Genomic DNA, 105,487 nt, shown 5'->3' on the forward strand with positions numbered 1-105,487 from the left:
TATACAGTTTCTTTTGGACGTTTTGTAACTAGTCATTTAAAAAGGGGACTTTGTCTCTGTCTTTTTCCTAACTTTTTAAGAAAAAAACTATGGAAAAATCTTTGCAGAATTATAATTTAATGAAGCACAAATGTTTACGGAATCAATTTTTTTTGAGTTACTACAACTATTATTTTAAATCATTGAATTTCAAGAAAAGTTTCTAATGGTACCTTGAAAAATTAATTGTAACAAAAGTTTAAATATTCTATTTGCAAAGTTGATCGTATGTGTCTATGATGACATCAACTTCTTAAAGAAGCAAGTGAAATCGTACACTTCCCCTTTTTTCTATCAATTTCACTTTCTATATATATTATTTCTATAATCTCGTGTCAGTGATATCCTTTATTTTTAGAGAGAATAACTCCAGAAAGATGTTTAAAAGGTTTCATAACTGTTCCTTTTGTATAATGCCCTGTGGGCTACAACGTATTAATGCAAATATTTGCTTTGGCATGGCAAGGAAAATATATAGTCGAAGTCTGGGTCAGACCACTTTCAAATATGATGTACGGCAATTGATCGAACAAATCTCTCTTAAAGGCTACGAGTGTGTAATCAGTGCATATTCTAATAACTACAACGTTTGAAATCTTGTGATAAAAACATGGCAAACATCTCTCACGCATTGCTTGCGCAGCTTGAATCTACAGCGATGAGATGTACAAGAAATACCTGTAATAAGAATCCAACAGATGTTCCAGCAATAAGCACTATATTTTCGCTGCTAGAAACGGTGCCGTCCAGTGCGATCACGTGACCAGTCTCCGTTCCTAGTAGATATGTAGCGGTCATTTTATGCGAATAACATTCGTATCCAAGAACCAACTTATAATATTTAAGGTAATCTGAAAGCATTTGGTCATATAATTATATCAGTAGTTCTATTTTTCATCTTTACCATCAATATGAGTATCTTTTTTATTTCTGATGAATTAATTTTACTTAAATGACCATAAACGTATATTTATAACATCTAGACAGTAGTATGTTTCGAAATCATATTCTATATACATCGTAAAAAATTACATTACCCATATTTTTTTCGAATTCGGTACAGTCAATTCCATCACTGTACGGAAAATCAAAATCATTTTCAGCTTTAAGAATACTTTGATTTATTTCACTCGTTTTGAAGACACAAATCGCAGTGTTACCGGATGGATTGGCAGGGTCATTTCCTCTGGTGAACGCGCCCACTAAAATGCTGTCATTACTCAAAATTCCGAGGGAATCAGGGGCATCTATTAGTACAACCTTTTGAATAAGATTATACTCAATGTCATTGTATATACAACTAAGAATTACACTTGTGAATGCATGTTCTTCATCTACATAATAATATGTGAACAGTCTTAAGAGCTTTGAAACATAGTTTACACTTCTAATATTTTTCTTTTGATTTGTCACTAAATATGTAATCCGGTTAAAATGAAACATGCCTTTGAAAAATATTTTGAATTCAGGAATTTGAGACCTAATTTTGTGAGCATGAAGATATCGTGGATATAAAATAAGCTTTTCGTCAATATTCCGTGTGATGATAAATATGTCGGATCTAATCCAATCTTTACGCGGTGCAGCCTTACTTAAGTCGCCTAAAGAAACGGCTATCGTAACACCCACACCATCCATCGTAACAATACTTTGCACAGGGTCCTCGCTAAAATCCACTAGATATAGATCTATCGAACTTAGAACAGTTTTAATATTATCAATACTTCTTATCTCACATACGCCTTTCTTGTCAGTTCCACATACGAAAATTTTGTCCTGTTCTCCCAGTATAAGTAAAACTTTATTAATGTTTCCGCACGGAATCCACATACTGATACATGTACTAGTTAACTGACTTATGCTTAAGTCATTATTAAGTATGTACAGCATATTGGTGCCTCCAATGTAGATTTTGTCATTAAATACGCGGAGATTCTGCAACGGTCAATTAAGTGTCACAGATTTAAACCGCTGAATTAAAGCAGTGGTGGTCTGGAGAAATAAAATAAAAATTAAAAAACATGATATTCCTTTGTAACTCGGCATCTTAGAAAATCTATGACGTTAACCAAACAAATAAAACAACATGAACAGAAACAATTATTATCATTAATATCATAAAAAAACATTTCATTTCATATTAAAGAAATGAGACATAGACATGATTCAATTAAATTACACAACGCGGAAAAATTATACGTAAGTTAGACACGTGAATCAGGAATTCTTCGCAGTTAAGGAAATTTAATTAAAACATGCACAGATCAGCGTCCATTGTTAAGAGATTATTCACAATTATTTCTAGTTTTAGAAGACATTGTTCGAATGTTACAGGGAAATTATTTTTCGTGATACAATTCGATAACAACGATGATTCTTTTTATATAATAATCTCAGTTTATTTACTTTATTTCCTTCTACAATATCAATTATTTGTATATATTACAGAAATAACAAGATATGTCACTAAAATTGGCTTAAGACCCCGCAAGGAAGCATTGATATTGTGTAAAAAAATTCAAGCGGACAATCAAGATACTATGCACAACTAGGCACGGTGACAAACAATCCTGTGATGTTTCACTGAAACTCCCCCTGCTGTTTTGGTGGTGAAGGGCGGACAAGCTTATTTTACTCGAAAATTGACCATAAAAGGGCCATAACTGTGCAAAAAAAAAAATCAAGCGGAAAATCAAGAGAGTATGCAAACAGTCCTGAAATTCCCCTAGCGATTTTGGTGATGAAGCGCGGACAAGCTTATTTACTCGAAAATAACCATTAAGGGGCCATAAATGTGCAAAAAAAATCAAGTGAAAAATCAAGAGAGTATGCACAACTAGGCTTTTCGACAAATAATCCTGTGAAGTTTCACTGAAATCCCCTATCGGTCTTGGAGATAAAGCGCGGACAAGATTATCGGACGGACGGGCGGAAGGACGGACAGTGCAATTACTATACGCCACCATTCATGGCCATAGATAAGTAGCCATAAAAAGTAACTTAAAATATTGTGATACTCTGCTGCTTTTTTTCTATAGTATCTTAAGTACTAATTTCTAACTTAAAAATGATCTTCTCTGCTTTTGATGAAAGCTTCATCAACATGACTTGCAAATTCTAGATTACTTATTTTTATATCTGCCTTTTAATGTCTAACATTTTCAATCTCTATAAAAGATATCTTAACTGATTCTTAACTTTTTTACTGTAAGTGATTTCGCAGCGTAAAGTATCGGTGTAAAAACGTAGCGCTGATTCTTATTATATGTAGTTTGCAACTGTGATATCTTCTAAATTAGAAACAGGAATTGTATCTAAATGAAAATGTGATGAACATACTCTTCATATTGCCACTCCTTTGTCAAAGATCATTTGTCACAAAAATTTCGAATCGCCTGAGGGATAGAACCAGTGATCCTTGATTTCATATTGAACTGAGCTGGTAGAAGCTCAAAATAACTCTGGTACTCGATCAGTTCTGCTTTGTATTCTATACATTTACCAAAGTATATTCACTTATTTTACTTCTCCTACTGACAGCACATTATTAATTTAACAAAAGCCATTTAGATCATTTATCGCTCATCTATATATATGGTATGCATGAACAAGATATCATTATAAACACATCGGTATTAATAGGCTTGCTGTAGCTACCAGTTTTGATGACCTAAAATGTGATGTCATTGTTTCCGTTCGTGCTCCTGGCCAGCGTTTACGTGACTGGTAATCAATTGAACAAGAGCTGTCGGTAGAACAGCAACGCTCGACTATTCTTAGTGCTTGATAGTAAAAAAAATGCTTGATACAGTTACTCCTCCTGTTTACAGGTTGGGGTAATGATGGTGAACAAGTGTGCAAAGTTTCAAAGCCATATGTCAATGAACTTTGAAAATATTTGAGGTATTACAAAAACTTTAACATAAATTCTAAGTAAAAATAGAGGCATAATTCTGTCAAAATGCTCGATAGAGTTACCTCCTCCTGTCTACAGGTTGGGGTCATGATGGTAAACAAGTGTGCAAAGTTTCAAAGCCATATGTCAATGGACTTGGAATATATTTAAGGTATTACAAAAACTTTAACATAAATTCTAAAATTTTCTAAGTAAAGAAAAAGGCAAAATTTTTCTTTAAATCCATATTACAGTTATAGGCCTTGGAGAGAGTCCTATTATGCTCTCAAAGAAGAGTATAAAATTTCAACATGTTTTTAAGCCATATGTCAATGAATTTTGAAAATATTTGAGGTATTACAAAAACTTTAACGTAAATTCTAAGTCGAAAAAGGGGCATAATTCTGTCAAAATGCTTGATAGAGTTACCTCCTCCTGTCTACAGGTTGGGGTCATGATGGTGAACAAGTGTGCAAAGTTTCAAAGCCATATGTCAATGGACTTGGAAAATATTTGAGGTATTACAAAAACTTTAACGTAAATTCTAAGACGAAAAAGGGGCATAATTCTGTCAAAAATGCTTGATAGAGTTACCTCCTCCTGTTTACAGGTTTGGGTCATGATGGTGAACAAGTGTGCAAAGTTTCAAAGCCATATGTCAATGGACTTTGAAAATATTTGAGGTATTACAAAAACTTTAACATAAATTCTAAGTCGAAAAAGGGGCATAATTCTGTCAATATGCTTGATAGAGTTACCTCCTCCTGTCTACAGGTTGAGGTCATGATGGTGAACAAGTGTGCAAAGTTTCAAAGCCATCTGTCAATGGACTTTGAAAATATTTGAACTATTACAAAAACTTTAACATAAGTGGTTACGCCGACGCCCGGGTGACTAAGTCTACTTATTCTTATCGAATAGTCGAGCTAAAAATGGCAATTGTGTTGCTATATTCAGTATAGTCTTTCAAGTGAAGTAATCATTCCTATAAAATTTCATGTGAATAGATCTACTAGTAGAAGGGGTGACCGTGACAGAACCATTTGAGCAAAATCTATAGAGGACCATTTAAGGATCGTTCCTGTATAGTTTCATCAAAATCCATTTTAATTAGCTCACTTTGAGCTTGTGCTCAGGTGTGCTAAAAATTCTCATGTCAAATCTAAAATTGTCATCATATCAGTATAGAACGTTAGCTAGACTTACTGAAGTGCAGGATGGCCTGTCACCTTATAATACTGGTGATACTAAACAAGTTATTATCGCAGCAAGCATTAATAAGGATTTAAAACGACATGAAGGAGAAAACACATTCAAACATACACATTCTCTAAAATCTTTATTCACTTAACTGTTATAATTGCCAATTATCTGACATATAAGCAATATGATTCATGAAGATTTTTCAGTTTAATATACATGTATAGCTGTTCAAATTAATCGACAAACTTTTGTAAAATTAACATTTTGGCAAAACAATTGCTCACAAAATCGGGTGTGTCGCCTGTGAAAAAAATGAGTTTAGGAGAATGGCCAGGGAAAAAAGAAAATAAAATTAACAAAGGGGAAAAACTCAAAAAAAAAGAAAAAGCAGAGCAGCATTTTCTGTGCACTCCTTTAAATAAATAAACACTTATTAAACTTCAAGTTTTTAAATTTTTAATTTATGAGAAATGGCCTGGAAAGATGTACCAGTTCTTGTGCACTGCGCTTCTTCTTAATGAGATCTATCATCCTATGAAGTTTCAAGTCCCTAGCTTTTATACTTTAGGAGAAATGGCCTTGACTCAAATAAAGTATGAAAATTAACAAAGGGTAATAACTAAAAAAATACGAAATGCAGAGTACCATTTCTTGAGCACTGCACTTCTTCTTAATGAGATCTATCATACGGGTGTCATCGATAAGGATTTTTGTATCGATATATCGGTAATGAATTATCAGCGATACAGCAATATATCGATTGCCAGGCAAAATTAAGCTTTCAAGTCTTTTTTAATTTGTTTTAGTATGCAGTTATATTTAAACACATGCAAAAAATAAATAAACTATGAAAAGTGAACAATTTGTTTCTTTTTTATCATTATAACTTTTAATGACAACTAATGACTAGTAACAATTATGTTAAAAGCCTTTTCCATTTTACTTTTGTTGATGTTGTTGCTATTACATAGTTACGGATTATGCTAAATCCCGTCCTTGCCGTTCCATTAGTAGGCCCGGTTAAATTGGCAAATTATTGTGTTTAGAACCAGAATAGTTATTAAAGTTTAACATATGTAATCATAATTTTCACAAAGAAAAACTTTCAAAAATTTTCTTGGCATTTTCCGTTTTTAAAATCTGAAAAATCTTGACCCTCACTGAGCAGACATGCGAGATGACCGCCGACAAAAGTAACTCCTATATGTCGCTTTTTTCAAGGCGACACAAAAACTTAAGGTATAATGTTAAGATATACTGTATAATACACTTAAGTGTAAATTATATTTGCAAAACAATAAAAACTGTGAAATTCAATTCCATAACAAAATCCTCAACCATTAAAATTTTAGACCAAATAAACATTTGTAACAAGATGAACTATAAAAATATCTTGTCATAATATAATGAACAAATTTAATACTTCAAATATTTCAGAATACCAGAAAACTATCAAAATGTTAAAGAAAGCATTGAACAGTAATAAATTTAACTTTCTTTTAAAGATATTTTTATAAAGATATATTCTTTTCAAATTTGATATTTTGAAAATACTGTCTGATAATTGCTATGTTTATAGTAATTAACAATAACATTAATTGTATATAACACAAATTATTTTTTTAATTGTGAAAATTTTTAACTTAGTACATGTACATTTTTTCTCAACGATGCTTTTTTAAAAAAATATTTTGGCTCGTCTTGAAGCATGCAGCATTAAGAAAAATGTTCATGATTTTGTATGTTTTGCATACTAATTTCACTTTTTCTACATTATATTATATCTAATGTTTACAGCTGTCAATATGACATTGGCTCAAAACCTTCATCAAACAAAAACATAAACATGTTTAATGCTATTTTTGTTTCCATGAGTAACTTTTCTGTCCTCTTTTACTGTAAGCTTTACTTCTCGATCCCTGAAAGTGATAAAAAGATCTGTAATTAGGACTCGGTTTTTTATGATATGATAATTCAAATAATTTTGTTGACATAATCTTCAACTTGAGGGACAATTTTGTCATACACGATTAACTGTTAAAATGCTCTACTTGTAAACTTCTAACCCTTTGAAAATACCATACACTTAGTATACCCTCTGTAAAGTACGTTAACAAAATGCAACACCCTTAGCTGATAAACAAGCAACAATAATATGGAAGTGTACTACAGTCAACAAAAGTTTACCTCTCGCCAGAGGCTTGCATAATATAATTTTATTGAACTCGTTCATAAATAAATAAATTTGGTATTGAACCTAAAGTCATTCAATATAAATTACATAAATGGAAGGGGCAAATTTCAATATGTACAAGAACTGACCTTATTTTTTCCTCTTCTATTTTGAAACTGTGGGTCATAATAATCTGAATCCTTCGATGAATTACCTGAAATTGTAATTAAAAACATTCTTTAAATGATTACAAAACATTACTGAAAGTCATTGAAAAGTTCATTCACTGTTTTAAGAATACTATTCTGGATTTGTTTTATGTTACCCGGCAACAATCCCTGCCTTTACTAGGGCTTGATAACCTCAGGAGCTTTTCCATGTAATATTTTGATAGGCCAGCAGCTGATGGCTTGTTTAAATCATTCCATCAAGTGTAAGATGGATAGTTTTCTTAGATAAGAGGGCCATGATGGCCCTGAAATCGCTCACCTGTATATAGGCCCCCAGGGCAGGGCCAATTTTAACCCAGGGGGTTTTATTTGAACAAACTTGGTTGACACCCATTTGAAGATGTTTCTTGATAAATATCTAAGCTCTAGCTGTAAGAAGATTTTTCAAAAGTTTTTACTATACACATATAGGGAAAAACAATGACCCCCCCCCCCTTTCTGGGCGGGCCCATTTTTGTCCTCAGGGCTTTAATTTGAACAAACTTGGTAGTCACTCACTAGAAGATAGTTCATGCTAAATATCTTAGCCCTAGCTCTTAGGATTTTTTAAAAGAAGACTTTTTAAGTTTTTAATATATACATATTAATATAAGGAAAATCAATGATCCCTGGGGCAGGGCCAATTTTGACCCCAGGGTCCTTATTTGAATAAACTTGGTAGACACCCACTAGAAGATGTTTCATGCTTAATATCTAAGCTCTAGCTATTTGGGCTTTTTAAAAGATTATTTTTTAAGTTTTTACTATATACATAAAGGGAAAAATTATGACCCCTGGGGCGGTGCCAGTTTTGACCCCAGGGCTTTTATTTGAACAAACTTTGTAAGCTCTAGCTATTTGGATTTTTTAAAAGAGGATTTTTAAAGTTTTTACTATATACAAATAAGGAAAATCAATAACCCACGGGGCAGGACCAATTTTGACCCCAGGGCATTTATTTGAACAAATTTGGTAGACACCCACTAGAAGATGTTTCATGCTTAATATCTAAGCTCTAGCTATTTGGGCTTGTTAAAAGAAGATATTTTAAGTTTTTTCTTTCGGTTGCCATGGCAACCAGAGTTCTGCTTAGAATTAAATTCTTTGAACAACTTTTAAAGTTGACTACCAAAGAAACATTCCTGTGAAGTTTGGATGAAATTGGCTAAGCGGTTTATGAGGAGATGTCGTTTAAAGTAAAAGTTTACGGACAGACCGACACTGGACGAAAAGCGAACACAAAAGCTCACTATGTCACTCTGTGACAGGTGAGCTAAAATGTAAGGTTAATCACTGTGGATCATTCTGTGAATAAAAACTTGTTAAATATCTAACATGTGTATGATCATATAATCTGTCACTTCTTTAAAGAAACAAGTCAAAACAGTTCTATCTTAGTAGTTGTACAGTTTGATATTTACTTGCTGTTCGGGAAGAGCTTTTTTTGACACTGGGATATCTAAGTATTACATCAGCTCCTGATGATTAGGTGAACATGTCCTGTACCCAGACATACAAACATAAAATAATGGCTATAATATACCTAACAAAAAAGAAATTATCGTCGGGTGTCCTAAATTCGTCCCTGTCCTAGAGTCAACACCCTTACTGTGTATGTCAGAAAGTCTCAACAAATGTCAGTTAATAAAGAAAACAGTTGTATATTTTTATACAGCAAAGCAAATTCAATGTATCTGCAAAATTTCTTTATCATAGTACGCTTGGATCATAAGGAAATATTGTGTATCAAACTAGCACTGTAAAATGCTTAGGTTAACTAATTATGGCCACCCAGAGGATATAAAACATCCAATACCTTGTAATAACTTCTTAGCACCTTCTGCATAATCATACGGTTTAAATCCTTTACTTTCCTCTTTATCCTCTTCCTTATCATCATCTAGTATCACTATAGCTTCTTCACTTCCTTTATTCTCAGTTCTGTTGTCACTTTCTTTATTCACTGTTCTAGATTTATTTCCTGTATTCACAGTTACAGATAAATTTTCTGCTGTTTCCATTGTCAAATCAACCACTGGTTCAGCATCACCTAGCTTTCCCTTTTTCTTGTCTTTTTTCATTTTCCTTTTTAACTTCCTCTGTTCCATTTTTTCCTTTATCTTTTCCGCTAAATTAAAAGGTTGCTGATCGTCTGGATTTTCTCCTAGAGCCACATCATTGGTCCGTTCTAGCTCTCTCAAATGGCTTAAATGTTTCTGAACACTTTCTATAATATCTATATCTTGTCTTTTCTCCTTCTTTTTTTTCTTTGATGGCACCTGGAAATTAATGAATACGTAAAAATCTGGAAAAGGGGAAATCAATCTAGACTAATTAAAACAAAGGATATAGTTGCAGATTGGGTTTTATTGGGTCTGTTTATGTAAGATAATGTGCAACATTTCTCATGTATCTTATCACCGGCTAAACTACCCAACTTCTGATTTCTTTATATTAAATTACTTATTCTTCAAGGGTATCTCCAAAGGCATACTTTAACAGTTAAGAAATTTGAATTAGAATGACTAAATTTATGTAATATAAGTAATGTGACCGTAATTTTTCCATGTTAAAATAAATGGAGATTGAGTGCATGAAGTCTGAGGTTATTCTGCAATAAAATTAGTGAAATAAGAAACTGAATAAATAAACCAGTGCTAGGGGACATAAGAGATGTTGCACATTAACTTACCACTTATAAACAGACTCAAAAATAGAATTTTAGTTTTAAGTTTATAGTTATCAAACAATGTTGAACATATTATATACCAGACCCAACCTGTAACTGTATAAAACAATAAAGTCTCCAGACAATACATATCATATGATTATAATCTATGAATTACCTGAAACCTTAGAGGTATTTCAACATCCTGTGGCAGTGCCTTCTTATCATCTTCAGTTTTCTCAGTGCTAGGGTTCGGGTCTCCATCTTCAAACCTGATATGCTGGTTCACTGAGGAACTGTTACCATGTAAATCTGTGCGTGACCTCTTACTGGGCGGAGCTGAAAAAAGTTAACTTCTTTACATCATATTTTTCTCAACACAGGTAAAAATATACTACATGTTTAACATTTGTTTAGCACACCAAAATGTTTTCCATATGTAAATCATTTGTTTCATTTGTTTTGAAAAGCATGTGTTTTACATGTGGTGAATATTATGTTGTTGTTTTTTTACATGTTTTAAACGGACACAATCACCAGGGTAAGTAAAACAGCTTTCCAAATACTTTGCATAGTCAAGAAAGAAAGTTTTTGCAAAATTATACTGGGGACCTTCAAGTTTTTATCAAACTCAAGATAAAGGAAATATCTTGAAATCAATACCTGAACCATTAGCACCATCAGCCTCTATTGACTTCCTCTTTACTGATGACGGCAGCAACTTCCATGGTGGACTTTTCTGTGTAAAATGAAAAAATTGTATTTATTGCATGACTTCCCTTGTCTTTTTATGTAGTATAACCATAATGTATTTCTTTATATTACACACATATTGTCACTTTAGTGCAGTAACGGGTTAACTCATTATATAACTTAATAGAAGTTAACCCATTACTTTACTAAGTTGACGATATAATACAACTACCATATCAGTATATGTTAAGCATTCATTTCAAAATGAAGCTGTAACTGAATTGTTTTCATTAAATTTAGTTATGTGATGTAAGGTAGTCATGTGGTGTAAGGTAGTCATGTGATGTAAGGTAGTCATGTGAAATAAGGTAGTCATGTGGTGTAAGGTAGTCATGTGATGTAAGGTAGTCATGTGATTTGAGGTAGTTATGTGATTTGAGGTAGTCATGTGATTTGAGGTAGTTATGTGATTTGAGGTAGTCATGAGATGTAAGGTAGTTATGTGATTTGAGGTAGTCATGAGATGTAAGGTAGTTATGTGATGTTAGGTAGTCATGTGATGTAAGGTAGTTATGTGATTTGAGGTAATCATGTGTTGTAAGGTAGTCTTGTGTTGTCGGGTAGTCGTGTGACGTAAGGTAGTCTTTATGTATTTTACATAAATATAAACCTTACAGACTGTTTCTTTGTAACAGGTCATCAAATCTGGAGAAAACTTACCATTATACTTTCAGCCTTATCACCTGGTAATTTAGCAGGTCTGATGACTGAAGATCCTTTCTTTGCATCAACCGGAATATACTGGTAATATGAAAAATACAAAGCTCATTTCATCAACTATACATAATATATTGGTAAATATATTCATATATTGATTTGTGTATATAATACATTTTACATATAATGATTTTTCTTTATAATTCTTGTAATAAGTATGTAAACTACAGTGTGCCAATTTTGCACTTGCACTCAAGCCCATGGCTAGTAGACTTTGCTTCAGAACCATCAAATTTTACAAGTAACCAGTCTGAATGGCATGTGAAAAATCAGCAAAATTATCACCTTAGTTTCTGAAAATGAAATGACTGAATTTCAAATGAAACACTCATTTACCCTCCATTCTGGAAATAGAACTATAAACTGCATAGCTCATTATTCTGGATTTGTTTCCCACTTTTAAAGTCAACCTTTTTTGGCTTGTTAAAACCCTTATGTGGCTAGTAGATATTGCTAATCACAAGTCTTAATATGTTGTACTTTTCGCTCCCTAAATTTGTTGACCGTATATAAATGTAGAAATAATACTTTGAAAATTGATAAAAGTCTGTTTGGTACATTGTTTTGATATCAACTACAAGGATTTTAAACACACTGTCATAAAAATAAACAAGAATTGTCATTGGAACCAGACAACTACCCCCCCCCCCCCCCCCCCAGCATGGACCAATACCAGTGGAGAAACTATGACCCTTCATTTGCAAAAAAGGCATGGTTTCAATACTATAAAAAGAGTGTTACAAGAATATGTTTTGCTCATTATTACAAATTGTCCTTTAACACAAAGCAGTTCCACGAACTGGACAAACACAAAATGTCCCTAAATTGTCAATGTATTAGTGTAAAACATTTAAAAACCTACCTGTTCATATGGATTGGTCAAGCCAGCTTTGACTTCTTTCACAATTTTCTGTACAGCAGTCAAGGCTGCTTTAGTATTTGGCTGAAATAAAAACAAAATACTGACAAACATGCTTAACTATCAAAAATGTTATCTATTAAGCATGTTTAACTATTCAAGCATGCTCAACTATCAAGCATGTTTAACTATCAAGGAGGTTTATCTATTTAGGTTTGTTTAAATATAAACCATTTATACAGTATGTTTAACCTTTCAAGAATGTTTATCTACTTAAGCATGTTATCTTTCCTATCGTTTACACATTGCTAAAAGTAAAATAGCTAGTCATTTATAAAAGTTTCATACAAAAACTTACTTTTGAATCAAAGACAGTTAATAAAGGATGTGACTTGACAACAATCACACTATCAGCTGTATTTGAGAACATACTTGACTTTCTTGCCACCAGGGACGAGTCTGAAAATTATATCAATATATTTATATACAAGCATTTATCTCTCAACAACACTGTAACCATCATCTGTCAACTCTGCAGAAGGAGGAGTCCCTAGAAGATGTCCCTCCTTGCCTTATTTCAGGCACAAAGAGACACCAGGGTAGAAAAACTTACTTTCCAAAAGGTAGATAATTAGCATCCTCACATATACAGTGTATGTATATCTCAAAGCTGCATGCCTCCAGATGAACCATAATATTTCAAGATAATCAAGCTTTTATAAAAAATTAACAACATTAATTAACTAAGTTTTTAAGAAAGAATAAAAAAAGTTTCAAGATTAATGTGAAAATTTACATGCTATTTGGTGATTTTTTGCAGTATTTTTCACTATATTTCTACAGTGTGGCTAAGGTATTAATGGCTATTTTTGCATATTTTGACCTCTTTTTTCTTTATCATTGTGGATTGAAAGTGCCATTTGCAATGTGTAAATTTCCTTCTTAATTTACTTCATTATTATTAACTTTTAAGAACAATTTCAAAATTTTCATGAAAATTAGCATGAATCTGGAGGCATACTGCTTTAAGAGAATAGATGACATAAATTTTAGCTTCCAGTTTATCAGTGAAACAACTTGGTTAGCCCTCATACGCTTTGAATAGTCAATTTTTATAGTGGAGTAAAAAGTAAAAACTAGGTTTCCTAGAACAAAAGGACAAAACCTTCCTTAACAAACAAAGGTGCTACACCAGTGTTTACATCATGGGGAGATGGATAACCTTACAATACCTAGAAAAATAATCTAAAATTTCGTTACCTAGGAGACAGGTATCTGTTTCCATGATTACATTATCCTGGTGTGACAGATCATGTGGACAATGTAACAAACTATCAACATTATATTTAGGATGTTGATGTTGTGTTGGTCTCCTCTCATGTTTCACCAGCTCAACCTGAAAAATACATGAAAAATAAAATAAAATGTTTATTGCTTTTTCACATAAAAAAGAAAACGCCCATGGCTTGAAGCCTTAAGTGGTGTGATTGTCAAGTCATTAAATATCATTATTAATTATCTTTTCAATATTAGGCATGTTTTAACTTCAAATGTAAGGCTAATATGAAGTTACCATTGACATTATGAACATAAAACAAGGCCATTATGCAAAATGTACTGTCTTTATGAGAAAACTCGACTATTATGAGATTGGAGAATTTTGAATGGCTCTCCAGCTCCGCCATTATGAATTGAAAAAAGTCGCCATTTTGAATTGCTGCAGCGTAGGTTTCTGAGACATTTTTACAACAAGAATCTCATTTGTAATACCTCACAACAACAGAATTTCACATTAGTTACTTAAGTACTTAACTTTTTTAGATTATGTGTAGTTAATAAATAAAATTGTCAATGATTAAGTGTTTTCATAATGGCCTTGTTATTGGGCTTTAGACTGTCATATTAGCCTTATATAAACAACTTGACCATCGGAGTCAACAAATTGAACAGTTACAAATATATGTAGTACATGTTTATTTATTATCTGTACTGTATGTTTGTCATATCTCAGTGATTGGACAAACTTACTGGATTTCCAAGATAACTAAACAGTAATTACCAAGTTCTCTACATTTGGCCCACAATTAATGCCATATGATTTCTGAATCAGTAATGAGAACGAAATGACCATTAGATTAATGTCAGATATCAATTGTCACCCAAAGATTGTTCTTTTTACTAATCTGATGTTCCCTCTATTAAGCTAAGCAGGAGGACTTATATATAAATAGTCTATACAGGTAACATATATGAGAGCTTTACTTCAAAAGCTCATGACTTTAGTAAGCACCTAGTGCTTCTGTTAAAATCCCTTGCATGTATTATGATAGTATGGATGTTAAAATGTTTGTATATTGTAGTCAGATTATATAATATATACAATAAATATGTTTAAACTAAAAGTATACGAGACATTCTCAAATACGTACCTTGTGTAACGGAGCTTCTCTTGCTTTCTTAATGATGGCATGTATCTCATTAAGGTATTGTCGTACTAGAGGGGGTATAGGATTACAACAAGCTAACACACCCTGCTTCTCACGTGGTAATATATCACATATCTGTAACATCATGTGATTTGGTAACACATACCTGAAAATAGTTACATATATATGAGCCGCGTCACAACAAAACCAGCATATTGCGTTTGCGACCAGCATGGATCCAGACCAGCCTGCGCATCCGCGCAGTCTGATCAGAATCCATGCTGTTCGCTTACTTACAAGTAGAGAAACTGATAGCGAACAGCATGGATCCTGATCAGACTGGGCGGATGTGCAGGCTGGTCTGGATCCATGCTGGTCGCAAACGCACTATGTTGGTTTTGTCGTGACGCGGCTCAATTAGATAAGATATCTCCGCATCATCAATCACATTGTATGTGATAGTCAATTTTCAAATATATCATGTTACAAAAGCATGTAATCCAAAAACATGTAGGAGCTATGCTACTTATGTACAGCTGGGTTCTTTAACTTTATACAAGGATATTTAAACAATGTTCAATGCAATTTCAAAAGGGACATTTTTATATCCTGTTAAAAAAGCCCGTTTTAAATTCGAAAAACCAGTATGAGCTATCCTTTTTATGTTCAGTTGTATCCTTTAACCTTTAACAAAAAACAATATTTGAAGAACATTACATTCAATTCAATTTCAAAAGGGAAATTTAAAGAATATTCAATGTAGATACATCATTCTTCAACCATAAATCAAACATTTTAAAACATATACAGTATTTGATAGAAGATAAAAAAATTCTCTACATCAAACAATTTAGAACTGTACATTGTTTAAATGTCAAAACGTAAAAAAAAGGTGCCAGCAGTATGATGACACTGTAAAGTTAAGCAGGCTACCCTGACTTTATATTGGTGATGCAGGCAAATCACCTCTATATTTAAAGCAGAGCTAAACTAACTGATTAAAATTTTACCCATAGCTTTCATCCTCCAGTCTGGCTGTTTCATCCCTCCAGTTAAACATTTCACTTAGTGCCAGCAGTTGTTGGGAGTTAAACACTTTCTTATTCTTCACATATAATTCCTTGTATCCTTCTCGTGTACACTGGGGCTTACGATACACCTATATACAGCATAATAAGTAAATCAGTTGAAATACACCAAAACAACACATATTTCTTTAATCTTTACTAGTTTCGACTGTTGTCTTCATCAGAATAACGTACACAGTATTTGACGTCACGTCCGTTAGGACGCCAACGTCAACGTGACAAATTTGCGCAAAAACGTGAATGTAAAGTAATTAACAAATAGATATGGATAAAAAAGATACAGCGGTTATTAATAATAGAACTATATTTCTACAATATAAAGCAGAGAAAAATGATAAAACCCAACATACCTATATGTCAAAATATATCATATAATTTTATATATACATTCACTGGGAATTAGCGAGAAAGCATTAAGCAGAATTAGTAACACATTATTTAACTTTACTTCAAAATCAATGCATATCTGTAACATTCTGATTAAAATCTGCACTGTAATAAGACTATGTCTTAGGGATCTGACAGCCATCAATAGCAGCAGCAGATCTTTTTCTCTTGACCTTTCAATAAGCTTCTTGCTGTTATAGTTTTGAAAGTGAATCAGCTTCTATTGGTAACCAATAGTACCTGAAAGTGTTGCCACTCTGACATTGAGTATGACTATACTCACTGCTGCTTGAACATGAACCAAGAGTAATGATAACACTATCAAAGGCAAATAACAGCTTGATAATAAATGGGTCATATAGGGGATAATACAGTAAAATTCAATAATAGCTTGATAATAAAAGGGTCACAAAGGGGAATAATGCAGTAAAATTCCATACAAGAGTTATGTGTCTTGATTTACAATTCTGACTCTACAGATATGTGCAGCATGAAAAGTTAATACTTCTATTGTTTTGGAAATAAAACATGCATTCAATCTTTTATCTGGAATTCGCTGAAGTAACAAACATTAAGTAGAATATGTTTACAAAAATCCAAAAAAATTTTGTCGGTCATCAACATAATGACTCCTAAGATGCATGCATATGAAATTTTAAGCAAATATCTTACAAAATTTAATGGATTATCAAACTTCTAATGTATTTTTAATTTAGTATGGTGTTACACCAACATTAGGTTTAGTCCTCAATTATTTTATAAAAGCCAAGTTAAAAATCCATGCATCAATAAAGTCTATGTAAAAACTGGATAACTCTTGCAATAACATTGTGTAGGTCATACAAAAAATGTTATGTTACCTTTGTACAAAGCTTAGCACTTCTTTGAAGAACAGACATGAGAAGATTCTTGGACTCATTGCCTCGTTCCAGCAGTTCATTTTTCATTCTGTCATATATGTGTAACAGGTAGTGTGTGTCTTCTCTCGCATATTTTTTTAGCTCTTCCGGTAACGGCCTGAAAATTTCAGATACAAAACCATCTCGACTCAATGTTCATTAATACAAGCATTGTACCAACAATTTTTGTGTCAGGGACTTTAACGGACTTTAACCATTTGACCATAGAGGTCCTGAATACAAAAATATTACTATTAAATAATCAGAAAACAAAACATTTTTTAACCATTTAAGTGCTGGAGCCAAAAGTGTTAAGCCTTTGCCACCAGTATAGAGTCAGGAGAGCCTGTGCAGTCTGACCAGGCTCTATACTGTTGGCTGACAATTTTTAACTATTAACAGTCCCAAAAATGGAAGTAGGACAAGTCCATTTAAAATATTCAGCATGTTAAGGGTTAAAATTGAACCTAAAATCTATTACACACTTATTTCATTAGGCCCTCCAGGAATCTCCAGGAAATTACTTAAACAGCTGCCTGCCAGCCCACATACGGTGAAAAACGAAATATTAAAAACCTTTCTCTTTTGTTCAGAAACAAGAAATAAACTTTTTAAATGTCTAGCCTTACCATAAAAATATCAAGTTACCTTATTCTCCAGTCAGCAAGCTGGTACTGTTTGTCAGCTGTTATACTGCAGTAGTTTTGTAGAAGATGTGCTAGGGAAAACCGACCTAGATTCATCACCCTGGCTGCCTGTCCCGTATCAAACATGTTCACAACATACAAACCAAGGTCACGTTGTAACCACTCTATATCCATATCAGCACCATGTAATACCTGGAGTCAAAATAAAAACATCAGTAAAGACTTTGTACAATTTGTAGAAAATTTGGCTAACATTTGGTTTGGTGAACTTCTTTTTCTGGTCATAAATGAATTATTAAAATACAATTTGCAAAACAATTAAACATCATTATGTTAAAGATATTTAAAAATATTGATAATGTTTTACATGTTTTGACTTAACACAAAGTAGATATGATATGCCTTAAATCCTACAAACTATAAGTTGACACACTATGAATATATAGTGTCATTAAAACAACAGGTAGTTATTTTTTAAAAAGGACCAGCTTTTCATGACCAGTAATAAGGAACACAGACTTCCATACATTGTATGTTCTATTATTCAAATAAGGCATATTCAGTAAGAATTTTATAGGTTTCATTAAATTTCATAAATTTCATTATATTTCAAATAAGGCATATTGTTTGTTAAGCATAAATGTAAAAGTAGACATAATTATGGTCAGCCACTCTTTGAAATGTTACTGTGCCAAATGTAAATATGCCTTACATTATATCAGGCATTCAAATAACTTTCAGCATAAAAACTTGAAACAATGTTTACATTATTCTCAGTCATTTTAATAATTCAGATGTACTGTATAAGACAATAATTATTTCTTGATGGATTGCATGAAAAATGTCCTTTAGACAAATAAAGCAACTTACTTTAACAATACTCGGATCTGTAAACACTTCATTCAGACACTGTAGTTCACTACGTAAATCTAATGTATCTATGAGATAATCCTGTGAACGTGTTGATATCTGCATTAGACACGTAATACCCTGGAACGTTCTGTAACTATGGTGCTGAAATTGAAATATTTTTCCATGATTGACAGATTCATCATTTAAATTTTGTATGTTATCCCTTAATTTCAACAAAGTTACCAAATGGGATTTTCCCCCCACTGTTTTATTATATGTTGAATGGAATCATCTCTGACATTGCAAACTTGTACATAAGTAAAAAGAAGGTATAATATATATCCGACAGATTGTCTGAACAATAATAATAAACAGCAATGCTTAGTGTTCAGTTGAAAACCTGCGTAACAATAACTAAAATTCTCAAAAACTCATTTTTCACTTTGTAAAGAATTTATTTTGATTTAATCGTGTAGGAAGGTTATAGACACACTCTTATGTTCCTGAAACCAACCAATACTGAGCAATGTAAGCAAAGTTTCTTGCTCAAGAAACCAACAGCTTGCTCCTAACTGTGTCTGAACCAGCACATCCAGTCTGACACCCTTAGTCAACCATGTTTTGACACAGAAAAAACTCAAGATCTTAACTTGTATAACAAAAATCTGGAAACAAAGTGATCCCTCCGAAGCATAAATCACGACAAAATTACATGAAACTACCTCCAGATCTACAGCTATCTCTGTCTGTTTCTTCAGATGATCTAGAACACCAGCAAGCTCCTCTACTTTATTGATCAAAGTACACGGTGTCTCGTCTAGGCTGGCTGGCTCCACTATATCTGATGGCAGCAACTGACCATCCACGTATGTTAACTTGTCCAACTCATACTGGTACGGGTGTGGATATCTTTACAAATAATAAAATGTAATATAATGAATAGGAATCTTTTTGTGCCATGTATTGAACACTCCAGTTTAGCTTGGTTCAGCCAAAAGTTTTTTTTTTTTTAGTTTTTATTTTTGTCATAAGTATGCAGGCTTACTGAGATAGCCAATTATTTGATTGTTCTACCAAAAATTCTTTCCCCGCCTTACCCCTACACTTTCTACAAATACTTTTGATTATTTGACATTTTGTTTTTCAGTACAAACTGAAAGTTAAGTTTTTAACAATGTGAACTTTTCTAGAATGTGTTTTGAACTAGTGTACCTACTTGAAATCTGGTTTCTCGGCCATCTCCGGTGTAACACCCTCAGGTAACTGTAAACTCTCTGAAAATTATGTGTAAATTATTAGGTCTAGAATAACAAAAACAAGTATACATGTTGTTAAGTTATAATATGAAAGCAGATCAAATCCACAACACAAATTTAGCTGGATGGTAAAAATCTTTTATCAATGGCATACACTTTAAGATGTCACTTTGAAAATGATGAAAACCTGGCATTACTTTGAAGAATAGTCCTGTAATGTACATTAAGTCACAATGACCCTGACCAATTCAACCGGAGATCCCATCCAAAGGTAAAGGTCCATGTAAGACACTAACTCATTCAATATATGTTTAAAATTATCAGTCAATAAAACAAAATTTTGAGGGAGAACTAAACTTGCTTTCTAGAGAATTGAAATCATTGTGTTTTTTCTGGTTTTGGTTGGATTTCACATCACACCAACACAGACAGTAGAGATTATATGACATATTTCCAGCTTTACTGGTGGAGAAAAACCTTACATGCTCTTCCGTGCATTGGTTTAGGCACAATTATGTGAGCAAAACCACTGACAATTTCGCTAGCTGGATAGCTTCCTCACATGAAAGAATCCAAAGTCCCTTACAGGATTCGAACCCACAGCCGTGAAGGGCAAGTGTTTAGAAGCCAACAGCCTTAACCATTAAGCTACAGATGCCCCTTGAGAGCATTGGGTTGGTGTTGAAGGTACAAACCAAATCCCAAAATATTTAAGATAATTGTCAATAAATGAATGTGTTATTAGAAACAGTAAGAAATTGTAAAAGCAAATTTTCTAAGGGCAAAAACAGGCAAATCTATGCCCAGACATTTTGTAAAACATAAAAATTACCTTCTAGAGATTTGAGAGCATTGGGTTTGTTTTTTATTATAGGGATAAAAGGCAAAGGTCTGTTGTCCACTTTATCTTTAAACTTCATCTGTGGTCTTTGGATATTCCTGGCAGACAACAGTTTAAAACTCGGAGTAGAAGATGATGCCCCTGGGCTCTGTAAAACAACATTGCAACAATAATTAGAGAATATCATGAGATGAAAAACTAACATACACAAAAATCTTAAAACCCTATTTATCTGTCTTTACCTTGTTAGACTTAACAAGGGATTTCCACCCTATCACTAGGGGCCGAAATAAGGCCCCTAGTGAAATAGCCCCCCTCATTTCAACAACAACAACCAAAAAATTCAAACAGCAGCCAAAAGATCAAACTGTTCTAATTCTGAAATAATTCTGAAATAAATTGAACTGATTTTACTTGTTTCCTGAACTCATTTTACTTCTAACCTACACAAAATGGACAGTTTAAAAGATCATGCACATGTGTAAAAATTAAAAGTCATGAATGATGGTCTATTAATTTTCTTAAATTTCTGAAATTTCCCACAATGCTGAATAATATACATCAAATACAAAAGCACCATGAGAGGACACATTTTGTATAATAAAATTTACATTCAATACAAGTAAGACTTGTTAATGCAGCTGCTGTATTTACTGATTCGTATATAATTATATTAAAGTTTTCAATAACTACAAAAAGTTTGTTCTATATGTCATTAATTTATATAAATTATCATAAACTAGTGATGTTAATATTTTATCTGCTGACCTTTTTATTCCAGCTAGCAGATGTCTGTTGTTTCGGAGTTGCCGTGGCGATGACTAATGAGTTGTCATCTTTCTTTATACCTGAAGCCTCGTCCAACCAATTCCCCTATAACATAGTAAACAACAAAGTCAACAACAGTCATTTAACAATGAATTTTGACCTATAGGTAAAGTTCACTTATAAGTAAAATTCACTAAAATGCTTGCAAAGTAAACATTTCAACAACAATCCAATCTGTGCTTGGCAGTACCAAAAGGGGCATAACTCTGTAAAAAGGTCACTCAAGAGTTATTGGAACTAGACCAATCATGTAAGATAATCACAGAGAACAAGTGTGAAGTTTTAACCTATTCCCCTCAGCAGTTTTGGAGATACTGACTTGTATGCAAAAACTTAAGCCAATGTGGCAGCCAAGCAACGGGATAAGTACAACAGCTCTCTATTCTTTGAATAATCTAACTTAAAAACAGAATAAATTTTGACAAAATAAAGAAAACTTATATAGCATACCACTCTCTCAAGTATTTGGTCATTGGCATCCATCAACATGTCCATCTTGTCTTCAATATCAGCTGCCCCACTAGCTGACCCAAGGTTGACCTTCACATTTTGATGTTTTAATATATTCTGTATCCTAAAGAAAAATATACATGTAGATATTTATTTAAATACATGCTTTTTTGTCTGGGAATATTATCTGTGTTAAAACTGTTGATGGAATAAGGAATAATATATTACAAATTAAAAAGGTTCAGGATATAACATTAATAATTTCAAAGTGAAAGGAAAAATTGTTCCATTATGCTGTGCCGCTCTATGATTAATTACATGTTTAAGGAAAATACTTAATTTCCTTTTTGTTGTTTTTTGTTTGTTTTTTTTTTTTGCATTTTTTCATGTATCAAAAAAAACGTCATGAAAATAGACAGCAAAATTTAAATTGTTTCATTTGCTTAAACAAATCCAACATTGTTTGATGAAATCTACCGGTATACAGTAAAATACCACCTTACAATAAAATCAAAAGCTACCGACAGTGAAACGTCATCAGGCATGCTGGCCTGACTGTATACAGGTTACTATAATTACTTCACTTCTGGTTCCTGCAGGTTAAAGTAAAACTAAAAGATGTACACAGTTTGTCATAATTCAAAACGTTAACAAAAGAATAACTTTCTACAGCTCTTTAATGTAATAGTTACGTACATATGCAGTATCCTTTTGCCTTCAATGTTCATTATGTCCTGAAATCCCTGATAACTTGAGTAGAAATCAAAGTCGTCACCTTCCGCCGGCATCTCATTTGAACATTTGGTTGCTTGCAGGACTGACTTGAGAGTTTTCTAGAAACAGTTATAAAAAAAGATTGCAGTTATTAAAATTTCAGTTGTCTGACATTTTGTTATTGAAAGGTTTATATCATAAAATGACAAACAGAAAGAAAAATATTTGGTTACTGTAACTTTTGTCAGAATTATCTCCCCTTTTTCATGTTTATATTATACATATTTTTTTACTACGTTTCACAAATTTGAAGCAGTAATAAGTAGATGTAGATATCAGAAGTAGGTAATTTTAATAATTAATCAATATCAACCAAACACTGAAACAGGAAAAAAACTGCATTGTCTGGTCATTTCATCTTCAATTTTCTAACAATTATAGCCCTAGTTATTTACAGTTTGCCATATTACTTTACAACTGTAAATCAAGTGTCATCATTTGACTGTTTGTTTCATTATTAATCGAGCTGATGCCAAATTTTCCAAACGTTATCCAAACTTAATTCTTATCCGAATACCTTTCACTTTTAAAACCAGAAATATGAATTACTTAAATGAAACAGCCCCGTGGCTTTTAAAGATTATAAAGTTAACATTATTTTGAAAAAGTTTACTTGAACAAACTGGTTGACATCCGCACAATTCGGAAGAAATTCTGTTTTTTCTTCCGATCCGCATGCTTCTGTGTCCGACATGTTTATTTTGTAATATTTACACTCCGTAATTTTCACTCTCAACTAGTCTGTGTCAGTAAGCAACGAAAATGAAAACAATGATGTCAATATTACATTTTACATTCAAATTATCTTTTGTTGCAATTATTTTATACATAATTCTGAATAGATGGATGGTTTATAAGTCATATACGTTTTGTGACAAATCTGTAGAGGCAATTACCCTGAAACATTTGGGTAAGTATAAATTATTTGTGCCAAAATGAAACTGAAAGTAGAAGAAATACAACTTGCTAACAGTGGCTAAGTTGCTTTTGAACTGAATATAATCAATGCATCATATGAACATCTGATTGCATATTTTAAAAGTGTGTTTTATCATTCATAGAGCCTAGGCATTCAGCTTATTTTTAGGGGCAATATTAGTTGAGTGTCCTATTTTAATCATGTGACCATGGACAAAATTTATATCATCCAGTATCATTTTACTATTCATATGTAGGAATCTATTCAAACCTTTTCATTACAAAATTAAATTCAATCACTATCCTATTGGTACAGCAGCCAGCATCATAGTCTATAGTTAGCAAGACTGACTGTTTTTACAAATTCTGATATTACATAGATGTCCGTCTTTAGCAACCATCATCTATATAATAAAATTTGTTGGGCTAATTGTATAGTTACACATTGAGATACTGCCCCTTTTGCGCATGGACAATATCTCTCCGACCCAGAACAAAAATACCTAGCTCAGGCACATAATATTTTGACTGAACATCATTAATAACTTTTATACTGTATAGCTAATAGGGGGTAAATATATTTTGGATATTATCATTAATATTGATAGAATTTCAAGTTCCTGTGTTTAAACCAAACACATTGACATAGTAATATGTACAAATGTAGCATATATGTATTAAGAGATGCACCTTTGTCTAGAACTCAACAAATACGTGGTGTACATACCTTCGATAGTGTACAGATGCTTAGTGTAATCGATTACGATTTTTAAGCAGTATAATGTAGATAAGATTTAAAATGTATACTTACATTCTAAAATATTGAATTTTTATGAAAACTAATAATGAATACATTTTAAACTATTTTCAGGGAAAGATATTAACATAGCCTATGACAACATTAACAAAGAATTTCAGGAAAAATACCCGGGACATATACTACCAGAGGAAGATCAACAATGGATCTTTATGAACGCTGGGGGTTGGATGGGAAGTATGAAAATACTTCATGCATCATTGACAGAGTATGTGCTGCTTTTTGGAACTGCAATAAATACATCAGGAAATTCAGGTATATCTATAAAATAGTCTACATGTTATCCACCCTGTTGTTTAAAAAAAATTACTTATTCAATTTAAGAAAACCTGTATTCTTAATTTCTTAGTCTATGGATAATTAAAGTCTGATATTTAGGTCCAGAATTTGACTCTTTCAGGCATTTTGATTTCTTTACAAGAACCACAAGTAAATTTTAAATAACAAAATGCACAATATTCTTGTGTAAAAACATTTTTGTCTAATTTATCTCTAGTACACACATATTTGTATTTACAGTTTTCATTTCAAGCTAACATGAAGCTGTGTGTTTTGTATAGTTTTGTATTGTTTTTAGTTTTGTATTGTTTTTAGTTTGGTATTGTTTTGTTGTATTACAGGTAGATACTGGGCTAACATATCTGACACTATACTAACAGGCTCGTTCAGACAGTGGCAGGAGGGTAATATCCATTCTACAATGTTCAAACCAGGTAAACTACATTCAAATACAGGTGTCTGACACAAACAGCCTTGTTCATATAAATTAATATGATATAAAAAGTGTAAATATAAAAATAATTGTCACCAGGTAAGAAAAATATGCAGCCTGACCGGGACTATCGGAATACCGTTCCGTGGCTCTACCAACTGAGCTATTCGGCCACTTACACATCTTCTCCTCTAAATAGTGAACCAGTTCTGAACCGTGACATACTCCCCTGCTATTTTGAAATTCGTCCCCGAATTTCTCGGGGCTAAACAGAGCAATGCTAATTAAACTCTGGGCTATATGCAGTCAAGGTCCCATTTTGGGTGCCAAATGTTACATAATTATCATATGTTGCTACATTATTGTTCAATGTCAGAACAAGGCTACACATATATATGGGTTGGACCCCTTTGTCCACATTACAGGATTTATTCTTTTTTTTTCCGGATACATATCTAGGTAGCATAATTATTAAGTTTTAAAGAAATTGCTTTTATTTTAGCAAAAGATATGACTTAAGTTTAATTTAATTTTGTCTGAGTTCTTGGAAGAACAAATCAATGATTCTTTATGGGAAAAGAAGTTTATTTTTACTTAAAGACCCAACCGAGGTATGAAAGGGAGGTAATGGCTGGTTTCCCTTGAATTGTCTACATGTAGTTTTGATTGTTGATAATGTTAGAAAAGGTATGCTATTTGCAGAGTATCTTCCATTGCTAAGCAGGTCAATTATTGATGTCAAAAGCTCATTCGTAACTTCTGAACTCAGAACTTTTAGATCAATTAGCCAAGGTATTTACTTTTAAATGAAGGTTACATTGAATTTATGTTTTAAGCTTGTATTTTTTGCAAGTTACAGCATACAAGTTCTTTATCCCAACTGCTGCTTTTGTCCACAAGATTAAATATCCATGTAGTGATGATATACAATGTATCCATTGTTTCCCCTTGATTCTTCATTCCTATCAGGGGAAGTAACTGGAAGTGAACATTACCGTATATGATTTTATTCATTTGAACGAGAAATCTGTTCATCATCTTTAACACTTCATCAGATAGCTAACAGTGACAATGTATATATATACCATCAGTATACAGCCACTGGGCAGCCTGCACCTGAGCATGTAATCTGTTGTAGCATTTTTATGAAATCCTTAAAAAAATTTGCAATGAGCAAATCCCAATTCAAAGCATTTAGGCTCATGACACAAATTTACCTAACAAAATGTTTTTGTACATATCATATTATTGCAGGGGACACAGTTTATCATTACTGGGGAGAGGCATCAGCTGTAGAATGGACAGCAGGGACATGGATGGTGGAGTATGGTCGTGGATTTATACCCTCAACTCTTGGATTTGCCCTGGCTGACACACTGTTTTCTACGCAAGACTTTGTGACGCTTTTCTATATCTTAAGAGTGTATGCAAAGGCTCTGTTGCTTGAGGGGACTACTTTTTTGTACGAGTTTAATCCAGCTGAAATGTTCTCTGGCAGTGAATCGGCTAGCTGATAATGGCATGTGTTTTAAAATATAGAATTTATTAAATCTAGTAACACTGAATCAAACCATTACAGTGAGGTATTTGATCAGTAATATTTATTTGTGATATGCCTTTTTTATCATAACTTTGTAAGGCAAAAATAAGATATATAATTATTTTGAAATCATTTATTATTTTTAAGATTGGAATAACTATATTAGTTGTTTAAGATATGTGCTCTTTTTTACTAAAATCCTTTTATTTTCCTGTAATGTTATGCACTTTTCCAAATACTTCAGCAAAACTGCCAATATTTTGATAATTTTAACTTGGTAGTAAATGGTCAGAAATATGATAGACTCTACCTTTATTTCTAGTAAATGTGCAATTATCATTTACCAAAAAAAAAAAAAGTCAAGTCAGCAGTTTAGATGTGTAACTTGAATTTAACAATACTTAGATCAGATCAATGATTGTCATGTAAGGACTAGACTGTGTGATCCAGAGGATACTCATTTTGTTGCAATAGGAAGTGATTTGATGTCAAATTTATAGAATACATTTCATTAAATGATAAGATTTGGTTATGTAGTTCACAGTTGTTACCCTTGATTAAAAATATAAAGTATATTTATAATAATATAATATAGTTATTGTAATAATAATTCAATGTATAGGTCAACATGTATATAGTGATATAGAATTTAAAGGAGCTCCACTAAAGTCCATTTTTATACCCTGGCACAACAAAGTTATAAGGGGGGTAAACTGGTATCTGCTTGCCCAGCCATCAGTTTTTCCTTGACCACCGAATAATTTAAGGTAACTTTGACCCACAGTCTTCATATTTAGAATTGAGATTGGTCATGATTAGTATATGACGCCTATTGATTTTGAGATCACCAGGTCAAAGGTTACAAGGGCCTTGACTTAAAAAAGCTTGTTCACCCATTGTGTTAAGAATACTTCGACCCAAAGTCTTCATATTTGGCATGGAGATTAGGCATGATTATCTGATGACCCCTTATGATTTTGAGGTCACCATGTCAAAAGTCAAGGTCACAGGAGCCTTGACTAAACAAAGCTTGTCCGCCAGATAACTTAAGATTTCTTTCACCTGCAGTCATCAAATTTGGTATTGAGATTGGTCATGATTTTTAGATACCCCCCTTTTGAATTTTTAAAGCTTAATAGCATGCATGCACTACTTGTGTCCATGAACAGGCTCGATCAAACCAAGCCTGCAAAATTTTCACTTTTGCAATGTTGGAGGAGGATCACTTTGATATCCCAATTTCACTAAAAGGTTGTTGTTTTTTTCATTGTAATTCTACTATATGGATGTTTTACATGTACATAGATCAAAAATAGTGTACAACATTTATCAAAACTGTATAAAGCTCATTGTACTAGTATGATTTTTCTTCTTTTTATTCAAGTGTGCACTTTTTGCTACAGCATTACAGCGTTTTCATTTTTGGTGTGCTCAATTATGTATTAGGTTGTTTATATAGTTGATTGTTAACATGTATCAATTTGAAGAAAATTATTAAAGATTCAATTTGTACTGTTATTTCTATCAGCATTTTTTGATAAGCTTGGTAGAGCCAGTGTAACTCAAATTGCTTGACCTCTGATGTGGTAGCTGAATTGTCAGTAAAAGCAGATATACGTATATCCAGAATAACTTTATCAAAAGAATAAAGTGTACTTTTCCAGCTTCCATTTTTAGAACTTTCCTTTGTAATTTTATGAACATCAAAATAAACAGTTTAAAGTTATCCCACAGAATATAGGTTGATCAGATGGCAGGCTAGCGTGGCTCTATGTACTGGTGGCAAAGATTAACCACTTCTTGCTGTAGGAGGGTAAAGGTTAACTCCTACATTTATAATTACAACAATTGACTTTAACTGTGTCAATTTTTAGCTCACCTGTCACTTTGTAACAGGGTGAGCTTTTGTGATCCCTTTTCGTCCGGCGTCCGTAAACTTTAACTTTAAATGACATCTTGTCATAAACCACTAGGCCAATTTCATCCAAACTTCACAGGAATGTTCCTTTGGTGGTCACCTTTAAAAGTTGTTCAAAGAATTTAATTCCATGCAGAACTCTGGTTGCCATGGCAACCAAAAGAAAAAACTTTAAATATCTTCTTCTAAGAAACCCAAAGAGCTAGAGCATAGATATTTGGCATGAAACATCTTCTAGTGGGTGTCTACCAAGTTTCTTCAAATAAAAGCCCTGGGGTCAAAATTGGCCCCGCCCCAGGGGGTCATTGATTTTCCCTATATGTATATAGTAAAAACTTAAAAAATCTTCTTTAAAGAACCCAAAGAGGTAGAGCTAAGATATTTAGCATGAAACATGTTCTAATGGGTGTCTACCAAGTTTGTTCAAATAAAAGCCCTGGGGTCAAAATTGGCCCCGCCCCAGGGGGTCATTGATTTTCCCTATATGCATATAGTAAAAACTTAAAAAATCTTCTTTTAAAAAACCCAACGAGCTAGACCTTAGATGTTTAGCATGAAACATCTTCTAACGGGTGTCTACCAAGTTTGTTCGAATAAAAGCCCTGGGGTTTAAACTGGCCCCACTCTGCAGGGGCCTATATACAGGTGAGCGACTTCAGGGCCATTATGGCCCTCTTGTTTATATAAGTTTTTTGTAGTTCAAACTGACATAACCTGTATTTACAATTCTGAAGAATCTATCGGAGTAATCTACAAAATGGAATCACTGATAATATGAAGGCATATACATGTATATGATCTTTTTTAATGCTTGCAATTCAAAGTTACTATAATTGCCTGCTTTAAAAGCTGTTTACTGATATTCTTATGGGTTTTAAAAGCAAACAGTTGTGAGCACTAAACATTAAAGGAACTCCATTGAGGTCCAAAAGCCTAAAAACAAAAATTTGAATTTTAAATTCTTATATACATAGATCAACTGGGGCACTTTAACAGAAAGATATGCAAAAGACAATTAAGAAATTTACTCAGAATAAATTAAAAATCTTTTTTTTTCTGCTATTTAAGCCCAATTTGAGTGAAAATGTTAAAATGCTTTACAATTTTGGAACATTTTTCACAATTAGAATAATCATTCTGGAAAAATGGAGTTGAATAAAAAAATCCAGTCTGTCATGTCAACAAACCTCAGTGGAGTCCCTTTAAAGTTTGAAAGCAAACTTGTAAAATCTGATTGTGTGGCCAAAATTTTTCAAAACCTCTAATTTGGACTATTTTGCAAGACCATACTTACATGAATAAGCCAAGACCATTGCTACTCACATTCAAATGGTCAGAGAAAATAATAAGCTACAGAAATCTTTTATAAAAATATTTTATTTATCAATGCTCAAAATAATGTTTTATTTGCATTCTTTGCAAAGCAGATCATAAATACAATGTACAAGACTGTGATAGAAGTACAATTAATTCATAATAACATGTCTAGTTAGGCATATCTTTTTTGGAAATTCCTGTAGATAGATCTATAACATGGCAGTAAAAGCAATATTATTTGAAATATAATGGGTAATTTTCTCTATGGTTTCTTTAAAACAATATTTAAAACAATACACTAAATCCTTATAATCTTATAGTGTATTTTTTCAAACATGTCATATGTGGCGCCATGGCCGGGTGATTAACAGCTGACTAGTAATCTAATGATCTGTAGCTGCATGGGTTCAAACCACATCAAGGGCAAATCTTTGTTTCTTTGAGCAAGAAACTTTACACTCATTGCTCAGTACTGGTTGGTTCCAGGAACGGATTCAAAAGTGTGTCTATAAGCTTATAGCTTCCTACACAATCAAACTATAATAAATTCTGTATAAACCAAACACGACATTCTACTTTCAACTTCACATTTGTGCTGTTTCATAAAAAAAATATTTCTGTGTAAAAAAATCATTAAAATATTTTGAACTACATTGAGCTTAGAATAAATTTCTGACGACAGAAAAATATATTCTAAGCTCAATGTAGTTCAAAATATTTTAATGATTTTTTTACACAGAAATATTTTCTTCATATTTGGCATGGAGATTAGGCATGATTATCTGATGACCCCTTATGATTTTGAGGTCACCATGTCAAAAGTCAAGGTCACAGGAGCCTTGACTAAACAAAGCTTGTCCGCCAGATAACTTAAGATTTCTTTCACCCGCAGTCATCAAATTTGGTATTGAGATTGGTTGTGATTAGAAGATGACCCCTATTGATTTTGAGGTCACTGGGTCAAAGGTCAAGGTCTCATGGGCCTTGACTAAAAAAGCTTGTCCGTCCAGATAACTTAAAATTCCTTTAACCCACAGTCTTCATATTTGGTATTGAGATTGGTCATGATTTTTAGATACCCCCCTTTTGAATTTTTAAAGCTTAATAGCATGCATGCACTACTTGTGTCCATGAACAGGCTCGATCAAACCAAGCCTGCAAAATTTTCACTTTTGCAATGTTGGAGGAGGATCACTTTGATATCCCAATTTCACTAAAAGGTTGTTGTTTTTTTCATTGTAATTCTACTATATGGATGTTTTACATGTACATAGATCAAAAATAGTGTACAACATTTATCAAAACTGTAAGCTCATTGTACTAGTGTGATTTTTCTTCTTTTTATTTAAGTGTGCACTTTTTGTTACAGCATTACAGCGTTTACATTTTTGGTGTGCTCAAATATCATGTTAGGTTGTTTATATAGTTGATTGTTAATATGTATTAATTTGAAGAAAATTATTAAAGATTCAATTTGTACTGTATTTGTTGATTTATCTTTGTTTTATTTCTATCAGCATTTTTTGATAAGCTTGGTAGAGCCAGTGTAACCTTGCTTGACAGTCTGTCATGTCAACAAACCTCAGTGGAGTCCCTTTAAAGTTTGAAAGCAAACTTGTACAATCTGATAGTGTGGCCAAAATTTTGCAAAACCTTTAATTTGGACTATTTTGCAAGACCATACTTACATGAATAAGCCAGTCTTCATTGCTACTCACATTCAAATGGTCAGAGAAAATAATAAGCTACAGAAATCTTTTATTATAAAAATATTTTATTTATCAATGCTCAAAATAATGTTTTATTTGCATTCTTTGCAAAGCAGATTGTAAATACAATGTACAAGACTGTGATAGAAGTACAATTAATTCATAATAACATGTCTAGTTAGGCATATCTTTTTTGGAAAATTCCTGTAGATAGATCTATAACATGGCAGTAAAAGCAATATTATTTGAAATATAATTGGTAATTTTCTCTATGGTTTCTTTAAAACAATTTTTAAAACAATACACTAAATCCTTATAATCTTATAGTGTATTTTTTCAAACATGTCATATGTGGCGGCATGGCCGGGTGATTAACAGCTGACTAGTAATCTAATGATCTGTAGCTGCATGGGTTCAAACCACATCAAGGGCAAATCGTAGTTTCCTTGAGCAAGAAACTTTACATTCATTGCTCAGTACTGGTTGGTTCCAAGAACGGATTCAAAAGTGTGTCTATAAGCTTATAGCTTCCTACACAATTAAACTTAGTAAATTCTGTATAAACCAAACATGTCATTCTTCTTTCGACTACACATTTGTGCTGTTTCATAAAAAAAGTGTTTCTGTGTAAAAAAAATCATTAAAATATTTTGAACTACATTGAGCTTATAATTAATTTCTGACGACAGAAAAATATATTCTAAGCTCAATGTAGTTCAAAATATTTTAATCAATTTTTTATTTATCAGCATGTTAGAATGGAAATAGATGTAATTTTTTTTCTTGCATTATAGTATATTCTAACACAACATGCATTTTTCCCTACTGAACATAAAATGACCTTTGGCCTTTCATTATAATTATTACATTCCTGTGCATTTGAACTGGAACCATGCATTATTCTATGACAGTGAGCTCAAAATTGATATCTATTTCCTTAATATTATATTTTCATTATCAGATAAACTAAATACATGAATTGTTCATCCTTCTCAATGGAGGAAACTCTGTATATCTTGCCATGTTATACAGTGTGACACCAATACTGTCAAATGAAAACAATGTTTAAATCCCAATTCATGTTAGGTAACTGTAACAAAACATATTTAATTTATAATTCAATTGTCTGCAATGTGTCATGCAACCAATTTGTACTGAACTACCTAGATCTTATAGTTGTAGTATCAAAACATATCTTGCAAAATTTTCTCAAGTTGTACACATAGGTAATCCACCTTTCTTTGACTGAAAAAATTGAGTTTTGTTTCTCAAAATTCAAGAAATAATATGTTGGCATATATGATACAAACCCTGCTGCAGTCTTTATATGCTGACTAACTTCAATTTTAAACTTATTTGTTCTTAGAGAATCAAGATGAAAATTTTGTGAATGACATGTTCAGACTTGTGGCTAAGCATTCAAATATTTAAAATAACCATGTTACGTATCTTTAACTATCTTCTGCCAAGATCCTTAAATAAATTTTACTTTTAAACTTGTTTGAATAGTATTCTACAGTATATCATATTACCTTATACTTACAAATTTGTCTTTTAATTTATCAAGTATCATAATCAAATAAGTCTAACGATGACCTTGCCATATATGCAATAAACCAAGTTCACTTATTTTATGTACACTGTTTTGAACAGTGTGCTCAAATAATCTCCATAAAAAGAAAACAGTCGTCTTGATAAATTCATCTATTTGTTTTCTGGAATTAATTCATGATGCTTAAAGCAGCATTAAACAAGTTGTAGTTCTCCATTTTCCTCTATTTTTGAAGTCTATATTCTTATAGATTATAGTTCCCTTCACTTGAACAGCTCAATCAATATAATCTTATTCTCTGGAATAAATTCCTAGGATAAAACAATTTGATTGTTTCCATGAACAGCTTAATTAAATAATCTGATTGTTTGATGGAACATATTCTAGTTGCTGTACCAGAGAAATAAAAAACCTGATTATTCCCTGAAACATATTCTTGTTACTTGACCAGCTTGATTAAATAATCTGATTGTTTAATGGAACATATTCCAGTTGCTGCACCAGAGAAATAAATAACCTGATTATTCCCTGAAACATATTCTTGTTACTTGACCAGCTTGATTAAATAATCTGATTGTTTAATGGAACATATTCCAGTTGCTGCACCAGAGAAATAAATAACCTGATTATTCCCTGAAACATATTCTTGCTACTTGACCAGCTTGATTAAATAATCAGTAAGTTCTTTGGAACATAATTTACGTTGCTGCACTTATTTGATTAAGTTTTCTCATTATTCCCTGACATAAATATCTGTCACTTCAGCCGGTCATTGTGTGCTTCTGGACATCAAAATCTGAACAATATTTCCAACAAGACTACCTCCTAGAGCAAACCCAATCAAACCAGGAACCCACCAGGCTACTGAAAAATATAAACATGAATATATTAATTCTGTGAGATTGTAAAATCATATATAAGACCATTTCAAATTCAAAGAGCAACGCAAGTCCATTTTTAGTATACAAATTCATTAGAACATGGATTATTTATATTATGTCATCAACAAAATCAATTTTGATATTTTAGATTCTATTTGTCTTTTTTTCTTTCTTCTGAACTTCATTTAACTAAAGTTAATTTATGAAAAAAGTTTCCTTTCATCATTTTTTTCAATTCTTCATGTTTAGTGATAACAATTCATTTATGATAACATTATAATACTGGCATTAAAGTCAGTATTAAAATCACATAAAAATCTAAAAACCCAATAAGACCATAAAAATATAAAACAAAAAGAGCCAGCTTTAAGACAGGCTTGACTATACTCAGTGCTAGACAGTAAGAAAAGGGGCATAACTCTGTATTAAAGGTAACTCAAGAGTTATGAGACCTGTGTCCATTATCAAAGGTTATCACAGAGAACAAGTGTGTGATGTTTAAACCCATTCCCTTCAGTAGCTTTTGAGATACCAATTTGCACACAAAAACTTGACCAAAGTGTGACAGTGACACTGATGTGAGTACAAAATCTCTCCTTATACTTCGAATAGTCAAGCTGAAAGTGGACATAAATTTTTAACACGGAAACACTCAAAAGATTCATTGTGAATTGTAACTAGTATTGTTATATTAAAGTCCCATTATGTCCCAGAAATGCTTTTATTTTTCTTGAAAGCTTTTAATTTTTTGTGTCCTATCATAGTTTCCAAGATTACTCATAAGCTTATTACTACCTGAACCATCTTTGGCTTCAGTTGCTTTTTTGGCAATATGTACAGATAAAGTGGTTTAAAATTTCGAAAAAAAAGTCTTAATTTACATTTTGCTACTTTTATGACAAATAATTTTATATTCAGTTGTACTTTCTCATTATTCAAATATCATAACATTTGTATGCCCTTTTAAAAGAAGGAAAAAATTTATTCATTTCTGGGGCATAATGTGCCTTTAAAGTAATTCATAGTAGCACTGTTTATAATTTTGACCTAAATCTCATTTGGACGAGGAGAGCTGTTTTTAACAAATAGTGAAATATTCATTGACAACCACCATACCTTGTTTTTTATCAGTTTCCCTAGAATCAGTATAGTCAACACGACTTGTTTTAGACTTTGTAGTTATTCCAGAAAAACAATCATCCTCAGAGTCTGTGTCCTCTAGAATCTTAGAATGTGACCTTGGTTGCCTAGCAATAGGACGGAAACGGCATGCAGCTTCATTGTGAAAACTTTTAAGGCTCGGACTTGAGCTTGAGAACTGGGAATGTCTATCACTATGTAAAGGCACACTAGGAAAAGGTCTTTCACCAAATGATGTGGTGACGGGGGAAGCTGGTCTTTCCGGTGTAAATGAATGTCTGTCGGTACTGAAGAGTTGCTGTGTTGGAGTGAAAGCAGACTGGCGTATGGGAGAAGACGGTCTGTCTATGAACAATGTAGATGGCGTATCTGTAGCTGGGATGCTGAACAGTCCATGCGTGGGTATTGGGGTTGATCCTATAAATGGTGAATAATTCATTGAACAAGAAAACATTTAACTGTAGAGCTTTAAAGCTCTAACAAATCAAGAATGGTCTATTGGTGGACAACGGCTTAAAGGAAATCACTATCATTTTTAATATATACATGTAATAAATAAAAACAAAGCTGTTTTTAAAGGCACACTGCTAGACAATTATCAGATATCCAAAATAGTAAAATTAGGTATAAACCTTTAACACGCTGGTGGCAAATGTATCTACCTATGCAACCAGTGCAGACCAAGATCAGTCCACAATTCTGTGCTGTTTTATCATGGTCTGCACTGTTCACTATTCAGTCTGTAAATATTCTGAAAATTTCCCCTATAAATGGTATAAGGTCTTGTGTAGATTGAAAGATGGACAAGTCCATTTAAGATATTGTGGTAAGTATTATCTTAGAAGTGTCTTCAACTGTAAAAACAAAGTAAAGGGTAAATCCCAAGTCACATGTAAAATAGAAAAACTAAAGACACAAGCCTGATCTAAAGTTCGATGAAAAATAAAATTGGTGATAAAATTGTATATTTGACAGCAACTTTAAAAGAGAACTGATGATAAAAACCTTCAACAGGAAACTTACTAATGAACAATTAAATAGCAATATTTTACTCACTGTGCTTGTTTGGAGTAGATTCATGTTTAAATGTGGCTGGTGACAAAAGAGATCTCCCTTGTTTCCTTGACCGCAAGTTCTCAGACACAGAGTGCTTACTAAGATTTGAGGCATAGTTTTCCTGTGACAGCATTGATGAAAACCCTAAAAGAAAATATTCATATATCAGAATCAGGTTTTTTACTTTCAGTTTACCTATAAAACCTTCCTTTAAATTCTGCCAATATTGCTAACATACGTATATACATATATATGTAAATATTGAGCTTAAATTTGGTGAACAACAAGAGCACCGTAAGCTGTGCTTTTCTATAAATAACAAATTGTCATATAAAATATTCTAAGTTAAAAAGGGCCATAACTATGAAAATATTTCTTTCAGACAAATGTCTCTTGTCTTTAAACTGAACCATGTCATGACAAAGTATTCCAAGTTTTGATATCATTTCTAGCAAGCAATTTTGACAAAAAGTTAAAAAGGGCATTACTCCTGAAAGAAAGCTTTCAGAATTGTGCCCCTTGTCTAACCACTATATCTTATCATAATTATTAAGTTCTGTATTGATACCTGTCAAATTGTTTGTGAAACAAGCTACATTAAAGTGTTTGCTTGATGTGGACAACAACTACAATGATCATAGTGGTATGAAAGACCAGTGGTGAAATTTAAACTTCTTGAATTCTCTCTGGTTTATATTCACGTATTCACAAGTTTAACGTCATGAATTGTCAATTTCGTCATGAATTGTCGATTTCAACATACAGAATTCATGATTTCAACTTCATGAATTCATGATTTAAAATCAAGTTATGAGCTTTGCAAGTTCACGATTTCAACTTCATGTTAAAATCATGAATTTGTTAAGTTAAAATCCTTCAATCCAAAACATGAATACGCAAAATTGAATTCTTGAAGTTGAAATTGAGAATACCGTATGTTGAAAACAAGAATTAACAAAATTAAATATTGTGAATTGGCAAAGATGAAATCTTCTCAAATATTCACACCAGTCTTTTGTGTAATTAGAAAGTGGTCAGCAGATAAAATTGTTCCCTTAAGAACAAAGTAATCAATATTTAACAACCAAAAACCAATGTTTTGTTCCAGGTTTTTGTCAAAAAAAGTAAGGATGGTGGGAGTTTCATTTTATTCATTGAATAGAGAAGATTTTTAAAACTCCAAAAGGCACACCATAGCACTGGCTTTAGCAGTATCATTCAACTTCAACATTAAAGATACCAGAATCAATCATCCTTAAGAATCAGAAGAAACTAGAAATATGTCCATAGGACACGGGTAAACCCACACTCTACCGATTTGTGTCTCTAGGTCAATTTTTTTTTTTTGGCGACATATGCCCAAGTTGAAAACTAAAAATCTTTTATTAAGTAAAAGGCAGATACTACAAATACTGAATAAATCCACAAGAAAACTCCAAAGCGCATAAGGACACATGCTGACCAACATTCTTGTAAACTTTCAGGCCTACAGGTCAAATACTTTTTGAGTTACAAGCAACACAAGTTGAATATTGTAAATTTTTACTTTGTCAAGGGCAATAACTCTAAAAATACTAAAAATATCCATAAGAAAATTCCCAGGTGCACAATTAAACATGCTGAGCAACATTCCTGTAAGGTTTTATGACTCTAGGTCAAATACTTTTTTAGTTATGTGCGACACAAGTTGAAAATTGCAAATTTTTACTAAGTCAAGGGAAATAACTCTAAAAATACTAAAAATATCCACATGAAAATACCCAGGTGCACAACTGCACATGCTGATCAACATTCCTGTAAGGTTTCATGACTCTAGGTCAAATACGTTTTGAGTTACATGTGACACAAGTTGAAAATTGGAAATTTTTACTAACTCAAGGGCAATAACTCTAAAATACTAAATATATCCACACAAAAAAATACCCAGGTGCACAACTACACATGCTGATCAACATTCCTGTAAGGTTTCATGACTCTAGGTCAAATATTTTTTGAGTTACGTGTGACACAAGTTGAAGATTGCAAATTTTTACTAAGTCAAGGGAAATAACTCTAAAAATACTAATAATATCCATACGAAAATACCCAGGTGCACAACTACACATGCTGATCAACATTCCTGTAAGGTTTCATGACTCTGGGTCAATTACTTTTTGAGCTATGCGTGACACAAAAAGAGAATGGACGGACGGACGGAAGGACGGACAAGGGTAAATCTAAATGCCCCACTATAGTTGGGGCACAAAAAATATAAGTAAAACACTTCCATGTGTCATACCTGAGTCACTTCTTCTCACAGACGGTTTTCCAAGGCTGAATGCATTGAGCACAGTTGCTGTTTGATCTATGTCATTATTTCCCCCACCCAGCATGTGACTGAAGTCATTGCTGCCCAAAAATCCCTTTTGTGCTTGTCCTGACCCCTCAATGTCTGCAGAATTTTCTATACTGCCTGCCTTTGAGTACTTAGATTCGGATGTTTCGGGACCAGTTGTACTGGTAACTTGTGATCTAGATTCTCCGTCTGGCCCTTGATCATGTGACTTTTTTACCTTGACCTTTGACTCTTGATCATATGACCTTGGCTCAAACACTGTTGTCTGACCTAATGGCCTTGACCTCGGGTCAATAACCTGGCTATAAGAGGAATAAACTGGTGTGTGGTCTATAGAGTCTGAAAAATTGTTGTCCATTTGCATTCTGAAATGTAAACAATGGATAGACATGCTTATGATGATGGTTGCTTTTTACTGTTGTTTTATTTTGTTTTTTTTGTTGGGTGAAGGATTTACTCAACATTTTTATTTTGACAAGGATCTAACAGTTTTTGAATAAAAACATAACTGAGAAACAAAAATATCTTTTTTAATTTTTCCAAACAAAGCTTAAAATTATAGAGTCATTGTGACATAATGGATGCTTTTTAAGTAAGCCTTTATACAGTTGTAATTTATTGGCTCAAACTTAAAATGCTGATATGGTGCAGAAGGCTTAATCTTAAATGGGGGTGGAAAACTAAATCTACAGGCACGGGTGGAAAACTAAATCTACAGGCACGGGTGGAAAACTAAATCTTTGGACAGAACACAGGGAAACAAAATTTTGGGACATGAGTGGAAAACTTGAGACACTGTAGAAAACTTGGAACTTAGAACTTTAATTTAGAATTTTACTCACTTTATCATGCTGATATCTGGTCTATCTCTCCGTCTTCTATAAATAGCCACACTCACAGCAGACGTAACACAATTGAGAACCAGACTACTGATATGAAAAACTGAACCAGTCTTGTCAAATTGTAGAAAACCTGTCTGTGATACTGCTACAAGTATCCAGATGATGCAGCTTATAACATCCATTTTATAAAGTCTGAAATCAAACAGAAACGTTCGTGTATGAATTTTTAATCTTTAATCACCTAACAAAAACAAGTAAATTTCTTGCTTCAAGCTAAACTTCCATTAAAGCTGCATGCTTCGAGATTCATGAAATGATTTGAATATTACTTAACACATATGTTCACCATCAAGTGTTTGGCTGTCATGGGTTTAAAACCTCCCAATAACTATGTTTCCTATAATGAAAGGCAAATCAAGAAAAAGGCTTATCTATTATCTGTTCTTATATTGTGCAGTCACCTAAGTACCCTCTAAATAGCTAAAATAATGAATGATCTGGTTGCTAAAATATTGGTTGATATATATTGGTTGCTACTTGTTGGTTGCTATACACTGGTTTCAAAAATTGTCTCTATATCATGCTAGTGATTAATGCAAAATTACTAACAGGCCTCACTTACACTGACTAAAATTTTCGCTACTTATGTTCTGGCCATATTCATTCTATTGAATTACCAAACTATTTGAATAAATTTAGTACACATTTTTATTGTATTTCAATACATGCATAGTGTATTGGGTGTTATCAATATTCTTGAAATAAATGAAAATTTAAGTTGAAAGAACTTGTTTAATAAATCTGTTTTATCTACTAACATCAAGGTATTACCTGTATTTTCCTAAAAATAATTTTGCTGCAAAGAATGAAATCAATCCAAGCATGGCCAGAAACACTGTGTTGACGTCTAACCAGAGTAATACAGGATGTAGGAACAGAAGTTGTTTTTGCCAGGCCTGGTTCCCGTCTAAATTTATCTCCTTGGTAACAAGAAGAACGCTACACACCAGTGATACTGCATGCAACACTATACTGGACACTAAAGACTTAGTGTAATAAGTCTCAGAGTAACTCGAGTGCTGTTAGAAAAATGAAGGAAAGATTTAATTTATGTTTTCTTCATGAAATATTGCACTTTTTTTAAAAAATAATGTGTTCCATCAGCGGAAATATTGCATTTCATCAATGAGACATTATCTATATAAGTTACTTTTTAATTGATAAACAGAAGCTTGTCATTTCTTACAAAAATGCTTCCTTTCCTATGTAAAAATATACTTGTATATCATTACTTTAGTCACAATAAAAAATTTCAATGTCCCAAAATTGGAAAAAAATTTAATATATCCTAAAAATTAATATAGATTTTCAATATTTCATTGTTGAAACATTTTAATATTGTGCTTAATAAACTTTTCAATGTTTCAAAAATTGATATTTTCTATATTCCATTGTAGCAAAACTATATTTGAATGCATATAAAAACCATACATAACAAATGATGTTAATTTTTGCAGAAGCACGCTCCATCAAAAGTAAAATGTTCATGATTACTAGGATAAACATTTCCAAGATGTGTTAAATTTTAACAATATTTGAGAAATCTTTATAAAATTATTGTTCAACATGAACATTATGAGGCGACCCTGGTTCTTGAACATGCCCTGTGAAGAACACCAATACATAGATTTCGATTTTTAAAGACTCACCAGAATGACTATTAGTATTGTTAATGGTGGAGCGTGGAATCATACCTGCAATGCCTGGAGTACCAGACAAGCATATTACCACTGTAGCACCAAACTGCTCCAAAATATATGTATCTTATTATTATAAACCTTTATGAGACACAATCTACATACCAGGTAGGTCTGTTCTGTTTCTACATCATTCATGAAGCTACTGGAGTCCTCTAGGTGAGACCGACGTCTCATCAACTCTTCATCCTGGCTCCTTATAACCTCTTGAACTTTGACCTCACACACGGGACATAAAGACAGTACCCTCTCTGTATGACGTTTAAATGCATCAAACTCCTCATCATAGTTTTTCTGCAATGACCAGACATTAATGAGCATAATTATAATTGTTTATGTGACCAGGGACCCCTTTACGTGACCAGGGCATCCCTGGTGAAATGGTTTCTTCAAAACAATGCAAAAATTCCCCAAACTGAGAGCCATGGCCCCAGTCCCCTATCAGGTAAAATACTAAATAGCCTTATTTAGAGCCTTATGCAAATGTGCCCCATAATGTGTACCCCCAATATAGCAACTATTCATTCCAAGTTAAAGTAATCATATCAAAAATTACTTAAATAAATCATTTACATTCTTAAAAAATTAATGAATTAAATGTACTTTTTAAAGTGTGGTTAAGATCATCGACTTCAAACCACTTGTCCTCAATTCTGTTGGCTGGATTCCCGCCAGGGATTTGGAGTCTTTCGAGAGGAAACTATCCAGCTAGCTTACAGAACATTGCTAGTTCTAGTCAGGTGCCTGTTTATGCCTGAAATAATGCATGGAAGGGCACCTGTGGTCTTCTTTCACCAGTAAATTTGGAAATTCGCCATATGCCACTTGATTTATTACATGTAGATTCAAAAAGAGGATTAATTCGGTAAACAAAATATACATGTTATTTCTGACACAAGCATATGCTCAGTGATGCAGAATTAATTATTACATGTTTAACAACATTCAAAATTGTTTAGTCTTTGATCAATTAAATATAATGTAAACTTTGTTAGAATCCTCAATACCTCATTAAACGGTGTAAAATTAGCGAACTGTTTTATCTTGATTTCCTGATTCTGTGTACACCTCCTACACAGAATGTTCCCGCCCACAATAAACTCCTCCTCCTCACATCTGATTGGCCGGTTTAATCTGTCATCATACTGTGCTGGGATTGGCTTATTGTAACCACCATCCTAAAATTAGTTATTAAATGGCTTATAATATTAACAACAAGCATTCAAAAGAGTTTCTTTATTTCACAATTTACAGTAACCAAAAATAATAATTTTACAAATGTATAACAATATCAGGGCTCTGAACGATAAGTTTCTACCCTTATCAAAATACCTACATGTCAATGAATAAAATTGACTTTTATGAAAATTAGTCTATGTACCTACAATACTTGAATTTGAAACTCCAATTTAGCAAAATATCGAGTTAAAATAAAATTTTTGCTACCATTATCTCACCTTATCAAATCCATTATATTGTTCACAACTAGTACAGTCCCAACAGTTCCTGTTGTCATAGGGAACTTTTGATTTTTCTCCACAGAACCAACAAGTTACACCAACAGGGTATTTATGTCTGCAATATAAGTTCTATAATTTACAAAACAGGTTTTATCACAATCGTACCTCAGTTATGAAAATCAAATTATTTACAATGTAAACTACAATTTTTTTCAAATCAGCTTCACTTTTGTGTGTAATGTTATTTTTTTAATTATATCAAAGTTTTTGTTCAGATTATCAATGTTATTATTGCTATACAAGTTTTTATTCAGATTTCTTTGAATCATAAACTTTTACTTGGAAGAACAATGGTAACAAGAGGGCCATGATGGCCCTAGATCGCTCACCTGACCCATCAAACCCATCCAAACAATTACCTAGACAAGCATTCTGACCAAGTCTCATGACAGGTGAGTCAAAAATGTGACCATTACAGTGTTAACAAGGATTATCCATATTTGAGCAGTGTGACCTAGTTTTTTACCCAGGTGACCCATATTCAAACTTGACCTAGAAATCATCAAAACAAACTTTCAGACCAATTTCCAAGATACTTGGATCAAAACAGTAGCAACTAGAGTGTTAACAAGATTTTTCTATTTTTAGCTCCGGTGACCTAGTTTCACATGCGATTTCGAACTCATCCGAGCAATTACCTAGACAAGCATCCTGACCAAGTTTGATGATAATTGAGTCGAAAATGTGACCACTAGAATGTTAACAAGGTTTTTCCATATTTGGGCGGTGTGACCTAGTTTTTCATCCAAGATGACCCATGTTGGAACTTGACTTAGAAATCATCAAAACAAACTTTCAGACCAATTTCCAGGATACTTGGATCAAAACAGTAGCAACTAGAGTGTTAACAAGGTTTTTCTATTTTTAGCTCCGGTGACCTACTTTTTCATCCAGGATTACCTATGTTCGAACATATCCAAGCTATCACCTAGATAAGCATCCTGACCAAGTTTGATGATGATTGACGCAAAAATGTGACCACTAGAGTGTTAACAAGGTTTTTCTATTTTTAGCTCCAGTGACCTACTTTTTCATCCGAGATGACCCATGTTCGAACTCATCCAAGCTATCACCTAGACAAACACCCTGACCAAGTTTGATGATGACTGAGGCAAAATTGTGACCTCTAGAGTGTTAACAAGGTTTTTCTATTTTTAGCTCAGGTGACCTAGTTTTTCATCCAGGATTACCTATGTTCGAACTCATCCAAGCTATCACCTAGATAAGCATCCTGACCAAGTTTGATGATGATTGACGCAAAATTGTGACCTCTAGAGTGTTAACAAGGTTTTTCTATTGTTAGCTCCGGTGACCTACTTTTTCATCCGAGATGACTCATGTTCGAACTCATCCAAGCTATCACCTAGTCAAACATCCTGACCAAGTTTAATGATGATTGAGGCAAAATTGTGACCGCTATAGTGTTAACAAGATTTTTCTATTTTTAGCTCTTGTGACCTAGTTTTTCATCCGAGATGACCCATGTTCGAACTCATCCGAGCAATTACCTAGACAAGCATCCTGACCAAGTTTGATGATGATTGAGTCAAAAATGTGACCACTAGAGTGTTAACAAGGTTTTTCTATTTTTAGCTCCTGTGACCTAGTTTTTCATCCGAGATGACCCATGTTCGAACTCATCCGAGCTATCACCTAGACAAGCATCCTGACAAAGTTTGATGATGATTGAGGCAAAAATGTGACCGCTAGAGTGTTAACAAGGTTTTTCTATTTTTAGCTCCGGTGACCTAGTTTTTCATCCGAGATGACCCATGTTCGAACTCATCCGAGCTATCACCTAGACAAGCATCCTGACCAAGTTTGATGATGATTGAGGCAAAAATGTAACCGCTAGAGTGTTAACAAGGTTTTTCTATTTTTAGCTCCGGTGACCTACTTTTTCATCTGAGATGACCCATGTTCATCCGAGCTATCACCTAGACAAACATCCTGACCAAGTTTGATGATGATTGAGGCAAAAATGTGACCTCTAGAGTGTTAACAAGGTTTTTCTATTTTTAGCTCTTGTGACCTAGTTTTTCATCCGAGATGACCCATGTTCGAACTCATGTTCGAACTCATCCGAGCTATCAACTAGATAAGCATCCTGACCAAGTTTGATGATGATTGAGGCAAAAATGCGACCGCTAGAGTGTTAACAACAAAATGTGAACGGACGGACGACGGACAATCATCGATCCTAAAAGCTCACCCTGAGCATGCTCAGGTGAGCTAAAAATCAGATTATTAAATTTGACTTATTACTATTGGTGTTTATTAAAATAAAAAAGAGGTCTATTTGGAAAACAATTTTAATCAAACAAACTATCACAGTAACATGACTTGTACAGCTACAAATTTGACTTTTTTAAAACTTAATTAAGACATTTTAAACACATCAACATCAGTGCTTTCTATTCATGTGTTGCATCAGGTACGTAATAACTATATTAACGGTATCCGCAACTCTATACAGTAAATCAATAACGGTAAATTATGCTGCCGTGGCAGATAATCCATCCAGACTGCCGATCGTTATTGATTTTATCGACGATTACATATCATTAAGCAGTGTGATATTTGACCTTGGTTATTTAAATTACCGTCAACATGTTATTTTCTGTTCAATTTTTTAAAAGTAACATATTCTAGAAAGCTGAAAGATAGATTTTTTCAAATATATATTTTATAAATCAGTGCGTTTAGTATGAAGAAAATTACGACGAGTTAAACACAGAGTTTTTTTTTTTGTCTCCCGATTATGTCAAAACTTCAGTAAAATAATGATGCCCTCTTCAAACAAATATAAGATTTTTTCGTAATTTATGGTCCGAATTTAGCAAAATACCTATCAAAAGAAAGCTGAGAATTTGATCTTTTTAACCGTGTAATTATCATTTACAAAGCTAAATTATTTCCGGAATTGTAACGAGTAAAAAACGCAACTTTTACTACCAGCCAAATCGCGACTGCACACGAAAGAAATTTTATATGTACATGTAGTAACAAGATATTATTGTTTCGTCATTTTTTTGCCGAAATTTGTGAAAAATTATCTATAAAAAGCTTATAAACTGTAGTTTTAATTATTTTTTTATTTTTCAATTTCTGTTGCGTATCTTAAATAAATGCGGATAAGATATTGTGAAGAATCACATGACCAAAATCATCTTGCATATTTCGAACGCAACTTTTACCATATATTTAACTTATTAAGCCCTTTATATTTTTTTATTTGAACATTGTTTTAAAGAATGAAGTTATCTATCTATCTATTTTTAAAATTGAATAAAAGTATGATTATATAATTTTCAAACTGCACCAGAAAAGAGCTCTTAAAAAAATGTTCGTTTTCTCAGGTACGTACGTATATTTTTCTGAAAAACGGCCTAAACATTTTTTGTTATGAAAGTATTGTGAAAAATAAGTACATTGTACCGTCATAATTGATGTTTGCTGCAGATTCAGTAATTGATTTTAATCACGGTTATTAATGTGCATCTATTTAATTGTTCAATTGTGATAGTTTTCACACTTTTTTCTATCAGTCGGTCCTGTTTTGAAACTGCTTTTTAGTGGGTAAGGCTAGATTATTACTAATATCCAGTTAATTGTTTTTATTTAAAGCATATTCTTGCTTTTTATACAATTATATTGAGCAAACTGTTTCAACCACTACATATGTCAGTATCTTTCAGGTTCTCTTGAATGAACGTACATTTTTTCGAGAGAATAGACATAAAGGTATTGGAAATAGTAGTATCGGGTACCTGGTAGTAAAAAAAAAGAAATAAAAATGAAAACACATTAGTTTTGCCTTTTATTTTATAACTGGATTTACATAAAACTTCAATAGCATCGCACTGGCTATAAAAATGACTGTTTTATAGTGTTTTCATTTTAGTGTCACTTTATTCCCGAAATTTATTTGACACTTCTGGGACTCTCCTGGCACAAGCTGAAATCTTTGAACTTTTGGGCTGTATCAGCATTCAGTGGAAATTGTCGTGCTGATCTACCACTTGAAAACCCTTGAAGCACATTTGTTACGATCTGAAATAGATGAAATGACATTTTATATAAATACTTTGTTTTATCAACAGAATAACCATGTACTAATGTTAATATACGTACCTGGAATAACTAACAAAAAAGAAGTTGAATATAACTCTGAGTAAATGAAGAAAAAAACTGGGGGAAATTTCATCCATTTTCAAAAGACCATAGCATCAAAAATATTCAGTTGAAAATTATAAATAATACCACACCCCATTCACAATAATGTAGTAACTAACTTTAAAGCTTTCATTTGTATTTTCAAGGTCTTTAGATACCTCTGATGTTTGGGCCAAAATAGGTCGTGAATTTATTTTTGCACCGCAAAAATTTACTAATTTCCTTCAAATTTCACGCCACAAAAACAACAGATCAGATAATGAGGGAGCCTTAAAAGTACCTACATAACTTACTTTAATATATTCTAAACCGATTTGTGCAAGTTTAATCAGTTTTCTACAAGTAGGTTAAGCCTGATAACTCTGCAGATTTTATACATGTTCACCCGTTTTTAACAAATATCCGCCATTTTGTCGATCTCGTTCATACAGACTGGAAATTTCCACACCCGATTTACGCCATTTGGAAGCGTTATCTATTAAAAATACAGGTACATAACAAAAACATAAGACTTACCTGTCATTATTTCTTGAGTATTTTGTGCCGATGCTCGTTAATTAACACTTAATTTACAGATTTTTCATCAACAAAAATTGCTCCGTCCGCCATCGATTAAATTTTTTGGTAGCATGTGCGCATGCGCACGACCGACACGACAGCAATCTCGGTCTAAAACCTTGTTGCGGATACCGTTAATATACGTACCTGGTTGCATCAAGTTAGTTTTACTTATAAAATAAATCCCCTTTGGACATGACATGCCCTTAAAACATATCTTATGTTCTTACACCTTTTATTTAAGTTTTGTTGAAGGATTTTAAAGATTTCTTTTTTTTTTCTACATTGACATATGAAGCTATTTGATTTGCCTACCAAATATACAACACCAGCGACTACACAAGTTAAATTAGGTATGTTACACAGCGGTAAACTAGTAAGTGAGGGGCAAAAACAGAAATTGTCACAGTTGGTATCAGTAATCAAAATTGGCAACCACAAAACCGATAAATCAGAATGAATCGTTGCATCTCTACACAGTGCATAAGTGATTATTAGTTCTGTTAAACTTTACAACAATTGCAATATACATCAACAGATTTAGCCGGTGATCACAGTATGAAATAATACAAATCACATCTATACTATATTTAAACTAATTTCTATATTTTTAAATAGGTCATATGGATCAAATTATCTCTTTAAGCATAAATATAAAATAAATTTTATTAGCATCTCATTCTGTCCTACAAAAATGATAAGCAAATTGTCGCGAAAATGCATGACAAAACCAATTTTTTTACCTTAGAAAATATTTGACTGAGCCTAGTGCTGCTAATATGGTTGCTACTATAAATAAACATAAAATAAATTCCATTTTAGTCTTTATGCTAGTATTCCTCGATGTGTTTTAGATGAAATCCTTCAAAAAAAATAACCCGGCCGGTTTTGAAGGGGCATAACTCTGCAAAACGGTGAAGCAGTAAATTATTACTTCCTGGTTTCAGCGAGCTTGGTAGGGTTTTCCCATTAGTTTCGATCGGGGTTATTCCCCTAAAGAACTATTTTGATTGGATGACACATGAAAGCAGTAAGCAAAATAAATACTTTTTTTATGTTTTAATCCCTTAATTCAGTAAATTAATTGTTAAAAGAGTTGTTCGATGGATTAACTTGTTTCGTTTTCTTCAGTCTTCCTGATCAAAATTTGACGAATGACAGGTATTTATCCTTTAGCGTTATAATAAATATCACAAATGATTCCTCAACTTAAGAATACCACATATCCACAACTTACCAAATTTTACTATAATGGTACATACAAAATGAAATACTGCCGTAGACCATGGCAATTAAGTTCAACATATATTTACCACATAACAAGTAATAGAAGTAAGAACTGAAACATTGAGCTGATAAGTGTCACAGGATGAGAAAAATGTGCAGCCTGACCGGGACTCAAACCCGGGACCCTCGGAATACCGTACTGCGTCTCTACCGACTAAGCTATCCGGCCAATTACACATCTTCTCCCCTATATACTATACTGCAGTAGTGAACAGTTCTGAACCGTGACATACTCCCCTGCTATATTGAAATTTGTCCTCGAATTTCACAGAATTACAATGTGAATTAAACTCTGACCTGTACCAAATGTCACAGGGTGAGAAAAATGTGCAGTCTGACTGGGTCCCTTGGAATACCATACCCAACTCTACCTACTGAGCTATCCGACCTAAATAGTGTACAGTTCTGAACCGTGACATAAGCTTTGATTTATTTTAAGTTATCATAAAGATGATAAAAAGGCAAAACACATTTTGTACTAAGTCAAAATATTTTGATGTGTTGAAGAGAGATCTATTCTTAGTCAAGTAAAGCTTATTAGACTTGTCAAAGAGACAATCATCGAGATAATTTGGGCGGACGATGTCTTTTTTCAATTGTTTGACAGCATGAAAAAAGTTAGTAAAATGGGTCAAACTGTTAACGCCAAATTAATTAGGCTAAGTCCAATATATCAGACGTTAGAGGCTTGTTTAATGTACAGGGACTTTTTTTGGCTTATTTGATAGCCGTTATTGGGTCATATTCCCAATTGAAAAAAGTATATTATTTTCCCAATCCACAGCGAAAAATTCCCAATTGAAAGTTAAAAAATAAAAATATTGAATAAAAATTCTAAAATCTTTGTAAATAAGGGCTTCTTCACTGTAATAGTGCTTAAATGGATGAAGATGCCATCCTAGACAGTAATTGTTTGCATCCATTTAATCACTGCAAAATTTCAGTCATGCACTTTTTCCCAATTTTTAACAAAACACAGCTAAAATTTCCCAATTCCATGGGTATGGGTCGTGTTCCCAAAATCCTGGAAAAAATCCCTGATGTAATAGTTTCAATATGTCGGTCAAGAAGTAAAAAAGCAACGTCATATTTATAGGACTAATAGATTCTGAGATATTTTTGGTCTGCATCAGTCTCAGAATCTTGCTTCAAGAGTGGAGAGTCGTAGACATTGCCATTTACCCATGCACAAAATAGTACTTGTAAATGGTTTTTATACTAGGCTTATTCACTTTGCTAGGAAGATTGAATTTTTGTTTTTCTGGTGTTAAATGTTTATTTTAACACTTTTTTTTAGCCATATCTCAACCTTATCACTAGTCACACCACCTAATTAGCTTTCTGGATAACTAACCAGAAGATAACAATTTCTCCACAAGTGACTTGCGACTAGTCCCACATGATTTCTGAATCATTGGTAAGATACAAATAACCATTAGTCTAAATGTCTGAAATATAACCTCACTGAGAAATTATGCCTTGCCTGAGTATTGAGCAAGAAGTACCTAGATTATATATCAAATTGAGAATAGAATTCCCATCCCTATTGGGCAAAATGGGCTAGGAGGACAAAATCATTTCAATGCAGGGTATGACCTGATAACTTATTAAGAAATCAACTAATTATACTTTAGGTGGAGATACTGATTTTCTTTTTACAGAAGCGAGATTCTAATCCAAAACAAAATTATCTTAGAACCAAGCCAGGTGTGATGTCCAATTATTTTGACTCAGAAGTAAAATAAGAGGTGACAGGGCAGCTTAAGTGGTGTAGCTGTGGGTCACTCACTAGTTTCTAAGGGTCACAATTTCACTACAAGCCAGAACAAGATTCTTCTTTTTCAAATCCTGGGATGTAAAAAAAAAATAGTGAAAGAATAACTGTGACATAAAAATAGAATAGTGGAAGAAAAAATGTTCATTTATTGCTTGATGATCTCATATAAATTTATCTCTTGGAATTTTTATATTAACTATATTTCAAGGCTTTGATTTACTGTAAATTTGTGCACAATTTGGTTTAAATTTAAATGTTGTTGTTGATTATATTGTTATTTGTCATTTCCTTTGTTATTTATCATATCAACTGATGAAAGCGAAACATGTTTTGATAAACTGGGTTGGTTTTTATCTTTTTATCATATTTGCTATATGTCATAATCAGTATGTTAGTTATCAAAATATACAAATACAAATACAAATACAAGACATTTATATAGCGCAAAAATGTATTAAATATTCGATTGCGCTGTACATTATTAAGACTATATACACATATGCTTGATCAAGACACTCCCAAACCCAGTCTCGATGGCACAGCCAATCTACAACTCTAGTTGAAAAACAGTCCAAACAAGTATGTTTTAAGTTTGGCCTTAAACTGATTTTCATTGGTAATGTCCTTCAGATAGTCTGGCAATGAATTCCACCATTTAGGTCCCACAATGGCCAAGGATCTATCAGCAAGTTTTGAATTTGTTGATGGTATATCAAACCGAATGTGGCTAGATGATGAGGATCTCAGTCTTTTCCTGTACTGACTCTGGCATTTAGTGAACAATTTACGAAGATACAATGGAGCGGTGCCATTTGCAACACGAAACACAGTCACAATAACTTTGTACATGATTCTTGCTCGAATTGGAAGCCAGTGGAGTGATTTAAGAATTTCAGCACTGGATTGATAGTAAGCAGCTCCAGTGACAATTCTAGCAGCATAATTTTGCACACGTTGTAATTTATCAAGTTGATAGGCTGGAATATCAGCGAATAATCCATTGCAAAAGTCTAAATGTGAATGAATCAAACCGTGAACAAGGATTTCTGCAGATTTCTGAGTGAGATGTTTTCTGATTGCTTTCAAATTTCTTAACTGCATGTGTGCAATCTGACACTTCTTTTGAATATGGATGTCAAAACTTAAAGTGCTGGTCATCTGTACTCCAAGGTCTCTCACATTGTCAACACAGTTGACTTCGACCCCACCAACATTGACACTTGAAATGTTCAATTTCTTCAGCTGATGTCTTGTACCATAAATGATGATTTCTGTTTTGCTATTGTTCATTTTTAACTTAAATCTAGTCATCCATGACACAATATCATTAAGACAGTCAGTTAATTTTTGGCGAACGATTTCTTCGCTGTGATGGTCACCAGCTCTAATTTTAAATGCCACTTTATGATCGTCTGCATATCCATACAAATCCGCCGGATATTTCTGGACTATTTTGTTAAGGGCAGCTATATAGAGAGTAAATATCACCGGTCCAGCACAAGAACCCTGGGGAACCCCGAACCTCAGTGGCTCAGTATCCGATGAAGACTGTTCAATGACTACTTTCATATCTCTGTTGGTTAAATAAGATTCGATCCACTTTAATGGAATACCCTGTATGGCAAAGTCTTTCTGTAGGATTTCAAGTAATATTGGTATATCGATAGTATCGAAGGCGGCGCTTAAATCAATCATTACAACTATTGTCACATGGCGGCTATCAGCTGTTTCTAGCAGATCACTGTACATTTTCATCATAGCAGACTCAACACTGTGAAATTTACGGTATGCACTTTGGTAAGATGGTAACAAATTGTTGGACTCAATGTGGCTTGAAATTTGGTTCATTGCAGCTTTTTCAAGAATTTTCGACAAGAATGACAGGTTTGATACAGGCCGATAGTTTTTTCAATTCTAAGGGAAGGCCTTTCTTTTTCAAAAGGGGCTTAATAAACAGCGCTCTTCCACGTCTCTGGAAAAACACCAGAAGACAATGACCGATTCACGATTTCTGTCACAACAGGTGCAATCAAATGAAGATTTTCTTTCAGCTTTGGTGTTGGCATAACGTCCAACTCACATGTTGTTGTTTTTGATTCACTCACAAGTTTGATTATGTCTTTTTCATTTAGTGGTATAAATTTGTTCATGATATTTTCACTTGATGGTACATCAGATGCCATAATACTATCAATCACTGAAGATGATGTTTCTGTGTTTATGTTATCCAGATCATCACGAAGTTTAAGGATTTTGTCACTAAAGTAACGCAAGAAATCGTTTGCAAGTGCCGTCTCACTGGTGTGAGGTGGAAGTGGGTTATCCTTCGAACGCCCAAGCAAGTCTGAAGTCACGCTATATAACTTCTTCACATTCCCTTCAGCCTCTCCAATTCTACTCTGATAGAACCCATCCTTTGCTGATGCTATTGCCGCAGTATAGGAGTTTCTTACATTATTGTACACTATTTTTGTGAGATCTGACCTGTCCTTTAAGTATATTTTCTCTATTGATCTTTTGTACTGTTTTAATTGCTTAAGATATCCAGAGTACCATGGAAGTTTGGGTCTAACAGTAATTGATCTTTCTTTCAATGATCATGATTTTTATGTTGTTTTTAGGTGTATTCTATGAAAAAGTCCTGTCGGGGCCGATGTTTAATTTTGTCCAACCAGACGTTTTATGGACCATTAGAAAAGGACAAAGAAGGTGTCATGAGGTGTATACTTCCGACTAGACACGGGACTGTGAAAGATGCCGAAGACTTGAAAAAATTGTTTACACAATTACATTTTGACGTGATTACCCGTACTGAATTATCAGCTCAGGTATGCATGTGTATTATATAAAGGCTTTATTAACACTTTAACTGCTCTATTTCTTACACAAGTATAGTTCCCCATTTTTTGAATTGTGGATTGACAATTTTTGGGATATCAAGATAAAAATTATAAAGAGGTCAACTAACAGTATAGATTCTGGTCAGATTGTAATGATGTCCATGTGTACCTAGCACTTTTTACTGAAAATAGAAAAATATTTTTTATACATAAATGTGTGTGTGTGTATTTGAGTTTTTTATACTCACCACTGGTTGCCCATATGGGCGAGTCCTCCAGAAGAGTATTAGTCATTTTATATTTTGGAGGAAAGTGCAAGATACAGAAAGATGCCCTAATTGTAGAAGCTACTCCAGGTTCTTTAATGTGCTAAGTGTTTAAGCACTCATGTAAGGGACCTCGATTTAAAGTCTCATCTGAAAGACTGATTAGCAATGTTAGTTGACCAGCCCGGGAATCGAACCCACAATGTCTTGATTACAAGTCTCCCTATCTAACCAATTGAGCTATGCGGGCTGGCTTACATAAATGTTACGTATATGGTCATAGTTATACTGGTAAGATTCAAATTTGGCTAATTTCTTCTAAATGTTTATCTAACTTTTTCTATTCCTCTTTCAGACCACTTTTCTTTCAAAAAGTTAAGGTGGAAGGTTGGGGTATGAATCACCTTTTGTGATCATTAAAGTATATTTACATTAATATAATGATACGATAAATATTAGTTACTTGCACTAAATATTTGAACACAAGGGTGCTAATTCCGCTAAACAACATTTGTCTCGACCGAAGTGCTAACATAAAGAGTGCTCTTAGGATAGCGAGTTTAAACTGCTGTTTGGTTGTTTGTGGCTTTTGGATACCATTTTAGATAACAAGTTTAGATGCTTAAAGCTGCGTTCCTCCAGATAAACCAAATTATTTTAAGAAAAATAAAGATAAGAAAAATTTACAAAGATTTTAACACAACACAAGTAAAAAGATTCAGGTATTAATTTGTGTGTAATGGGCAAATAATGACAGATTTTGCAGTATTTATCACCATATTTGTTCACCTCTGTGGGTTTCGAATCCCGACAGGGACTTTGGATTCTTTCATGTGAGGAAGCTATCCAGCTAGCTTACGGAACATCAGTGGTTCTACTCAGGTGCCCATTTGTGTCTGAAATAATTCACGGAAGGGCACCTGAGGTCTTCCTGCACCAGTAAAGCTGGAATGTTGCCAAATGACCTATACTATGTCGATGTTACGTAAAACCCAATAAAAAAACCACCATATTTGTACTATGTGACTTATGCAGTAATGGCTATTATTACATATTTTGACTTTTTTTTGGTAATTTACTCATACTATAAATGCCAGTTATAATGTGTAAATTACTTTCATTGTTCACTAAACAATATTTTACTTTTGAATACATTTTCAAAAAAATTCTTGAAAACAAGCATGAATCTTTAGTTATGCTAGGTTATGCTGTTCTAAGTAGCTGGTAAATTGGTAGAGAAACAGAACTGTTTATTCAAATACATGTAATTGGTTCTTCTTTTCAAGTTTTTACATTTTTTTGGTATTTTATTTTAGGACATACACAGTGAGTTGTTACGAGAGGCCTCCCACTCAGATCATAGCCAGGCTGAATGTTTTGTATGTGTGATATGTAGCCACGGGACTAAGGACGGTATTTATGGGGTGGACGGCAAAACCATCTCGCTTGAAAATGTTACAAAATACTTTGATGGTGATCATTGCAAACATTTACAGGCAAAGCCAAAGTTATTCTTTATACAGGCTTGCCAAGGAGGTAGGTGCCATATTTGAAATCATGAAAGACACCTAAGAAAAGAATACAATTCCTTATAACACTCTGGAAACTTGACATGCCACCCAAAATTTTAAAAAAAAAATTGAAAAATTAATAAATATGATACCTTGGCAATTTTAAGGGATTATTAAAGGTGAACTTGTTATTATGTTATATATGTTTTGAATTAGGAACAGTCCTCTGTAATTGATAGGGCTTTATTATACTATTAAAGTATAAAAAATTCATGGTCTTATACTAATAGTAAAGAGATCAGACTGCACAGGTCTGCTGTCAGCATGCACAATAGTCTGCTGTCAAGTGCCAAGTGCCCAAGTCTACTGTCTGTCTGCTCTCAGACTGCACAAAATTCTGCCGTCCAATTTTTATGCCCCCACTTTTAGGGGACATTTAGATTTGCCCTGTCTGTTGGTGTGCTTTCTCATGTTGTGTTAAAAAAGTAACATGTAGCTCTAAAAGTGCTTAAGCTAGAGTCAACAAACTTTTCAGCATGTGAAGCTTTTTTGTGCATTTATTCCGTATTTGTAGAGTTATTGCCCTTAATTTGATTAAATTTGCAATTGTCAACTTTTGTTGTTCATAGTCTAAAAAGTATTTGACTTGGAGTCATGAAACTTTATAGAAATGTTGATCAATGTTGAGAGTATTAAATAATATAAAATGTACAGTATTGAAAATAACACTGTTTGACTAAATAGGTCATTTCAATTCACAATTCAAATTTTCAAAGAAAACCCAAGATTTCGTGGTACATGTTTTTTTGCGAATTCTGCATTCTTTTACATATGTTGAAGATTAATGGCTTATTATAGAAGGTCCAATCCATATTTCTTGCCCACTTGAACCTTAAATAATGCAATACATGTGTATACACTGGAAATCTTTCTCCACTGCAGAAATGCTGGGAAGTTGCAATATAATGCATTTATGGACCCACTTGCCCCTCACCGCTGTTTGTTCGAATCCTGAGAGGGACTTTGGATTCCTGCATGTGAGGAAGCTATTCAGCTAGCTTACAGAATGTCGGTTGTTCTTCTCAGGTGCCCGTTAGTGCCTGAAATAATGCATGGAAGGGTGCCCGAGGTCTTCCTGCACCAGTAAAGCTGGAATGTTGCCATATGACTTATACTGCATCTGTGTGATGAAAAACCCAATCAAACAAACAAACATGCTGCACATGGACAGGTTTGCTGTAATCTATAAGCAAAACCCCTAAATATGCAAGGCAAAATTAAAAAAAGAACTTACTTTTAGTGTATTTTATTTTGGTAGGTGAAAAACAAAATGTTACAATAAGTGTATAATGTTTCTGGAACATGTGAGGCCAGTACTTGGTAGTTCCAGGAAATTGAATCAACAGAGGTTTGAATCATCAAACAAGCTTTATTTCACAATTGAGCTGATATTTAAACAAGAAGAGTATTTATTTTGTATATCTTATAAAGATTAATCAAGCCCTTTTAATGTTATTATTCATTTTCAGAGAGAGCAGACAGGCCTGGCTCTAATGTTATCGATGGTGGTCAAGATTTGTCAAACCTGCTGGAGAGAACTCATATAGGTGATCAAACAGATGCTGCTAAAGAAACATTTAATGATACACTAAACCCTAATACTGTACCTACAAAAACAGACATGTTAATTGCTTGTGCGACACATCCAGGTAATTGTTAACATTAAATCATGTACCTCTAATATTAGAGGGTTAATTCACTTATTTTAGCATAATTATGTACAAACATAATAGCCCAAGACAGCAGAAGGAAGGATTTAATATGTCTAAGGGCTTCTGCAGATTTTATTAAGATATTTTATTTAAGAATGCCTTCTTAAGAATGCCTTCTCGAAGACGGTCACTTATGTGTGTGAATAAATTAAAGGGACTCCACTGAGGTTTTTTGACATGATGGGACTGAATATATTTTTTTGCAGATAAATGTACCATTTGATGTAGATTTAGACCACTTATCTTTGTGCAAAATTTCAGATCATTTGCGCACCTCGTTTTTCCAGAATAATTTTTCAAATTGTAAAAAATGCCCCAAAATGAAAAGCGTTTAAACCCTTTTCACTCAAATCGGGCTAAGAAAAGCCTTAAAATACGATTTTCAATTTATTTCAAAGTATATTTCTTAACTATCTTTGCATATAATTCTGTTTAAAGTGGCCTAACTCATCTATGTAAGAAATTCAAATGTTATGTTTTTAGGCTTTTAAACCTCAGTGGAGTTCCTTTAATGTTCGCTTTTTTCGGCACTTCTTTAAAAACAGTCTAGAAGTACTGGGTTTTGTTATGAACTTGCCATCAGTAGCAATTTGCTCAATTATAAATTTGTTCTCATATTTCTGATAGGATATACTGGAGAATATGTAGTATATATGGGAGAATATAGCCTTGCTGACATAAATATAACCTTATAACCTTAGCCTTTCAATTTGTATAGCTAATTATATTTCATAGTATGTGTCCCTCAGAAATACCTGATATTGGTCATGGATTATTTAAGATGTGTTATACATTTCACAATTATTTCTGCTATTTCAGGTTATGTATCCCTCAGGAATACTCAGTATGGGTCATGGTTCATTCAGGCTGTGATATATGTATTCCAGAAATATGCATGTAAAGAAGACATATTTTCTTTACTTACTTTGGTAAGTCGATGGAAATCTTAAAAATGAAAAAAAAACCGTCCAATTTTAAAACATGTGTAAAAAAATGTTGTTTTTTTTGTGTTTTTTTTTTAACAAAGATGTTTAAATTAAATTTTTGATGTCACTCACTTCTCTTCAGTCAATCCATTTAGGATTTTTCTGCATGTGTGGTACTGTGGATGCTATCTAGGTCATTTATCACAGGTCGCCTCTTGTGCCAGAGGTAATGCAAAGTGGGGAAAGTGACATGCATTATTTGTCCTTCTGCAACTAAAGCTAGAATGACATATATAGTGTTGTTTTTACTTACAACATAAAAAAAAAAGTTACTAAAAGGTGAAACTTAGGCAGTCGCTGTTAAGTTAGAGAGTGGCTATTAAGTTAAGGATAAGAGAGTGGCTATAATAAGTTAGGAAGTAGGGAGTGGCTATTAAGTCAGGGAGTAGGGAATGGCTATAAAGTTAGGGAGTAGGGAATGGCTATTAAGTTAGGGAGTGGCTATTAAATAAGGGAGTAGGTAGTAGCTATTAAGTTAGGGAGTAGGCAGTGGCTATTAAGTTAGGGAGTAGGGAGCAGCTATTAAGTTAGGGAGTAGGCAGTGGCTATTAAGTTAGGGAGTAGGCAGTGGCTATTAAGTTAAGGAGTGGCTATTAAGTTAGGGAGTAGGCAGTGGCTCTTAAATTAGGGAGTAGGGAGTGGCTATTAAGTTAGGGAGTGGCTATTGAGTTAGGCAGTGGCCATAACGTTAGACAGTGGCTATTAAGTTTAGGAGTAGGCAGTGGCTATTAAGTTAGGGAGTTGGCAGTTGCTATTAAGTTAGGGAGTGGCTATTAAATTAGGGAGTAGGCAGTGGCTATTAAGTTACGGACTGGCTATTAAGTTAGGGAGTAGGCAGTTGCTATTAAGTTAGGGAGTGGCTATTAAATTAGGGAATAGACAGTGGCTATTAAGTTAGGGAGTTGGCAGTGGCTATTAAGTTAGGGAGTAGGCAGTGGCTATTAAGTTAGGGAGTAGGCAGTGGCTATTAAGTTAGGGAGTAGGGAGCTGCTATTAAGTTAGGGAGTAGGCAGTGGCTATTAAGTTAGGGAGTAGGCAGTGGCTATTAAGTTAGAGAGTAGGGAGCGGCTGTTAAGTTAGGGAGTAGGCAGTGGCTATTAAGTTAGGGAGTTGGCAGTGGCTTTTAAAATTAATAGTTAGGTTTGCATTTATGGGGGAATACTTTGTTTCATTTCTTTAACATGATTTTTTTTTTGATCCTACAGGTGAATAGTCTAGTGGCACGTGGGCGGACAGCTTTAAACCAGGAAGGGCCTCGTGATGTAGTGCAAGCTTCGTTATTTACAGCCTCATTTACAAAGAAGTTCCTATTTTTCCCTGGAGTGGCGGCAGATTCTGAACCTAGATGATTTTGTTTCCATGACAATTAAATAATAACATTGCTGATTTTGACTTTTGCCTTAAATTTTTAACAGTGAAAATATTAGAAAAGAAAATGGTATGCAATAAAATTGTGCTGTTGTATATTTGAGAAAAAAATATGAATTGATAAAATAATTTCCTCAAAGTTAAAAATAAGTTTGATAAATATACAATATATCTCCATTCTCACTTTTATCTTATTTCGTTTTAATTAGCTTTTTTTATCATGATGTTGCAAACATATTCAGTGTATTTTGGTTATAACATTGCATCAATGTTAACATTTCATAGTTCATGTAAAAGGTATGTGACGGGAGTTAAAGACTATTGTGATAAAGCCATTGTTAATGTGAGTTTGTCGAGTTCATGTAAATTATATGTGACTGGCAGTTTAAGTTTTTGTGATAAAACCATTATTGCAATGTAAAGGTGGATTCACAGTTAATGTTCTTGACTTAAAGTTAGTGGATGGAGCTGTTTTTTAATGTAAACAGATTAAAGTTCATGTAAAATGTATATATAACTGGGGATTTGGTCTACTGTAAAAAAAAAAAAACACAACAGTTTTCTATATGTAAAAGGGCTGTCGCGTGGCTATAGGCCATTTTCATGAAGCCATTTCTTATGTAAAACTCACAGTTAAAATAATTGTAATATAGATTATTAATGTAAATTTCACAGTTCATGTAAAAGATGTGTAACTGAAGTTGGTGCATTTGTATGAGAGACCTTAGTATGGGGCATTTTCTTATTATTTTTGAATTATCTGTAATATGAGATAGGCCAGGTTTTTTTCAAACTTCAAAATTTTCATTTTCATATTTATTAATTTCAGTAAGTCATTAGACTTTTATTGTTTCATTAATTGATAACAATCGGAATTTAATTGGGCCAGATTCATCTTAAGTGTAAGGACTGTTCTATATTTTTTGTCCCTAAGTGCTACCTAGGGTTTTCAGTTCTTGTAGAGAAATTTGTTTTCTTGTGAGGAAATACTCATCACTTTCTCCACTATTCACCTTTTGACCTTACCAGTAATTGCTTTGTTCTTTGACCTTTACCCCCCCCATTCCCAAAAAAAAAAAAAAAAGATATTTAAGCTGTAACATCTTTCCCATGAAAGGTAACAGAAATTCAGGTGGCATGATGGAAATCTTAATTCTAGTCTCATTTTGCCTTTCAAGAGGAGCTAAATCTATTATTTCAACTCCACAAATGTTGGATTCTTCCCCCATCTTATCCCAGGATACAAACTAACTTTGACCATTTTAACTTCATAGATGTACTACTCTCTACATTAGAGTGATCATCTCAAAGTTAATAGTCAAGAAAAAAACAAAAACACATTGTACATTTAAGAAATAAAGTTGTGTAGTTTGATGTTTTATATACATGTATTTTTGTATTTTTCTTTAATATCAATACGCTTGAATACATGAAAAGTGCTAAATGTTTTAAAATAAAAGATGATCTTACTACATGTATGTGTAGCCAGCATTGTGTTTCTTTTAAACAAACATTTTATTTTTATTTATTTATTTTTCACCGACACTGTACAGATCATAAAAGTCTTTTTCAGCTTACTACCTTACTGTTGGAGGAAGACCTCAGGTGCCCCTCTGTACATTATTTCAGACACAAATGGGCACCTAAGTAGACCCACCGACATTCCTCAAGCTATGTTACCACTTAACCACATTAAAATACATGTATTTAAATAATTTTAAAAAGTGTAAACTTGAACTTAACTAAACTGAATACAAACATTTACATTATTTTGTCTTTTTTCTAGTAAATATCGATCATGATGCAAATGTGAAACAATTTAACAATAACTACTCATATATACATAAATCACAATGTTTGTATAATCCTTACAATATATTATGTTCTTATGTCTTAATAACTAAATCTGTTGTGTTTACACATATAAATATGTAAGTACCGTAATTCTGTATATAAGTAATTCTGTATATGCGAACATTCTGACTTAAATATACATGTATATATAACACTTGATAAGTTTTCTTTTATGTTTTGGGATGAAAATCAGTGTTTAATTGAGGAAGTGAAGAAAAAAATAAATAGTTTGTTGTCAGAAATAATGTAAGGGGAAGTAATGAAGGCATATTAATTTTATGGACGAATTTTAATATAGTTCTGTCCCTTGTTTCTTCATTTACAGAACCTTGATACTGCACAAAGTTAAGTGATACAAAACAAACCATCAGGTCAATAAATATTTGTGTTTAGGTAAAAAAGCAAACAAAAAAAAACTAAAAAAGATATACATGTACTTGAAGAATTCTCGAAATTTAGAAATATCTCAAAGCCATATTAGGTTTTGCTAATGTGTAAAATATGGTTTAATTAAGAATTTGAAACACATACCCTCACCGTGCTAAATATTCCATGGACTTGTTCGTCTTACAATCTGGACAAAACCATTCATCATTTTTAGGGGAATATATCAAAATATGTTTATGTATGTAAAAGCGAGTAGCGACCAGTGCCGACCTTGATCAGACGGTTCAGATGTGCTGATCTTGGTCTGCAGTGGTTGCCTGGGTAGAATCAGTCGTGAGTTAAGGAGTAGGGGTTGTCTTGGTCCGAGCGGCGGTAGACTTCCATCATAGTATAATGAGCATAATGTCACTTTTAATTTGCCATGCATTGTTCATTGCTAAAACGTATTTAAAGTTTGTCAGGCATTTTCATAATTCACAATTTTGTCAGGTAAAGTTCATATTTACTATCACATAGTCGACCGCGATAATTAAGTACCTAAAATTACAAGTACCTGTCTCAATAAACTAAAAACTATTTTTCTAGACATTTGTCATTGGTTTTATTTGTAGTTTTTTGTTGTTGTTGTTTTTTTTTTGTTGTTTTTTTAAACTATGGTTCTTTATTAGTACTTTTCAACTTAGAAAAATATGAAAATAGCAAAGATTTCTACAGATAATGAAAACATATTCTTTGTTGCTGTTGTTGTATAAACCTGAAACAAAAGTTATACTTCAATTGTCAATATTTTTTAAACAAGACGGTAAACTTTTGTAATTTTTATTGTATTTATGTCCAAATTATAGTACAGTCTATTAATATAAAGTTCTAAATGCCTTTTGAAAAAGTGTTATTTATACATTCAATAACTTGCATTGATCATCTTCGAACATAAAAATATATAATCATCCGATAATGCACTTTGCAACCTTGCACAAAAACAATTTTGCTTAGTGAAAACGTGTTTATTGTATGTTGATACATAATACCATTCCTATTTATAGAAACATAATATCACTAATTTAAATTATCGATGACGGATGTGTTATTTTTATTTTATGTCATGGGAATTTACTTTTTATTTTACGTCATAAAAATTTATTTAAAAACCCAGAGTTCGCTATATATGTTTTATTTATTCTACTTCCTGATTTATAGAGCACCAGCCGAAAACTTTTGTTAAAGTGACATTATGTCCATATAAAGATATATAGCGAGTTAACAGCTGAAAGTCAAAACAAGTTTTTATTTGCCATAATTCCGTTCAATTATATTATTTTAATACATGCTTATAAATACGATGAAAAACTCACATGGTCAATGAAATTTCAGTAAATATTCATCGGAATAATTTACTTTTAACGTTTAATAAATAAAAAGAATGGGACTGTCTTTTTCATTTAAGGCAGATTTATATTTTGTCCTGATCATTTTCCAGTTATTAACTACATTTTTGTATATTGGTCAAATACCATTATAACGGTTAATCTTTTGAAATATATAGTCAATTCAGCTCAACTTGACAATGAAAAAATGAGCATAAATAAATGTCACTTTAACTTTCTCAACAGGTTTCTTCGTCTTTTCGAGACTTAGTCTATAAATAATTTATGCAAGTCTTAATTCATGTTAGTTTTAATATTTTCGTGTTGACACGTGCGTTTTAATTTGGACGAAACATAATGTAATTGATATTTTATGAAGCACCTGCTCGCATCGAGAACAATAAAGACGAAACAACGATAACAATAACAACACACAAACATGGGTTCCCAGTTGGTCCCGGGCGAAACTCTTCACCCTGTACATAGGCGCTGTAAACCGTCCGAAAATGCTGCATGTATCCTGCTTATATGACTTATTTTAGCAAACAGCTAAAGTTGTAATAGTCTAATACATGTACAACCAGAGCCTTCAACCGACGATTTAAGACATAACCCGCACCCCTCCGTCTCAACACCCCCCCCCCCCCCCCCCCAAAAAAAAAAGAAAAAACAAACCCACAGCGCAAATAATCAAACCACCACCAACTTTTTAATACTAAAGCATAAAATTGAAAGACATCGAGAAATAATCACAATTTTCAACACGTTTTGGGAATACACAATGTACTTTCCCAAACAAGCAAGTAATTTATGCAATTTATATCGATGTATAGATGTTTAAATGGAAACTTGTTACACTTGAACTGCACTACACACCGTTAAGACTTTTAAAAAAAATTATTTTGGCTACAGTTATCTAATTTTCAAAATGCGAAATAGTTCAGTTACAAATAAGTGACGTTGTAAATGATCTATAAGTAAACCAGTCACAGAATATCACTTATCATCTAATCAAGGGGAATCCCCAGTTGACTTCTATTGGACAGCTTTTGACTGTCATCACCATGACAACAAGAACATGGCTATGATGTATGGCATGGAATGGTACTGTAGGGAAACTAACTTAAAGTTTAATGTTTCGTTACAAATGTTAGCATTAAGAATAGAAAGAATCTTACAGTTGTAGATTTAAATTGAGTTTGTTTGAACATATGTATGTTTTGCAAATCTAATAATATACTACCCTTTTTGTAAAATGCGCATTAGAAATCCCATGCATGTATTGCATTATCTGTAACCATTGACTTCAATGAAATAATGGAAAAACCATGTGGAAAACCAATCACATGACATGTAGCCCTATGAAAGTGTATATATACTGAACTTATTAATCAGTGCGCAGTTGATAGGTGTTTGCAGCTGTAGCTTACCGTAGGTACGTAAATAATATTTAAAATAAAAATACATAAATAATAATTAAATAGTTATAATGTTTTATAATAATAATAATAATAATAATAATAATAAATAATAATAATAATGGTGATGATGATGGTGGTGGTTGTTATGATAGTGACTACTTAAATAAACAATTTAACATGCTGATTAGTAAAAAGAAGTGTTTTAATTTTTAATTCAGACACTGGTAAAAATGCCTGGGAAGACATTTACTTTGTTTGTCGTGAGTGGCGAGAACAAAAACACTACGCTAGAAATTGACGAGGTAAATACTTTCTCATGCGTATGCTATTATTAAATAAGTACCGACAAAACCGCTCTGTATTAGTTTCGGTTTAAGCTGGATATATGCTTTTAGTTTCTGTTTTAATCTGGTTATTTGCTGTAAGTTTCGGTTAAACCTGGTTTATATGCTTTTAGTTTCGGTTTAATCTAGTTATTTGCTTTTAATTTCTGTTAAACCTGGTAAAGTGGCTCTAGTTTCGGTTTAACAAGGTTATATGCTTTTAGTTTCGGTTTAGTTTTAATCATGATTATATGCTTTTAGTTTCGATTTTTACCTGGTTATATGCTTTGAGTTTCGGTTAACCTGGTTACATCCTTTTTAGTTTCGGTTTAACCTGGTTATTTGCTTTTAGTTTCGGTTTAACCCGGTTATACTCGGTTTAATCTACTTATTTACTTTAAGTTTCGGTTTAACCTGGTTATTTGCTTTTAGTTTCGGCTTAACCTGGTTATATGCTTTTACTTTCGGTTTAATCTGGTTATTTGCTTTTAATTTATGTTTAGTCTGGTTATATGCTTTTAGTTTCGGTTTAAACGAGGTTATATGCTTTTGTTTCGGTTTGGTTTAACCTTGTTATATGCTTTTAGTTTCGGTTTAAACAAGGTTATATGCTTTTAATTTCAGGTAAACAAGGTTATATGTTTTAGTTTCAGTTTAACAAGGTTATTTGCTTTTAGTTTCGATATTTGGCAGTTTCGGTTAAGCCAGATCATATTAGGCAGTTTCAGTTTAGCCAGATTATATTTGGCAGTTTCGGTTTAACCAGATTATATTTGGTAGTTTCGGTTTAACCAGATTATATTTGGTAGTTTCGGTCTAGCCAGATTATATTTGGCAGTTTCGGTTTAACCAGATTATATTTGGCAGTTTCGGTTTAACCAGATTATATTTGGTAGTTTCGGTTTAACCGGGTTGTTTTGCCAGTTTCGGTTTAAACGTTGTTATATGTTTGCAGTTCCGGTTTAATCCGAATATATTTAAAAGGTGGCACGATAGTTCAGTTGGTTTGACCACTGAATGTCACTCCTGAGGTCCTGCGTTCGATCCTGGGTAACACCCCTGGGATTTTTCAGAAACATTTTTAGTGTTTTATACCAACCTACAGGTATACTGCTAAGAAACTCAGGTAACCATTGCATGTATCATTGCTATACACTGAGCATGTAAACTATTCAATAAGAGCTAGGGACTGGTTCCCGGATTTCCTTGTATCTCAAAGCTGTCTCTAGTGTCTGCTGAGGTAAGGACCCTACTAGCTGGAAATAAGTGCTTGCACTTTCGTAGGTTATCCTTGACCGCCCGGTCTAAAAAGAAAATCAAAGCAGTTCCGGTTTCATCTGGTAATAGTTTGGCAGGTTTGCGTAAATCGTGTAATATGTTGCCTTGCTTTGGTTATATTTTTTGCAGTTTCTGATTAATGTAGATTTTATATTTTAATAGTGTTATTTAAATTCAAATATATACATGTATTTACAGTTTCAGATTGAATTTGATTACATATTTGCAAAGTTCACGTTCTTACTGGTCTCTCTTTTGTCAAAATATTGAATGCCGCAGTGCCGCTTTAAAACCTTGTTGTATTTTGGCAGCTTTGGTTAAATCAGATAATATATTGACAATTTTGACTTTATGGCAATTTAGGTTTGTTCTTGATATATATCTACAGTTTCTGTCAAACCAGCAGGTTTTGTTTAATATGGTTATAATTTGGTAATTGTTTATATTCTGACAGTTTCAATTTCACATGTATACCAAACTGCTATGTGATTTTGTCTATTATAGGATGCCACCATCAAAGAGCTTCGTAAAAAAGTTGCAGACGGCATAGATGGAGTTGGAGAAGACGATGTCCGCATTCACTATGCTGGTAAGAGGGTTTTCTCCAGTTTTGTTCAAATATATACCGTTTGCAAAAGAGAGACTATATCTGTTCAATTATGAACAGCCAAATAATTGTATGAACATTCATATTTAACAGGCAAGGATCTCCGACCTGAGGGCCCTAGCGGACAGAAACTGACATTAAAAGACTTCAACCTTCGTAATGAAGCGACACTTTTTGTAGTTATGCGTCTACCAGGAGGTTCAGACGACCCCCCGTCAGTGGTGGAGCCTAAAATGTACGGTCCGGACGTTCAGCTTACTGACAAACCTGACATGTTTACCCTAGACGACGAAAGGGGAGGACAAAGAGCTGAAATGCCCTGTGGACATGCCATAAGTATGTTTTATCTTATATTTTTCATTTAGATATTGAAATATATCCGTGAGATATAAGTTTGAAACTGAGTGAAATACACTCTGTGTTGTTTAATCATGCCTCCACTAAGAAAGTTGAGGCATACTGTGATGGGTGGTCTATATGTATGTCTTGTATGAACACACGCCCTGTTATCTTATCCTTGAGATAGCAAAAGCCATACTTTTATCACTTGGTAGGGACTTAAAGCCATTTGGCCAGTAAATCCTTGTTTGATCAACAACTTGAGATATAATAAGCCCATGAATGCCTGCGGAAGGACATTGTCCATTGCCAGTGAATGATTTAAGGTTATTTGGTGAAAGGGTATGGTCATATATAGTGACACTGTTTAAAATCTTTTTTTTTCAATCAATAATTTGAGAGGGATTTACCCAACGTTTCTTAAACTTGTAATTGCCCATGGCCTGTACATAATGAATTGATTTTGAGGCCATTAAGTCAAAATCACTGTGACATATGATGTTAAATCCTTGTCTTATAACAAACTGTCCCACAGATTCCTCAGTCATGGGTTTGTTAAACTTAGTTACCATAACTATATATATATTTAGGGAAACGGACTATATCCCTCCCGGACAAAGCCCTCCCGTCAAAAAATGACAAGGCGGACAAAAGCCCTCCCGTGAAAATGACAGGGCGGACAAAAGCCCTCCCGTGAAAATAACAGGGCGGACAAAAGCCCTCCCATGAAAATGACTGGGCGGACAAAAGCCCTCCCGTGAAATTAACAAGGCGGACAAAAGCCCTCCCGTAACAAAAATAAATATGTATATTGAATACCTGTGTTTTTTTCAATGCACTCAACATATTAGAATTGTTACATATATTTCTTGTTGTTTTCAATTGGCCTAAGTACCTTTTATTCTGAATATACCTTCTTGAAATATTTAACGAGGTAACTTTTTACACAAACAAAAACACTTTTAAAAGTAATTGACTCATTACAAGGCACATTATAAATGTCTTTAACTTTAAGTTAGATAATTTTAACTTCTTTTCATCATTTATTACTCTTAACTTCACATAGGAGTAATCCTTCATATTTACGTGAATAAATGTGCCCTTTTAGTTTTTAGCACTTATTATTCAGATGCCTCTCATGAATGTGCTCAAGCTCATACAAACACGCTTATGCCAATGAAAAACAAAAATATTCATGATTACAATTTTAATATGTTTAGAGCGTTGAAAAGAATATATAAATTATTCAACGTGCATATATGTATTTGCTGCGGGAAGGCTTTTGTCCGCCCTATTATTTTCACGTGAGGGTTTTTGTCCGCCAAGTCATTTTTACGGGAGGGCTTTTGTCCGCCCTGTCATTTTCACGGGAGGGCTTTTGTCCGCCTTGTCATTTTCACGGGAGGGCTTTTGTCAGCCTTGTCACTTTTTGACGGGAGGGCTTTTGTCCGGGAGGGCTTTTGTCCTACACTCATATATTTATGTATGTATTGACGTTTATGAGATATACTAATAATGTTGTTCAGTGTAAATATGTCATAAGCTAGGTAGGGTGGATAAGTAAGGTGGCTGATTTGGTACGCTTTTGTGCGTCGCGTTTCATTACTTTGATTTTTCACCTATGTACATCCGACTTTTCATCATCGTACCTTCAACATCACCATCGTTTTGACTTTTCACCGCCGTAATTTCGTTTTTTCGTTGTTTCAAGTTATGCGTGTGACGCGATGGTCCTAAAGGACACCATGCGTATGACACACGTAAAAATTTAAATATTTGTTTTTCAGGTCCCGAATCACTGACAGCTTACTGTAGAAGTCTGTTGTCTGCGGGAAAATATGAATTCTTATGTCCGTACAAAGCGAAACCTGGAGATCCGTACTGCGATGCAAGTTGGGAATTGTTTACAGTAACACGATTAGCGGTTCTTACAGCAGATGAAGTGAAAGAGTTTGAGAAAAAAATGGCGGAAAATTATCTCAGAAAAGCTGTAGGTATACAGAGTTGCCCTCTTTGTAAAGGTTTTTGCGAGCGCAAAAACAAATCCGACCAAAGAGTTCGGTGCTTGGTGTGTAAAACAGAAACAGGAGGCAGGTACGAGTTTTGCTGGTTCTGTTTGAAAACATGGTTGACCGGCGAGTTCAAAGATTGTGGGAATTTCGGATGCACTGGCGAAGATCCAAGACTAAGGGTGATAAAAAACTGCAACAAGAAGAAGGTTGTAGAAGTGCTGTGCCCAGAAATACGTGCATGCCCCTCCTGTGGTCTACTTATCGAACACAAAGAGGCGTGTAAACAAATGGTCTGTAGATGTGGCCAGAAGTTCTGCTTTATTTGCTTAGAGAAAGCTGATGAAAATGGAAGATACCAATGTGGTGTGTATAATTCCAAATGCGAGCCAGCTCCTGTACAAACCAGCATCCCCGGATGTTAATTCTTTAAGACTCTCTCAAAGGACATAGATGCGCTTGTTTAACTAACATATGGATCTCATGATTATTATCATAATGTGATACACTGATACATAGACATAAATCTTTCAATTATACATATGTTATATGTTGAAATAGTGATATTTAACGCTGAAAATACAAAAAGATACAAAAAACAACTTTCAACTCGTATCTTTCTGCATGTAATTGCATCATACTTTCTGAGGCTATATAACATGTACCATGGAACTAGATTATATTTCGTATATAAATGCATGTGTACATGGCTATACCTTTTTACATTTCTTAACATGAACTATACTCGTATATGTATCTGTGCTTGTTTGTTGTCGTATTTCCGTTTGCTTTCAATTTATTTGTGACTGAAGTGTGTTATATTCAATTATATTTCTTTGTAATATACATGTATGATCAATTTAAAATTGTTCATTTCAAGCAATAGGCTAGAGTCAAACTAGTCATGGTTATGTCAGTTGCAAATATATATTTAAAAAATAAATTTTATCAAATATTTATTCCCAATATATTTTTTCAACTAGATCTAATACACGTATTTTAATTATATATTGTAAATATTCATATATATAATTGAAGCAAATAAAAATAATAATTCATTATCATAAAATATTTGTTTATAGCATGTTACAAAGAAAGCAAGTTAACTCTCTGGCTCGTGGTGGTTGAGGGAAAAAATATCCTGACAAGTCTTCCTGGGCGGATCTAAAATTATTTTTATTCCCATCTGTAATAGTATTTTGCAATTATTGCATATTCAGAAAATAAATAATATTACCATACACATGCATTTCCCTTTTTGAATAATGTCTCATTGCGTAATTAAATTGACAGAATTAACTTAAATCACACATCATGTGCGATGTGCAGTATATATAAAAAGTAACATTTTGGCTATTCCAACATGGCGGCGATATTTTTTGCGGTATTTATGCTCATTGCTCTTCGAGCCTCCTCCGTGTTAGTTCCCATATGTGGTAAAATGACGCAATTCTTCAGCGTCATTAACGGATGATCTACAGGAAGTGGTTCCGGTTCCGTGACGTCAAGACCGGCTGCACCAATCAGATTGCTGGAAAGTGCGTCATACAAGTCAGTCTGGTTCACGACAGAACCACGCGAGGTATTTATAAGAACAGCACTCTGTTTCATTTTCTCGAATGCGCTTTTATTGAATATTCCAATCGTTTGTGAAGTAACAGCACAGCATATGCACAAAATATCTGACTCTCGTAAGAGTTCGTCGAAAGGAACTCTTTCCGCGACCCCAGAAGCGTAAGTGGCTTCCATGACGTCAGTGTATATGATCCGAGATACTCCGAATGGTTTCATTCGTCTGGCAATTCCGAATCCAACACGGCCAAATCCGAAAATTCCGAGTGTTTTCCCCAAGGATACAGTACCTAGACACCACAATGGTTTCCATGGACCCGACTCTCCAGATTTGATGGCAAATAAACCTGAATAAATACAAACATTTATTAGAGTCAATGAAAGATTTTAAGTACATGTAATTCAGTACCGAAAATTCACTTTAATCTAATGTTCCGTAACAACCTGAATCAATTTCAAAGTCTCTTCGCTAAGCATTTCCTTTGCCTTGTCTATGATAGCAAGGCGATGGATTTATTGCAATCAACCATTTATACAAAGCCATATGTCAGCTTTCATTCTTTAATTTGCAGCAACCCGTCTATATTATAAATATAAACATTACGATCGTCCAGTGAAAAACGACGTAACAAACGTGCAGTATTATAAGTTGGTTATATGAGGAATACAAGACTACTGTAGTCATTCAATTGAGCAAATTAACAAAGATCTGTTATTGTTTAATCCGACAAATTTTTCTTTTCATTCTCTAAAAACGTTAAGAAAAGTAATTCTTGTCTAATACATTAAGATAAAAGATAAATGGACATTTATATTCATATAATACTCCATTATCAAGTCAGACACTCTTGTTCCTAACATTTACCTACATACCTTCTGCTAATCGCCGTGTTGTCATTAGCAACAAAGCAACACTCAGTTCGGCAGCGCTGTCGGAGGCGACATCCGGGGTTGTCGCAACAAACACCTGACGACGTTTGCACTCCAAAACATCGACGTGGTCATTGCCTACCGACATGGTTCCGACAACTTTTAGACTCGTCCCTGTAAGATATGAATAAGGACAATGTTTATAAATTTTTAGTAAAGATAAACAGTTCTGAGTTAATAAGTGAACAAAGTGAAGTGTTCTCTCACATTCTTCAAGTAGATTAGTGCATATCATGATACCATTCAATGTTTTTTTCTCACTTATTTAGGAAGAGGCCCTAAGAATTGGACTCAGGGACGAGTTATAGCTAATTAAATTACTAATCTGGGAAGTAAAATAATGCATGATTTTAAAATTTCCATAATTGTGAAGAGGTCTATACAGGTCTCTGGTATATATGGTGAAATATCACTGCCATTTAGTCGTTTTATTTTCAAAATGAAACAGCAAGTACATGTATTTTTATTGTGTTTGCTAACCGGATGTTGCTAGAGGTATATGTTTTATTTCCGGCACGAGCGGATATCCAAGTAAAACCATCGATCTTTTGCAAATTATCTGCGTAAAGATTCTCCTAATATAGAATACAGACCCTTCACTCTCGGTATTTGAACCCAGCCCAGTCAAGCTCGTGCACATGACCTTATCCATCCAACTGCAGATTCAAACTCCGCATATCCGATTCATAATTGAAATTTGTACCACTTGAAACAATATTATTTAATTTAGAAAAAGAATATTAAATTATTGTAAATGTATGTTTTAAACTACAAGCGATTTATACACATCCGTGCATTAAACACGGATGTATAAATAACAATATGTATAAATAACAATAACAAGCTATTTAGTGTACCGGAAAGATTACTATACATAAATAACATATACATGTAACTATTAAATAAATTAGAAATTATGCAAAATATTGTACCTGCAGCATTCAATACCTCTTCGTTAATTTTGTCATTGATTGTACAAAACAAGCCGTTAACGCCTTTAACGCGTTCAAGTAACGTCTCACGCGGCACTACGTCATCACTATCCCAAACGTCAACGTCACATGTTTCTTTTAATATATCAATTCCTTCTTGAGGAACCCTGCGAGTCACAAACACTTTAGGTTTCGCCATTTCCTTATGTTCATATGAGAAACTTTCCTGCACAGAAGACTAGACACGCTGACATAAAATCAATATCAATTCCAGCAAGGACAACAAATGTCAAGGTGAACAACTATTTCCGATTGATTGAATGAATAATAAAATTAAAATAGTTTTAAATAGAAGGAACATGAAGATTATCACGCGCTGTGCTTATGTTATGTGCACACAAGTTTTCTTCCTTAATGTGTTCTTTTTTTAAATTATCGATCGAAGGAGGCTCGCGACAGGATTTATAACAGAAATTAAAGGGAATGAACTAATACACTGCTTAAATATGCACTATAATGAAGTACTCTCCCTTTGATAAGAAAGTCTCGCGGACATGGTGACGTTCAGCGTCTTTTCGGAGAATCGTAACAAAACAATAATCCTTGATATTGAAATTGTATGTGTCATAGGGTGTGAACAATGCAGGTTCATTAATAAACAAATGAAGACGGAAAATTTATGAACTTTAAAGCAGCACGCCTCCAGATTTCATGAAAATTTGAAAATGTATTTAACAGTATGATATTGTGAACTAACGAAAAGAATGCAATTTACACATTATCAATGGCACTTATTTCCCATACTATGAAGGTCAAAATTTGCAGAAATAGCCTTTACTGCGTTAGTAACGCGGTAGAAATAGAGTTATAAATACTGAAAAATCGGTCAATAATCGCACATAAGATGTAAATTATTACTAGGATTTTGAATTGTTATACTTATCCTTAAATCTTAGTACATTTGTCTCAGGTTTGATTTTATCGAAATAGTTTTGCTCATCTGGAGGCGTGAAGCTTTAAGGTGTTGAAGAAAAAAAGATGCACTGAACTTACTTAAAAGTCTTGCTTTATTTTACTCCAGGTATTCTCAATTTGGAAGACTATGTTGCCGTCTTGTGCCGGTGTTTCTAATAGCCTAAGAATTTACATAGCATCAAAATATTATTCGATGTTACACAAGTTTTGTCACTGTTAAACTTTATTAACATATTAGACATGAATTAAAGTATATACTTTAAAGTGGCTGAATTGAAATTGATCTTTTTGTTGTACAAAATTGGATAAGTTGTACAATCATAATGATAAAATTATTTTGATTAATTCTGCATTCTTCCAAGTATCAAAATAGAAAATTAAGAAAGTTAATTTGTTTTCAATAATTATCCACAAGCAATTGTTTTTGAATATTTAGAACCCTCTTAACATTTTCATAAAATTGTCCATCTTTCTAAAGGCTTGCTGCATTATCGTATAAAAGAACATAATGATCAATATGAAATTTTATGTGTTTATGAACTTTTTTAATATCTTGTTTTAATGTAAATGTATATAAACGCAACTTATATTTTTGCATACCATAACGTGCCGTGATTTAGCGCAAGAAACACATTGGCAGTAACAAAAGTTAACATAAGAACTCCAGGGCATATTTTGAGGTATCACAAGAACTCCGGGACATTTGAAAAATCGGGTATAAAGTTGTTAGCCGGGGCTTCATGCTTGCAATTTTGCATTATAATTAGGTAATTATGTATGGCAAGGATGAAGACTTGAAATAAACAGGTTGATACTTGCGAATTAGCAAATACATTTAATTTGGAAATTTTACTCAAAATTACCACATTTTACGCCAGAGGCGATGAAAAATGGACTATGAATTAGTTTTTGACACATAATGCAATATGCAAGGCAAGCTTAATTTAGCAACTAAAACTCACTTCTTAAAGATGAAAAATACCATTTTTGACGAGTGTTTTTGCAGTATATACAAAAGTTTTCCGACGAACTCCGTGACAGTTATCACAAGAACTCCTTGACAAGTTATCATAAGAACTCCATCCCTCGTGTAACACTTCCTCCCCCGTGAAGTGCGTGATTCAGGGCACTTTTATAGAGGATGCTTTATGCCAAATACTAGTATAGAGGCATAGTATTTATCCACAAAAAGATAAAATATGTTTTCCTATACCTTAGTCTAGTTAAAGCAAGTGACTCCCGGGACAGGGCCAATTTTTGAACTAACGGTCACGATTAATATAAATTTTGTAGAAATCTTAAGCTCTTGGCTTTGTAGTTTCACACTATCAGACTTAAATGTGTTTTTCGTTTTCCTATAAACAAATGACCTCAAGGAGGGTCAATTTTGACCCTGTGGTATAATAACTATCAACAAGGTTATGTTGCAACTCTTGACATTGTAGTTTCACAAAATAAAATTGAAATGGGTTTCTCATACAGACTAAATCAACTAAATGCCCCAGGGACGGGGCCAACATTAACCAAAGGGGCATGAGTAATGCTAACAGACGGATGGATGGACGGACTGACGACCAGGTGTACAACATTATACGCCGGATTTTTTTTCGGAACCCACAACAGAGCAATTAGAGCTGTCAACTAAAGGACTATTTTACAAGACTGTTTTCATGAGCAGGTTTTACTGTAAGCATTTGTCTTTTATATAGTACCAATTTAGAAAAAAAAGTATTATACTATAATGTCCATTCTTTGTTTTGAAAAGAAGAAAAATCTGCAGTAGTTTTATTCTTTTATTATAACAGTTTCATAATTATATTTAGATATTGTATATCCTGATTTTATATGTGTGAAATACAATGTCCTATGAAATACTAAAACAGAATTATATACAATGTATGTTCAACAATATAATTTATGGAAATGCGATTATAACACATGTGAACATATCGATTACATGGAAGGACATAGCAAATTCACACGAGAACATAACAAGTACACAAATTAACATAAAAAATTCACAGGTATAAAATATTCACCATTATTAAATTCTATATACATGTACATATAATTTCGAAATTACACATCCATGTAAATTCATTAACAGTTATCAACAAAAAACAACAAAATTTCGAAACGTGAAATATAACAATGTTAACAATGAACATTCATATAAAATGCAAGATGAGATCAGTTTTGAAGTTTAACGGGATATTGTTATATTTCAAGTGGCACCGACACTCTATGTGTCATAATTATGTCTGGTTTCCAGCTCAAGTGATAGACTGAGACCTCGGGATTATTACTGGCACAACAAGGAACTGGACCGCTTCCTCACATAGAAGAATGAAGTTATGTGTAGTATTCGAACCTGAAGCGGTGAGGGACAGTCGAACTTGACCATTGAGGCCGACATGTAGGACAAAAAAGAAGTTACAATCAATTTTCAAAAAATGCTCATAATTTTCTCATTAATGTATACATACATGTACATTGTACCTGTATATACTTTTCATGTATAATATCATACAGAGCCCTTTATGAAAATTAAAGGATTTTCAAAGACATGTTAAAAAAGTAATATACTTATTTGCTAAATAAGCAATTTTTTTTGCTGAATAAGCAAAATTGTTGAAACAGGACATCCAGATATTATTCAGTAATTTCACAATGGGTTTACAGGTGATAAAGGTTAAAAGCACAGCTTTGGTAGCTATTTATATAATAACCTAGCTTGGACTAATATATAAAATGTCCATAATATTGTACATGTATACAGCTCAAACTGAGCTAGGTTTTAAATGAGTAAATGAAGGAGCAAAATTAATGATATGCACAGCACCAATCTAACCTATAAAATTAAAAGATGGCTTCAGAAAGTCAAGCCGAAATTATGCTATTTTGGAAAGGTTTCATCAATTGAATATTTACAACTACTACGAGTATCACAACTGTTCGCGCCATTTCTAAAATTTGCGCCATTTCTCAAACGTGTACGCATGCGCCATTTATGTCAGACATGCCCTGAACCGGAAATATATAAAACATGCTCCATATATCACTGTATCATTGGGGAAGTTTTTCAAATATGTACGGGAATGCTCATTTTCGGAACCAGGGATTCTCCGGGGCTGCATATAACAGGTTCCTGCTTTTTCTTGCTGATTTCAATTTCTTGAAGTGCCGACAGGATAGAGGTGGCGAGCTCAGCAGAGCACTTCCGGCGCCCATCCCATTTATAACACTCTCTGAATGGCAGAAAATAACAGTTCTCAAGACTTGCGAGCGGATGTCTATTAGGTATGACGTCATACTCTCTGACGTCCAATCCCACTGCTTCTAGTTCTCCGTCACGTAACGCATTATACATGTCCGTGAAGTTGGCAAGCAAGCCTTTTGTGACGTCGATTAATATTGCAGACGACTTCATTTTATGGAATGCCGCTTTGTTAAACAAGCACCCATTTTTGCCAGACGACAGTCCAAGATTTGAACACACAAAGATAATATCACTTGTTTCTAATAATATGTCTTTCTCTACAAAACTAGCGTCAATATCTGTTGCCATAGCAACTGATTTAATGTCATTGTAAATCAAGGCTGATACTCCCAGACTTTTGAGCATCTTGCCGACCGACAGTCCAAGAGGTCCCATGCCTATGATACCTACTGTCCTGTTGCTAAGTTCCAGACAATAGGTGGCGTCATTCTTTATGTTCTGAATAACATCTTTAGACTGTATAATCAGATTTAAGTTGCTATTAGAACCTGAAAATAAGCGTATATCTGTTTGATTAAGAGAGCTGTTATTAAATCATTCTAAATATAGTACATAATTCGTCACATAGCAAGGTATAAATTCGTATGTAACGTTGAAATGTTCTTTTTGAGTGATACTTTTTACATTTGCTATATTAAATATGCGGACATGTACTGCTTATCATGCAACATAATACATGTACATCTTAAAGAGACTCCACTGAGGTTTTTTCACATGACGGGAATGGTAACAATTTTTCGAGATTAATTTTCTATTGACAATTAACTTGTATGCAAAATTTCAGATAATTCACTTACTCCATTTCCCCCAGAATAATTATTTTGATTGTCAAAATCGGGCTAAGAATAGCTTTTCAATTCAGTTCTTAGCATATTTCTTAATTATCTTTTGCATAGGTACCCAAGTTGATAATATTATAACAAATTCAAATTTAATGTTTTAGGCATTTGGAACTTATAACACTTTGTCCGGTTAAGAATTACCGCAATGGACGAAAAATGTTTCTTGAATATAAAATGACATTTTTTGTTCATTTAAAAAAATGCTTAAAAATATATACTTTACTGTGATGACATGTATTGAGTAGTCTTTTAGTGGGTAGAAATTTGTTGACTTCAGAAATCATAATTTCAGCACGTGTTATGAGCACGTGTTATGAGCACGTGTTATGAGAGCACGTTTTATGTATCCATATTTTAGTTTTATTTCACCACTTTCTCACCTGAAGTCCAGTCGGCTGTTATAACTCTCAATAAAGCTATTGCCATTTGAGCCACTGTGTCGAATGTGATCTTCGGAAGTGTCAGGACCCTGATGTTACGTCGTGAACATTCGGATGTTTCTATGTGATCGGAATCCTCGGACATTGTCGCTACGATCTTCAAGGACGGACCTGTCAAAAGTACAGATAACTACGTTTTAAACAATAACAAGTTAATTAATCACGTAAACGTAATGCAACAAGTTTTATTATTGGACTCTGTTCAGATGAATGACGTCTTTAACTATATACACGGTCGTACCAAGGACATTCAGTAGGCAGAATTTATTAGTAAGGCTATAGTTTGATAATTATTAATTTTAAATAATGCATACACTATCAGTCACATCGATCTACCAAAATTCAATTCATGATAATGATTTACGAATACATCAATTTAAATTGATCGAGTCACGACCTTTATCTACATTATAAGCAAATGGTCCTCTTAAAAAATCGGGGTCTTTAAAGGAGTTCAAGCCTTATATATGAAATGTTTTATATAGATCAAGAGAAACACTTGAAATGGAAAAAATTACAAGGATAATAAAGAAATATAAGTACATGTAAGTGCCCTTCTAAGCACAACGGGAGTGAAAAGCAACGCTTATGTTTTTTTGTTTGTTTTTATGTTGCACAATAAAATTGTTTATTCTAAGTGACGGAATGATCTGAAAATTAGATTCAGACATACATCAAATGGTACACAAATTTCGTTTCTTTTTCTGTATATTCTATAAACAATGGTTGTTTTTCACTGACATTTTGGCAATCACACGTATGACGATTTCTAGAGATACAAGAGTGCAATGTTCTACCCTCATCTCGAAAACAGGCCAGTTAATATCGTCCGTAATCAATGTTAATGCCAGCTAAACAGCTTCTTTGTCTGCTTAACTTTGAAATATAAAGGTATTATTTCTATATCTTCATACGTCATTCGTGAATAAGCAAATACCTGCGATCAGCTGATCAGACCCCGTTCACATACGTTAAGTACATTTGTTTTGTTTTGTTGTTGTTGTTTTTTTGCGGTGTACTATACTTGTTCAGTTATTAGGTTTAAAACTTAAATGCTTTCAAGTGTGAATTATAAGTAAGTTGTGGTTATATGTATACACTTTAAAGAGCTTTTATAGTCTGTAAGTGGATCATTGACATTCTTAATATACAATTTTGTACATATATGTATATATGGGGAGACTAATCGATTTTTATTTCAAAAGTAAACGGAACATTTTTTTTGAACGACATATCAAATAATGTAAGAGTTTACTTATATATGTTCACATGAACGTGGCATTGACTTGCCTATAGATATTTGGCTAATTACCAGACAAAACATATGTTTTTAAAGTCACCCACGTTCCTTCCTAGTTCTTTCAATACCAGGTAACAAAGGCGTAAACAATGTTTAAACACGATTCATAAAGCGTGCTGTAATTCCTTTATTCCTATTTTTGATTTTTTTGGTCGACATTAAATAGTATTTTACATGGGTATTACAGCAATCGAACTTTTCGGACATTTCCGCCAATCTTCGGATAATGGTTATGAATAACCGAGGAAATATTCCGATTGTTGTTCAATATGTAAGTCGAAAGAGGAAGCGATCTCGTTCTTCACAATGAACTTTATATCATTATGAAATGATATTAAGGAAGTAACCTTTTTAATGTTGTACAGTCTTAATTCACAAAACATTACGTGTTCCAATTTTACTTTCGAATTTATTGTGAATTTATATCTATTAGAGGAGAGAGTTATAACTTGAGAAATTCGTTACACCAGTTAATATGTATCATTTTTACGTAAATGGCTTACAATAGCCATATTTTATAAAGATTATGTAGGGGGTTACGTAAAGTCTTTCGTGTCCCGGACCGATAGATCGGTAGGGCATCTTATTTTAATGTTGTTTTATGTCTGTCCTTTATGACACGAAAGTTCTTCCTCCTACAGCCCTTGAAGAACTGTACCCGCCAGATTCCATGAGAGGGTATGGCGCCACTGAGACAATGATTAAGATAACGACGAAAATAACAATAATGATTTATATAGATGTGATAGAATTATATTATAAATATATTATAAACGGTCTTTTCAAGGACAGATTAAAAAAAACAAGCACGTGCGTGTAGTTTAATTGAACAAAAAATGGGAAATTTAGGAGATATAATTTATGGTAGCGTTAGTCGGTCTTTGTTAAAGATATTGACTTATCTTTGAAACACTTGTTTTAACGCCTGATAGGTCTCCGCGGTTTATTTTAATACCGTTTCTTTGTTATTATCTATTTACAATTGTATTGTAAAGTATTTATGACGTGCGCTTATAATATCACGATATACCATGGTTTATGTATGAACTATAGCTTGACCTCTCGTGTTATTGCTTGACCTCTCGTGTATATGTAAGAAATGATGATGAAATATTTCATGTAACAAACTAGAGTCTACGAAAGATAGAAATATATGAAATTTTCACATTTTTAAACATGCCCGGAAAAACAAAGTTGAATAAAAATGAGTAAGCTTGCACTTTAAATAACGTTTAAATCAACAGATAAGCGAGTCTGAACAAATTTGTGATAAGATAACGTCGCGTCAAAACAGTGCACCGTCTGGCTTTTATATAACACACTGCCCTTTAAAACGTTATACTAACTGACCTCGCCTTACTGACAGCTTGAACTTACTTTCTTTCAATCTATCAGAATCAATCATAAACATCTTAAACTGAAAAGTCGGTCAGGTAAATCATGTAACTATGCAATTATCATAATATATTCAGTAGTTTTAATTTGATTCTCCTGTATGTAAGAATATACTTTGCCTATATAAAGTATACAGAGTTCGGTCTGTATTTTATCGTAACTGCTAAATACATTATGTCCTACAAATGAACCAACCTTGGAAGAAGAATCATAAGGGTCGGTTTTTAGTCAGACTGAAAATAAAACCACCAAAAAACTTAAATATCATCTCACCTGCTGCATTAAGAATATCCCGGTCGATTTTATCCGTCGGCATACATATGAGCACGTCACAGCCTGGAATGTTGACGAGCAGTTCGGTTTTGGTGGCGGGGTCGTGGCTGTCCCAGTACGACACGTTACATCTTCCCAGTAACAGGTCCAATCCTTTCTGTGGTATTTGTCGGGTTATATAAACCTTCGGTCGGCACGATTTCGTCGTGGATATCACCGACAACATGGTTAATTACTAAGTCAACTGTTTTAGTATAAATCCGTCGGAAAATTTCAACTTAATTTCATTAGTTCATATATAACTTCAAGTTTAACTACCTCAAGCTTGGTGTTTTGATGAAACGTTAAAGTATAGTCATAATATGAAAACATTCCCCGGGCACTTTATCTCACGTTCTAACGATCAATTTTGAGCAAAACAACTCGCGACTAGGGTTTATATACGTATAACCGATTTACGGATAAATTTAAAGGTAGGTGTGCAATGTAAACCGATTTATACGTAAGTTAAAAGGTAGCGTTGTAATGCTTTAGAGCTGTACGTTATTATTTTGAAATTCATGTGAACTGAAATTCAATTATGGTGATTAAAGTGAATTAGTCTATAATGGAAAGTCTGAAATACATTGTATAATTACTTTGATAGTATTACGTATTAGACATGATAACAAACAACGAAAGTTTTATACATGAAAGTTGTTGGCAAGTCCGATATGTATTTATTTAGCAGATAATAACTTGTTCTAGGACAAAATATTATTATTGATCAGATAAATGTTCGAAATCACCTAAAACTTTATCAACATTTTTTAAGCAGGATTTAATGGGGGGGGGATCCAAATGATACATTTATGTTTTCAAATACTTATAGAAAATGTGCCAATTGAAGACCTATAATGCTGTAACATTGATACTTAATGACATCTGTTTTTACAAAGAAAATACTGCCATCCAAATATGTTAACTTTCAAGCCCTCTTTTTATGGCATTTTTCAATTTTCAAATTGTTAGAACATCGATTAGAATGTATCCCATTTCGAACCGACACTTTAGTTAGTACCTCCCTTTTACAGTTATATTTAACAATTATTTTTAAGAAAACGAATCTGGATTAAAATTTTGAGAATAAAGATACTGCAATTAAAAACCTCCCCATTCCAAGGAAATTGAATCCGGAGCATTTTCTTTTCAGTTTTAAAATATTCTACTATCAGCGAAAAGCTTATCATTGTTAGTTTGTAAATTACCTCCCTTTAAATTAAACTTTCATGATCATGAAGATAACATGAATAAAAGCGTTCCTGGAAATAGCTTACAAATTACTTTCTATCTAAAATACTTAGTAGTTTAATATAATAATACAGGCTTACTGCATTTACTAATACATTTTGTTTAAAATTGACGTAAAATAGATATTTCAAGGGGAATAACTGCATATTTAGCGTCATTCTATTCACTGTAATATTGATTTTAACACATAAAAATATTTCTTTATAGTAAACATTAGGACAGCCAATGAAATTAAGAAACGAGATAATTTAAAGTTTCAAAAAGTTTGGTTAAAGTACTTTTTATTTATGTGAAAATCGTTTGAAAACCAGTTTTATCCAGTAACAGATGTTCCATTCATGTTTAAATGTTAAAAGATTTTAGAGTGTTTACAGGGGCGTATCATGTTGAGGACAGGCGAACGTCTGTGCTCCTTTAGTTGTTATTCCCTAATCGTTCAGTCTTATCCTCCAGACGTTTGTTGCCCATGAAACGTCTGGATGACACAGACTATCAGCTCTTATGTCCGTATCTCTGTCCAATATGTGTTCTCATTTTTGTCCACATTCATATCAAAAAAATTATGTTGATAAACTTCCAAAAAAGTGGGTAGAGCTTGCGTGTCGTCATCATCATTCATCCTGCTAAAACTAGCAATTATATCTACTAGCAATTATATCTGACACCTTTTTTTACTATTAATCTCTCCAGATATGAGATTCAAAACACTATGTAAAGAACGTGATTGTATATGGAACGTTCGCAAGATTCACACGGAACAAAGCATTATCGGAGAGAAGCCTACCGATATCTACGCGCCAGCGTACTGTTACCTTGTCTTACATTAGGATCTAATTTATTTATAATTTGTGACCTTATCACATATCAAGGCCAAGTACAAAAAGGAAAAAACAGAAAAGTTAACGCGCATATTATATTGTTGGTTCAATGTTCTATAATAATGTTAAGTGCATATTCAAGGTCGCTATTATATTATTGTGCAAGGATTCTTTACAAATGACGTATTGTGCATAGAAGTAAACATTTTTATCAGGAAACTATATATAAATCTGTTTACGCATTTTGAGCGTTTTTTTAACTCTGCATAAAACATTAACATGTTTATTTCCTGAAATTCTAATTAAAAACTATGACAATATTAGCGCAGTTAATGATGTTTTAGTAGAAACAAAGATTAATGCTTTTCAATGTTTATACTGTTTTCGACTTCAAAGGTCCCAGTGGTTTATATATGTACGTCATGAATTGTAGCATTTGTTTTACGCGCAACATATATTCATAGAGCTAACGAAATAGCAAAATTATCAGGTCGATTATGACTAGAGCATTACAAAATAGGTCAGTACCATAATATTGACAATATACATGTAATGTAAATATGGTCCACAAGTGTTTGCAGTATGATATCAAGTGGCATCTTAAACTTAACAACTCCTTATACCAGTATAATTATTGAGAGCACTAACGTCAAATGACACCGTGATTGACGTTAATTAAGTGTTACGGCCTACGGTAGGAACACGGAGTCACAAAATATGCCTTGTACATATTATGTAAATTTACTGCCTTAATCTAAGTAATACACATTTGCCCAATTCGAACATGTTTCGACGATTATTCAGTCCTCTGTTTTAGTATTACCTGACCTTTAACTGGAGTTTATAGGATATCAATGCGAAAATTATTGATAAAAGTCGGCAGGTTCATAGGCAATGGACTTATGTTTGGCATTCAATATTTATAATGCGTAACGAACAGACATATACCTATCTTTCAAACACCTAAGTTCGGACCATTGACACAATATAGAGTTCATTGACAGAGACTATGTTTCGCTGACCGGACTTCAAAATGTGAATGTTTCACCAGTCAATTTCTACAAGTATACTCGTCGAGGTCACTCCAATATAATTCACGTTTACTGCAAGTAAACAAGCATTTCAAAACTAGAACTATCGCTGAATGCGATTCATACCCCCACCAATGTCCTTGACAGAAGAGAACTTGGAAAGGTGGTTAATGGAATAACTTTGAGAAATTATCTCTGGTGAAAAAAAAGACTAATTGTACAGGTAATAGTATAAATATATATATTATCAAATCATGTTCGAAACAGTTACAAATAACCTTTCATTTTCCCAATGTACTAACCATTTTATAAGTCAATTTTTGACCTTTAAGTGTGGCCTTGACCTTAAGCTGGCACAAGGGTAAGATGGGTTCTGCACATTGCCCAGTTGGGGTGAACATTTGAGTAAAGTTTGAAGAAAATCCTTCCATTAGTATAGAATTTATAGAGCGGACACGACATATTTTCTAGTATTGATTGTATGTAAATTTAAAGACTTAAAAATGGGCATAACTTTGTTAAAATATAATACAGAGTTATGAAACTTGACCTGCATATCTTATTTGTGACACCTCATATATCGTTTAAGTTTCAAGCAAATACCTGTGCTAGTATCAGAAATATTCAACTACATGTTAAAATTTAAGAACATTTTCTAAGTCAATTTTTGACCTTCAAGTGTGACCTTGACCTTTAGCCGGCACAAAGATGACATGTATTCTGCAAATAACCTTGTTGGGGTGAACATTTGAGTAAAGTTTGAAGAAAATTCTTCCATTAGTATAGGATTTATAGAGCGGACACGACATATTGTCTAATATTTGATTGTATGTAAATTTGAAGACTTAAAAAGGGGCATAACTTTGTTAAAATGCAATACAGAGTTATGAAACTTGACCAACATATCTTAATTGTGACACTTCATATATATTTTTTAAGTTTCAAGCAAATACCTTTACTAGTTTCAGAAATATTCAAATACATGTTAAAATTTAAGAATATTTCCTAAGTCAATTTTTTACCTTAAGTGTGACCTTGACCTTAAGCCGGCAAAAGGGTGACATAGGTTCTGCACATCCCCTTGTTGAGGTAAACATTTGAGCCAAGATTGAAGAAAATCGTTCAATTAGTGTAGGACTTTCAGAGCGGACACGACATACTGTGTAATATTTTGACTTACAGAGCGGACACGACATACTGTGTAATATTTGATTGTTTGATATTTGAACTTTAATTGTGACCTTGACCTTGAGCTGACACATGGGCAACATAGGTTGTGCACATCCCCTTGTTGAGGTGAACATTTGAGCCAAGTTTGAAGAAAATCCTTCTATTAGTGTAGGACTTACAGAGCGGACACGAAATATTGTCTATTATTTGATTGTTTGATATTTGACATTCAAGTGTGACCTTGACCTTGAGCTGACATATTGGCAACATGGGTTCTGCACATCCCCTTGTTGAGGTGACCATTTGAGCCAAGTTTAAAGAAAATCTTTCAATTAGTGTAGGACTTACAGAGCGGACACGACATACTGTGTAATATTTGATTGTTTGATATTTGACCTTCAATTGTGACCTTGACCTTGAGCTGACACATGGGCAACATGGGTTCTGCACATCCCCTTGTTGAGGTGAACATTTGAGCCAAGTTTGAAGAAATTCTTTCAATTAGTGTAGGACTTACAGAGCGGACACGACATACTGTCTATTATTTGATTGTGTTTGATGTTTGACCTTCAATTGTGACCTTGACCTTGAGCTGACACATGGGCAACATGGGTTCTGCACATCCCCTTGTTGAGGTGACCATTTGAGCCAAGTTTGAAGAAATTCTTTCAATTAGTGTGGGACTTACAGAGCGGACAAGACATACTGTCTATTATTTGATTGTGTTTGATATTTGACCTTCAATTGTGACCTTGACCTTGAGCTGACACATGGGCAACATGGGTTCTGCACATCCCCTTGTTGAGGTGAACATTTGAGCCAAGTTTGAAGAAATTCTTTCAATTAGTGTAGGACTTACAGAGCGGACACGACATACTGTCTATTATTTGATTGTGTTTGATATTTGACCTTCAATTGTGACCTTGACCTTGAGCTGACACATGGGCAACATGGGTTCTGCACATCCCCTTGTTGAGGTGAACATTTGAGCCAAATTTGAAGAAAATCCTTCAATTGGTATAGGATCTATATAGAGCGGACACGAAAATACAGACGGACGGACCGGCCGACGCGTTAAAGCGAATCCATTATAGCCCCCCCCCCACATTTTGTGGTGGGGGTATAAAAATGCTAGGAATCGCCGTTCAGTCGGGTATTTGAAAACTTTTTTTTCGTGAGATGTGAAATAAACTCCTTTCTGAAAAACAGAGCTAATGTTTCTTCTTTTAAGAGAATTTACTCCAGTGGTTTCGAGCTTGGTGCATTTAAGATTGTATTTCAGTAACCCGACAAAAACATGGCGGATAGCGTGTCCTGTAGACGGCCTCTTTTGAGGTCTTTAGCCGTCCAGTTTGTTATCATGTGGTATACAATTCTCTGTTTTGATTGGCTTAAATCGGGCGGTGTACGGGTAGAACTGCAATCGGAACATTTAGGCTATTAACAATAATATCATTTAGATGGCCTTTGGCAGAAAAAAATCTTTCGGATAATAAAGATTAGTTTAGGTGATACAAGTATTCCTCGTTCACATAGTACTAATTGAATTTGACCATAGATTTTTCTTTCAGATTGCATGCTCGAACGTGGGACCCTCGGAATACCGTGACGCGGCTTTACCAACTGAGCTATCCGGCCGCTGACACGATATCTTCCCCAATTAGTGAACAGTTATGCAGTTCCCTTGTGTTAAAAAGCTCTATATGATGACAAACTTTATTTTCAACCTTACCAATGCAAATGACGCATCGAATTTTTCAAAATAATATTGATGCATTATGTATACAGATGAACTTTTTAACTTTCAAAATTCGGTAAATTATGCAGGCTTTATCTAGAGCGTATTAACCATTTGAGCCGTGTCACGACAAAACCAACATAATGGGTTTGCGACCAGCATGGATCCAGACCAGCCTGCGCATCAGCGCAGTCTGATCAGGATCCATGCTGTTCGCTTACTAACCCTATAACAAGTAGAGAAACTGATAGCGAACAGCATGGATCCTGATCAGACTGCGCGGATGCGCATGCTGGTCTGGATCCATGCTGGTCGCAAAACATTATGTTGGTTTTGTCGTGACACGGCTCATTTATCGTTCATATTACAGACAAGAATCCGGTTCGATTAACCGAATATCAAACATTTAAACGAATTACAAAATGTATGTATACATTTTATTACCACCGAAAAATGATATTTGATATATCCGGTACACCAGATAGCCGGACTTTATTTTTGAATTTTTTGACACATTTTATGGATGGTTAATTACAATCTGACTAAAGTTCAGATTTAATTACGTAATTTCTTGCCATACATAGCGTTAATAATAAGCTGATTTTAAAGGTTTATTTTTTTCTGTATTTATCTGTATTTTTTGTGTTTGTTTTTTGTTGTTTTTTTCTTTGAATTTGACCGATAAAATTGTTTAAATATATGTTAACATTTCATTTTTTGCCGAAATCTTTTTCTTTTTCATCAACCCACACACGGATAATTTATCCGAGTTTCAATAATAGTGAAATTAAAGCGGAGTCATGGCAACAAACACAGGTGTACAAACATGGAATGCAGGTAGAATTCGCTAAAATGAACGTGTAGATTTTTTGTTAGTATATGTACCATCATAATGACAAATTCCGCCGAAATAATTTTAGACGGATGTGTCGTCAGTTCTGGGTCTGCACTGGTCGCATGGATAGATCAAAATGCCTTCAGCAGGCTATGAAAATTACATGTTTAATGTCATGAAAATCAGTAGCTCTGAATTGTTTTATATTTACTGAAGCATACAAAATAAGGCAAATAAATATGAGCCGTGTCACGACAAAACCAACATAGTGCGTTTGCGACCAGCATGGATCCAGACCAGCCTGCGCATCCGCACAGTCTGATCAGGATCCATGCTGTTCGCTAACCAACTCTATTACAAGTAAAGGAACTGATAGCGAACAGCATGGATCCTGATCAGACTGCGCGGATGCGCAGGCTGGTCTGGATCCATGCTGGTCGCAAACGCACTATGTTGGTTTTGTCTTGACACGGCTCATATCTTTGTTTTCAAGGAATATGCATGTACATATAAACCGTCATTTAAATAATAGAAATCATGTATAATATATAGATCTCGAGGATATTGACTGATTGTAGATTCAGGACTGAATTTATTGAACGAGTTGAATAAAATATATTATGCCAGCCTCTGTCGAGATATTATTATTTTATTCAACGAGTACAATAAATTCAGTAATAAACCTACACAAATATAATATTCTTTTTATTACATACCAAATATAAAGATTGTATGCATTAAAAAAAGAACCATTTCTCATTGACGCGCTTGTTGTTTAGCGCGACTTTAGTTTTTATTTTTTACATAACGCAACGACGTCACGTCAAAATATGTGCACGTCAGTGCAATACCATTTTTACGTAGTCACAAAAGCGATGCGTGTATGTGATAAACGACTATTAAACTTTTTTTCGGAAACTAAGGTAGAAAGAAAAACAGAAAGGAAAAAGAAAGCCGTGGTTGGCCTTAAATAATTATGATTTTATTAGCCTACCTTTAGTGACTCAGTTAGCGAAAATTATGATTGTCGTAAAAAGCTAATAATACTTGAAACTTTTGAATATCTGCCAAATTTTGTGTCATAAATAATCTAATGTACGTAACCGAAATTTTATTTTAGGATTTTTTTTTGACACACGATATTTAAAAGGTTTAAACGAAAATATCCGGGTACATTATTTTACCTTGACATTATGCAAATTTGATATTAACAATGGTAAAAGTATATCGGTTTTTTTTTCAGGAGAATAATTCGTTAAAATATTAAACAAGATAAATGTCAGCTTTAAAAAGAGAGTTTGGTAACACTATTACTATATTGAATACGAATGATCACTTAAATATGATTTACATACATGTATATATTTGTACTACTTTTTACGAGAAAAAAACAAGTTTACGATATCAAGCACCTTTCAGATTTCGTTCATCACAGATTTTTTTCTGAATTTGAACTCAACTTACAAGTTCAGCTTAAAAAACAAACGATTATTTGATTTTTTTTTAAATTTTTTTTATCTAGATATGTTTTTACATCTTTATGTATTTCAACATAGATTTGGCCATAGCGTTCATTATTTCACAAAAATGTAAAATAATATTTTGAATGTTTTTTGTTGTTGTCATTTTCATACATAACATGAATTATATTTTAAACGGTATATAATTTAATTAACATAACAGTATAATTTCGGTTAATTTCGAGTATTTCAGGTTCCGTTGATCGCGCATTGCCTAATACTTCATTTTGTATACCCTGCTAAAACACAACATGGCGGCGTTTACTGATATTTTAGACAGTTTCCATCTGCGAAAGCGGCTCCATAATTGTTAAAATTATTTTTCTTATGGTGAAAATATTGTTTTTTTTTAATATACATGTATGTACATCTTTTAAAAAAAAACGCCAACTGTAACAGAACTGTGACAGATACACGGTAGTACATTACGTACTATAAATCTCGGTAGGTTCTCAAAGGTTGTCTCCCTTGATGATCCAACAGAATCAAAAACAACGGAAAACTTGACGTTACTTATTTGCAACTATGGCATTTAGCCACTATTTCTATATAGTGTCCTTGTCGTTCTACTTTTTTCTAGAGCTGTTAACGGTAAAATAGATGTAATGATCTATTGTAGAATAGCTTAATTCAAGAACTGCCGATTTCAGTAACATATATATTCAAGTAAATACCTTTTTTTTTTCTTCTTTATAATTTGTTAAAACTTAAAAGGTTACACAACGATATCGTAAGAAAAATACCTTCAGTCTATGTGACAAAGTATCCCCATAATATTAGAATATGTATGTCCCCATTACTCTAAATCATATAACTATTTTCTTTTCTTAAAATAATGTAGTAGATCTACAGAGGCATGGATTTTTTGTTTTCATTTAAAGAACTTTTTTTTTTCTCTTTCAACCTGGTCACGGTGGCATTATAATTGGTAAACATCCCCGACTGCACTTTCACCATTGAATACCGCAATTATATTTTGGGCAACAGTTTCTGACATGCAATTCCGAGACTCCCACGTATTACTGCCCATATGCGGAAGAATAATGCAGTTTGAAACGGTAACTAGCTTGTGATCTGCCGGAAGTGGTTCCGGTTCTGTGACGTCAAGTCCCGCAGCGAATATTTCACCGGAAGTAAGCGCATCGTACAAATCATCATGGTTGATAACGCCACCGCGCCCACTGTTAATAAGAACTGCAGACTTTTTCATTTTTTGGAAAGTTAATGTGTTAAACCTGTGTTTAGTTTGTGGCGTCAAATTACAGCATATACAAATTATGTCGCTTTCTGTTATAAGATTCTCAAAGTCAACAAATTTTGCACCCACGTCATCAGCATATCCAACGCGAGAAACATCGTGGTATAGAATATTTTTTACCCCGAATGGCTTTAATCTTCTCGCCACCCCATACCCTATACGACCAAGCCCCAGTATGCCTACAGTCTTTTCTGACAGCTCTATACCGCACAACCACATAGGCTTCCATTTACCCCATTCACCATTCTTTACAGCAGCTACTCCTGAAATATCATGTTGAATGATTGCAATATTGAATATTAATATTTTAATGTCTATGCATGTTTTTAATATGAAATATTTGATGTCACTCTTCGGGTTATGTGGTACATATTGCAGCGACATATATGTCGAAATGCATCAAAAAGAACTTTATCTTTTTCTAATTTAACAATACCGAAAAATTTATCTGAATGATTTATAAAATGAAGAAACTAGCATCTATATACTTTAATCCTTTTGAACGAAAGTAATTCATTTACAAGTGAGGTGTATTTCATAGCACTAATTGTATAACAAACATTATTACAAAATAATGTATTAACTTATGCATTACATCAATGGAAAATGCGGTGTGTTCAAGATGCTAGGACATACTCACTTCTCAGTGAGATATATTTGATATCAGTTCACACAAAACAATGAAGTATCCTATATATCATATATCACTCACCTTCTAGAAGTCTTCTGGTTGTCAAGAGCAACAATGATATCGTCAATTCTGCCACACTGTCCGTGGAGACGTTCGGCGTGTTACACACACGGATTTTACGTTGCTTACATTCATTTACATCTATATGCTCAAAACCTACGGACATCGTGGCTACGACGGACAGTCCTGGACCTGCATTATTATATTTTATGAAAAAATTAAAGCAAAAGCCCTGAATGAAATGTTATGAAACAGTTGCTAGCTCATTTCCGAACCTGTGACGGTTTTTTTTATTTGTTTGGGTCAATTTAAACGCTGGAAAGCATTGGTGGCACTATACAAAAACAAATTGGTTTAAAATGTCACAACCTTCACCTTTCTGACATTCTGAGATCCAAACAAATTCAGCGCCTTCTGTGCTTTGATTTACAAATGTTTCTGTAAAGTATTTTTCATTTTAACCGTTTGTACGGACTATGAGAATATTATATCATTTAACGTCATCTTAGTTTAAAAAATGGCCAAATCTGACGATATAACAACATGACTTATATACTGTAAAATTTGACAGACTTTTTTTAAAAAAAAGTAGATTTATCGGCCCAGATTATATAACAATATATCCAAAGGTCGAACCAACAATTTATAAAAGCCGATACAAGATCTGGAATATGTACCATAATATGCGGCCCCGTTCCATGAGTCCTTATATGAATATTATTTATCATAATTTATTTTCTTGCTATCAATTTGATTATTCGATGAAGTAATAGAGGGAAGATAATGAAATAATTTAAAATGTAACATAATATTCAAGGTAGTTTGGCCTTTTACGATCAGTAGCTCATGCACAATACGAGCTACAATGTGTTTTTAGATGAAATACATTAAAGGCACATCATGCCGCAGAAACGATTTAAATTTTCCTTCTTTACAAATGGCAATAATAAGTTTTAAAACGTTTAATAGGAGCGATGGCCTAGTGGTTAAGGTGTCTGCCTCTCAACTTATGAATCAAGGGTTCGAGCCCTTATCGGGTAACGACCATATGACAACAGTACTGGCCGCTTCCGGAAAGCGGACTCGAAAGTGATAAATATATTATAATTAAGTTGCAATTGAGCTTAACTAAATATGTTTAAACAACGTTTAATGGTTTTAGACAAGTTAGATGATTATTACCTGAAGAAGGTAGCGGTGATTGTGATATTATTATAGTAGAAAAAGTAGCATTATAGTAGAAAAGAGCATTTTGATTTCCATACAAAATACCAAATTACTGCGACTGTACCTACTGCCAGAAATCAACAGAAGCAAAAGATGGTTCAGGAAATTGGACAATGTGTACCTTTTATGAAATTGTAATAGGGCATCAACAATAAATTGCTCTTGAGAAATAAAAATAAAAGCATATTTAGAACAAGACGAGCCTTTTAAATGCTGAAATCTATGCCCTTAACTCGCCTCCAGGTTCAAGGTATATTCTATGTGATTTAAGAATGTATTTTGTGCAGATATAAATGTGTTGCCAAGCGTGTAAAATCTAATGCAATTAAAATGCAGATATTGTCAATAAAGGCAACATTTGCGTTTGTAAATAATGCGTAGAAATATCATTATAACATGCTTTTAAACACGGTAAACTCATATCAGGTATTATATACAAAACATCACTTCACCATCTATACTTTTCGTTGCTGTTGTTCTTCTTATTGTTGTTGTTGTTGTTTTTAAACAAACCATTAAGAATTATCACTTCTCTTTTTCGAGACTTAGCATACTGGTGGCAAAAATGATTCTTTACATGATCATGGTTTGCATTGTTCGCTATTCAGTCTGTTATATACAAGTTTTTTTTAAAAGATTTCCCTAAAGTCGATGAATGGTTGTGTCCATAATTGAAAGATGGACAAGTCCATTTACTTGGTGAGGGTCAAATGAAGATACGAGAACAGTGAAAACGGAAGTGTAATTAAATTGTTTCGAAGTATAAAAGTAAACAAAAACTGCCTCAAACTCGATTTAAAGTGAAAATATGATATATAAAGTATACACATAATCCTTGTATATTGTTTTGTTTGAATTACTGTATAATTTGATACTGCGTATTAATTCTTACTTCTTATATACATGTCTTCAAGGGCGAATGATATTTATAATTGAGTAACGATAAATTTAGAATAATTATCACCACGTGTGGAAAGTCACAGGTGCCATTTTCAGTCAAATATATTAAACGTTATGGGCTTGAAGTTTATGGTGGTCTTTGCCAAGAAGTAAAAATATCTCAAAGCAGCGCTATATTCATAGGGTGGCCGCACGTGCCAAGAATGTGTCGCCAAATGACATCTGATTTTGGTTTCCCTCAACTATTTAACTTACAGGAAAACAACCATATTTCTATTACTAAAGAAAACAATTACACGTAGTTCTAGGAAATATATACAAAATAAACAAATCTTTTCTTAATAAGGTCATTAAGTAGCTATTAATCGTGTCAGGAATCTTTTACTACGAAAACATAAGTGAATGGAATTTGAAATAAAAAATAAAACAAACCTGCCGCATCGAGAACATCTTTGTCAATTATATCTGTCAACATACAAAACAGAGCATCTACCCCGGCAATGTTTTTAATAAGTTCTTCACGTGGAATGGCCTCATCGCTCTCCCATATTTTGACATCATAATCCGAGAGCAGGTCGATCCCGGGCTGTGGAACCCGTCGTGTTATATAAATCTTTTTCTTTCCTTCCGATAGCATATTTTTATTCTTTTCTCCGAATTATGTATCGATACGTTTAAACGATTGAAATCGTTAGAATAAAAACAATTCTTGTTTGATTATATATTCAAACCTTCCCAGAACTGATGTAATTTAGAACAATGTTTCGTGACTTTGAGGATTTTTCCAATACCATTGCCTTCCTTGATACAACGCGCATGACCTTCAGTGCATTATGAAACTTGCAAGGATAGGCTATAAGAGGGGCGCATATTGGGAAATCGATTTATAACTTTTTTATTTCCTTGATCAGTGTCCGGAAGTAAAGGGAGATAACAGCAATGACTTTTAAGAACACTGTTATGCAAGAGTTATTTTTCTTTATTAGTAGTGAGAACATCAACAATAATGATAATAATAATTATCATAGTAATAAATGACTGCATATTGCACAAAATTTTATGGTATGTGGGGGATGATTATTTCTGCAAGTCGTTAATAGCGTTTTTTTCTACATTAATTGGTTTCATTTGTTACATTTTAAAGGCCCATTTAGCCCAAACTAAAATGCAAATACTTTTTATTCGATTTTTTTTTTACTTTTAATATCATGTTGATTTAGTATTTTGAAATCTCACAATACCATTTTATTTACACTTTTTTGCTATCTTTATCACAAATAATTTCAAGTTCGACGGTATTTTTCTCGGGTGATGAGCACGTTTTTAACCTATGATAACACCACTGTAACACACAAATATGAGCCGCGTCACGACGAAACCAACATAATGGGTTTGCGACAAGCATGGATCCAGACCAGCCTGCGCATCCGCGCAGTCTGATCAGGATCCATGCTGTTTGCTTACAAACTCTATAACAAGTAGAGAAACTGATAGCGAACAGCATGGATCCTGATCAGACTGCGCGGATGCGCAGGCTGGTCTGGATCCATGCTGTTCGCAAACCCATTATGTTGGTTTTGTCGTGACGCGGCTCAAATATTCATTTCTGAGGCTTTGTGTGCCTTTTAGCGTGCATATAAAAGTATTTTAAAAATTCTTGTTTGATATATTGACAGCGGGCTGGTGCGTTGAAAACGGAAGTTGGATAGGTAACATTATACTTATATAGCATAATTAGTTATATACATGTATTTCAAGTTATCAGTATTATAATTGTCATTGATCAAATGTAATCAAAGCACAGATGGCGCTGAATTTGTTTGGGTCTCAGAATGTCAGAAAGGTGAAGGTTGTGAGATTATAAACCAATTTGTTTTTGTATTTTCGCTACCATTATTTGTTTGGTCTGACAACCCAAACTAATAAAAAAACTGAGCTACTAAAAACAAACAACAACAAAAAAACACAAAAAAAACACGGAAAACTGTAAAGTATTTTATTTTTTGTCTGTTTAAACTTAGATGGGGGTAATCTCATTTTACGTTTGACAAGATTAAAACTCATATTTGTTGTTATTGGGATCTTGTTTATGTGGAATCTTGTTTATGTGGGATCTTGTTTATCTTTCGCAAGCTATGTAAACTTTATGAATGACTCATCGTGCGTTATCTGGCCTGACCATTTTAAGAAAAAATATTTAATCGAATGTACACGTGTATAAACTTCGTGTAATTTATATTAATATTTTATGTCTGGAAATATTATCTACAAAATTATATCATCTACAGAATCATAAAAAACAAGGTATTTATGATTATTTTAAGTCCAATCGTTTTATAAATAACCTTTTATGTCTAATTCATGAAAAAATACTGACATTTTGGTAAATAAACACTTTTACCTGTTTTATATTTTGTTTTATGAGAGCGGTTCTGTAAGACCATTTGAAGTTACTACTTATTGTGCTTGAAGTTTATATACATGGACGGTGTCAAAGGTCAAGAGCATGGTCAGATTGTTATGCTTCACAAAGCTGAAAATGCATGGAAACCCAGATGTCTTGGACCATGGGAATGCAGTGTCGAAGTTAAGTTGAATAAAAAATTATACATTACTAGTATCCCACAGACGCTTGGGGGTCAGATCTTGTCCCCAACGTGATACGCCCCTGTAAACACTCCATCAAAAATATTTTAATATTTAATTACGAATGGGACACTGCTACAACGATATAACTGGTTTTTAAACAATTAAAACATATCTGAAAATATTACCTTATACCATCAAGTCTCGATGGTAAAAGCTTTTTTTTTTCAGTTTGAAAACCAGTTGTATCGTTGTAGCAGATGTCCCATTCGTGTTTAAATATTAAAATATTTTTGATAAATTGTTTACAGGGGCGTATCACGTTGGGGAACATGATCTGAGACCCAAGCGTCTGTGCATTAACCAGGCTTCTAATAAAAATACAACAAATCCGGATACAACAGAGCTAGTGGGGTTTTTTAATCTGGTAAATTGGTTAAGATCTTTTTGACAGTATATAAGTATTTTAAAGACCAGATGAAAAATAAAGTGACAAACAACATAGATAAGGGCAAATTATTAATAGATCCAGTTAAACAATATACGTGTATATGTAAAGTGTTTGGAATCCCACATCAACACAGTTATTAAGTTTTAGATATACCCACACATTTTATTGCTCATGCAGGAAGACGTGTAATACCACTCAGTCCATTTCTTACAGACACGAGGGTTGGGGGCACTTTATCAGAACCACTAGGTCATTGCACTGCTTTAAATAAAGAGATGACAATGTGAACCCGGCTCAGTGCAGCATGTGACACCAATAATAAACGTTTGAAGCACAATCCAAATAAATTATAGCGGATCAATCGAACATCGAATAAAATATATAATAACTGACATTTTGCGTAATTTCAGGAATTATATATGAAACTCAGGGGCATTTTGAATAAGATGACACCAGAGAAATGCCAAACCCTTATTTGCCGTGCCAAACGTTTGAATATAGATACAGAACCCAAACTGACAGAAGTCGTTAATCTTATCTTTGAAAAGGTGAGATACTTTTGAGTTTTTGTTGTTTTTTTTATTCATTAATTTTATTTTATTTTGTAAACATGGCTGGAAGGTCACAAATCTTCCCAAGTCTTTGCATTTAAGGCGGTGCTGGAAGGTCTGTCTTACGTGTACACACATTTCAGGAAGTTTGCATGGATTTTACCAAATTTGTTTGTTTTCGCATGTCCGAGATTTAACTTCGAAATGGCTGGACCGAAAATCAATGTCCGTATTATTCTCCGTGGTTGGGAGATGTCCAAGGTGATACGATTGCCTTACTAAGACCACTTGCTGATTATTCAAAAAGTATGTCTTAATAGTAGTATGGTCTTAATTTCGGGAAAAGTGTTCCTTAAAGGAGTTTTGGTCTAATGGCTTCAATTGGAATTTAATGCTTACAGTTTATTTGTTTAATTGAAGTCATAATTGCATAATACAATGTCTTTTTATCAATCATTTATAAATTATTAATCAATTATGTTAGTACGAGTACATTATTAGTCATATATTTTCTTGACATGTTATATGGCCCTATATAAACAATCGTTTGCATATACATGTATATAAAAGCCATTAGTTATATAACTTATATAAACGTCACTTTTATACAATGAAAAGCGACGTTACAAACTGAAACGTGAATAATGATAAACTAAATCATCATGATTTTACATAATGGTGAGAAAAAAAACAACAGGCAAACTATGTTCATAAACTTTAATGGCAAATCTTATGCATGTTGTTATTTCAGGTGATTATGGAACCTACTTACAGTTCTGTATACACTAACATGTGTCACTGCATGAAAGTATGTATATAGATAATACATGTACTTATTTGACAACGTTATTTTCTCTCTAAATATGTGCACACTTGATTTGTTGTTTTTGTTTTATTTCTGGCAACGTAATTAAATCTTTACATTGAAATAATCTTGCAGATAAGACGTCGTTTAGAAATAAAATTGTTTGTTTTTCCCGTCATCTCATTTCTGTTTCATTTCAATGTGATCAAGGGAAATAAACGCGTATCGACTGAAAATAATTTTGTATCATTTTAATGCCCTTGTTTGGCTTTAAGATTGGTAAAATATTAAGTAAAATATTAAGTAAATTTTTAAAATAAAAATAACAGGTCCTCATTGAGGAAAAAAACACCAAACAAATTACTAATAAAATCTATGTAATTCAGCTGCGAATCATTTATATATCACCGGACATGAAATGTTGTTTGTAACAAATGGTACAATTTTAACAGCGATCTTGCGAAGTTAACAAGCGAATCCATATTCTTTTAAAGATTCGTAAGTTACCTCCTCATCTGACTGCTTGCCATCGTAATTACATTTAGAACAATATATTAAAACATATTTTCAGATCAAAGTGAGATCGGAACAACAAGAGGGTAAAATGGTTACCTTTCGAGCTTTACTTTTAACAAGATGCCAAAGATTCATTCGTGAATCAAGGACTGAGCTGGAAAAGTTGAAAGATGTACGTATTTATCAATTGAAATCCTTTCATTCAGTCAGAAAGTGTCCCTTAATAATTGTTACTTATTAGTTAGTATTCAATGTAGAGATTTTAGAAAAGTAAAATTATTTTTTAGGTGGTATTGCCATCTTATCTTACTTTATCATAAAGAAATCTATACGTTTGGAAACGTTGGTATGACCGCTGACTCCAAATTCCTCGACCCTCACCGCTTTAGTCTTCATGTATGACACGCTATCATGCAGCTTACAGAACGCCTGTGGTTAGGCCCGGTGCCCGGTCGTACACGAACAAAGCAAAGAATGGCACCTGAGGTCCTTCTCGACCAATTAAGCTTGAAAGTCGCCAATAATATGACAATTCCTTATTTTCTGCACTTAAATAAACGTGATTGACACAGTTGTAGGCCCTTAATTGTTGCTCCTAATTAATACTTAGTAAGCACGTGAATGTTTCCTTGAATTGTTCATTCTATGTTGTTATAACACAATTGTTTTAGGCTGATGAGGCTACTGTTAGCGAGTACCACTCAAAATTATTTGGTGCTTACAGGTAAATATATTTATAAACTTTTACCCAGTCATACAAAACAAATAAAAAAAAATGAAGTTAAATAAGTCTGTAGGCTAGAATAGGGAAATACAATCTGATCATTCTTGTCTATGGTATAGTTTTTGTCCTTTACTGTTGTAACATGCCGAGCAATAGAAAGTTCTCTCTCCATTACGATCTATAATGTAACGGACCAATTCTTGGAATATATATCTCGTTAACTTGATAAGAATTTATTTCAACCATTATTCATGAACGTGTTTGTTGAGCAACATATGGTGGCTGATTTCTGCCTAGTCCGTAGTAGGAGTTATAACGCTTATCCATTTTAACGCACACCTTTAACACAACAACTGAGAAAAATATACGCACTTTAGGAATCTGGTCGAACTTTCATTTTGGAAAATATTTTATAACATCGAGTTATTGAAATCACTAGAAAATAAATTGAACACTTTACCATGATTTTTCAAAGTTAACATATGCAATGGAAACATTTGATCTGACGGTGATGGTGTACTGAATGATATGGTGTTGAAGATATTGAGTAAGCGTGATATTGCTCTGATTATATGGTGTCGAAAAGGCAGTATTATTGTTGCCTAAGATATATTTGACTGATTATATGGTGCAGGGAAAGGCAAATTGTATTGTCGCCTTAGGTATATGTTAAGACTTTGGAAGACTTCTTCCAAGCATAGAAATAAAATATTTTAGATTGTCCATTTTTCCTTTTGCCAAATTAAGTAGAAAACTGCAAGCAGTCAAAATTCATATCGTATCATTTGTTTGTATTTTGAAGATTTATAGGTGACCTATACAATAAAGGCATCGTTATAGAAAATGTTATTCACGACATGATTTTCAAGTTATTAAAATGGAAGGACCCAGTTTCGCTGCAATGTCTTTGTGTGATTTGGCCAATAGTAGGGGAAAAGTTGGATGTTAGTAAAGCAAAGGTGAGAGGAAATTTTCTTTTACATATATTGGACTTGATTTGTCCTCGTTTACATGTATTGAACTTCATTTGTCTTTGTTTACATATATTGGACTTGATTTGTCCTCATTTACATATATTGGACTTGATTTGTCCTCGTTTACATGAATTGGACTTGATTTGTCCTCGTTTACATGAATTGGACTTGATTTGTCCTCGTTTACATGAATTGGACTTGGTTTGTCCTCATTTACATATATTGGACTTGATTTGTCCTCGTTTACATGAATTGGACTTGATTTGTCCTCGTTTACATATAATGGACTTGATTTGACCTCGTTTACTTCAAAATAGTACAATTAGAAAATTTTACCATGCAAATTGATACTGAAAGAGACGAAGTTTTTGATACGAATATTATCTTCTACATATAAAAATGAAACGCAAAAGACCATAGGCCATTGAATATACTTAAAGGCATTAAAGCCTTAGAAATGAATATATTTTTTCTTCTTTAGAAAGAGCAGACATGTGTTTAAAACTATTTTGATAATAGAATTAGAAAAACAAGTTAGGTGCTCATCGCCTAGAAAAGAAGAGCTGAATATGAAATTATTTGTCCTGAAAATAGCATGGTATTTTAACGTTTCGTCAACTAATTTAGTCCCGTGATGCAATGTGTTACCTTCCTTTACAAAAAAAAGAAACAAAAAAGAAACAAAACCAAAAAGCAAACAAACAAAATTGCCGCTTACTCTTCAATTCAACAGGAAATACTCAGAAAATGAGCTGATGTACGTAGTTTGCAAAGTACAGGTAAGTCACGGACTAAATAGGAAATGAAAACTCGTGTCATTTTTGTCTGTTTGATCATTCACATAGTGTAACCAGTACCCCTATGATATTCAGCTTTTCCAATTTAATTGACGTTGAGTGATTTATTTCATTCTCTGCAGTTTCCACATGGGCAAACATAATTAATGTACTTTTGCCTGCATATTCTTTGTGCAATATATAATCTGCGGATTACTTTGTGATCACTGTCCATTTTTCCATGTTCCATGTAGCCTTCACCAGACTTGATCCTAGTTTAATTTTAATTTCCATGGCCATGTGTAATTGACAATGTACCATACAATAAATATATATTCTAATAAAAATTTAACCAGCCAGCCTGCATATAAAACAAATAGTACTTGCATTCATCTTTTAAAACTTTTCACACGATCAAATGATTTTCCACTTTTCCTTTGTGTTTACTGTGTGATCCCAAAATATTTGTTAAATCCATTTGTGAATTCTTAAAATTGCATGATTTGGTAACATTTGCCAAGTCTGAATGATTAATTCCATTGTTAAATCAATCACTGTATGACACTAATATTTGATATAGATAGTACAAATTATTTATATAGATATTATACATGCCAGAATGATAAAGGAGGGAATATTTTAGCTATTTGGTCAATGGGTGACTGTTTGGAAACTGAATCAGAACAATTTAAGGTTTTGAAAACAAAAATCATATTCTGAGGCTGAATGGGTCTTTAATTAACTACTTTTGAGTTTGATATAGACCAGTTAAGCGTTCTGTTATAATTTATTCAAAAATGTTTATTCAGGTGTTGTTATTTGTTTGGGTCGTCAGACCAAACAAATAATGGTAGCGAAATTTCAGAGTATAATGTTCTTAATTGCAAATGCCGAAAGTAGTCCACTTTTTTGAAGCGGTTACTTCCCTTTTGTATGTACACTAAAGCCGAAAAATTCAGGGGAGATCACTGCGTAAAGATGGTCAAAGACAGGCGCATCAATTTTCAAGCACAGTAATTCCCGAATGGTCGAAGGTTTCTAATATTGTTTTATTGTATTTTCTGATCGAAAATAACTAAATACAAAGCGGACATTCAATCTCTGACACAGAAGTTTACAACAAACCTAACAACAAGTAGTTCTCAAAACAGCTTAAAACTAGCGATTTAAAAGAAAGAAATATTTTATTTTGTTACAAGTATCCAACAAATTACAACGCATTTAAAGTTAAACAATAGCGTTGGCTTATAGAATTGTCAATAAATGCACAATCACAAATTACGCGGATGAATATGATTTTATCAATGAAAATACTATTTATAACCGAATACTACACAAACCGAGTAGTGGAATATATAGATTCTACATGTCGGACTGTTTGGGCGAGAGGATTTTCGCTAAAATATTTACTGTAATTTTAAACAACAGGTTTTCCCTGAACAAAATACCTCGAAATTAATAAGGATTACAAACCCGAAATGCAATGGAAGTTCTCAATTTAGAATGACTTGATATTATTCAGACTATCTGTGTAAAACTTCTCCGTGGTACAGTGGTAACGCGCTCGCTTAGTGAGTGAGAGGTCTCGAGTTCGCATCCCAGTCGAGAAAAAAATTTTTTCTGATAAATTCTTTTTTAAGTGTTTTTGTTAAGGAAGTAGCCATGATATGCAAGGATAAAGTGTGACTGTCGTAAAAAATGAACATAAATAATTTTTTGATGCAACTCTAGTAATGCAGAATTCCGTATGTATCAAACTCTGGTGCCTTGCAAAATGAATTATAATACATAAAAATAAACCTATACAGGAAAATGCATACAGATATACAGTACGATTTAGATTGCAAAGATCAGAAAATACCACAGAACTTGCAGCACTTTGATTTTTTATAAATATAAATGCTTATAGTAAGCTCCAGGATTATTTACATCTGTGTTAAACAACAGTTAAAGTCGTTACAAGCCCTAATTTAGAATAATATGGTTTTCTTCAGCCCGTTCACATATAAATTCACCGTGGCTGAAGGGTTTTCGGGCTCGCTTAGGAAGCGAGAGGTCTGGAGTTCAAATCCCAGTAAAGGTAACTCTTTTTTTTCAAATTGTTAAAGTCAAATAAACATTGGATTGAATATCAGTGTTGCAATTAGCCTTATAGCCAATTTACTACAATTAAAACGCTGGAAAGCATTGGTGGCACTATACATATAATCTCACAACCTGCACCTTTCTTACATTCTGAGACCCAAACAAATTCAGCACCTTCTGTGCTTTGATTTTTTTATTGCAGCGAAGAAATGATCAGTACTTCCAGCAGATGGCGAAAATAGCAAAAGATAAGAGACAACCCGGGAACATAAAATATCGTCTGCTGAACGTTATAGATTTGAGGGCAGTAAGTATGAAAGCAATATTTTAACTATTGTCGTCACTTTTAGTTGAAACGAATATAGAGAATTACGTTCACGTCTTTAAGGAGAAGCCACGTACATAACATAAGCGGGAACTTTACCATATAAAACCTAGAGGTCAATATATCACCACGAAATGCGCTAGTGAAGCTAAGCTCATCTCGTTTTATGCGATCCTGACTAAAGCGAGGGGAGTGGTCCTACAAGGTAGACAGTGACGACGAGAAAGGGCACCAGTGTCTACGGGCCCTTTGTACGCATTGATGGCTTAAATAGGTCTCAGTCATTTGCCTGGTACCAATAAAGTGCTTATTGCCCTCTTTACAGTGAACTACTTCCGGTTTAAAATACATTTCTTTGGCTAAAACGCGGTGGAAACGTACTCTGTGCAATGGTCTCATAATAATTAGTTATTATTCTTGTCAAGTAGTTTCCATTCTCGTCTTTTTAAAACAAAACACATAGCGAACATAAATTCCTAACAGACGAGCGTGCAATTTACCAATAGGATTTTTTTGTTAACTATTTCTTCCGTTAGTTTCCTTTCTATTGCCCTCTATTGTATTGTTGAGGAATAACGCTATAACGCTATACCATCGCTACATTGCTCTTAAAATCTGTATTTTTGTTTTAAATAAACTGTTTATGGTTTTGCAGAATAACTGGATCTCCAGACTACCAGTTGTTAAACCAAAGACACTTGCTGCAGTACGAATGGATGTTGAAAAGGAAATCAGTGGCGCGGAACTTCAAAACAAATGAAATCTAAATTGTACTAGAAATGCCGTGTGCTATGCATTTCCATGTGATTTGAACAAAACATACCAATTATTCCTCAATTTCCATGTGATTTGAAGGAAAACTATGGTTTTATTCCCATGTGATTTGCAGAAAGTAAACTAAAATGTGCGTCGATCCGTAGATGTTCTACAGAAATAAGTAGCTATCTCCGGTCGCAGTTTCTATATTTTATATAGAACTGAAAGGATGAACACTAACATGTACTTATAACGATGAGTACCAATTGTTAACAGTGTCACTATAAATTTTAGGATGGCTAAGTTAATTCTCTCTATAATGCTTGTTCCCGTAGATAAATTGCAATTTTACATTATGAGTAATAAATGAAATAAAAATGCATATTTTGTTATAGATATTTTTCTCCGACAACTATTATGAATGAAAATATCTTACCTTTACTAATTATTTGTTTGTACAAAAGATTAAAAAAATTTTATAGGTCTATTTTATTCTTCTGTTGTTAAGTCAGAAGGCCATACTGAAAATAAGTATACTTCTTACTGTGTAAACTTTGTATGTTACCTTCTATAAGTAAAGATTTTATTGTTATTATTATTATTTTATTATTATTATCATTATTTATTATTATTATTATTATTATTATTATTGTTATATTTTTATTATTATTATTGTATTATTATTATTATTATTATTATTATTATTATTTATTATTATTATTGTTATTAATATTTATATTATGATTATTACTAGTATTATATTATTATTATTATTATTATTATTATTATTATTATTATTATGGTGTGATAATAAGTAGGAAGTGAACAGCGACATTTATTCAATTTTTGTTTGGTACTGCTGGTGTACACTTTTTAATAAACACGACAGCAAGACGGATACATGTCTTTGAAACGCATTTTACTTTAGGGAAAAAAACAAACAAAAAAAACACAACATATTTTATGTATTAACTTATACAATGTAGCTTAACTAGAATGATAGCACGTAACTGACGTGACGTCAAAATAATAACGTCAGACCATATTTTTTATTTAATTTTGTTATATTTGTTTTTATGAATTTCTACTTTTATTTTGTATGAGAATATATAGAGAATATTCCAGTTTTTTTCCTATAAACACAGGATTTATTTTCATCGAGTGGAATGAAAATAAATATTTCATGAGTGGCGGTAGCAACGAATAAACCATGATAATTTTTATACCACTGGATGAAAATAACTTTAATTTTCTGTTTATTATAAACATTTTTTCTCTTTTTTTACCTTACACTTTGAAATACTTCCTCTAAAATTTTGTGCAATGGCTGAATTTAGAAGAAAGTAATCAAGCAAGACACCAGTTAATTAAATACGGAAAATATACGACAGTGAAAAAAATAATTTTTTTACAGTGAAAA

General features: G+C 33.3%; 9 protein-coding genes across 10 annotated transcripts; 4 read left to right on the plus strand and 5 right to left on the minus strand.

The window, feature by feature from the left end:
- Nucleotides 1-6,829: 6,829 nt before the first annotated feature.
- LOC132742249 (exosome component 10-like) lies at nucleotides 6,830-23,710 on the minus strand. The gene is made up of 21 exons (XM_060730597.1): nucleotides 23,578-23,710; nucleotides 22,887-23,023; nucleotides 22,191-22,314; nucleotides 21,681-21,785; nucleotides 20,904-21,060; nucleotides 20,032-20,089; nucleotides 19,538-19,724; nucleotides 18,834-18,977; nucleotides 17,965-18,155; nucleotides 17,278-17,434; nucleotides 15,953-16,101; nucleotides 14,946-15,108; nucleotides 13,777-13,912; nucleotides 12,875-12,975; nucleotides 12,520-12,600; nucleotides 11,601-11,681; nucleotides 10,851-10,926; nucleotides 10,366-10,526; nucleotides 9,336-9,798; nucleotides 7,460-7,524; nucleotides 6,830-7,056 (listed from the first exon to the last, which is right to left on the minus strand). Exons 1-21 carry the CDS (start codon nucleotides 23,656-23,658, stop codon nucleotides 6,994-6,996), a joined length of 2,880 nt encoding a protein of 959 aa, XP_060586580.1. The 5' UTR covers nucleotides 23,659-23,710; the 3' UTR covers nucleotides 6,830-6,993.
- A 16-nt stretch (nucleotides 23,711-23,726) lies between these two features.
- LOC132742250 (sigma non-opioid intracellular receptor 1-like) lies at nucleotides 23,727-27,134 on the plus strand. Its single transcript, XM_060730598.1, has 4 exons — nucleotides 23,727-23,874; nucleotides 24,754-24,954; nucleotides 25,320-25,412; nucleotides 26,666-27,134. Exons 1-4 carry the CDS (start codon nucleotides 23,727-23,729, stop codon nucleotides 26,923-26,925), a joined length of 702 nt encoding a protein of 233 aa, XP_060586581.1. The 3' UTR covers nucleotides 26,926-27,134.
- A 4,799-nt stretch (nucleotides 27,135-31,933) lies between these two features.
- Nucleotides 31,934-48,639, minus strand: LOC132742251 (transmembrane protein 201-like). 2 transcript variants are annotated; one of them, XR_009627407.1, is made up of 11 exons: nucleotides 48,456-48,639; nucleotides 42,916-43,033; nucleotides 42,466-42,636; nucleotides 41,564-41,752; nucleotides 40,533-40,780; nucleotides 39,702-39,893; nucleotides 38,803-39,224; nucleotides 36,525-36,668; nucleotides 35,445-35,885; nucleotides 32,926-34,311; nucleotides 31,934-32,861 (listed from the first exon to the last, which is right to left on the minus strand). XR_009627407.1 is itself a non-coding variant. In XM_060730599.1 (10 exons), exons 1-10 carry the CDS (start codon nucleotides 48,527-48,529, stop codon nucleotides 34,217-34,219), a joined length of 2,094 nt encoding a protein of 697 aa, XP_060586582.1. In that variant the 5' UTR covers nucleotides 48,530-48,639; the 3' UTR covers nucleotides 31,934-34,216. The 2 variants fall into 2 exon arrangements, 1 of the variants encoding a protein (XP_060586582.1); XM_060730599.1 differs by having other exon boundaries at nucleotides 31,934-34,311.
- Nucleotides 48,640-53,403: 4,764 nt separating this feature from the next.
- LOC132742252 (caspase-7-like) lies at nucleotides 53,404-60,997 on the plus strand. The gene is made up of 5 exons (XM_060730600.1): nucleotides 53,404-53,604; nucleotides 55,199-55,418; nucleotides 56,923-57,102; nucleotides 57,985-58,094; nucleotides 59,357-60,997. Exons 1-5 carry the CDS (start codon nucleotides 53,407-53,409, stop codon nucleotides 59,498-59,500), a joined length of 852 nt encoding a protein of 283 aa, XP_060586583.1. The 5' UTR covers nucleotides 53,404-53,406; the 3' UTR covers nucleotides 59,501-60,997.
- A 3,499-nt stretch (nucleotides 60,998-64,496) lies between these two features.
- Nucleotides 64,497-69,689, plus strand: LOC132742253 (uncharacterized). Its single transcript, XM_060730601.1, has 5 exons — nucleotides 64,497-64,559; nucleotides 64,764-64,847; nucleotides 66,651-66,735; nucleotides 66,847-67,089; nucleotides 68,880-69,689. Exons 2-5 carry the CDS (start codon nucleotides 64,776-64,778, stop codon nucleotides 69,524-69,526), a joined length of 1,047 nt encoding a protein of 348 aa, XP_060586584.1. The 5' UTR covers nucleotides 64,497-64,559; nucleotides 64,764-64,775; the 3' UTR covers nucleotides 69,527-69,689.
- A 351-nt stretch (nucleotides 69,690-70,040) lies between these two features.
- Nucleotides 70,041-72,931, minus strand: LOC132742254 (glyoxylate reductase/hydroxypyruvate reductase-like). Its single transcript, XM_060730602.1, has 3 exons — nucleotides 72,536-72,931; nucleotides 71,547-71,717; nucleotides 70,041-71,020 (listed from the first exon to the last, which is right to left on the minus strand). Exons 1-3 carry the CDS (start codon nucleotides 72,732-72,734, stop codon nucleotides 70,455-70,457), a joined length of 936 nt encoding a protein of 311 aa, XP_060586585.1. The 5' UTR covers nucleotides 72,735-72,931; the 3' UTR covers nucleotides 70,041-70,454.
- A 2,359-nt stretch (nucleotides 72,932-75,290) lies between these two features.
- On the minus strand, nucleotides 75,291-81,464 carry LOC132742255 (glyoxylate reductase/hydroxypyruvate reductase-like). The gene is made up of 3 exons (XM_060730604.1): nucleotides 81,041-81,464; nucleotides 78,013-78,183; nucleotides 75,291-77,278 (listed from the first exon to the last, which is right to left on the minus strand). The coding sequence occupies exons 1-3, from the start codon at nucleotides 81,264-81,266 to the stop codon at nucleotides 76,593-76,595; spliced, it is 1,083 nt and encodes a 360-aa protein (XP_060586587.1). The 5' UTR covers nucleotides 81,267-81,464; the 3' UTR covers nucleotides 75,291-76,592.
- An 8,774-nt stretch (nucleotides 81,465-90,238) lies between these two features.
- On the minus strand, nucleotides 90,239-94,340 carry LOC132742256 (glyoxylate reductase/hydroxypyruvate reductase-like). Its single transcript, XM_060730605.1, has 3 exons — nucleotides 93,951-94,340; nucleotides 91,413-91,583; nucleotides 90,239-90,963 (listed from the first exon to the last, which is right to left on the minus strand). The coding sequence occupies exons 1-3, from the start codon at nucleotides 94,153-94,155 to the stop codon at nucleotides 90,362-90,364; spliced, it is 978 nt and encodes a 325-aa protein (XP_060586588.1). The 5' UTR covers nucleotides 94,156-94,340; the 3' UTR covers nucleotides 90,239-90,361.
- A 2,605-nt stretch (nucleotides 94,341-96,945) lies between these two features.
- LOC132742257 (eukaryotic translation initiation factor 4 gamma 1-like) lies at nucleotides 96,946-104,449 on the plus strand. The gene is made up of 7 exons (XM_060730606.1): nucleotides 96,946-97,103; nucleotides 97,858-97,914; nucleotides 98,483-98,599; nucleotides 99,099-99,151; nucleotides 99,954-100,110; nucleotides 103,189-103,293; nucleotides 103,967-104,449. The coding sequence occupies exons 1-7, from the start codon at nucleotides 96,975-96,977 to the stop codon at nucleotides 104,069-104,071; spliced, it is 723 nt and encodes a 240-aa protein (XP_060586589.1). The 5' UTR covers nucleotides 96,946-96,974; the 3' UTR covers nucleotides 104,072-104,449.
- Nucleotides 104,450-105,487: the final 1,038 nt, after the last annotated feature.

This window comes from Ruditapes philippinarum, unplaced genomic scaffold, assembly GCF_026571515.1.
Source record: "Ruditapes philippinarum isolate M1 unplaced genomic scaffold, ASM2657151v2 ctg1079_1_1_1_1, whole genome shotgun sequence".
In the NCBI taxonomy this organism is placed as follows: Eukaryota; Metazoa; Mollusca; class Bivalvia; order Venerida; family Veneridae; genus Ruditapes; species Ruditapes philippinarum.

Excerpts from the sequence above, each read along its gene's own strand:
- LOC132742249 (XM_060730597.1), bottom strand. The coding sequence starts at position 23,658 with ATGTCGGACACAGAAGCATGCGGATCGGAAGAAAAAACAGAATTTCTT. Across the intron at positions 22,315-22,886 it reads GGCAAAAGGATACTGCATAT|GATACAGAATATATTAAAAC; the intron begins GTACGTAACTAT and ends ATTTTTCTTTAG. Across the intron at positions 19,725-20,031 it reads GCCGAGAAACCAGATTTCAA|ATATCCACACCCGTACCAGT; the intron begins GTAGGTACACTA and ends TTATTTGTAAAG.
- LOC132742254 (XM_060730602.1), bottom strand. The coding sequence starts at position 72,734 with ATGGCGAAACCTAAAGTGTTTGTGACTCGCAGGGTTCCTCAAGAAGGA. Across the intron at positions 71,718-72,535 it reads AGAGGTATTGAATGCTGCAG|GGACGAGTCTAAAAGTTGTC; the intron begins GTACAATATTTT and ends CATATCTTACAG. Across the intron at positions 71,021-71,546 it reads AACACGGCGATTAGCAGAAG|GTTTATTTGCCATCAAATCT; the intron begins GTATGTAGGTAA and ends GTATTTATTCAG.
- LOC132742253 (XM_060730601.1), top strand. The coding sequence starts at position 64,776 with ATGCCTGGGAAGACATTTACTTTGTTTGTCGTGAGTGGCGAGAACAAA. Across the intron at positions 64,848-66,650 it reads CTACGCTAGAAATTGACGAG|GATGCCACCATCAAAGAGCT; the intron begins GTAAATACTTTC and ends TGTCTATTATAG. Across the intron at positions 66,736-66,846 it reads TGTCCGCATTCACTATGCTG|GCAAGGATCTCCGACCTGAG; the intron begins GTAAGAGGGTTT and ends CATATTTAACAG.
- LOC132742255 (XM_060730604.1), bottom strand. The coding sequence starts at position 81,266 with ATGTTGTCGGTGATATCCACGACGAAATCGTGCCGACCGAAGGTTTAT. Across the intron at positions 78,184-81,040 it reads GGATATTCTTAATGCAGCAG|GTCCGTCCTTGAAGATCGTA; the intron begins GTGAGATGATAT and ends TACTTTTGACAG. Across the intron at positions 77,279-78,012 it reads AACAGCCGACTGGACTTCAG|GTTCTAATAGCAACTTAAAT; the intron begins GTGAGAAAGTGG and ends GCTTATTTTCAG.
- LOC132742251 (XM_060730599.1), bottom strand. The coding sequence starts at position 48,529 with ATGGAATTTATTTTATGTTTATTTATAGTAGCAACCATATTAGCAGCA. Across the intron at positions 42,637-42,915 it reads AATATAATGGATTTGATAAG|GATGGTGGTTACAATAAGCC; the intron begins GTGAGATAATGG and ends AACTAATTTTAG. Across the intron at positions 41,753-42,465 it reads ATTTTACACCGTTTAATGAG|AAAAACTATGATGAGGAGTT; the intron begins GTATTGAGGATT and ends TGGTCATTGCAG.
- LOC132742250 (XM_060730598.1), top strand. The coding sequence starts at position 23,727 with ATGAAAACAATGATGTCAATATTACATTTTACATTCAAATTATCTTTT. Across the intron at positions 23,875-24,753 it reads AATTACCCTGAAACATTTGG|GGAAAGATATTAACATAGCC; the intron begins GTAAGTATAAAT and ends AACTATTTTCAG. Across the intron at positions 24,955-25,319 it reads AAATACATCAGGAAATTCAG|GTAGATACTGGGCTAACATA; the intron begins GTATATCTATAA and ends GTTGTATTACAG.
- LOC132742257 (XM_060730606.1), top strand. The coding sequence starts at position 96,975 with ATGAAACTCAGGGGCATTTTGAATAAGATGACACCAGAGAAATGCCAA. Across the intron at positions 97,104-97,857 it reads TTAATCTTATCTTTGAAAAG|GTGATTATGGAACCTACTTA; the intron begins GTGAGATACTTT and ends TTGTTATTTCAG. Across the intron at positions 97,915-98,482 it reads ACATGTGTCACTGCATGAAA|ATCAAAGTGAGATCGGAACA; the intron begins GTATGTATATAG and ends ACATATTTTCAG.
- LOC132742252 (XM_060730600.1), top strand. The coding sequence starts at position 53,407 with ATGAAAAAGTCCTGTCGGGGCCGATGTTTAATTTTGTCCAACCAGACG. Across the intron at positions 57,103-57,984 it reads TGCTTGTGCGACACATCCAG|GTTATGTATCCCTCAGGAAT; the intron begins GTAATTGTTAAC and ends CTGCTATTTCAG. Across the intron at positions 58,095-59,356 it reads TATTTTCTTTACTTACTTTG|GTGAATAGTCTAGTGGCACG; the intron begins GTAAGTCGATGG and ends TTGATCCTACAG.
- LOC132742256 (XM_060730605.1), bottom strand. The coding sequence starts at position 94,155 with ATGCTATCGGAAGGAAAGAAAAAGATTTATATAACACGACGGGTTCCA. Across the intron at positions 91,584-93,950 it reads AGATGTTCTCGATGCGGCAG|GTCCAGGACTGTCCGTCGTA; the intron begins GTTTGTTTTATT and ends ATAATAATGCAG. Across the intron at positions 90,964-91,412 it reads AACCAGAAGACTTCTAGAAG|GAGTAGCTGCTGTAAAGAAT; the intron begins GTGAGTGATATA and ends ATGATATTTCAG.